The sequence below is a fragment of the Amphiura filiformis genome, chromosome 13 (genome assembly GCF_039555335.1).
Source record: "Amphiura filiformis chromosome 13, Afil_fr2py, whole genome shotgun sequence".
Classification (NCBI taxonomy): domain Eukaryota; kingdom Metazoa; phylum Echinodermata; class Ophiuroidea; order Amphilepidida; family Amphiuridae; genus Amphiura; species Amphiura filiformis.
The window spans coordinates 20,344,024-20,488,202 of NC_092640.1; the positions used below are offsets into that span (position 1 = coordinate 20,344,024).

Consider the following 144,179-nt stretch of genomic DNA (forward strand, 5'->3'; position numbering starts at 1 on the left):
AACCCATTAGGTCTATATCCAATACGTCCAATAATCATTTGGTCCTATAACCATTTGGTCCGATTACCATTTGGTCCGATAACCATTTGGTCTAATAACCAATAAGTCTAAAACTATTTAGTCTAACAACCATTTAGTCCAATACCCATTTGGTCTATAGCCAATAAGTGTAATAGCTATTTGGTCTAATAGCCATTTGGTCTACAAACCATTTGGTCTAACAAGCCATTTAGTCTACTAGCCAATTGGTCTACTAACCGATTGGTCTAATAGCACGTGTGAGGCTGCATAGGCGCAATAACACTATTACACATACTGTGAGTGTGATGTCATAGTCCAGGGTCACCGTGGTCTTAAAGGAGCATGTTTCATAAACAGTGTAAACATGTCTATAGGCCTACATGTATTATCTACACATAACTCCATATGCAAATGACAAAAACATGAAACCTAATTTGTTTTAATGTTGGAATGGCAATACCGGCAAATGCTCTGTACCCGTGGCACCCCCAGTGGTGCGTGATGAGCCTATTATCATATTAACCTTAATAAACTGCTCAAATAAAGAAAGTCCGCAGTCATGTAACCTGTCCTACACCAAAACCTGATCTTGTTATGACAATTTGATTGATACGGTCGTGTGCAGAATCTTGTTAGGTCCAATTTGATACCAAATGTGATACCAAACACTCAAAGGTGACAAAGATTGATACCAGTTTATGGCATTTGGTGCATTTTCAAAAGTTGCAAATCAAAACTATGCACGCGGTCGAAATTGCTTAGCGTGGCAATGTGGTCAAGCTTGCTTGCCCATGATGGGCCCCTGTCGACTATCCAAAGTGCGCGCTTTATTCAACTGCTAATTTAAAATGCATGGATTGCTACAGTGCTTTACTGATGAATACTAGGGCACGATGCGATCGATATGACCTAGCGGTTGTTTCGGGCTATGTCAATGGTCGCGTTCTGCTATTCAGCTCTACATGTCCGCGTGGTCCGTTTTTAATTTGCAACTTTTGAAAATGCACCAAATTTCATATACTGGTATCAATCTCTCTGAATTTAGAGTGTTTGGTAGCAAATTTGATATCAAATTGGAGCTAACAAGATTCTGCACACGACTTTATCAATTACATTGTCATAACAAGATCAGTTTTTGGTGTAGGACGGGTTATATGACTGCGGACTTTCTTTATTTGAGCAGTTTAGATCGATGAAAGAAGGACAATAAATAGTCCGGCAAAATGTCACTTTCACTCGAGTAGGCAATACATGAAGGCTACATGTATCAGTCTTCATTTTTTGGATATATCAATAAACAATAACAATTATTCTACTAAGAATGCATAAGATTTGATACATATAGTACCTTTGTTTACATGTGCTCATCTCATAACACATACTCGCCTCATTACATGTATTTTCAGCCCGTAACCAGTAGTAGACGAAATGGCAATTTTTTTAGACGAACTGGCAAATAGACGAAATGGTATTAGACTAACTGGTTATTAGACCTTAAGAGTATTGGACCTAACGGTTATTAGACCAAATGGTTATTAGACCAAATGGTTATTGAAAAAATATTAGACCAAATGGTTATTAGACTATATGGTTAGTAGACATACTGGATATTAGACCAAACAATATTAGACTAAATGGACATTAGACTATATGATTATTAGACCAAATGGCAATTAGCCTTTCTGGTAATAGACCAATTGAATATAGACGAAACGGGAATTAGACCAAATGGTATTAGACCAAATGGCAATGCCAATTTATACTGATTTCAATGGGGCTAATTAGGTATTCATGCGGCCATATCTCGGGCCCTCCTGATCCGATTCCCACCAAATTTGGACTGTGGATGTTTTTCATCATGTTCTACTGGTCGTGAAAATGCTGAAATGCAAACAAGATAATTTTATGACGTCACACTTCGGTACTCTATTGAATTGGCAGCCACGCTGAAGGACGGTTCTAAGATAACTTAAGATGACAGAGGGACAGGTCTCTAGATCGACTCCACAACCATTCATACATATCACCTGTTTTATTGTATTATCATGCGAATTGTCCCGTGGTACCTTATGGAAGACAGAATTTTACTTAAATGAGGATGGCTATGTCATGAGTGACGTCGCATTTGCCGCAGAAGTGATGATGTAACATAATTAACTACCACAGCAATTGGTTAAGACAATTTTTGAATATATCGCACAGCACTAGTACGTTCACGCGGTACCTCTTCATTGAACCATAGATGTCAAAGAATAAGAATAAAGACCTGGATCGTATTTCTATAGAATATTCATGTCACTCGCACCTGTAAGATTAGTATCTTTGAAAAGAGCGGTATTGTATTCCATCTATGATTGCAGACATACACAAGTGATGAGTGCAACTTGCTTGTAGTGCAGGGCGATATATTCAAAAAAAAATTTAACCTATTGCTACACTCTCAGAACATCGGATAAAAATGGATGGACAGAAAATAATTGGTTAAAAAACGCCCAACAATGGTTAAGATTCTTGAAGTTGGGCAAAATACAGTTTAATACATGGATGGTCAAACCTGTCAATATGGTATTTACATAGGTTGGGTGAATTAAGAGTTTAAAATTACCAATGTTGGTTAAAAGTTTACCAACCTTGGTAAAGAACATTCTTTTCCCGCCAATAAAGTTAGTTTTGCCCAACCATGGTCACATGGTGTTCCTTTACGAACTGTGGTTGGTTATTTGTGTTGGGCAGAAATGCATTACAGACAACAGGATGGCCGATGAGTGGCTTGCTGCAAAGCTTGTGGAATGGGGTCTTCAAGATCTATTGGAGAGGAAAATATATCATGAAGTATATAATTTTTTCGGGTATAACACTTAGTTTAAGTGTGTGCGAGGCCGAGACTGCGATCAAGACTTACGATGATTTATCGGCGACAACTACTACCACAACCGGTAAGCTTAATTTGTGCATGTAGGCTATAGTGTGTATCATGTTACATATACAATACATGCAAGCGTGTATACCGTCACTATCATGACCATGTACATAGGGAATATTCCGCGTGCTAGCCCCATGCAAGCACAAGCGGCATTGAGTGGGGTAACCAACTGTTAAGCTTACCGGTTGTGGTGGTAGAGCTGTCGCCGATAAATCATCGTAAGTCTTGATCGCAGTCTCGGCCTCGCACACACTTAAACTAAGTGTCATACCCGATAAAATAATATACTTTATAATATAATCGCCTACCTTTAAACGTCTCCATTAACCCGAGTCTGCATGAACTAACCAACATATTGGTTAAAATGTAAACAGTGAAATGAACTTCTCATTCATAGTGTTTAACCAACTATTGGTTGTATTTTGCCCAACATATTTTGTTTTAACCAACTAATGGTTAAACCTTTGCCCAACATCATTACCCAACTAGTTGGTTAAAATAATATTAACAAACAGTTGGTTAAGATATTTGACCAACCACGAGTTAAACTGTTAACCAACCTTAGTTGGTCAAATTTTAACCAACTGTTGGGCTGTCATGTAGTGAATACATGGTTGGATAAAATATTAACCAACTTGGTTAAACATTTCTGAGAGTGTATGTAGTTAATCCTGTTACACCGTCACTTCTACGGCGAATGCATTACCCTCTACTGAGTGGCACTCACCGAATGGTAGTTAAATTATGCAGTTATTGATTTTCCTAACATGTCACTGAACTGACAGCATTTTAATTTAAGATATTTATTTCTTAAATGTTCAAACTTAGGTATCAATGCAGCAATTAATTACCTATTGTTTTATTATAGTTTATGCCGGATAATTACTTCGCAAAAGTGCATTAGTCAAGATAATGCAGTAACTCCACGGTCTCATGCGATTATCTTGACTAATTCACTCTGGTCAGTGAATTATCCTTATCATAATTGCTTTTTCCTTTTGATGTTATTGTAGCAATTATCACTCGTTAGAAAAAAAGACTTGTGGCCCTGTGTCGCAACCTGGGGTACCTTTGTGTTACATAGTAAACAACATGAAATGTTTCATTTGAAGTGGTTCATCCTGCTGAGCATTTTGACACCTTTTTTTAAAAATGAAAATCGGTTAAAAATGAGAGCGTGCGGACAAAAACAATCACAAAGTAGGTGGGATTTAACCCCGCCTCTTTTTTCCACATTTACAATCATTCTGAGCAAGTATTAGTCTTTTAAATGACCTTCTGTATTTATTTACTTGGTTTAGATTTCTGGGAGTTCATTTAGACATTTTTTTACTAGATTCAAATTTTTAATGGGGGTTTTAGATCAAATTTACGATACGAATCCCTCCTCCTATTTTAAAACAGGATAAAAACATGAGTAACATAGAATAAATTAGCCTCAATTTAAGACCTAATTGAAGCTTCTAAGTGAAGGAATACTCAAGCTGCACATGAAAATGTAACAAAACCACCTTTTTGGGTACCCCAGTATATGACACAGGATCTTGTATAAAGTATACTTACAAAATAAAATAGTTTGATAAAAAATTGTTCCTCGTTTGTTTTTGCTGTGTGTCGTTGTCTTAGGGTCAAATCGGGTATGTTCGCTCTGTCGGGTAATTTCGCTATAATATTGAATTAAGCAAAGGCAAAGGCATGTGTTTAAAACGTCTGAGAACAGCAAAAGTACATGGTGCATATAGCTATTTTTCAGCAGGAATCAACACTAGATCATGGGGTTTTCTTTGGTAAAATATGAGAATTGACAATAAATATGGGTGGAAATGGGACGTCTTTGAATTTCAACAACTTTAGGACTTGAAGGGAAGCAACATTATTCTGCAAAAATGGCGAAAATTAAAAAGCAGTTTTTCTAAATGACTTTATAACACATTAAAATTTAATGACTGGTCACGTGTGAGAATTGGTACTCAGTATGATGATAACTGATGCAAATCAAACAACAATCTGCGCATGCTTAGGTGGGATGACTGACACATTCTGGAAATTTATGAAAAATGCAAAATTTAATGCAAATAGGTCTAAAAATATTACAATAGAAATGTTCATAATTCATGTATTTTTTTACTGATAATCTCAACGTCAAATTAATAAAAATAAATTGAAAATTTCGCGCTATTTGCGATGGGTTTTGGCCTACTTATTCCTCACAGCGTTGCAGAATATAATCGTGCTGTCTATGTAATCAGGAAACTACAGAGGCGATAGTGTACATTTAAATTTGTCATTACTACTTCATGTTGATATTCAAACAGTGCTATAAAGTTGTCTTACCAAGGAATGTGTTTGTATTAAAAGAAATAATTGTTTTACAACTAAATTGTTTTGAACTAGAATTACTTTTATGCAAATCCGAAAATTGCAACAGATATTTTCATTTCTTTAAGATGTAGCGGTATTGCCAGATTGTACGTACAGTTGGGCTACATTAATAGCCTCATTATAGTTTTATTGATACTGGCAAAATACTTGCCTGTATGTGCTTGTTGTTCTGCTATAGCGTATAGAATCTGTTAATGATACTATAACCACACAGTCAATTAATTTATGTCAACATGTGCTTTTCACAGAGGCTGTGTTTATATATTACTGAATTCATTTAAACAAACACAACCTTGAGTAAATTAAAGAGAGTGCTTAAGGGATCTGGAATGAGCGTTTCGATAGTTTTTTTTGTGGGACATGATATGAGAGCACATCAGACATATCGAATTGCTTTCCTAATACGAAGAATGTCTTTCTGATATCAAATAATTTTCATTTTTTGAAAATCACGATGTAATACAAATTTTATGACAAATTATTAAAATTTGATATTTTTCATATTTTTGATATATAACAGTCCTCGAAGTAAATTTTATAAATCTAATGACATATTCTTAAAGGTCCGTTACCCGATCGACAGCATCATCCCCCCGATATTTTTCATTGTTGATGAGGTTTTGGTATCACATAATAGATACTATTTTTCTCATTACTATCCTGAAATTTGACGCCCCAAGTCGATGTATTTCCGGAGAAATCATGAAAAACATCGGCCTTTACAGGCTACCAATTTCTAAATACAAATAATACGTCGGATTTCTGGGTAGGGAATTATGAATGAATAATCAGTCTCCTCAACAGCTACTTTTGTTTCGCGTCATTCACATTCTGTGAAAAAAGCGAACCACACTAACTGCTGAGGAGACTCCAGCTTTACGGCGGTAGTATATAGATCTAACAATTCCGTCATAAATGAAGCGGGCCAAATAGCTCAGTTGATTAGCGCGTTATGTTTTACCCATGAGGTACCCGGTTCAATACCCGGTAATAGTTCTCTTTTTCTTCTCCATTTTTAACCAAAAGTTTTTTTACATTCATTTGAAATGTACATATTGCAAGAGGAAATATATTTTGTTTCCTTTTTTTCTGAAATGGTACGAAAAAGAGTTAAAAACAAAAAAAATCCGTTCAATACGTGCATTTGCAGCATTGTCGTCAGGTCTGTTTTGTTTTCGTCGATAATGGCATGGCTATTGCCATCATTTATGCACAAAAATCTATCATGAACGATATAAAGACGAAACTGGTTGTGGTTAGTGGTAGGCCTATTATAATTATTAAAACTAGTGTCACAACTCATCGGAACGTGACTAGTGGAGCTTGATTGTCATGTCAGTGCACCACGCACGCACGGCACATGACGAAGGGAATTACCATTATTACGGCACATGTTGTTGTTGCTTCCCGGTGTTGCTTGCCTGCCCAAAATGCAATTCACGCATACCAAGGTATTGGATTGCGAATTTTGCTATTTATTCACATTTACGCTGAAAATGCTCTCACGAAGCAGCATAAAGGGGACGATATTTTATATTATTATGTAGTTTTAAAGACAATCCATATCCAAAACCAATAGGGTTACCCCCCTTTAAAGTGTATTTAGCTGGGAGGAAAAGCCAATCAATTGAAACATTTTGACCTTTCATATTGAAGATATGGATTTTTTCCCAAAATGACCTAATTTTTTTGTGTTTTGGGAAAAAGATCCATATCTTCAATACGAAAGGTCAAAATTTTCAATTGATCGTCGGCTTTTCATCGCACCTACATACACTTTAAGTAAAAATCATCATTAACGCTCTTATTTTGTAAACATTGTATACCCATGGCTACTTTAATCAACAATAAATGTTCTGTAATTGTTCTTTATCCTTCATTTCTATTACACTTTCAGTGTATTAGCAAGTAGATGTATAACAGATGTTATTCGTTTGTAAACACTTTTTTCATAAACATAGGCTACCCAAAGCTACTTATTATGCTAACAATGAACGTTCGTTAACTGTTAGGCTAAGTAAACGTTACAGGATAATATGTATTCAAATTCTGCCTCAGGGTTCCTGCTTAAATTGTGTTCAAGAATCAACTAAGATTTATTTGGCCCCACCTTTTGCCAGTAAATAGGCTGTCATGAATTACCCAGTGTATTTTTATTATACGTGCCCGGCCTTATCACTTGGTACACAATAGCTCACCAATCTGAAAGCCTGTTTTAATCACAATGGTCAGAATTAAATAGTCAAAATGATTAGACAGATAGGCTACACTGTCCATACACTGTACATTCTCATTGCAAGATCATGGGCTAAATACCGTAGTCCTTGTCATTTGAGGTACGTAAAAACTCATTATGATCGATGCGAATTATAGAAACAGTTCAAACAATAAAATAACTACACCTTTATCTTGACACTTCCTCATTTGCTCGCCCTGTTCCTATTTAAAGGAATTTTTATTGTATAAATGTCACAATAGTAGAATAAACATATTTTAACACGGTTTTAAACAGTTTTTAGGGACACTCCCGTTAAAATATTTGGGGATTAGTCAACAGAACTGGAAGAAATTGCTATTGTTGGTAATATCAAAATGTTTATGGAAAGAAACCTCCTGTTTTTATTGTCAAAAATAACACATATTTGACCACACGTTATAAATAAACTAAAACCTTTCCAGACCGACAAAGATGTTTTTACAAACTCGAGGTTTGTATTCTGCTACTATTCCAAAAGGCAGCACTCTCCATACTTTAATTCCCGAGAAATCTAAAATATACAAAAATACCTCATTTCAGCCTCTACTCTCCCTTCACAAAAACAACTCATTTTCAGCCAGTGACTGCAGACCATCGATTTTATGCTAATGTTGTTACATAATCAAATGTGTGATATGTTTGTTACATGTGTTGTTTGAAAGACAAAGGTATGGGATCATAGAGAAATGCCATGAAACTAGTCTATATATAAGAGTACAAATCAAGTTTCATTACATACTGACCGCCCGTCGTATATCGTAATCGAACAGCACATGGTGTGATCGAACGACTGTCTTTAGATAATGTAGTTCATGCGGATGACAGTAACGTGTTTCTTGCCGGAGGACCGCTATGGATAAAATTCACTTATTTCCCGCCAGATTCTGACCCGGTGTGTACACCGAATGGACAACTTAATTTAAAGTTACCGACGACGTGGATGTACATTTTGACTGTAGTTCAGCAACTGGTAATCCTACCGTGTCAATCCAATGATAGAGAGCTGCTGGATCGGCGTCCGCATTGAGAAACAAAGTTAAAGTATGGGAAATAAACGGGCGGGTTCATTCCATTCTTAAACAAACGCCATCTCAAGTAACCTCAGGAGCAGTTTATATTTGTACAATCAGAAGTCCGTCTTTCCCAAGTGTTAAAAGGACATTCCATGTGGGACCTCTTACCGTTTTACAATCACACAATGGAATTCCATATCCTGTGATTGTTGATAGAAATTTACCAGAAGAGATAATCACACTAAAAAGAAATTTCTCTACAAGAAGTTTTCGTGTAGTGGGCCATATTACTCCAGGGGGCCATATCACCCCAAGTGACCCTACTGTTATATATTTAAAAAATGAATATATTTGATACAAATGTATACCTATATATGGATACCAAAATAAGTACAAACATTCTCAAACATAATATCGATATGGCGTAATAATGTGAGTGCACCTTCGTGAAATTGGGAAATTATTGGCCAATATTGTTATTTCTGCGTTAAAATTCTGCAACCTTTTGCTGAATATTACAGGGATGACTACTTATCACTTATATACCAAGTTTAAAGTCTACAGTCTTAGGGCAACCAGTCTTCTACACAAAAGCCGCAAGTCAAGGATGAGTGCTATGATTTACACGCAGAATATGTATTCGATCCCGATTAGAGACTTTTTGGATTTAGTATAAAACCGAATAGATGTAAATAACCGTTTTGAGGGTTATATTGATTGTTTCAGAGAAATTGGTGTATACATATACTTCTATAATATACATTTCAAACGAGTGCTCACGAATGTTCTCAGTTTTGTTAAGGGCATTTGGAATGGTACCAAGATTTTCAAACGCCGTTTACTCAGAACAGCAATTTTGCGCGTTTGGCACTCTGCCGTGCATAATACCATTGGTATGTATGCAATAAATCAACCTGAACGGTCACGCCTATTATTGTAATGGGAGCCATGTTGGCAACGGATTTACCATTGGGCCAGATGGGCCCGGGCGAACAATTTGGCCATGTGCATGTTTCTTTTTAGCCATATTTTGGAGCAAAATATGATAACATTGCAAAATTTTTCGCGCTTTGCACGCACTGGCCATTTACATAGTAAAAATTCACCTTCATTTTTGCCTAAAAAGATCTAAATTTGAAATTTGGTACTGAAATGCAGAATTTTGCCTGGAAACTTGTTTCTCATGTGTGCTATGTATTATATTTTCTTGGCGCCCTCTAATTTGCTTATTAATTTATCTGACAGGGTGTGCTGCCCAAGCTTCAAAACATATTAGGGGGCAATTTCTACTCTTTAAGGGCGATATTTTAGAAACTTGAACTTTCTGTATAAAAACATATTTTGACGATATGTCATGTTGAGGTTTTTTGGCGAAACATGGACCTCTATCTAAGGATTTTCTGTGAAACCTCCCCACATGTGTACGGATTTGTTTTGAATTTAGCAGACTCATTTGGGCGGCACGTCTCCGTATAACTCAACGCGCATTCTGCCCATAATGTGTAAGTTGAGGTAAGGCGACGAAAAAAAACCCTGTTCTACGGGCGGACGAAGCTTTCAAGAAGGGTCAGTCGGTCGGCCAGCCTTTTTTTTTTGGAAATGACCAAAAAATCACCACAATTTGTAAATAATTTGCAATTTGAGACAATTCAAAAACAGAAATACTCCTGAAATTTCCAAAATTTGGGTCGGTATTCATTTGTACAGGAAATATTGTTTTCCCAATTTGTTCAAAATCTGGGTCGGTCGGCCCGTAGAACAGGGTTTTCTTTTTTCGTCGCCTAACTGTAAGTATTTTGTGTACTATAATTTTTATATTGAATTACAAGGTTTCTTCGACACTGCGTAAAAATGTGCACACATGACGAACAGAAAATCAAAGTATTACACTTTCCCATTCATTGTTTTTTATTTCATAGATAACAGCGAAAAAATCAAATATAATTACAGTCCGGGTGCAATATGTTTTTTCCGTAGTCAATATTTGCATCACATAGTAATGTACATTTGTATTATGATGCTAGATTCCACATAATGTCATTATTATTCCCTCTTACTTAAGGGATCTAGAATGAGCGTTTATGGCGTTTCGACAGTATTTTTTGTGGGACATGAGAGCACCCCAGATGTATCGAATTGCATTCTGAATACGAAGCATGTCTTTCTGATATCAAATAATTTTCATTTTTGAAATTCACGATATAATACATATTTTATGACAAATGATTAAAATTTGATATTTTTCAAATTCTTGATATATAATAGTCATTGAAGTAAATTTTTATAAATCTAATGATATATTCTTAAAGTGTATGTAGCTGGGAGGAAATGCCGACGATCAATTGAAAATGTTGACCTTTTATATTGAAGATATGGATTTTTTTCCCAAAAGACCTAATTTGTTTGGTGTTTTGGGAAAATAAATCCATATCTTCAATACGAAAGGTCAAAATGTTCAATTGATCGTCGGCTTTTCATCCCACCTACATACACTTTAAGTATAAATCATCAGATTTATAAAGTTTACTTCAAGTACTGTTAAATATCAAAATATCAATTTTAATGATTTGCCATAAAATGTGTATTACATTGCGCATTTCAAAAAAATCAAAATTATTTGATATCAGAAGGACATTCTTCGTATTCAGAATGCAATTCGATATGTCTGATGTGCTCTAATGTCCCATAATAAATACTGTCCAAACGTTCATACCCCTTCCCTTAACAAAAAGAAACGAAATATATTAGCTTTAAAATTCTACAAAGGATCGAGCGGGGTTCGAACCAACAACCTACAGATCCATAGTCCTGACGCTATACCACTGTGCTACGAGTCGGTATGCCAGAAAGGCGTCTGTTTATCATACTTGTTGATTACATCGTATACACACGATATACAATAACTAGTATATTACCAATGAATACGTATATGATCTCTGATCAATAATGAACCCTAACCCTAACGATACCTCTAACAATAGGAAAGACATGTTTGTGTGTAAAACTTTTTGCAGCAAGAATTGCCTTTAATTTTCCAATAAATAATTTTACTAAAAATTCATTATGTTAAACTACTTTTGTCCAAAAGTGTTTATAATTGTGATATTACACATAGTGTAAAATAAGTTCTTTAGTAATATAAACATCTTCAAACTAACATGTGATTGTGGAAATCAGTGGAGTTCAAATACTGTCCCATAAGGCTAGTGAACATGTATTATTTTTGAAAATAATTATAGTTCTCGGGGTTGATAGGGTAAACAACATTTTATCCTTATCCAGAGCAGCCAGCGCACATTGTATATGTGCGCTGGCTGGGTAAGGATTAAAATGTATTTATCCTGTTAACCCAGAGAACTAAGTATAACTATTGTCATCCCTGTGTCACTCTGTGTATTTCTTATAAAATATGCAGTTCTGATGCCTTCCGATAGGAATGCGACGAATATAATTTGAACCTAATTAAAAACCTCGGTCGAGGTATTCCAAAGTTTAACAAATAACGGTTAATTAAGTATAGGATAATGGCCAAGGATTAGAACGTGAGTGCAGACAGTAGCTGAGTCGGAAGACCCCAAAATATTTTGGCGTTACATCAGATCCAGACGCCAAGATAACACTGGTGTGCAGCCACTGAAGGTTGACGGCGAGCTGTTTACAAGTGACTCTGATAAAGCCCAGGTTCTTGCTAACCAGTTCCAGAGTGTTTTTACAAGAGAAGACTCAGATCCGGAATCAATGCCCATTTTGCCTGATAGTCCATACCCAGACATGCCTGAGATTAAAATCCAGACTGAAGGAGTCGAGAAACTTCTTAACGACATCAAAGTTTCCAAAGCAATTGGACCAGATGAGATCCAGAACCAGGCCTTGAAACTGGCGGCTCACGAACTTGCGCCTATATTGACTTTCATATTTCAACAGTCCTTGGACTCTGGTTCATTGCCACTCGACTGGAGGAGAGCAAACATAAGCCCCATTTTCAAGAAAGGTACCACCACCGATCCTGCCAATTACAGGCCGGTGTCCTTGACCAGTACATGTTGCAAATTGTTGGAGCACATCGTGGATAGTCAGGTGATGAGACACTTGAACAAGTTTAACATCATCGCAGACAACCAACATGCTTTTCGTAAAGCGAGATCCTGCGAAACCCAACTCATCCTCACTTCACAAGATTTGCTACAGAATCTGGACAGTAAACATACTACTGACTTGGGAGTGCTTGACTTCTCAAAAGCTTTTGATGTCATGCCACATAACCGGCTACTTCTCAAGATAGGATATTATGGCATCAGAAATAAAACCAAAGAGTGGATTGCTTCCTTCTTAACCAAACGTTTCCAGCGTGTAGTGGTGAATGGGAACTCATCCGACTGGAAACCAGTTCTCAGTGGAGCTCCACAGGGGACAGTTTTGGGTCCTCATCTCTTCCTCATGTTCATAAATGACATCCATGAAAACATCTCTAGTACCACCCGCTTATTTGCTGATGATTGCCTGGTTTACAACAACATCAAGTCAGCTGAAGATGAACACCAGCTACAAGCAGATTTAGACAAAATGGTTGAATGGGCCCAAACATGGGGCATGAGATTTAATCCATCAAAGTGTAAAACCATGAGGATCACCCGCAAGAGGAATCCAGAACCTTGCAACTACTCCATGATGGGAGTCGACCTAGAGGAGACGAATAATACCCAGTATTTAGGTGTCCACTTTCAACGTGATCTTCGTTGGAACAAACAGACAGAGTATGCTACATCAAAAGCAACCAGGGTGCTTAACTTCATCAGAAGAAATTTTTATCACTGTGCTCCATCTGTCAAGGAAAAATTGTACTTGACGCTCGTTAGACCCCACTTAGACTATGCCACAGCTTCTTGGGACCCCTTTACCAAGAAGAACATTGACACCATTGAAAGAGTCCAGAAGAGGGCTGCAAGATTTGTGTCCAACACTTATGGGCAAGATACCAGCATCACTGCCATCCTGAAAGAATTGAATTGGTCCTCGCTTCAGGAAAGAAGGAAGTGCCATCGGCTTACCTGCTTCTATAAGATCCTGAATGGCCACCTGGAGATTAAGCACTCCGACCACATCAAGCCCAAAACAACCAGACCCAGAAGAGGACACTCACAGCAATTCCAGCAGCAACACACAAACACAGATGCAAATGCAAACTCATTCTTCATCCGAACCACCAGGGAATGGAACAGACTCCTTCATACCACAGTAGAACAGCCTTCACCATTGACCTTCAAAACAGCTCTCAAATCCGACCCTGCAATTCACATCAATTAGACCACTCTCTCCGACCTCCAGTTAAAACTCTTTTTGGAGTATTTAGGAGGAAGAACTACCAAGTACCAAGGGTAAGAATGGCTGAGCCGCGGAGCGGCGAAGCCATTCTTACCCACTCACGTTCTAATCCGCGGCCATTAACCGACTTAATACACACCTATGACGTCGCGCTATTGTTTTACCGCTCCATTATTTTTCACGAATGGAGTGTTATTGAAATAGGTTGCTCTTTACAAATTGATCAATTACTCATTGATGCCGGACAATACACTAATATAATGATCGTACTAAATTTTAGGTGCGAGTGCAAAAATAGTCCGACTCAGCTTTATGTAAAATTTCTATAGAAATACCCATCATATCACGATCCAGGTGTTTAGTTCAAATCATCCGTAACCACCTTCTTGAATTATAAAGATTTAAAATGTTTGTTACACAAATTGAATAAACGTAGATTTGTAAAATCATTAAAGTGATTAGACCATCAATAGTTCTTTATGCCCACTTCTAATGTATTAACTGTTGAAGTAGTTGCGTTTAGGTCTTAATTTTGCATAATAAGGAAAATTGGCAAAAAGGTCATATAGCATGTATAGGCTCATATGAAATGGTCATTACAGTTGTCAACCTCAAGAAAACTACACCTATCGCTATACCTGAGCAATGATACTCTTCTCTGTGAATCGAGTTTACGATTTTGGAACAACCATGCAATTATGGATACTATTGTTTATCTTGGATAATTTTGTGATGGAATCATTCCGAGGATATATATCGTTGATTCGCAGCAGAAGGACCAAAATCAGGTACGAAAAGGTACGAAAATTTTAAATGTACTACAACACATTTTACCTAGGCCTATTATTGTCCTTGAACTTTGTCGGCAAAAACAAAACAAACTTCGCCGCCTTCGACGCGAAATAAAAGCCACCTCAACTTCCAGTCCCCTTCCGAAATCAAATGGAGCGTCCCTAACATTGTAATATTTAATTACCGTAAAATGGGGGTAACTTCGGTAAGCGGGGTAACTTTGGTCGTTCAAATATATTTTTTAAATGGTCATATTTCCGTACAGCAATATTGTTTTTAGTCATATTTGGTCTCAATTTGTTAAGAAATATATTTGGAAGAAGTCGCTCATGTCCAATTTCTTTGAAAGTTACGAAAATATTGGCATTTTTGACCAAAAATGAGCATTTTTTACATTTTTTCAGACAAAATAAAATCGATATTTGTGAGCAAGGATGCGTGCTTGCTTAATTTTGCATGGGGACAAATGTCACAAAAAACAAAACCTTGCCCATATACAGCGAAGATCATTTTTTTTCATTTTCTTTTCTTCGTGGAATGTAATACTCTGACCAAAGTTGCCCCAAATGCGGGGTAACTTTGGTCAGGCTATTTTCAACCCCTAGGGCACCCTTTCAAAATTATTCAAAATCTTTTTCAACTTCGAAGGTGTAGAAGGAACCCTAACGTCATAAAAAGAGATAATTAGAAATATATTTGGTTTTGTTTGGAAGCAGTGGTTTAAAAACTCTGAAAAGTGCCCAAAGTTACCCGTTTTACGGTATCGGATAGGCCTACTGATCGATGTAAGTAAATATTCAAGCATGCCAAAATACCATCAGATGAAACATCAGATATACTAATGACAAATAAAAATTATACAGAAAATAGACCTACTGTGGCTTTTATCATTATTAAACATGCCCGAAGAGAACGATTTGAAAATAAACAGATTCATAGGCCTAAATACATTGATACAGAATGAGTATTATGTATATGTAGCAATGTTGCCCAAAATATGACAAATTATATGTAGGGCCTAAGCCACTGAAAACGTATAAAAATATAAAGAAGGAAAAAAAATGTTATAAAAAAAAGTGAACGTAGAAAGAAAGGTCCAAATAAATAAAAGTAAAGGCCTACGAAGTAAAGCCTAAGTGAGGGTAAAACACATCTTGCATGATAAGTACAACGATAAGTACAACGTACTTAGCCAACAATTTAACCTGCCCGTTTTGATCTTGACTTGCTTTTCACAGATTGCATTGTAAGGGCTCGGATAGCGACGTTTTTACGTATTTTGTTTGCGGCACCTAAGAGCAAATCAGACACATCCTTCTGATATCAAATAATTTAGATTTTTATTAAATTCGCGATACAATACACATTTTAAGGCAAATTATTAAAAATTGATATTTTTGAAATTTAACAGTCCTCAAAGTAAATTGTATAAATCTAACGATATGCAGTAAATAGCAGAGGATGATTTAAGCACTTCCCAGCAAGTCTTGCGGTTAGCACAGCTGTGTGAGTGAACATGACACCACTGCCCGCCCACTGCATACACACGTGCATGGTTAAATTTGAATTTGGACAGATATATTTACAATAAAAACACCTTCTAAAGGTTGGTCGATTTCACATTTTATGTTATCTACAGAAGGTGTGGATTATCCTTCATGCATACATCACTTTAGATCCGAAATCGACCAACTAATAATGACACACGGGCAATTCTAAAACAACATCTTTTGCACAGAGTTCAATGGGAATTGAAAAGTAAAGTGGCAGTTGAAACTCTAGTGATAACACTTTTACAGTGCATGATGGGGCTTCCTTAAATCATCCTCTGAGTAAATAGTAGGAAGTTGGGTTGAACAGCCGTCAATCATATGAAAATTGTGACCTTCATTATTAAAGATATAAATTTTTTCCTCAAAACACTAAAAAATGTAGGTCTTTTTGGAAACAAATGTTTAAGTTCTATATGAAAGGTCAAATTTTCAATTGAGTCGGCTTTTCATCCCAGCTACATAGGCCTATAGTTTAATTACATATCATTAGATTTATAAAGTTTACTTCGAGGACTGTTAAATTTGGAAAAATATAAAAATATGAAATTTTAATAATTTGTATTATATCGCGAATTTCACAAAATCAAAATTATTATTATTATTAGATATAGGGACAATCCTCGTATTCAGCATGCAATTCGATATGTCTGATGTGCTCTCAGGTCCCATGACAATACTGTGCAAATGTTGCTATCCGCTTCCTCAATTTATTGTATTAATGAAAATCATTTTCTTCTTGTTTTTCGTATCATTGTTTTGCATGAATGAAGTGATGATAACAATACCGCACTTTTCGCAAATACTTGCTTTTCAAAAGTGCAATTGATATTAACACTACATTCGTAAATGCCAGTACTTTTTCCCTGAAAAGTATTTGCTTTTCAGAGAAAAGAAAAAGGCATTTACGAATGGCGTGTTATTGTGATCATCGCTCCATTCGTGAAAAATAATGGAGCGGTAAAACAATAGCGCGACGTCATAGGTGTGTATTAATGAAAAAGAAGAAGCGAAATTTAGCAACGCGACGAGGTTTATTTACCCGAAACAGAGTTCTATTGAATTCGCTATTGTATCCGCTATTATATTCTATTCATTAAAACTAATGCAGGAATCGCGGAAATTGCTGAGATACACATTTATTGCTGGTCTCTACCGCCGGCGTTTCGCAGTTATTAAAATTCAAAAAGATCCGATACTCTTACAATTATAGACTTATATGTGCTTTTTATATAATATTATCAAATTGCAATTATGAAAACAACAAACGTTTTTGGTAGATACTTATATATTGAAATATTCCGCTCTTCTTCTGCGTACCTCTGTGACTCAGTTGGTTACAGCATCGTGTTAGGATTACGAGGGTTCGAATCAAATTAATGCACTGGTTGTTTTTTCAATGTTTATGTGCGCTGGCTGCTCTGAGTATGGATTAAAATTTGTTCATGTATTATTATCATTACAATTTTATTTATACAGGTAAATCATGTTCAATTTTACAAAATTACTCTTCCACATGGCCGTGTTAAAATAGAAGACAATTCACAGTAAATTGAATACATTATATAAGAATTATACGACCAGAATATACCATGAAATATACTTACAAATATAAGATTATAAAAGTACATACCATAAAAACCTGAATATTATAAAGATACAACAAATAATGTTAAAAAGTATATTGTATATATGAAAATAAACAACCATTAATGATAAATTGCAATAAAGTAAAAATGAGAATAATATTTTCACACTCTGTATACACAAAATCAACTACGATATATGATAAATTGCAATAAAGTAAAAAATAGGAATAATATTTTTACATAATTCAATGATATGCTCTCACTCATACACACCCCTGTATACTCACATCGTCTATTCCATACATGTATACACACACCCCCACCCACCCCACCCAGAGATACATCCCTCGCACGTGCACACACATCACACCTCCACATCCCACTAGCACACCCCTCCACCTACACATACCACGCAGGCACATACACTTGACCAGAATTGTAAAAAAGTGAAAATTTAAATCTAAACAAATTATACCAAAACCTATATTTTTAATCACTATGATCATAAAAATACAAGACTGTAATTAATACATATTTTAAAGTGTAAGTATGACCAAAATTGTACAAAATTATACAAACGTGCAAACGCATTACTATCTCGGAATGTTTCAGATGGTACTCTATCTTTTGCGAGAGTAAGACTGTGATCTGTATCATAAGGTCATCATGATCCTTTGATGTAGGTAACATTCACATTGAATCATCTGAATATTGCCTTTCCTAAGAATTCCAGATTGGCTATAGGCCTATAATTATTTAGGACTTCCTTTACCTTGCCAAAGCCAGCTTTCTATTCTTTTCAGCAAAAGACTTATTCACAATGGTGGTAATGTAAGGAACAAAGTCATCAAAAGTCATCTTTGACCAATTATGTCGGGACAGGGTCCAACTCACAGGATGTACATGGTGACTTACAAAATAATATCCCGGATTTCAACTTCACTGGCAGGTGGTAAACAGTGGTGTTTTTTTTTTCAACAAGCAACTGTTTTTGATCACCTGCTTTCTCATTAATTTGACTTGAGTAGTACTCTATTTGTCCCTGTTCAATTAACTTATTTACAGCATTCTTTTGTTCACAGTAACATTTGCAATCCAAGCCCTGTGTGTCGCTCTCCAGCCTTCTCCTTTTTTGTATCGCTATCCGGATGCCCTCAATAAACCATGGACTATTTGGTCTCAACCTAACTGTTCGCGTTTGCGATGGAGCATGTTTGTCCAGGAGGCCACTAAGAACAAGATTATAATTTCCAACGCAAGATTCAATATCCATAGCTGCAAAAACATATTTTAGAAAAGGATGAACTTAAATCGGCACGAAAAACATTGATGTCAACTGCCATAAGATGACGTGTAGGGATAGACACAGTAGGCGATTGAGTTCTTTGAAAATTTAATGTACATAGTTATTATATATCCATAATTCCATGACAAACCAGGATGAAGATAATTATCGAATACTAATTGTTCTTTTTCACGAGTAATAGGCAAATCAAGACAGTGGCCGTGGGCTCTGTGATGTGCTGAAAAAAGACCATTCGAGGACAACAGAGACTTAAACCGATTTGAATCCTTGTCAGGTTATCATGGTTATTATCAGAATAGGTAACCACACCCGAGACATGGCCCTTTTCTTCCAAACATTAATGCCTTTAATTAAAAACAATTTGTCTCCATATTTATTTTAAATTCCGGTATCATCGATTCATCTTCCCATTGGGAGCCCATTTGCTCCTTTCTAACACATTGTTATAAACAATCCAAACATTGTTTTATTAATTTTGTACGTCCAATTCAATACCCTTATTGTCCATACCCGATGTATCCTCAACCACAGACATATTGGTGGTTTTCCTAGACGATATAGGGGTATCACAAGTGGCATCTGAAGGACTGCCATGAAATGTATCCGATTTATCTTTACGCGAACCACTAGTTGTCGTACTTCTTCCGCATCTGCTACGAAAACTGGCGGTAACAACTTCACGAACATCTTTTTGTTTCAGACAGAAAATGATGAAAATAAACACACCCTGAAAAGCGTTGAATATACAGAACAGCCACTGGAATACTATCACCGCATCATCAATAGCCAAGAAGCCGAAGACCCAGGTGAGTCCGAGTAAACAAGAAATAGCTATGGTATTCTGGAAGCGTTTCGTCAATATTTTCTTCTCATTCTTCTCACTTTCGCTTCTGACCCGTCCACCTACTCCTGGTCGAGGTCGAAAGATACTTCTTAACACCAGAACAAAGCATATCACGTTGTGAATTAACACTAGTGCTATTGGTAAGAGAATACCTAGGTGTGTCACCAAGCCAACCTTGGGAAAACAGCTGCAATACAATATGATACAAGAAATTATATTAACTTTCTATGTGTATTTTCATGGCATCATGTTAATGGTACTTAAACACACATAAAACATAATCGCGAGCACGCCACAGATAGTAATATCTCAGGTAGCAACATACTCCTGAAACAATACAAATCATCAGTTATGTTTCAGCTGAAAAACACATTGAATGAACCACAGTATGGCAAATGCTTCTAGCATGACACCCGTTACCAACTGTCAACATTTGATAACCAATTCTTGCGAAGGTCACATTCTAAAAGGCTGGACTGAAGTTATCTGGTGTATAACTGATTACCCATCTGGGTCATTATAGTAATAGGAACAGGGACATGATTCCTTTGTTATAACTACACACTGTGGGCAAGCTGTCAAGAAGAATTGCTGAACATAATAACGTATTTCAACTTCATTTTAGTGAATACCCATTAATTCCGGAGATTATGCTGTAAAAAGATTATCTTCGCCTAATCATCAGTGTACTTCGGTATGACCCATGGGCACGGCATACCAAGACCAGCAAGCGTGACCAAATCCTTATGCATTGACCACTATACAGAAAAGGATAGGAAGTCTGTAGATAAATATCATCAAATTTAAGTATTAATTGAATAACAAATTTCTTACATATAGGGGATTCCGAATTTGTAATATGTTATCAAAAATAACATTTTGAAAGTATTTGACGACAGAGGAAAATAGTCAACGACGGAAACATTTACAATATAATCACAAAGTTGAGCAAAATAGACAACTTTACTGCACAGTAACCTCATGTTGTTCCGCCTTTGCATTCAAATGTATAGGAAGGTCACCCGCTATGTAGAAGGTCACTTTGAGACTTACTGTCTGCTAGCTGTTATGGCAGCGTGGATGTGGTTACATGCGTATTTATAAAAGCGAATTTATAAATATAACCGAAGTGCACATGATCATGCTTATGCTCAGTTTATCTCTGTTGTTAATGAACATTTAAAACACCTTTAAATGTCTTCTACAGTGGCAATGATTTAAAAACTTAAAAGTTTGAATTACTTACTAGTGTTCATTCTGATAAGACTTGAAGCTGGCGAGTGAAATAGCCGTGATTGCTGCAGGAATTCCTAATGAAAAAGAATCAAATAAAGTTACATTATTAAACGCAATAGCTGATAACAATTTACAAATCATTTACAAAGACATGTAGATGCAAGTTGCAATAACTTACCCCAGGCTGCCACAGCTGACTTGATAACAAATCCATCTGATTCTGGATCATACCATCTGACAAGCTTGATATACAAATATCTTGCTTCCACTGCCATCCACGCCATTGTAGTCAAGAGGAAATAATGTAGCAATACAGCTACTACAGTACAGGCATGTCTTGGACAGGTGTGATCAATGGCCACAACAAATATCAGGTAGAGTGCAATAAGGGAGACACAAAGCTGAATCAATATGTTTCGAGGTCTCGTTCTTAATCTCCTGTGAGTGCAATTTAAAACGATCAAACAAGCACCAAAACGAACAAACATACAAACAAACACCCCAAGAAACAAACAAACAAACAAACAAAAAGAAAATGGAAGGAAAAATATCAGGAAATTGTTTACAAAATATAAAAATGCTAAAATATGCAATTAAACCAGTTTCATAGATCTGGTATACAATGTATTGATTTCTCGTGTGTTCGCTTGCTTGCTCGTTTAAAAGTGTCGCGACATTGTCGTTATATTATTTCAACAAACTATATGAAAACCTGATACATGTACATTTATGTCGATAAATGTATTACAACAGTTCAGCATCATCCATTGTCCAAGGAACAATCTCGAAAATCAGTATTGACCCTCTATTATTGTACTTCATTGATGGTACATGAGCATTTGATATACCTATCATTCTTTCGACAAAATAGTAAAGGTACATGTCATGTGATGTATTACATGGATAATCAGTAACACAAAAAAGGAGGGAAATGACGTGATAATATTAATTGATGGTGCACCACTCAGTCCGACACTCCGCTAGTCCAACACATTGTGTCAGACGAAAATGAAAAGCACTACGCAAGTCCGCAAATAACATTGCACTAGTCCGAAAATGAAAAATAATGCAAGCGTGACAGTCCGGCACTGCGGTAGTCCGAAATTTAATTCTGAAAAACACGCCGCTACTCCGAATTTAAGTCTGAAAACAGTTATTCGGTCCAAGAAGCCGTTAGTCCAAATATGAAATACGAATCTAGTAAACACTTTTGCAGTCAAACACTGCGCTAGTCCGAATGTGAAAAACACTGCGCTAGTCCGAGAGGGATTTCCCTTGGAATCGAACAAAATGTTGCCCAAATAATATGTCAAAAACGTACATTTTCGATGTTTTTAAACACCTGTACCGTGGATGCCTGAGGGGGCTTTCCCCCCTTTTAGTCGAGAAAACTTGTATGTCAAAATCGTTTTTTAAAGCACTGCATGACTTGTCCTGGGGGTTCCCGAGGGGGAAGCTCTCCAAAGATTCGAGAAAATTTGACAAAGTGTATGTCAACATTGCCTATTACTAGCAGGGAAACCGGAAGGAAAACCCAAGACTTGGGGAATGCACCCATTTCCTTTCATTCAAGCCACATTTTGGCACTGGGAGGCAAAGTGAATTTGCGAGGAAACAAGTTGAGTGACAACGAACTATATTCTTCGGTCTGCAAAACATTGCGCTAGTCCGAATTTGGGAAACACTGCGCTAGTCCTAATCTAGGGGGAAACTGCGCTAGTCTGAATTTTGGATTGGACTTGCGCATTGTTTTATAGATTCGGACTAGCACAGTGTCGGACTGAAGACGTGTTTTCTAGATTCGGACTAGATGCGTATCGGACTAGTGCATTACATTCCATATTCGGACTCGTGGCTTGTCGGACCGGCAGAGTGCATTTTAGATTCGGACTAGAGGCGTATCGGACTAGTGGTGCATCGGATTGGCGGCGTGTTGGACTAATACCATGTACCCATTTTTAGTATCTAGAATCCTTATATTGGTTATGATATTTTCGTACTCTGAATTAAACCAATAATAAGGTTTATAGATTAAAAAAATCCCACTTTACCTGAACAATGTGAATATGGTGACGGTTATAGTAAGTGCCGCTACTGACAAGCCACACCCAACCTTGCTGAGGATGTTCAAGGCTCTACTGTTTATCGTATTCTCCCCGTGGTACTGTGGGTTTACAACATCGGTTTTTACATAGATTTTGTGAAACACATAGATGTGCAATGCACATTGTGCATGCCATAATTACCCCATGCAGCAGGATCATTCGTATAACTACTTATAATAGTGCACGGTGGCTCAGTGGTTACGGCCTTGGACTCATAATCTGAGAGCTTGCTTGACGTGCGTGGGTTCGAGTCCCTGTCCCGCCACTGTGTTGCGCCCTTGGGCAAGGCGCTTTGTCACGCTTGCCTCACCCCACCCAGGTGCAATGGGAAGCTGTTAGGGGTAGTCACAGTCGTTGTACTGATGAACCCTGCGCCATTTGTAGGCAGCAAACGTGGTTCCGACATATTCTAATAACAGCGGAATAAATGTAAAGCGCTTTGAGGCTGTTTACGGCATAAAGCGCTATATAAATATCTACATTTATTTATTTATTTTATTTAATAAAATATGAGGAATTACTCAAAGGAAGGCAGAGAGAGGTACCGCATTTGGAACCTCACCAATGAGGAGAAATAATGAGCGGGATACGGAATGGCTACACAAAATGAACCAGATGAAATAACTGAAACATAATTATGTTTATGAAATTTACTGAGATTTTACATGGTCAGAACATAAACATGAAGGAGCAAAATAATAAATGTTTGTATTACTATAATTCACGTGCTCGTCATGGTATACAGCAAACTCGCCGTCATGAACAACGGGACTAAACAAAACGGTTCGTAGATTCCACAAGAAGTAATTCAATTCTCTAAACATGGAAAAGACATCTCCCCACGGCGAGCAATGGATGCAGTGATAAAACGGCGTGCACTTGATGAGTGGCATGTATGGGTTGCGGCAATGTATTATATTTAATTATGCAAATACGAATTATTATCGTCACAACATACGCTCTGCCTTAAGTAATTAACTCCTGACAATTTTAAAAGGACATATTATAAGGGATAGCAAAATGTTCTTTTTAAACTGAGTCTGACATATACCTATTATAAGGGGAGGGGAAGTCGGTGCCTAATTGTTCAATTATGAAGTCCTATAATCAATGTTTACAACAATCAGTCGCTGCTTCACACAAGATATTACCTGGCAGCATAAGTCATCTGATTGATAACCAATAGCATAGCATAGTAAGTTTTTTTTAATTTTCAGTATTATAGTTTGATTTTAGAGATACTTACCACAAGCATGGCAAAGTTGGCCAAATGATTGCAATGACACACTCTCCTTCCATCTTTGTTAACTCCCAAATAGGTACATCCTTCCGAAGACCAATCTCCTGCACCTCCGGTTCCATTCAAGTCAAAGTCCCAAGACACGCATGATGACTCAGGAAAATGACACGAATCCTATTCAAAGCATGAATGAAATAAACATTGATGATACAAACACCAATATGATTCAATGGCGGAGAGAAACACAAGTTTATGTTATGTTTCTTAAAGTCATTGACCATTTGTTCCTCGTGTTTTTGTTTTGTTTTTTGTGTGTTTTTGGTTTTGTTTGTTTGTTTTTTGTTCAGAGAGAAAAAATTCTTACATTGTGTTCTTTTATTTTATGCTGATGAAAGCGTATGCAAACAAAAATCCCGCTCGATGATAGTTCTTAAACATGAAAACTTTCTACTATAATTAGAACATTATACCTAAATCACATACCCGCGAAAAAGATGTTGGACTCTCTGAATCTTTTTTATTTTCGATGACAACCGGGTCTGCGGGATCGTTTAAGTTGACTGTCTTCCCGTCGCTTTCCACATTGGCTGACAGTATAAAACCCTCCACACTAAGATCAAGCTTAGATGCCTTCTTGGACGGAAACAGGAAGTCATTTCGATATGCCACGAAAACAAAGGTTAAATCACTATATTTGGCTGTGCATAAAAGCAAAAACAACAACGGTATTTTGAAATTTATAATGGTGCGACAATTGTGTTCGAATATAGTTTATAACAACAACATTATGTAAATTAAAAAAAAAATGTAAATCAATATATTATTGAAAAATAACACATTGATGTTTTGAAAAAGTTCATTCTACAAACCATATACTTTCAAACCTTGCTTGATTTATCGTTGTTAATGAGTTATGTACGTTTATGTATTGTTGCAGGTGTTTCAGCCCTCTTACAACATAACTCAAGAACCACAGGACCTACAAAAGTATATATTTGAATTCTTCCACACACTCGCTATGAAATGATCAATGTGATTTTTACCAAAGCTGACTACCATTCGCAAGATGCTGTAAACTACCAAATCGCAACAATTAGTGTCAAACCTTAAGCTCGTGATGAAAATGGAATATCTTTAACGCTGCGGCATTGGTTAAACACAAAATAGCATGCATACAAGATTGGCTTAAAGTACATCTATTCCAGCTACAGTGACACCTTATTAATTTCCCTTTATCTTTGGATACATTCAAATAGGTATTAGTATTTTACTTAGTAAAATCAATATAACAGGGCTGCAGTGCTAGTTTTCATGCCCTACGTTGAATATTTGTCTTAATCCTACCCAAGAAAATATGCATGAGGTGTCACCAGAGGATGCTTAAAGGCCATCCCACAGTACACGTTGATTCGGAATTTTGACCAAAATAGCCGAATTCCAAGGGCAAAGTCCCCATAGACGTAAAGCAAAATTCCGATTTTCAAACCCTTCGTTTGTACGTAAATAATCGAGACTTAGGGATATTTTTAGGTTATCCCTGAAGCTAATAACGTATTCTAACATTATTTGCATTTATTTGCATAAGTCTTGGCATATAAGCCATGTAGAGGCATTTTAAATTCGAAGGAACCAGGTCAAAACTGGCGAGTTTTCATATTGTTGCGCATGCGTTAATTGGTAATTAATATTCATGATTTGGCTCTGATCGGGAATATAAGGTCGTGTTTTCATTAGCTGTTCGATCGATTTATCCAGGACTCAGCAGCACTGATTTGCTGAGGTGTCACTACTCGTATATTTGAAGACACAGTTAAAGAGACTAGTTTGCGTATGACGCCCTGTCAACCAGACCAAAAATACTCGTACTGCGCAGGTCAGCAACCAATCACACCGCATCTTTGCCTTGACGTCAGATGCAAACTAGTCTTTTTAATTCGATCTTCAATTATACAGTTAGAACAGATTATATCCACGATATTGACATTATGATTTAATAGTAATTTGTAAACATATAGACAGACAAAAACAAAGAGATGACCCAAGCCAATTAACTATATAACAACAACACAATCTCACCACAGATTCTATTTCAACAACTTACTTAGCAATTCTTCCACCGTGTCCTTAGATAAGAAGATATAACCAGTAGGTCCGTCTTGCGTAATAGATGATTCCTCATAGTACGTGCGTGTCGAATCGTTGGTGAAGGATGTCATAACAGGTGTTAATATACCAAACCCAATTCCTGTAAAGTTGTATGTACTCGAATTAAATCTGACTCCTTCGACGGCTATATTGGATTCTACTACGTTGACTTGATCAGTCTGTTGTAAGGCTTGAGCTACTTGTCTTTCAACAGCTAAGATTATGCGAGTGGTGGAGTTGTTTCTTATCTGCCTCGTTGGTGGGACGTTAGAATTAGCTGTTCTTAGAATATTGTTAACTGTCTTCACAACCGACTGCGTCACCTGAGAACAAAACATTACAATGATCGATTTTTAAAATAGTGTTAATCGAAAGCATCTGCAAGTCGTGGTTTGAAGATTATATGTGTATCAAACAACCGCATCTATTGTGTTAAATTGATCACACTTGGTGAAAAACGCAAGCATTGTGTTCCTCGCATAATGATTCAGAAAAAGTATAGTTTTACCTATCTTGAAACAAAAGAAAGCCACACAGCACATATCTATTTTGCAAAATGTATGAGAGACAAATGACAAGGTAAATGTTTATCACTATCAGCGTACCTCTTGAGAACCATCCCCTACATTAGCAATCTTCTCCAATGCATTACCAACAAGCATGATGTCAGTATCAGTAAATATGCAATCCGGTCTGTCTGTAGATTCTGCTAGTACTTGGACCACCTCCACGACATTTTCACTGGTTACATTAAACTGTTAAATGAAACAAATTTGTTTCTATATTAAAACGCATATTTTGGAAATAGCAGCGGGACAAATATTCCTATCGTTTATTCTCTTTCTTAGTCAATTAATTATTATTTTAATAACTATAAACGCGGTTTTATTGAGCAAACATTGAGCAAGTTACCGTCTTGAAAACTCCCCCCTGTTTCTGAAATATAATGAAATTCAGCGCTAACAAGCTAAGCCACAGCCACTGACTAAGAATATTGAGTGGCGATGTGGGGTGTGTACGACGAGGGTGTGTGGTGTTGGACATATGAGTGGCATTTTATACGTACATTTTCGATATCCTCTAGATTGATAGAGGTCTGTTCATTTGCTGCCAGAGATGAATTGCTTCCAGCACAAGCTATGGAATGAAAACAAAGAAGGTTTTAAAGTATAGTTTTCTGCTAATATTTTTCATAATAGTTTACCTGGCGAGCATTCTTGCTTGATAGTGCCACCTATTGACAGAGAGCAGAGGTGAGTGGGGGAGGGAGTGAGAGGGAGACTTAGGGCTTTTGTGTAGAAATGACTGGTTGTCATAAAGCTATATACCCATAAACTTGGTATATAAGTTATAATTAATCATCCCTGTAATATTTAGCAAAAACTTCTAAAGCAGAAATAGCAATATAATTGTCCTGTAATTTGTGTATAATTATCTGCGACTTCCCAATTTGACTTTACTTTATTAAATACGTAAAACAAATGAGGTGCATCCATCAAAAGAAAGAAAATACAGAGACATTGCTCTAGAATTTACAAATATAACAAGTCCTGCTACGTAAGACTTGGAATTTGTCAACCTCATGGTCGTTGACACCGTGAATGCGTACTTTACGCGATACTGATCGCGTAGTCTGGTTGCTAACGGACGCGCTGTTAGCACCCCGGGCGCGCTGTTAGCACCCCATGGCGGCCCTCACACGTGTGTCAAATTTTGTGATTCAAGTTTCCCGGTATGAACTGACGTAAATTAGAACAATGTATAATCCATATACTTACTATAATTATTAGTTATCGGTGCAGTAACTGCAGTTACATCTGTGGTTGATTCCGTTTCAGGTTGGGTTGGAAGATACTCTACAAAAGTAAAAAAAAAGACTTAAAATCAATTTGAAATAAAAACGCATTACAGTAATAAACATAAGATTTAGGAATAGTCATCTGGACTTATTAAATTGTTTGAGTGGCAAATTTTCACATCCGATCCTGAATGCGTCGTCAAACACACTAATCTTCAGGCGCATTCCACGCTCCCACTTCTTATAACACTATTAAAAGTTATTTAAAGCGATACAGTCAAAAACATTGGTAAAAGAGATAAAAAAGCGCATTGATTTATAGTGCGCTACGCACAGGCACAACGCCTAGACGTTGATCCACAAGCCTCAGCACACTTTACAGGTTGTCGCTGACCACTATGGCCCACGTCATTCCATTAACCATTAAACAACAAATCAGGGTTTTGCTGCTTCAAGAGCGCACACCCTAGACATTCCACAAATAACCTTCGCAACCAGGATCAGCTCCCCGAGTTTCGTACGGGTTACAACGGGACAAATTAGCAGTGAGTTCCTTATCCAGGGGAATTTCAAGCTAACTCAATTTTTCCATGAGAGCGTACTAGGCACCGCCAGGGTTCGAACTCGCAACCTCTCGCACCATAGTCGAACGCCTTATCGATTGAGCAGATACATGGATGTATTACAACCGAATGATTAAAAACGTGAACATTACACATGAAGTAGTTTCTCCTCAATAAATGACATTGTTTCTTTCTTCTTGAATCAGCCATGCACTTGCTTTCGGGTTTCAGAAATGTCTTAAATATGAATAAAGCAGTTGTTGTCGTTCAATATTAACAACACCGTAGTGCTTTTAAAGAAAAATATCCGAATATATACTTCTAGTGCCCGTTTCTATTCATCGTTATGTATTCTTCTCCCGTGCATTATTTTCGCGAACTGCCCTTCATAGCCCAAATTATACAAACCTGCACGCTGAACAATACATTATCTAAAACCCGCACGCTAAACAATAGATTTTAGATAATGCGTGCACGCTCAAATACTAGAAATACTACTTTCACATAATCATATAACTTGTCTGTTCGATACATATACCATCAAAAAAGTACGAATATACATTCTGTGGTGTTAAAATAGTTATAGGTTATGGTATTTTTTCGTGCGCACGATGTAAATCATAGGTTACAAACTGTGTTCTATTTTGCAACTATCATTGCCATAACTTATGATTAATGAACTCAAATAAATCGAGCTAAATGCAATAACTCCACGGCGCGTGCGATTATCTTGACTAATGCAGTGCACTCAGTACATTATCCTTATCATAAAAGTTGCAGTTTACAGCAATCAATGATTATTACGCAAGCATTGGGGCATGTATTGCTAAAACTCTCCATTTATCTTCGCGCTGACTTCCAATCAATACAAATAGCTGCAACTTTTAAATTCGGGTATTTTAAAATATGCGCAAATAAATCATCCTTCTTTCTATGTTAAAATATTGTGAACACACTCATTAGTTCTGACGCTATATGCGTATTTATAACAGATGCGTTACTTTTTGGTGCAGTCTTTAGTTCGCTAAAGAAAGACTAGCAATTGCCAAAATGTCCAACTCAGATGCAAAATCATCCATCCATGGGTACATTCATGTGCTTATTTTGAAAAAAAAAAGAACCTGGCAGTCGGAACTGAAAAATGGTGTAATCAATTCGGAAATTCTGAAAAACTATGATTATAGCACGTTATGATGTGCTTTAGAAAGGTTGGGAAAATCTTTCATTAACGGACTATATTACTTTGAAAAGCTAAAAAGTTGACACCAAAAAGCTCACAGGCGAAGATAAGGCCTGTCAAAATCGAAAATCTTACACTAGAAGACTAAATTTCACGCTGAGTTTAACACCAGGATTTTTGTTTAGAAATACAGTATCATGCAATGTGGTTTTCTGTTGATATTTACTGAAAAAATTAAAATATTGTTTTTCATTTAGTCAAGAAAATATATTTTCACATCAAAAGCGTACCTCACAATTTCGTCATTTCAACACCGAATTCAATTAGTTCCAAAGCCTAATTAAATGACTGAGTGCATGAGCCTTGTATAACAATAGCCTTCGAGTGACTAGCGTTCTGAGTGTATTATAGTAACTTAACTTTGAGAAAGTGTTTATTTTTAACCCAAATATCCAAGCAGTGGAAACGCTAAATGTGCATTGGTTGCTCCGTAACTGTTTCGACTAATTTTGGGATGGTTTACAATGGCTATCATTTTGAATGAATACCTTACCCCTGTACAATACTGGGTTACAATTAATTACAAATCAGAGACTCCGTCTAACGATTGTTTTCTTAGGGGAAAAAACGCAAAACAATCGGGCCACTCAATGACTTTGTTTTTATCTATGCCCGTGTAACGGGGCATAGATATTGTATTCGTTGCGTTTAGTTTTCTCCTTCTTCGCCTTCTTATCTATGCCCGTGTTAACGGGGCATAGATATTGTATTTGTTGTGTTTAGTCTTCTCCTTCGTCTTCGCCTTCTTCTCCTTCTCCTTAAGACCACTTCTTTGCACTCCTCTAGCTCAAGAACTAAAGTAGCCTCGGGGCCCATACTTGGTATAATGATGGCCCATGACCCCTAGAAATTTCCTGGCGTAGCCTCGACCCCAGAGGTCAAAGGTCATGGGCTACAGGGGGCAATATGTGTAAAATTTGAAGCACCTCTAGCTCAAGAACTATAGTGCCCTCGGGGTTCATACTTAGTATAATGATGGCCCATGACCCCTAAAAGTAACTTATGGTAGCCACGACCCCAGAGGTCAAAGGTCACAGGCTACAGGGAGCAATATGTGTAAATTTTAAAACCGCTTTAGCTCAAGAACTATAGCGCCCTCAGGGTTCATGCTTGGTACAATGATGGCCCATGACCCTTAGATATTTTCTGCAGTAACATCGACCCCAGAGGTCAAAGGTCACGGGCTACAGTGAGCAATATGTGTAAAATTTCAAACAGCTCTAGCTAAAGAACTACAGCGCCCTCAGGGTTCATACTTGGTACAATGATGGCCCATGACCCTAGATGTATTCTGTGGTCGCCGCAACCCCAGAGGTCAAAGTTCAAAGGCTTTAAAAAGCAAACTAGATACAACCTATTAACACAGTGTAGCGCAATAGGTAGCGTTTTGTTAGCTGCATGTGTTTGCAATGATATCGGCCCGAATCGTACGTCAAGGAAATTGATCACTTGACAAAGATTCCCTTAAAAGGGAATGTGTAGGCATTTTGATATTGGTGCCTTGGACCGCCTCAAAAGGCTGTCAATGTGGGACATGGCGTGCGGTTGGTTAATAGGTGTGACCAAGGGGGTGGTCACCAGTTTTTTTAGATTTGGCGCCCAATTGGGCGCTTTTTTTATTTTAAGTGCTATGAGGATGATACTTATATCAATTAAAGCTTATAAAAGGGCTTCCACATAATGGTCACCAACTTTTGATTTGGCGCCCAATTGGGCGCTTTTATATTTAAGGTGCTATGAGGATAATACTTATATCAATTAAAGTTTATAACAAGGGCTTCCACATGGTGGTCACCAACTTTTGGATTTGGCGCCCAATTGGGCGCTTTTTTTAAATTTTAGGTGCTATGAGGATGATACTTATATCAATTAAAGTTTATAACAAGGGCTTTCACATGATGGTCACTAACTTTTGCATTTGGCGCCCAATTGGGTGTTTTTTTATTTTAAGTGGTATGATAATGACACTTATATCATTTAAAGCTTATACCACGGGCATAGATATTCGTGTTTGGTCAAACACAACTGTGGTTTCTAGTTCTCCTTCTCCTTAAGACCAGTCCTTTGCACCCCTCTAGCTTAAGAACTAAATTAGCCTCGGGGTCCATACTTGGTATAATGATGGCCCATGACCCCTAGAAATTTCCTGGGGTAGCCTCGACCCCAGAGGTCAAAGGTCATGGGCTACAGGGGGCAATATGTGTAAAATTTGAAGCATCTCTAGCTCAAGAACTATAGCGCCCTCAGGGTTCATACTTAATATAATGATTTCCCATGACCCCTAGAAGTACCCTAAGGTAGCCACGACCCCAGAGGTCAAAGGTCACAGGCTACAGGGGGAAATATGTGTAAATTTTTAAAACCACTTTAGCTCAAGAACTATAGCGCGCTCAGGGTTCTTGTTTGGTACAAGGATGACCCATGACCCTTAGATATGTCCTGCAGTAACATCGACCCCAGAGGTCAAAGGTCATGGGCTACAGTGAGCAATATGTGAAACATTTCAAACAGCTCTAGCTCAAAAACTACAACGCCCTCAGGGTTCATAATTGGTACAATGATGACCCTTGATGTATTCTATATTAGCAGCATCCCCAGAGGTCAAAGTCTAAAAGGCTTTAAAAAGCAAAATAGGAACGACCTATTAACACAGTGTAGCACAATAGGTAGTATTTTGTTAGCTCCCTGTGTTTTCAATGAAAAAGGTCTGAATCGTACGTCAAGAAAACTAATCACTTGACAAAAACTCCTTTAAAAGGGAATGTGTAAGCATTTTGATTTTTGATTTTGGACCACCTCAAAAGGTTGTCATGATGGGACAAGGGGTGTGGTTGGTTAAGGGGTGGGATATTAGAGAGAGTGTGGTCCAGTCTGGTGGTGTTTTAGAGAGAGTGCGGGTCTGATGGGGTATAAGAGAGAGTGAAGGCTTGGTAGGGTATTAGAGAGAGTGCGTGCCAGTCTGGTGGTGTTTTAAAGAGAGTGAGTGTCTGGTGGAGTATAAGAGAGAGTGAGGGTCTGGTGGGGTATTAGAGAGAGTGTGGTCCAGTCTGTTGGTGTTTTAGAGAGAGTGTGTGTTTAGTGGAGTATAAGAGAGAGTGAAGGCTTGGTGGGGTATTCGAGAGAGTATGGGTCAGTCTGGTGATGTTTTAGAGCGAGTGAGTGTCTGATGGAGTATAAGAGAGAGTGAAGGCTTGGTGGGGTATTAGAGAGAGTATGGGTCAGTATTTTGATGTTTTAGAGAGAGTGATGGTCTGATGGGGGTATAAAAGAGAGTGAAGGCTTGGCAAGGTATTAGAGAGCGTGTGAGCCAGTCCAGTGTTATGAGGGCTAGAGCCAAAAATGGTCATCACTCAACCTAAAATTTAGAAATTGTCACAGGAGTGAATTTCTCCTTTGGTTTAATAGGCTACTAACCAAAGATTATGAATCGGCAAAAAAAAAGTAAAATTTGCCCGTCAATTTCGGAATGCAAGCAATAAAATACACACGTAGCGCCCTCTCGGTGTGGCGGGACGGAATTGTTAAATTTGATGTTACTACATATTAAAAAAATATAGGGGTTTTTTGTTTATGGTATTATAATGGTCTTCTGTATAGACAATTTCAGCACTAAAAAAAAATTTCAGTGGACTTCGCAAAATTAAAGAAATAAATTAAAATATGTGTACAATTCCGTCCCGCCACATTTTGAGGTGATTTTTTACGTTCCGGAAGGGACGAAAAAAAATTTTTAGTCAAAACTTTCCAAAATATCAACTATTATGGTAATAAACATTCCTGAGTACAAAAAAAAATAATTCATCAACTTTGCTAGACTCAGAGCCATTTTAACTTCTTCTATTTCAGGCCTTTTGTGGTAGGATGCCAGCAATAATTCTATTTTCAGGGTCTATGGTGTAAAACATGGCCTCGGCACATTTTGAGATGATTTTTGTAAGTTCAGGAAGGGATAAAAAATTTCTTTCTCAGTCAATATTTTGCAATAATGTTTCATTGGAAGTGAAAGAAAAGACAATTTTGTCAGTTTTAAAGTGAATCAAATGCTTTTTTTCTTGATTTTGACATGGTGGACAAAATTCCGTCCCGCCACATTCCGTCCCGCCACATTGACATGATTTTTAAAAATTGATGAACGTACTATAAAGAGGGGGGTAAAGTTTATAATTCCTTCCATATCAAAAGAAGGATAGTTGAAGTTAATACCAATGTTAGAAACAAATGTTTTATTCCAATACTTTTGATAAAAATTCAACAAATGTACTGTGTTCACAAATACATGAAGTTTATCATTCCGTCCCGCCACATCAATGAATTTGTGTTACCGTGGCAAAATGTTGATTCTTTGGACTATTTTTCTTGTGTGTGAATGTAGTCTGTAACTTACTTGTTCATATTAAGAACATGAAGAATCCATAAAATAAACAGTCACAGAGCTACAATTTAAAAGGCCTATCAAAATTCCGTCCCGCCACAAACGGGAATTTTGGCTCTGGCCCATGAGCATTACATGTATATCAAATGAAAGCTTAAAACAAGTGCTTTCACATGGTGCTCACCAAGTTTTCGTTTGTGAATAGGGAAGGGGGTTAGGTGTGGTCACGGGCATAGATATTCGTGTTTGGTAAAACACATTACTGTGGCATCTAGTTCTGTTTCTGTTTCTTCTTTTTTCTTTTTTGCTGAGCTGATGATATTAAAAACTGGTGACTCTTTTAAGAATATATGCCTAGCTTTGGCTTCTGTTCATGACAAAACTATTTAAATTCACTAACACAATTTCAACTAGATGCCACAGTAATGTGCTTAACCAAACACGAATATCTATGCCCGTGACCACACCTAACCCCCTTCCCCTATTCACAAACGAAAACTTGGTGAGCACCATGTGAAAGCACTTGTTTTAAGCTTTCATTTGATATACACGTAATGCTCATAACACTGGACTGGCCCACACACTCTCTAATACCCTACCAAGCCTTCACTCTCTTTTATACCCCCATCAGACCATCACTCTCTCTAAATCTCCACCAGACTGGACCACACTCTCTCGTATACCCCATCAGACCTTCACTCTCTTATACTCCACCAGACCATCACTCTCTCTGAAACACCACAAGACTGGGCTACACTCTCTCTAATACCCCACTAGACCCTCACTCTCTCTAAGGGCGTGTTCACATTACACAATGTGGGTTCGTACCTAGGTAGTGAAGTGGTGTCGATCCACATCGAATCCACATTGAGTTCGCGTTCACACTAGCAAGCTAATCTACATCGAAAGTGGGTTATGACGTAAGTGGAGCGAATCCACATACCCGGATGTTACATGTAGAACGACTCACATGTAGTACCACGCAGCATAGATACCAAATTTCGTAAAGCCATCACCTCAGAAGCGATTTATAGACCTTTTTCTGATGATGTAAACAAACAACACGTGCGTTTCTCACGTGTCCACGGTGTAAAAATACCAAATACAGCGTATTTTCTCCTCTGTTTTGTCATATTTCACTTTAGCTTCCATAAAATAATTGTTTAAACGGGAACTGTATACTAGTTACCTTTGTTCCAGTTTGTTTTGATGCCATAAAATACAAAAGATATATACGGAAAAACAGCGATGCTATTTAAAATTCAATCTTTATTTTGTTTCACAATTTTGTTTACTTTTTACACCGTGAAGAACTACACGCGTACTGCGAGCTGGCAATTCCGCGCAGGACGCCTAGCGTGGCGCAAAGTTGATCGCGCGCGCCGGCGCGCTAATTGCGTTTGGGTGCGGATGACTCGAATGCTGGACCCCAATATCGATTGATTGGTATTCATCAAAATATGCAGTAAAGAGCATGTCTTCAGTTCGTTTTGTTCCATTGACGTTCACCATTTCGGCCCGTACGACCACAGCCACTTCCGGTATATGTGGATCGACTCCACATTATCGTGTTCACATTACGAAATTTAACCCACCTCCTAGGGTCGAAACTACCTCAACCAGGTAGTTTCGATCCACATTGTTGATGTAGGGTCGAATCCACTTACTTTGTGTTCACACTACACTGGGAAGTGGTTTCGATGTAGGGTCGACTCCACGTCCCTACATCAAAAGTGCCTGATGTGATCACGCCCTTATACCCCACCAAGCCTTCACTCTCTCTTATACTTCATCAGACACTCACTCGCTCTAAAACATCACTAGACTGACCCATACTCTCTCTGATACCCCACCAAGCCTTCGCTCTCTCTTATACTCCACCAGACACTCACTCGCTCTAAAACACCACTAGACTGGCACGCACTCTCTCTTATACCCTACCAAGCCTTCACTCTCTCTTATAACTCATCAGACCCTCACTCTCTCTAAAACACCACCAGACTGAACCACACTGTCTCTAATACCCCATCCCTTAACCAACCACACCCCTTGTCCCATCATGACAACCTTTTGAGGTGGTCCAAGGAACCAAAATCAAAATGCCTACACATTCTCTTTAAGGGAGTTTTTGTCAAGTGATCAGTTTCCTTGACGTACGATTCAGACCTTTATCATTGCAAACAGAGGGAGCTAACAAAATACTACCTATCATGCGCTACATTGTGTTAATAGGTCGTACCTATTTTGCTTTATAAAGCCTTTAGACTTTGACCCCTGGGGATGCGGCTAATATAGAATACATCAAGGGTCATGGGTCATCATTGTATTAAGTGAGAATCCTGAGGGCGCTGTAGTTCATGAGCTAGAGCTGTTTGAAATTTTACACAAATTGCTCATTGTTGCCCATGACCTTTGACCTCTGGGGTCGATGTTAGTGCAGGAAATATCTAAGGGTCATATAGTTCTTGAGCTAAAGTGGTTTTAAAAATTTACACATATTGCCCCCTGTAGCCTGTGAACTTTGACCTCTGGGGTCGTGGCTACCATAAGTTACTTTTTGGGGTCATGGGCCATCATTATACTAAGTATGAACCCTGAGGGCGTTATAGTTCTTGGACTAGAGATGTTTCAATTTTTACACATTTTGCCCACTGTAGCCCATGACCTTTGACCTCTGGGGTCGGGGGTACCATAGGAAATTTCTAGGGGTTATGGGCCATCACTGTACCAAGTATGGGCCCCGAGGCTACTTTAGTTCATGAGCTAGAGGGGTGCAAAGGAAGCGTGAGAAGAAGGAGAAGGAGGAGGAGAAGTCGAAGACTAAACACAACAAATACAATATCTATGCCCCGTTGCACGGACATAGATAATTAGTTATTTGCCCGTGCATCGAGAGCAACGATTACCCCTACCGGGAAACTTATTTATTTTTGCTCCCACGTCTCATGCTGGAGAGACCTAAAATCTTTATTGAGTTTGCTAAGATATTCATGTTCCCATAAAGTATAAGTTTCTGAGATATCCTGAGGTGCTTAGGCATAAGAAACAAATCTGTTCGATCTGTCGGTCGATCTCGTCGATGCTGCTTCGATGCTCGTTATTAATAAACTATCAACTAATTAATCAGAATCAATGCTAAATTTATTTTGATCAATATCGCTACAGGCAAAAATTACTATAATATCACAATTATTAGCCTAACAATAGTAAATTGATTGATTTCATTAAAAATAAGGATCAACCAAGCATCCATGGTCGTTCTAGAGATCGAACTAATTTGTTTCTGGTGGTGCCTTACCTGCTGCACCGTAAGCATTGGCTGCATAGGCGTAGGAAGATTCACCACCAATAGCATAAACAATCACAGAGAATCTTGCCGTGGGATTGGTATGAGATACGGTGTGATGCCCAATAGACACATTACTACGTAAACAGCACATTGAGTTATCAGATGAGCTGAGTGAATCCGAGCTCGTGAAATGTGTTCCATCCAATAGAACTCCATCATCCATAACATAGTCACATTCTAGTATTACATTGATGTAGTATGTATGCCCACCAGTGTATTCAATAACAGGGAATGTTACATCAGCAGTGAATGCTGTGTTTGGTGCAACGATAAGCATAGATGGATCACCACGATCAGGCATATTGGCATGCGAACCCTTCATGTACTGTACCGCCATGACGGGCTGATCAGATGTAAACGACACAACAGTATCCCCTGTGACATCTTCTTCATAAAAGGACTCATCTGCAATATGGGTAATGTTGCCGTCAGACATGATTAATGTCGCTGAATGAATCGTAGTAAACACTCTGTACACGTAGCCATAATTTAAACTTAGAAATGGAGTGAGAGTAAATGTGTACCCCCAACTATGTACAGGTGGTAGTTGTTCTATTAAGCCATCCAAACAACACACTTTTTCGTCAGGTACATATGTAATTACACCAGAGATTACAGCTATTGGCTTGTTACTCTGTACAAAGGTTCCTGACAGATCTTCACCTTCATTCCTATCAAATAGGTAGCTCTCGTATCGTTTTAGAATGATTTGGACAGTTTCCCCTGCAGGAGTTGTGATGTTAATTGACGTGTTTGGGTATATTGATGAGATACATAATAATGACGAGAAGCGTGTGGCGTAAGGTTTGTATGATGCTACATAGTACTGTGTGCCTAATTGCGAAGTTGAGTATACTAAATATGTGTCACAGTCTTCGTTTTCATTGTCTACAACAAACACTAAACTTTCACCGGATGATCGAACAAATATAGTTCTTTCTTGAACTCCAGAATTTGTAAGACGCACTTCATTCATTGACAATCTGATATCCACAGGTTTGTCCCGACGGATGGTATTATTAACCTCATACCCAGCCCCTGGGATTGTCAGAGTGGTGAGTATTGGAACTAATGATGACGTCGTTATTACCACGTGCGGTGGGTATTTTGACTGTGACAAAGATGGTATACTGAAGACATATTCACTTGCTCCATTTGTGTCCTCACATATACCTGGTAAAATAAACATGATAAATCGAATTATTAAGAATGTAATTATAGGCCTCGTATTTAGTTATTTCACAGCATTTGTGTGATCTGTTACTGTTACCCACACGATTATTCAATTTCAATTTCAAATTTTCAATTTATACTCCATTTCCTAAATATTCAAACATTGTGAACAAAAGCGCAGGTAAAAACATCCGTTCGATAACAAAATATCACACACAAAAAACAAACAAAACGTTGGAAAATATTTTCTCTGCGAAAGCAACTTGACTTAGTCAACGGATAAAGAGTATTCAGCATTTAGTCCAGTTACCACCCATAACTTTAAAAGGTGTCAAATGTCAAAGGTCAATCACATTGGATCGAAGCAGGCCCCTGACAGTAAATTTCGCTGATCCCCCATGTTCATGTTCTTTTCCATCCCAGCTTGCTCTAACCAGCGATTCCCGCTGTTGTTTTGGTTCCACGCCAGCAACCCCGGTACACGCATGGAGGGCGCCATCTTGGAAAAAGAGGGTGCTGGCGACCGTCGACTCGACAATAGACATACCACCTAGACCTATGCCTGCCCATTCCTTACCACAGCGGGAGGTGAAGCCCCGTATCCAAGGTGATATTGACGGATTGACGGGGTTACTAGGCGCGGAGAAATATCGCATACATGTCTGACACTCTCGTTAGCGTGATTGCTGCGCCCATCACTCGCGTCAAATGCAACATGTTCCGTAGACGCGAATATATCTGCTTGCGTGCGTCCGGGTATGCGTCTTTGTCAAAGTCGTTGCTAAGCAGTGTATCGGCTTCACTACGCGAACCAAAGTCACTGGTCTAGGTACTTGTTTGTCTGGGGACTCGACGGTCGCCAGCATCTATAGACATATCACTTGCTTGTCTGGGGTCGCCAGCACCCCCCGAACGCGCCCAGCACCATGACTACGCGTAACAGTACTCGTTCACGACTGTCAATCATCGGGGGTCCATCACCTCGAACTTGACAACGATATCTGTATAGACTATCGCCAAGACTATCGTACGTGTAGGCGCGAAATTAAGGTTAATTTTCGTGATTGAAACAGTGTTTTTTCTTGTTTTACCTGGATAGCGGGATTGTTGGTCGATTTGATGTATTGAATAAATTAAGTTCATGGATGCGCTAAAAATATTATTAAAAGTATTAAAAACAGCTGTTCAACATTTGACAAAAAATACACTGTAGCAGGCTTGGAAAAGTCTAACCTTGGATACAGCAAGCCGTGATGTTTACGGGAAATTTTATTACATAGTGTTCCAGGTCTACGCGATGGCAGGGCAATGGCGGCTTCCATAGTTTTATTACTTTTATCATAGAGTGACACTTCCCAAAAGTTTTGGAATGCTCCGATTTCATAAGTCAGTTTTCAAGGGGAGAAGTTACCTACTTATGCATCATTTTGGAATGTTCATTGGCATTTACATTATACTAGGCAAAGTTTAGAGGGAAAACACTTGACGCTGACTTGCTCTAAATGACTTCACCGGAACAATTGCGCGTTTTATGTTTCCGTTAAGCAGTCTGCATCTCCTTTTGATTTTCCAGCAGCCAATCATAAGCGTGCACGGCCGCGATAGCGCAGCGAGATGCGAAAAAGTTGAACAAAGCTCAACTCTCATCCCCGACGAAATGTCCACCACGCGATGCACACCGACATCGCCTGGCTAATAATTACTTGGTACAGCAGAGATACTAAAATAAATACCCGGGATCGATACACGTGAATTTGCTATGCACGAGTTTGATATGAGAAGAAACTCTTTGGATACCGGGTTAGAAAATGATGAATATCTCCCCCCAATTGATTTAGTCTAAAGAATCCAGATTTGGTTCCTTGCACTTGAATATAATATGTTCAACGGATATGATAGTCGTTAGCTAGCGTCTTGAGAAAGAAGCGTGCGTCTTGAACTCAAAACTTACAAAAATATTCTGATTTTATATGTGCCGCTATAGCGCAGCGCATAGGATAGCTGCCCTCACTCCCGTGGAGGCAGTATAAAAGTCGATGACCATTGACCTCAATGGCGTATACATGCTTACTCACACACAGAGAGGTCAATCACCAGGCTATTGTCAGTAGCCTTAGTCATGTCCCTCGGCTCATTATGCGTCTCAAAGGTCGGAACAAAATGGCCATGCGCGGATTCAACCTACCATGGCGATTTCTGCTATGAAGATATCGGGGCGATGACACTGTGCGATGAGACGTTTCACCACCAAGCTCGTAAAAAACTTTGCTCAGATTTCAACGCGGTCACGATGTGGAGTCTGAATCGGAAGTCCGATTTAGACTCCACGATATCGCGGCGATTACATCTGAGCCAGGTTTTTACGAGCTCGACGATGAAAATTATCATCGCGTGGTGATGAGAGTTGAACTGTGTTCATCTTTCTTCGGCGCGCGCTGCGATATTGCGGCCGTGCACGCTTGTGATTGGCGGCATGCTGAAAAATTAAGGTCGACAGAATAAAAGGAGATGCAGACTCCACATCGCGGTTTGCAGTGCATTTTAATTTCATCGGGGGATGCTGCGATGTTTTAAAGGCATCGCAGTATCGTATCGCGCTGCGACGTTGAGTTTATCGAATATAGTCCCTGTGTTCTTCAAATTTTACAACAATCTCGTGACTTTCGTGTTTTTTGTCACAATGGTAAGTAGATTAACTTGAGTACCTCCCGACGGCTTTTTTCTTGACAATAATTTACAGACATGTTATTGATATATAGGTTGACTAAATGTATCTAAATAACAATACAAGACCCTAATAAAAAAATAATAATGGGATACAAGTTACATTATTATTAATAATCTACATCATACCCAATTTATTGAATGAAAATTTAATTACAGCTGGTTGCCTTTAAAAGTCAAAGATAAAGTGCAATATTCTCTGAGAAATGCAAACCATTTTAACAAGATCAAGTGCAGAACCAATCGGTTTCAAAATAGTGCAATTATTTTGTCGATTTGCTCAATGAACTCATGTAATAATGTGCTCTAATTTAAATCATGTTGCTGGCTAACTGTTTTTATATTGATGTGTTTATTTTTTTCAAATTCTTGATATTATCTTATTGTATTGTTGTATTGAAAGTATAGGGGGTGGGGTGGGAGAGTAGACTATGATATGTGAGTTTTGTTGGTGTGAGGACTCTGATTGTGTTATAATTCAGGATGTGTCTAGTGTCATGCTGAGTGGTGTGTGTGAGCAACTGTTGTGAGTGGTTATGTGCCCTTCCAGAGTGCTGTAAGCAGAGCTCGAAATAAGGCGCGTCCTTGCGTCAAATACCCGTGAAAGTAGGCGCGGACCCGCAAATTTCCTACGGTACGGGTCCGTGTGACCCGTAAAAATTGAACCATGCAAATAGCAGGAAATCCTAGTTTTAAGGTTCCACTGGAAAATCTGGTTCACATAATAGGTCCAGCTCCCTGAGTACACTTTCATTTTAGTTTCCCATTAAGTTTTCAACCCGGGTTTTCAATTTTCTACAAGCTATGTACCGTGATCCCCGTAGTTCTCTCTTTTGAAATTTCAAAGGCATGGGTCCGGGGTCGGACCCTTGAAAATTGACGAGGACCCTTGAAATTTCAAAGGCAAGGGTCCAGAGGACCCTTGGATTTTTCTTCCTATTTCGAGGCCTGGCTGTAAGTGGATTGTGCTGTGCAAATGTTGTGTGCTTGTGAGTAGTCTGGGTTGGATTTCTCGGGGTGGATTATTAACTTGTTTTGCTTTCGTATGGTTTGTGCTATAGGGTTTGCTGCAATATTTTGTTTATTTATTTTGTTGTTCACTTGCATTTTGTCATAATTCTTTATTGTGTATATAATATATGTCTTTTAATGTAAACTTTGCTGTAATTTAGCCTGCAGGCTACAATGCATTGTGTTAATAAACCATAAATGAATGAATGAATGAAATGAATGAATGAATATAGTAAATTACATTTACCTTCATTTAAATATTTATGACACGTACGTCAAAACAAATATTCACACGATGATAATGTGTAATATAATAAACGTGAAATTTTAGTATTTTCAGAGTTTTTGTATATTTTAGACGTTCTATGACTTTTGTTTGCTGTGTAGAGGCTGAATTGCACATGCGTACTCTGACAATTGAGGCCAGTGACACGTCAGTGATAGTCATGGGCAAATTGATATCAACATTTTTCTTACTGCTGACCGGGACTGCTGATTGGTTAATATACACATTTCGGACTCTTCGATTAATGGTATAGGGGTGTTTGAGGTTACTACGGTGTACCATTAGGGACATGCATATTAAACATTAACCAATGATCCTAGAAAGCCGCGCGTATAGTCGTGTGATATGTCAAACTTTTCCTCTGATTATCAGGAACAAAAGAGCATGCGTGTTGAGAAATTCGTTCGTAAAATTCCCTTTAAAAGGAAAGACCGGAGGGAAAGCTTATGAGCTCTGTCTGTCTGTCTATCCGGCTATGCGTTTCGCCGCGCTTCAACGCATCGTTCCGATATTTCGGATATAGATAGGTATCGGTCATTCCACGTTTATGGGGTGGTTTGAAAGGTCATCGGAGGTCAAGGTCAAAGGTCAAATTTTAAACTTTGTCCGATCGGGCCCACATTTGGTGGGTGGAATCCTTGATACAAGGGGAATATAATGCGCGAAATAAAATCGAGGTCAACCGAGGTCAAAGGTCATTACGGAGGGGTCAAATTTCAAACTTTGTCCGATCGGGCTCAAATTTGGTGGGTGGAATCCTTGATACAAGTTGAATATATGCCCAAAATAAAATTGAGGTCAAGCGAGGTCAAAGGTCATTACGGAGGGGTCAAATTTCAAACTTTGTCCGATCGGGCTCAAACTTGGTGGGTGGAATCCTTGATACAAGCGGATTACATGCCCGAAATAAAATCGAGGTCAACCAAGGTCAAAGGTCATTACGGAGGGGTCGAATTTCAAACTTTGTCCGATCGGGCTCAAATTTGGTGGGTGGAATCCTTGATACGAGGGGAATATATGCCCGAAATAAAATTGAGGTCAAGCGAGGTCAAAGGTCATTACGGAGAGGTCAAATTTCAAACTTTGTCCGATCGGGCTCAAACTTGGAGGGGGGAATCCTTGATACGAGGGGAATATATGCCCGAGATACAATTGAGGTCAACCTAGGTCAAATGTCATTATGGAGGGGTCAAATTTCAAACTTTGTCCGATCATGCCCAAACTTGGTAGGTGGAATCCTTGATACGAGGGGAATACATGCCCGAAATAAAATTGAGGTCATCCGAGGTCAAAGGTCATCACAGAGGGTTCAAATTTCAAACTTTGTCCGATCGGGCTCAAACTTGGTGGATGTAATTCTTGATATCAGGGGAACACGTAAAACTTAAAATCGAGGTCATCCGATATCAAGTCGTGCGATATGTCAAACTTTTCCTCCGGTCGTAAGGAACAAAAAGGTCAGTGGCCGCATATCTGTAGGATCATTGGTTAATGAGATATATTCACTTTTTGTACTTAGTGCACCTAACCCTGTATCTTTTTAACCAAATATCCTAAAGAGTCATGGAACACGAATCGATTGGCGCGAGGTTCATATTGTGCGTGTGCACCAAATATATATCTTGTCATCAGAGGACTCACAGTGAGTGGAGTTAACATGGATCTGGGAAGTGAGAGTAAACCTACTCTCCCACTTTCCTACATACACGTAGTCATGCACTGTGTGGTACTAACCGTACCCATGGGAACGGGTACTGGACCATGAGTACGGGTACGGGTCCCATGTCATGAATACGGGTATACGGGTACGGGTCCCAGTCCATGAGTACGGGTACGGGTCCGAAGCCAAAATAAGGCATGAGTACGGGTACGGGCACGGGTACAGAAAGTGGGACTCGAGTACGGGTACGGGTACTACAAGTCTGCAATCAAGTAATGTGACTTATCATCATACGCTACTTCGATTAGGAAAATTACCCGTTTCCTTATTTCAGGTATATTTCCTTCACGCAAAGAAGTAACCTGGATTGGTAAATCATAAAACCGAACAAATTGATTCAATGAAACAACATTTCCTCGTTTTTTGTTCTTTACAAATGAGAACAATATTTTCTTATGTTTTGTTCTTTACAAATGAAAAAATATTTCCCCGTGTTTTGTTCTTTACAAATGAGAACAATATTTCTTGTGGTTTGTTCTTTTAAAATGAGAACAATATTTCCTTATGTTTTGTTCTTTAAAAATGAACATTAATAATAAGAAAATAATAAGATAAGTAGATCGATGGGACAAACGACAAACCTTGACATTTTCAATTAATAGTTGAAAAAACAAACAAAAAAAACCCGAACAATTTGATTCAAAAATAAAACCGAACAAATTGATTCAATGAAACAACATTTCCTCGTTTTTTGTTCTTTACAAATGAGAACAATATTTCTTGTGGTTTGTTCTTTTAAAATGAGAACAATATTTCCTTATGTTTTGTTCTTTAAAAATGAACATTAATAATAAGAAAATAATAAGATAAGTAGATCGATGGGACAAACGACAAACCTTGACATTTTCAATTAATAGTTTCAATGTGTTTTGTTCTTTGAAAATTAAAGTAAACTTATATCTTTGGCACACACGCCGCATTTTCTATTATTCCAACTTTACGGTTACACGATGCTTTATTCCATTATTTCCTCAAACGTAACGAAAAACTTTAAGTATTTTAGTGCTTCTGAATGGTGTAGCATATCAAACATAAAGTGCATTTTGGCTGAAAAGCACAGAATTGGCACAGATGTATCTCTTGATAAACTTAACAAATTTGGTGTAATTTCTTTCTAGATGGCGGGAATATGTCATCAAAGTTTATACAGGTCTGAAATTCAAAATTTCTCAAATCTTGTTGAAAACCATTATTCCAGTATATACGCGGGTTTAATGTGCAACCCAACCCATATGCACCATATAAACATCTCACAAACGGTAACTAACCCCCTTAAATAATGGCCATTATTCAAAAAGGGGTTGTTTTATTACAAATCTGTCAAATGCGTTGGAAGCAGAATTTATTTCTGCGCACTTTGATCCCTCATTTGATACGATAGCCCAGGAAAAAAAACACCGGTCAATTTAATGAAGTGAGGTCCAGATTTGAAAGTTCCCATTACACTGAATACAAAATCAATACAATTTACTGCAACTTTCAAATCTTGGGTTACATTGATTTAAATGTACCCTGTGACGTCAATATTTAGTCAATTGCTACAAATGAGGTATCAAAATGTGCAAAAATAAATTCTGCTTCCAACGCATTTCACAGATTTGTAATACAATCACCCGTTTTTGAAAAATAGTTATTATTTAAGGGGGGGGGTAGTTACTTTTTTGTGTGATGTTTATGTACATATTTTTGTAACTAATGAAGGTGCTGCGTTTTGTCATAACATTTTGCCCATTTATCCAGTTACAATTACGAGGAAAACATTTAGGGATTCAATCATGTTTCACCGTTGTTCATCACCGATTAACAACGATGCGTCCGCGTCGTCTGAGTGGTTTACTTCGCGAGCGAAGTAAACCACGCAGACGCGCCGGACGCGAGTTGTTAATCGGTGATGAACAACGGTGAAACATGATTGAATCCCTTTCAACAACGAAACAAGCTAAAGATGTCTAATTCACATGATTCTTTCATTCGGAATGTCCGTTTGTCATTGCCACTCAACCTTGCAAGAAGATCGCGGTATTTCTCTGTTGATATCAGCAATAAAACTAAAGAATAAAGCAGTAATATTTAGCTGCTACCGCTAACATAAGAGAGTTCGTGTTTACGCATATGTTCCAGGCATGACGAATTTTACGCGCTCATGCGTAACGCGTACGCGTAACTTTGCGTTCGCGAATACGTTACTGAACTGTGGATTCATCACGGATTAACAACGGTTGGCTCCTGTACAAAGGTATAGGAAGAGTTGTTGAAATATAAATACCACACAGTACACAATGGTATAAGAAGCTAGATATTAAAAATCATTTTCAGCAATATCCAAAAAGAACCTCATGTGCTCCACAAATTCACGGAACTCTTAATTTGAAAGCTTAAATGAGGCATTTTTATTAAAAATATGATATGAAATAAATCAAGATATACACATTCTCATTTAAGACTTTGAGCATGCAAAAGTAGCTAAATTTAATTAAGATAATATTTTTTTTGGTCAAGTGACCAACTTTCTGGCATGCAGCAATGGCTTTTGATGACAGATAGCTCCAATGTTGTTTTTACCAGATTTAGATGAAGCAAGATATTGTTAAGTATTACCAAAGAGGATAAAATTCTGAATGCTCTGGGAAAATTAGTTTTTTGACTGCAAAGATATGGTTTAAAACTTTTTTTTTCAATAAATTTAACGTATTTTTATCGTATTTTCGTTAACATCTTATCGATTTTATATTATAAAATAAAAAAGAATAGGGCTAGTAAATCTAAGAATAGTTATGTACTTACATGTAGCCAGAGCACTGGCAACAATGACTAAGATGTGCAGATATACTTGAATCTTCGTCATTCTTTTAACTGATCCTTTGTTCGTAGCGTTTGAAAATATTAAGCAAAAATTTCGATAGTGTTGAAATATTGAGAACAATTCGTATACACGTCCTCCTTCTGTGAGTGCATCAACGAAAAGGAAGTTCATATGCGCATTAAATCAACAACAATAATCAACATGATCAATGCTATGTAACATACAGACTGTACCAAAAAAAAGTATGCAAATGCAATTTTGCTTTTTAGAAAAAAAGCAAATAAAAAGGGTGATGACAACGCTTTTATATGCAGTGGAATTTATAATGGCTAACAAAAACAAACCTCTCTAATTTACTTTTCTTGGTTTCTTTAGTTCGGGCTCAAACGCTATATGCTCAAGAAAACGAATTAGGTCTCTTTTGAGATGACCGCGCATTGTGATATTATTAAGATTGCACCGTATAAAATTGACTTTCATGATTATGCAAATATTGCAATATTGTTGCTTTTCAGACCAAAAATAATCGAACCCGGGACCTGCCTGTTGTAAAACTCAGTGCGTTAATAATACCACTGAACCAACTGACTATTACCTGCGAGGATTTTGATAGTATATCCTTGATATTGCTGAATAGAATAAATCTATACTGATAGGCCTATTTATCTAATGATGCTATTCAAAATTAATAGACGTTCTATAGGGGCCTATAATCTAGAAATATAATGTTAAATGACTATCAATCGAACAATCAATCCAGTTTTCAAGTTATCAACAGTCAATAATAAACTGTTGAATCATCATGGAATATTACTAATTACTAACTAATATACCAAATAAATAATGAATTAAATAAATAAATAAATAAATAAATAAATAAATAAATAAATAAATAAATAAATAAATAAATAAATAAATAAATAAGCATAGGCAAAATTCCAAACATTCTATTGTAATTTTCTGCTATACACGCAAAGGACCTGTGCTTTTATATCCGCGCCCCGGGTCCGCGCCTGATCAATAATGAGTCTTTCACCATGCTCACACCATAGTATTACTGTATCCCTGTAGGATTATCTACTGACCAGGTGCTAAACAACTCAATAAAGTGGATGCTATAACAGTACCCATTCAAGCGTACATATCAAGGTCATAACAGGGCAGTATACAAAGAATGGTCAAAGGTCAACGTTTCCAAAGAAGTATAATATAGATGTAGATGCAAGCTTTCGTGTTGGAAACATAAAAACATACTCGCCAGTCGTGCGCTTTTGTATGAGATTTGATACGGCGCTGAAGTCTATAGCTGTTCCAAAATCAGTTCCAGACCCTGTTTCCAGACCAAAATTTGTATGTTGTTACAAGGAATTCAAAGTAATTTTATCATCAAGTGACCCACATAGATGAATACGACATCTATCGTGAGCCAATCTGCATTCTGTTGCCTGCAAAAGCCGACGATCAGGTAAAAATTCTAAAAAGAGCGTGACTAGATATTCGCGTTAATTTCATAATAAATTAAAAACGCATTGAAAACGCCAAATTGCAGTCACAAAATATATAATATTACTAAATCACCCAAGCAGATGGTAACGTAGGTATGTGGAAAAGAACTGCAATAACAATAACAAAGTATGTGCCCAAAGAGTTGTCTTTGGAATGTCGCTTTTTTTTAAATATCACCAAAAATATCAAATTTTGGAAAAACGCCTCAAAATTTCAAACAAACACGAACCTTCCAAAATAAATACATATTTTGCACTCGGCGGCCCAGTCACCTGCCGCTGTGATTTGGGGTAACTCGTTGCTTCCCCTCTCCAGAAACCTGAACTTCAAGTTTGCCCATACCCCATGCCTTATGAAATTACCTTGACGATAGAGTACAAATCAATACAATTAATAAGTGACATGTTTGCCTAGTACTATTTCCGAATTTGTATAATATTTTTTGTTAAAAACCTGTACAATGTACAGATGAATCCAACGAGCCAAGTGATGGTCAGAATTTAGTCGGCCATGACTGGGTTCCCGGAGCACCAAACTGGTATTGTGACTGCCCAATTGGGTGGATTAAAGCTGCTTAAAAATCGATGTTATGTTGTATTGTGTTGTAAGCTTTCATCATTCTATTGTCTACATGTAACACTGGTGATGAAATGCAGTTTAAAATCCCCGCCAAGGATGCATCATTTCATATTTTAGGTGGGATATACCCGACGGGGACCCAGCTATGGCTGCCATTGAGGTATAGGAATGCGTGAAATTGGATTCGTCTATACATACTATAGAACAATTTTAGGTTAAAATCAAGGGGCGGCAAAAAAGAAGGGGCGGCAAGAAGAAATATAAAAATAAGAAATGGCTGGACAGAAGGGGCGGCAAGAAGAATTGTTAATCTGAAAAGGGCGGAAAATTATGAAAAACCTGGCCTACTACAGGGTGAGTAAAAAAAAGTGCAATAGAGCAAAGAATCGATATTTATGTAAGAACCACGTTGAACTGTCCAATTATTGAAAGTTTTTATAAATGTCACACTCAATAGTCACCTGTTGTGAAAAAATGAAGTCAATCACATCTACCGTTTTTTATGAGTCCTTTTGCTACGATACCCAATTTCATTATTTGTCCACGAGGTACCATGTATTTTGAATGAGAGCACACAATGTACGATAAAGGCACCAGCTCTGAAACTGACTTTAACTTAAATAAGGTTGATTTTTGCGTTATTTTAATTTCTTTTTTCTGTTCAAACAAACTTTCTAACAATTCTTTAAGTTCTTCATACCTCACTTGACTCCAACTTTAGTTTTTTTTAAATCCTAATTACTGGATATTTTATAATTCACTCTACTTCAATTTGCGCGCATTTCATTTCGACATTTGAAAAATCTGCCTACAAATGTGTATGTTTTTGATAGAGAATAAACATCTTTAAAGTAAAGGTAAAATGAAAATAATAACAAATAATGTTTCTTTTCCTTAAACAAGACTAAGGACAATAACAATTTGGGTGCTCCATTTTATTTCATGCCAATGAGGTTAAGAAAATGGCAGTTGTTCCAAATCTACCTTACACAGAGTCGGCTGACATTCAAATTTTAGATGTCTCTTGGACAAACATTAAAATTGGGTATCGCTATAAAATGTGTCATAAAAACAAAACGGTAAATGCTAATTCCTTGATTTTTTCACACAAGGTCACCAATGGATATATCATTTATAAAATATTTTAAAACCTAAAAGGTTCAAATCGGTTCTTAAATAAAAATTGATTCTTTTCTCTATTGCACTTTTTTTGACTCACCCTGTATAAATATGTGCCCTGCATGTCCACCGCTCGAAGTGAGTGTGTTAAATGTTCTTTAATTCTTTAATATATAAAAACAAAATGATTAAAAATTGTTTTGTTCCTACTATGGTGCGAAAGGTTGCGGGTTCGAACCCTGGCGCACACCGATATCACCTGGTTAATAATTACATTGTACAGCAGAGACACTAAAATGAATACACAGGATCGATACACGTGAATGTGCTATATGTACAATTTGATATTCAGGCGATAAATCTTTGGATACCGCGGTAGAAAATGATATATTTCCTTGCACTTGAACATATGTGTTGAAAGGATATGATAGTCGTTAGCTTGCGTATTGAGAAAGAAGTGTGCGTCCTGAGCTCAAAAACTGACCAAAATTCTGATTTTATATGTGCCGAACTATAGCGCAGCGTAGGCTAGCTGCACTCATATTCATATTCATATTTTATTATCAAAAGGTGACCCGAAGGTCAAATTACATGATAAAGTTACAAAGATAAAAACAACAAACATTCAAAAATATTTTTTAAAGAATTACATCTATAAAACATACATATGTGCTTCTTTTTGATTTTTGCTTCTTGGTTTGTTTGTAATTTTGTATTATATTGTAAGGCGCTGTGATCTCTGTAGAGCGCCATATAAGTATTCGTTAATAATAATAATAATAATAATAATAATAAAACACATAAAATGGTATAAAATTTCATTTACAGAAACTAATATTGCACTTTTAAAATAGTATCATTAAATATTAATAAATAAAAAGAAAAGGAAAAAAACACATTGCATAATACACTTCAGAACAGGGGGTGATTGCACGGCCACTGTGCATGCAGGATACAATGAGCACATGAATAAAAAAGAAAAAGTACACATTACGGTACTTGTTTAGCAGGTCCACAAAGTATGGTATGGGACTATTTTGGAAGCGAGAGGTTCTGAACCGCAGTTGGGTGAAATTATGCGTATTGCGAAGGTTGCGACCATGAGCACTTTGTCTAGATGGAGGAAGAAGATCTTTGGTACGGTCTGAGTCGGCAAGCCCTTCGGCTAATCTTCGACAATGATCTTCTCTTCTATCTGACAAGCGCATGTCGCAAGCTTGCACCGCCTCAGCATATGAGGTAAATCTCTGACCTAAAATGATCCTGCATGCACGTCTTTGGAGTTGTTCAAGTGACTGTGTCTGATTTGTTGTTAACGAGGAGTGCCAGGTGACATCTGCGTACTCAAGAATAGGGCGCACATAACCTTTGTACACAGTAATTAGTTCTTCGTCATTGAAACCAAATTTTTTTAGCAGTTTTAGCATATACAACTTCTGGTTGGACTTCTTTGTTATTTCATTAACATTTTTGTCCCATTTCAAGTCATTTTGAAGGTGAACCCCTAGTATCTTAGCCTCAGTTACATAGTTCAAGGGCTTACCAGCTATCTTAAGCTCAATAGGGGCGGTGGTTCATTTTTTAAACAGACCTGGATGGCCTGACGCTTGCTAGGGTTCAAGCTAAGCTTGTTTTTGTTTGTCCACTCAGTGAACTCGTCCAGTGTATCTTGAAGCTTGCTTGGTTGGGAATACGGACGATTTTCAGCAAGTGTCAGGCCATCCACGTACTTCCAACAGTTGATGCTTCCATCTTTGGACTGAACTGCATCATTAATGATAACCTGGAAGCCAATTGGGCCGAGTTTAGTCCCCTGTGGGAGGGCACCATTGAGAACTTTGAACTCAGAGAGTGACTGATTGTAGCGAACACATTACATACGGTTGCTGACAAAGTCACACAACCAGGGAACGATGGATCTGCGGACTCCCAAGTGGATAAATTTCTCAATGAGGATGTTATGGTCTATCATATCGAACGCTTTGGAGAAGTCCGTCAGAACCACCGTTCCCACGTTGTTGATCCTGTCAGCACCTTGATGAAGAGTGTGGAGGAGGTTGATCAAGTAGTGGGAAGTCGAGATACCCTTGATGTTACCAAACTGTTGGGGGTCAATTTTGTCTTCGATGTCTTCCAAAATCCACTGCACAACAAATTCTTCACCTAATTTTGACAAAACATCGGTCAAGGAGACAGGTCTAAGTTTATCGACCTTGGACATGTGGTGGAGGCAGTCTAAAAGCAGATGACTCATGGTGTATACATGCTCACTCACACACAGAGAGGTCAATTACCAGGCTATTGTCAGTAGCCTTAGTCGGATGTCCCTCGGCTCATTATGCGTCTCACAACTATAAAACAGTCCGGAACAAGATGGCCATGCGTGGCTGTGAATTCAACCTACCATGGCGATTTCTGCCATGATGATATCGGGGCGATGACACTGTGTGGCGGTGCCTAGTACGCTCTCATGGAAAAATTGAGTTAGCTTGAAATTACCCTGGACAAGGAACTCACTGCTAATTTGTCTCGTTGTAACCCGTACGAAACTCGGGGAGCTGATCTTGGTTGCGAATGTTATTTTGTGGAATGTCTAGGGTATGCACTCTAGAAGCAGCAAAGTCCCTGTATTGTTGTTAATGGTTTAGGGAATGATGTGGGGCCGTAGTGGTCAGCGAAAACCTGTAAAGTGTGCTTAGGCTTGTGGATCAACGTCTAGGCGTTAAGGGATATTATAGGTTGAGAGTCACCAGTTCCAATTTCTGATGCATTTCTCACCTTCGACTATTTTAGCCAGCTTCTGTATTTCACTACTTTGTATTGCTCTGTATCAGTCACATGACTATTCTTAATTTAAATATAAATATCATACACTTGTGTTTGGTGAATTTGTTATTTTGAAGAGAAAAAACCCCAATCGAGTTCCTTTTAAGATTGCGGGAGCATGAAAAAGACACGTACACTATTTTTTGTCGTGGTTTAATGAGTGTTAGTTACCATTGATCACTTGACATTGATTCAGTATACTTCAAGCAATTTATATACTAAATCACAAAAACTAACATAACAATAAGACTTTAATAATAGTGTTTGTTAAAGGAAATTGTATCAATGATTTTTTTTGCTGTGTAATATTAGTATGAACTTTGCTTATATTACGTGACTCAATAAGGAAATAAATTTTTAGAATGACCAATGCAATGGTACCAAGATTTTCAAACGCCGTTTACTCAGAACAGCAATTTTGTGTATTCGGCACTATACCTTGTTCATAACGATATGATATAAATTGTTTTCAAAATTAAACGCATACCATAATGTATAGAAACACTTACATAAGTGTTTAAAACTACAATACAATGCAGCAAGGTTGTACTACACCCCCTGATAAATTTTTATGACTAATTTTGCATTTGTCTCAAAAAATGACCACACACTGGTAACAAAAGTTATGTATATTATAGGGGCAAGGAATCCAATTACTTCACTGACATTTCAGTGATTCAAGACAAGTGGTTCAATATGTATGTTAAGAAATGAGGTACATTCTAGCGGTACCGCTTTTCTTATCATAACGTACCGCTGGTCTTGAGTCCCTGAAATTCCAGTGTTTTGAAATTCCAGTGTAGTAACTGGATTCCTTGCCCCTATAATATACATAACTTTTGTTACCAGTGTCTTATTAATTTTTGAGAAAAATACAAAAATAGTCACAAATTTATCAAGGGGTGTAGTACCACTTTAATATTGAGTAAAAATTTATGTTGCAGGCCTCATATCGATTTTTTTCTTTATGTTGGGCACGCACAAACGATGCATCAGATTGCTGGTATGTTATTAAATACATGTACAATATATGCATATAAAGGCTATAACATTATGTGTTGATATGGATATAATTTCACAAATAAATAAGATGTTTGGTTAATCATGTTAATAATTAAAAGCAAGCAAACTATGAATTTATTTCAGTCATATACATTGCACAGATTTTTCTAGAATTTGCTTCTGAGTCACGATACTTTTCAAGTCTATTTAACATGCCCGGTCAACTTATTTAACGTGCCGTTCTTGAATAGTGTGACCAAAGAATATCGCTTACGTGCATGAATTCTTCTTTTGAAAATCCAAGAATAACTTCTGATTTCAGTTTGATCTTTTCTCGCCGACAGACGCGAACATAGAATTCGACAATAATGCATAATACGTCTTATTAACAAAGAACTTAATAGTTTAACACTTTGCAACAATTATTTACCATCTATTACCATGATCAAGATGTAAATCATTGGTTAAAGGAAACTTGTACTGTACGTAATTTAAATAAAATACACCATAATCATGTATCCGCAAATCGAATCAAAAAATTGACATAGGCATACGGAAGGCATCTAACACAAACGATCATGAGACGGGAAGCTTAATATCCATTTTACTTATAATGGATATACTAAAGTTACTTCTAAGTTGATTTGAATTTTTAGGTCTTGATTTATTTTGATGTAATTCATTCAAAGCAATATGACATGCTTAGGTTCAGATTGGTAATAAAAATGTGAACATTTATCTTTTAACATCATCATGTTTGTCTTTTTGCACTTTTTACTAAATTACGTTTGTTTGTTTGTTTGTTCAAAAAATGCAAACACTGACGTTTGTATATACGCGTTGAAAGAATAATTAGGTCTTCCTTGAACACAATTGGCCAGTTTCACCCCATTTTTTAGAAAAGGCCGGGGTATCTCCATAACGTCGACGTTTAAAACCATGCCTCTTTACAAAGGCCACCAAGCTACTTTGCTGACCGGGCCTTAACTTAAATCCATCTCACCTCAGCACACAAATACGGCTATAACCGCATGGCATCAGTGCACAAACTTTAAATTCTGAAACTGCTTCACTTCCTGAGAAACGGCCAACCTTCGTTTAACAAATGGGCCCTGGGCTCATAATTTTCGACCTATTGCGTTTCGAGGCTGCTTTATTTGATGAGAAAGGGTCCCTAAGTCGTTAAAGTCAAGATAGACAAAAGGCACGTCTACAGGGTAGGACCCATACGTGTGCAAACTATGGGCTCTGTGGCATACCGACATCGCCTTGTAAATAATTACATTGTACAGCAGAGAAACTAAAATCAATACCCGGGATCGATACACGTGTATGTGCTATGCACGATTTGATATTCAGACGATACATCTTTGAAAAATGATAAATATCTCCCGTAATTTTTGCTTTCTAAAGAAGCCGATTTTAAGGCTTGCACTTAAATATATGTGTTGAAAGAAAATGATAGTCGTTAGCTAGCGTATTGTCAAACAACCGTGCGTTTTGAAATCAAAACAATTCAGATTTTATATGTGCAGAACAGAAAAAATTACAGCTGATTCGTAAACAATCGGGGTAACGAAACATTCAGTCTAATGCAGATGACGTACCAGGTTCACTGAGAGGTCAGTCACCGGGCTATTGTCAATAGCCTTAGTCGGATGTCCCTCGGCCCATTATGCGTCTCAAAACTATTAAACAGGTCGGAACAAAATGCGTGGCTATTGATGAACAAGTGGATTCGATCTCATGGCGATTTCTGCCATGAAGATATCGGGGCCATGACGCTGTGTGTGGCTTTTGTAGTTTTAGAGCTAGCCCTGGCAATCTGATGTGTTGGATGAGGAAAGAGGATCAGGAGAACTAGATGAAACAGCTGTGTTTTAGCAAACACGAATATCTATATCTTCATCACATAATCCTACCTTGACAAGCCTACTCTAACCCAGATACCCTTAACCAATCCAGACACCTCTTAACCCCACCATGACACCCCTCTACCCACGCTGCCAATGTCGATACACTTTAGACAAGATTTCACCGTGACCATTTTTATGCTTATTATTAGCGAATTTGCATACAACTCAAAACAAAAGATTCTATTGAAAAACAAAATAAAGACATAAACAATGTTGCTCGTGAAATTTGTCACATTTTCGTACTTTGACACACTATGGACAAGATTTGACCATTTTAACATTTGGGACCCATAATTGGATGACATGCGGGGCTTATACGCATACTTGTCATAGAAATAGAGTGCTCGTAGGGCTATCAGTGAACCAATTCAGGGACTCGAGGCTGCTTATTAGATGAGAAACTTGTTTGTTTCAAACTTCATATCAATTATTCATTGCATGGGTTATCGAGTTATCGGACACATAAAATTAAAGAAAAATCAAGCAAAGATTTAAATTATTCAAAGTATTGATTACGTTGATATCGAGAACGTTTTTGACATTACAGAATGTTGAAAAGTACAACCTTGGGAGGGTTGACAAAAGTTTCGTTTATTTAAACTTTTGAAATTAACAAAATGTATGTCAAGCTATGCTAAGAAATGTTTTAACAACTTTAGGGGGGGGGGGGGTACTGTTTTAATCTTTAGAAACCCAATGGAAGTGCTACATGCATGTTCCAGCAGCAGCAGGCAAGAAAATCAATGCGCATTATTTTTTTAATGACATTGCTTAAGCTTCCTTCCCAATTATTCACTACTGGGATGTATATTATTGGGGCACCCCACTGGTCCTTTCTTTCATTTTATTAACTTGTTTACTGACAGCCAGCTATTCGTTTATTTCCATATATAAAAATATACAACAAAAAAATATATCAATTACAATAAAGTACAAAAGAAATACAATATGATGGAAAAGGCAGGAAGGCCAATAAGGCCTCAGAATTGCCTTTCCCTGACGAAAAAACAAACAAACAAAGATTATGATATCTACAAATATAAATAAAAATGACTAACAGACATGACAAATTACAGTGCTCGAGAATTGCCTAATTGTAATTAGAGATAAGATTTTGTTTAAGCTGTTTGTGGAAATGTTTTATGGACTTGCGTTTTTTAATTTTTTTTTATCTAGAGAGTTCCAAAGAATGGGTCCGCTCGTTCGAATGGAATGGTCGAAAGAAAAAAAACCTTTTTTGTTTTTTGTTAACTGGAGATCATTATTTTGTCTTGTCTGGTAGTCATGGATGTCAGAACGTTTTGTAAAATACTCATTAAATGAATTAGGTAGCTTTGGTCAGTTTATCTGAGTAAAGTTTACACGTATTCCCCCAGAGTAGAATTCCATAATTGAGGTACGGCAAAATAAAAGTACAATAAACAGTATGTGATATTCGATCAGGAATAAAGTGTTTTAATTCGTTCATGATACCAATATTTCTCGACAAAGTTTTGGAAACGGAGTCAATGTGACATTTCTAGGTGAGGTTTTCATCTATTAAGACATCTAAAAATTTGGTATGTTTCACTCGGTCCAAAATTGTGTTGTCTAGGACGATGTTTAAATCTTGCTGCACTTTGACTGATGTCATATGAGGCTTTCCTAATAACATATAGTTTGTTTTGCTTGCATTAACTGATAACTTGCTTGCTCTAAACCAATTGCTTACTTCTTTCAATTCAGCATTCACGACACTTATTTGACTCTCAATATTTTCATGCGAGTAAAGGATAGTGGTATCATAAATGTTGTTTGATTTAACGTGCGCTTCAGCTAGGCATGGCCTAATTCAGCAAATAATATACAATCCAGAATGTTAGAGTATAGTATAAAAATAGTGGACCTAATATTGATCCTTGGACACCACATACAATATCTTTAAGTTGTGAGTCACACGTGTTATAGGGTACATATTGCTTTCTATTACTTAGATAATTTGTAAACCATTCCAATACCACACCACGAAATCCATAATGCTCTAATTTATGAAGAAGTATTTTATGGTCAATTGTATCAAGCACTTTGGATAAGAAAATTCCAATAGTTGTTTAATTTTTTTCCACTGCTGTATTAATAGCCATATAGGTAGAGTGATTGGATCGAAATCCAAATTGTTTGTCATTAAGGATTTCGTGAGTATCTATGTAGTTAACACATTAATTTATCAAATACAAGTCTTTCTAAAATCTTTTAAAAACATGGTAAAAGTGACACTGGCCTATAATTGGAGAAGACTTCAGCGTCTTATTTTTTGTATATTGGTATAACCTTAGTTATTTTTAGTTTTTCAGGAACAATACCTGTTGAGATTGACATATTAAATATGCTTGTAAGAGGTTTTACGATTTCCTTAGCTACTCTCTTTATAATGAAATTTCCTATGTTATCATTACCAGCACTTTTTTTTGGGTTAAATTTATCAATAATTTCTATAATATCCATTTCCACAATTGGTTTCATGTACATGCTACTAAATCATGGATCATGAAGATCAATTGAGTAATATGATTTACGTTACTGTATATTTCATTTTTAAACTGAGTAATATGATTTGCGTTACTATACATTGCATTCTTAATAATGAGTCATATGATTTGCGTTACTTATAGAGGCCTTTCCTAACACAAAGTCATATGATTTGCGTTACTTATGAATTACATTCTTAACACTGAGTTACATGATTTGATTTACTTATACATTATATTCTCAACACCGAGTCATATGACTTGCTTTTATATATTACATTTTTAACACTGACTCAGATGATTTGCGTTAGGCCTACTTATTTATACATGCTATTTTTAACACTGAGTCATATGAGTCACGTATACATTTCATTCTTAACACTGAGTCATATGATTTTCGTTACTCATGCATTACATTCTTAACACACGGTGAGTCATATGATTTTCGTTAATTATGCATGTCATTCTTAACACTAAGTAATATGATTTGCCCTATTATACATAGCATTCTTAAATTATGATTTGCGTTTCTTATACTTCCATGATTTGCATTACTATAAATTCCATTCTAAACACAGAGCCACACGATTTGCGTTCTTAATACATTCCATTCTTAACACCAAGTCATAATGATTTGCAGTACTTATATACATTCCATTCTTAACACCGTGTCATAAGATTTGCGTTACTTATATATTCTATTCTTAACACTGAATTATATGATTTGCGTCAGACTCTAAATAAAAATTACTCACTGCTGAGTAAAAAGGAACAGCGCAACATAATGAGTGATTATAACTCAGTGTTGATTAAACTGTACTCAAATTGAGTAACATTTTTTAGTTAGTTTTACTATTTTTATTTGGAGTACTTCATACATTTCATTCCTAACACCGAGTTATATGATTTGTGTTACGTATATATTCCATTCTTGACATTTTGTTATAAGATTTGCGTTACTTATTACATATAAAGAGATTGCGATGTTCCATACGCAGCACGTTTTTACGTACGTTTTTACGTACGTTAATACGGTGTTAAATATTGCTAGTCTCGGTTCCAAACTGGATTGTGCTCATTCGTCAAGACGGAAAACAAGGCGCCTGGAATAAAGACTATAATATTCACTATAGACCTAGATCAGATATTATTAATTACTGATCTAGCTCAATAGAGGGCATAGTGATCGAAAAAATAATGGTTACCGCAGGCTACCGAGTCTCTGCCTAATTTAAACAGCACGTTATTTGATTTTGACTAAAAACCAAGGTTAACATGCTGCTTTAACTTAATTGTATTTTTCTGCTCTCCAAATATTATAGTTGCCCCAAAACATATATTTTGGTAGATTTAGGATCACTACATCCATATATCATGACTTTACTTTCAAATGAGACTTTTTCGTCCTGAAAATTTCATGAACTTGGACATGAGGTATAATCAGCATATTTCAACGTAGCACCTGCGTTTTATACCACGTTAGAATCCAAAATGTGAAATCGCAATGTCATTTTTTATACGCAAAGTATCATCCCCTGTTTGTTCATGCAATACGAAAAATATCACTGGCCTCGTGTGTTACGACCTCAAACCTGTGATATGTTTCGTATTGCATGAACAAACAGGGGATGATACTTTGCGTATAAAAAATGACATTGCGATTTCACATTTTGGATTCTATCGTGGTATAAAACGCAGGTGCTTGACGCAGCATTCAGTAGACATGAATTTAACATAGGCCTAAATAAATAAATAAATAAATCATTCAATAACACCACAATCCAAAAATGATCAATTTATAGGCCTACTCCAAACTCTTCCATGCATGCTTTACAGTTTCCGTCATGCAACTACCGCCAGGCCATGTAATACAGCGCGCGACGCGAGGTAGCGCGTAATTGCCGTCTCTATCGCATACGCGATCAGCACAGTTTACAATACAACGCGGGTATGCAGGCCCGCTAATTGCCGGTACTGATAAAGAGCTGAATAATACGGCTATATATTGTACGGTAATTTATGAACGCTGAACAATACGAAATTATATTATTTGGATATTAACCAATGAAATGTCGTTATTCATGTCTACTGAATGATAAAATGTAACCTTAATTTTGTCCCATTAAAAATATCTGTTTACGGGCAATTCCAAGCAAAATCATTCCGCAACGCGAATTTTGCATATGAATTATTTTTAATGCAGCAGCCAATTTGGATAGGTGAATAGTATAAATGGAAACTATTTTGGGTAAGTGAAAGATTAAGGTGGGAGAAACTTTTCCAAAGGACCCTAATTTGCATATGCAAACTTCGGAATGATGCTTGGAATTGCCCTTATATCCCCATGTTTTACAGGGCCTGATTTCCGGTATGATTTCATAACCAATATTGTCAATATAAATGTTGCTCCATCTTAAATAAGCCACCTTAAATAGACATATCTGCCTAAATAATATAACTCAGTCATACAAAGATTCTTGTCATTTGATTGGCCAATTAATTACCATTGATTATGTGTTATTTTAAGCATCTGCTAGTGTGAAATAATCACTTTTCCATTGCACTAACCTTGGCAACGCTGTCGCTGACAAACGCGAGCTATAGCACGAGCGCAGTGACCACCTCGACTCGTCAATTATAGATGTGGGGTTACTTCTAAAATAAATATAGTTTATAGTTGTTCTATTTATGTGGTTTTCCTGGTGATTTATAAAATAAAGTTGAAGAAAATGCATTTATTATGAGTTATTTAAAACAAATATTGAATGTGTTTATTCGTTCAATGGAAAGAATGCTTAAATTCATTCCGTGAACTATGAACTGTTCCTTCATCTCGAATGGAACAGTCCATATTTCATCTCATGAAAATATTCTTACCATTGTACTCATAAACATTCAATATTGGTACAACAACTGCATATACCATTTTTACCTTGGCGTGGCAGTGCGCATTTCATTGCGAGCAGCTTCAAATCGCGTCACTGCCGCTCCAAAGTGAAATGACTGGTACAGTTTGGCATATTTTTATTAGTACTAGGCCTACCCGTAGTTTTGTAAGCCATAATGCGGATCGTCTTGTCAAATGTATCTTTACATTCGTGTTCCGTTAGGTTCACCTTTGTTAGGAATATCTGCGTACACCTCAAGGTAGTTTGGAATATCTCTATCAGCTCTTATGGTGGCATAACCCATATTGTCAAGAGGTATTTCAATCCCCGTATCTTTGCATTGGTCTTCCGTTGAATTTGTTGGATCTTGTTCGTCAGGTGGTATGTAGGTTGAGTAGCCAGATAGGCCCTGTCCAGGTTTCCTTTCCTTGTCAAGAGGTATTTCAACCCCTGTTTCTTCGCATTGGCCTTCCACTGGATTTGTTGGATCTTGTACGTTTGGTTTTGTATAGGTTGAGTAGGCATATGGTTCCTGTTCATGTTTCCTTTCCTTGTCAAGAGGTATTTCAACCCCCGCATCTTCGTATTGGTCTTCCACTAGATTTGTTTGATTTTGTACGTCTGGTGTTGTGTAGGTAGATAGGCACTGTTCAGGTTTCCTTTTCCTAAGATCAATCAACCAATCAATCAATCAATCAATCAGTCAGTCAATCAATCAATCAATCAATCAATCAATCAATCAATCAATCAATCAATCAATCAATCAATCAATCAATCAGTCAATAAATCAATCAATCGATCAATTAATCAATTAAAACACTTGCATAAGTAACTAAATACCTATAATAACTATATCACGAGACCTGAAGTATTCGTGTCAAACTGCATAGGGTCTATCATCCTGGCCTGTGAATTTGATTTTTCTCTCCTATAAGTAGCCATGTCACAGTGGCTGCACAATAATTCTGCCACACTGTGCATGCAAGCATAACAGTAAATTGAAAAGCGCGCATCAAAGTTGTTCAAACATCCATGTCGAAACATTAATTTCCTCATATGTGCTATTTATCACAATTGTTTGAATTTTTGATATATGGTGTGTGAAACCTTTCTGTGACTACCATCAGTTTTTTTGAAATAAATATTGCTTCGTTTAAGAGCTACTACCTGTTTTTATTGATTGTTGAAGATCCCTCATAAATCAATAAATATAGGCCTTTTGAAATAAAAAGACCTACCACCATTTAGCTGAAATACTAATCTTTCTAAGCAAGTAAATTATTTCCATCGACAACGAATGGCACACTTGAGGAAAACGAGTTGAAACAATACATTTTTCAAAGTGGGTTTAAAGGGAGTAACATTCCAAACCACAATAGCTCTAAGCCATTGTGTGTGTCCAAGGCCACACCATTTTTGTATACGCGGTATAGTGGAGTGGCTGTTCCTCTTACCGTTTGTCTTCCCATGTTAATCCAGATAACAAAATGTTAATTTAAAGTCTCATTGCAAATGAATTTTTATTTTTACTTTTCGGATTTGGCTTTGAGCAATAGTAACACATACCATATTTATAGAAAAAAATGAAAATTCTATTCCAGACACCGTCAAAATGTCATAGTTTGTATTTTTTGTATTATATTAAAGTACGGTAATTCATAATTAACTGCAGATTCTTTACTCAACATCATAACAGGTTCATACTTGACAAATTTATGATGAATGAAAAGACTTTTATTAAATATTGAAAAAAAACCCCAAACTTACTCATGCCTAATTTACATAATAATATCATGAATATATAATTAGCTGTAATTAGCTAATTTGCATAATTAATTACTTTTTGTGTATTTTTTGTTATCAATTGAAATAACTTTGTATACATATGTGTGCAAAAAAACCGCGCCCTGATATCATGTACGGTTTTCTATTGGCATCAATTTTGCATATTAATTAGCTGAACTTAGTCATTTTTCAGCTTTAATTTGTCTGCAGATTGGCCGCAATTGCTAAAATAGTATTTTGGTTAATTTATTATAATTATTTAATGATAGATTTTTTAATTTTGTTTTCTTTGACGAAGTTAGAAAAGATATGCAATTAACCTGTGGTACTTAAATTAACGATGCTTTTTCAAGCAAGCGTCCAAATAAACCTTCAAAATCTCGAAATGTGCCAATTTTGTCATTACAGCAATTTGTGGCAGATTTGCATTCCATTAATGAGCATCTTAAAATTGACATTACATCACAATGCATTGACCGATTTCAATTCGGTTTTTTGATTTTTGATGCTTTAATAAAGCTCATTCATGTATATAGAAACATTAATTAACGTGTTTCTGCTGCGCTTATTTTTCAGGTGATATACCTACTATAAGTTTAGTATATCGGCAATTGTGACCAGTATTAGTTTGATAAGTGACACAACTTAGTATTACTTAAACAGAAAAAGAGACTGCGTTCTGAAAAGATATGTTGAAATATTCGATTACAATAACATATTACTGAGAAAGATAAGGCACAATATTCATGTTTATTTATAATAAATTATATCATATTTGTATTATTCAGCAGATATACCATACCTTTTACAGTATACCACAATGGCTGCTAGTATTATAGCAATGGTCACAACTCCAAGTGCTACTCCAACTCCTCCAAGTGCTATAATGATCGACGACATGCATGAAGAATCATCTACGAATAGTATTATAAAATATGTTAAGGTTTAACACAATATATTCTGTATATTTTTGAGAAACCCTTCTTCATCATCAGTGGGTGGTAACTGGAGGTTAAATATTACGAAAAGAGGGCTGGGTTAAATTCTACAGATGTAGAAAATAAATTAGAGATAGATGTAAACTTCCAGGTAACTTTCATTGATATCATACGAGTGGGTATCAAAAAGTTCTAAGCCTCAACAAGAAGGCTTGTTAGTAGACTCATGGTTCCAACATATTTTAACCTAGTCCCCCTTGACCTCAATGCACTTTAGCCAACGGTGTTTCAGCATTCTGAAGCCCCCATGGAAGAAAGCTTCATATTGGACCTCCAAGTAGGACTCCACGGCCAGAATGAGATCATTAACTGACTCATAATGGCGTCCACAAATTTCGGATTTGAGTTTTGGAAACTGATAGAAGTCAGATTGTGCCAGATCTAGTGAATAAGTTGGGTGGGGCAACAATTCAAAGCCACATTTGGCAGCTTCAGCCACTGCAATTTGTGCTCTATGGACAGGGGCATTGTCCTGCAGCAGAAGGACCCCAGCCCGCGACTTTCCTCTGCGTTTTTCATTAATGACTTCTTTTAACTGCTGTAGTTCTGACGCGTAGTACTCTCCAGTGATGGTTTCACCTCTTTGAAGGTAGTCAATCATAATGACACTCTTGCTACCCCCAAAACAGAGGCCATGACCTTTCCAGCAGCAACCACTTGCTTGAACTTAATGCGTCCACTACTTGCTTTGATTTTTTGATTCTGGTTCAAAGTGATGAACCCGTGTTTCATCCTGGGTGATAATTCAGGAGTAAAACTTATCCAGATCAGTCTGAAAATGCGCCATGCCTGGCAAGTTTCATATCTGGAGTCAGCATTCTCGGCACCCATCGTGCGGACAGCTTGCTCATGCCTAAGGTGTCAGTCAAAACACTTTAGATTGAACCAAAACTAATACCCATCTTGTCAGCTATTTGTTGGATAGTCAAGCGTCTGTCCTTCGGCACCACCCGGTGAATGGCGTCCACTTGATCTGATGTTGTTGAAGATCTTGGGCTTCCGGACCTTGGATCATCTTCCAAACTTTCCCTCCTCGCTTGAATTCAGCAGCCCATTTCTTTATGGTGGAATAGCTAGGAGAAGTATCACCAAGTGTGCTGACCATGTCTTCATGGATGGACTTAGGTGTCATGCCCTTTTATGAAGATATTTAATGACTGCATGAGCTTCTTGTTTATCCATTTTTGGATCTTTGCTGAATCTGAATACTTTCAAAGGACCTCACTTGAAAATAATAAATGACAGATATATGCAATGCATATCGGTGCATAACCTTATAAGGCAACACACTTTTTAATTACAATGTAAATTTGGAGATGCTGCTATGCCTTCTATATAGGTGAGGCTTAGAACTTTTTGATACCCCCTCGTACATCAAATAATGGACGCGCCATTAGATATCGGGGAGGGGCTAAGTAGTTTGACAAAGATAAAAAACGGTTTATCTCGCCATCTGAGCAAACGAAAAATTTGCTCCACCTCATATTGAAAAAAATGCTCGATCTTAGACCAACAAAAGCAAATTAATACTCCACCTTGGACAAGAAAAAAATATTTGGTGTCCGAAGGGTGAAAACAAATTGTCACAGTTAGTGAGGAAAAGTTAACCTCATATTTGACAATTTTAGCTTTTACATTTCAAATTGTCTAACGCTTCGCGCTAGTTAATTCCAGATAATATTTTGGCTTCGGTTAGTATGGTTGTCCAGCCAAAATTTCTCTATCATGTCGTCTGACGATATTGCCTTTAGGCGTGAAACTCAGAGTAAAGACTTCTATTCCTGAAGTTCTTAACTTGAATTTTCATTATCTCTCCCTTTTTGGGATTGAGCATCATTGTTGCCGGATGTTAATATAATATCATAATCAAGTTGTCTCGACGTATAAAGCACGTGGTTAAAACGTGGTTAAAAACAGGTGTGTACGACGTGCATTCTCTAAATTCAGCAAATTTCCATCGTCAACCGTGTAATTGAATGGATTATTTTGAAATTTTAAAACGCTTGAAATATCACAAAAAAATAGGCCTATGTTGATAAATAATATAAATACAAGCTAAAACCGTTGGGGTTCGATAATGAACCCCACAAAACTAACCGAGTATATTGGAAAATGCCATACGGCCGGGCGGTTTCACAAGTTGCCGGCTCGATCATGTCATCCGCCGCCTGGTTAAAAAGTCATGAACTGACCCCGATACAACGTCATTTACATCCTTGTAAAAAAAAGACGACACGATGGAGAACATTGGACTGGAGCCAAACTATTCCAGGGTCGGTCTGTACCCAAATGGGTCGTTAGAGAGCGCTTAACTACTTACCAGGAGCGTATTAAAAAAGGTGGCGACAAAAACTTCAAGTGCGCCTCCTTTCCCAAATTCCAGGATCCTCTACTGCTCCACAGTGACCCCGGACCCAAAGTGAAACATGTCCAAAATGACAAATGACATTAGAGATAAACAAACCTTATCTAAATTTAGTGATATCGAACCTTATTTAAAATTAGAGATAACGAACCTAATTTAAAATTAGAGATAGCGACCCTTACTTAAAATTAGAGATAGCGGGCCTTAATTAAAATTAAAAATAACGAACCGTATTTAAAATTAGAGATAGCGAACCGTATTTAGAGAAAGCGGGGCTTAATTAATATTAGTGATAGCGAACTTTAGTGATAGCGAACATTAGAAATAGCGAACCTTAGAGATAACGGGCCTTGTTAAAATTAGAGATAACGGGCGTTATCTAAAATTAGTGATAGCGAACCTTATTTGAAATAATGATATCGAACCTTAGAAATATCGAACCTTATTTCAAATTAGTGATATCAAATGTTAGTTATAAAGGACCTTATTTTTGTAATTAGTGATAGTGAACCTTCGGGATAGCGAACCGTAGGTATAGTGGTCCTTAGAGATAGCAGGATGTTACGGTGCTCCATCTTTCAACAGCGAGAGTGAGACAGTGGCAGATCTGTAGTATTATTGGGTCACGTCCCTTTGACCACAGACTTGAGCTGACTTGATCACAGTCTCGTAGACGCCTGCAAATATTGAACCTACCCCCGTCTCCGTTGAGAGATGGCTCATTAACGTTGATGTGACTTGAAGTCTCGTTTAAAGTGAAAGCCCCACTTTTGGTTCAAGTTCCTTGAGGAATTAGTTAAGGTTAAAATGTATCCATGTAATTTCTATTCTGTCTGTCATCAAAGTAACAGGTATATTGTCAGTTCTTCTGTGGAGAACTGGTCAAGTGGGGCTTCCTGTTTAGACTAAACTACAGAAGTCTCTGTTCATGACCTTTAACTAGTTCACAAAATATTCATGTGAGGCTAACAAATAAAGACCAAAAGGTCATGACCTATCGATACGGTCTCACTTTCGTAAAAGATAGAGTAGCATCTGAAAATGCCGAGGTAGGAATATGCCTACATTTTCATGTTTGGACCTAAAGTTTTAAACGTCATACCAAAACAGTCCAACTTAATTACGTTTGTTTTCTTACAACTAAATGGTCTTACCTGGTGGAGTATATGAATCTGGCAGTTCTGTAACAGTAGTTCCTGAAATGTATTACATGTTGTTGTAATTAAGGATTTGAAATTAAAGACACTTAAACATTGTCTCTTAAACTCATTCTCAGGTCATGATTTTGAAAGCTAAATAAGGTTTTATGATTATAGTCAACGTGACAATACTCGCACCACAAGCTCGCTCAGACAGGTTCTGGATTTTGGAGCTTGTAAAACCACGAGTTTAGGCCATGACCTTTCCAGCAGCAACCACTTGCTTGAACTTAATGCGTCCACTACTTGCTTTGATTTTTTGATTCTGGTTCAAAGTGATGAACCCGTGTTTCATCCTGGGTGATAATTCAGGAGTAAAACTTATCCAGATCAGTCTGAAAATGCGCCATGCCTGGCAAGTTTCATATCTGGAGTCAGCATTCTCGGCACCCATCGTGCGGACAGCTTGCTCATGCCTAAGGTGTCAGTCAAAACACTTTAGATTGAACCAAAACTAATACCCATCTTGTCAGCTATTTGTTGGATAGTCAAGCGTCTGTCCTTCGGCACCACCCGGTGAATGGCGTCCACTTGATCTGATGTTGTTGAAGATCTTGGGCTTCCGGACCTTGGATCATCTTCCAAACTTTCCCTCCCTCGCTTGAATTCAGCAGCCCATTTCTTTATGGTGGAATAGCTAGGAGAAGTATCACCAAGTGTGCTGACCATGTCTTCATGGATGGACTTAGGTGTCATGCCCTTTTTATGAAGATATTTAATGACTGCATGAGCTTCTTGTTTATCCATTTTAGGATCTTTGCTGAATCTGAATACTTTCAAAGGACCTCACTTGAAAATAATAAATGACAGATATATGCATATCGGTGCATAACCTTATAAGGCAACACACTTTTTAATTACAATGTAAATTTGGAGATGCTGCTATGCCTTCTATATAGGTGAGGCTTAGAACTTTTTGATACCCCCTCGTACATCAAATAATGGACGCGCCATTAGATATCGGGGAGGGGCTAAGTAGTTTGACAAAGAAAAAAACGGTTTATCTCGCCATCTGAGCAAACGAAAAATTTGCTCCACCTCATATTGAAAAAAATGCTCGATCTTAGACCAACAAAAGCAAATTAATACTCCACCTTGGACAAGAAAAAAATATTTGGTGTCCGAAGGGTGAAAACAAATTGTCACAGTGAGTGAGGAAAAGTTAACCTCATATTTGACAATTTTAGCTTTTACATTTCAAATTGTCTAACGCTTCGCGCTAGTTAATTCCAGATAATATTTTGGCTTCGGTTAGTATGGTTGTCCAGCCAAAATTTCTCTATCATGTCGTCTGACGATATTGCCTTTAGGCGTGAAACTCAGAGTAAAGACTTCTATTCCTGAAGTTCTTAACTTGAATTTTCATTATCTCTCCCTTTTTGGGATTGAGCATCATTGTTGCCGGATGTTAATATAATATCATAATCAAGTTGTCTCGACGTATAAAGCACGTGGTTAAAACGTGGTTAAAAACATGTGGTGTACGACGTGCATTCTCTAAATTCAGTAAATTTCCATCGTCAACCGTGTAATTGAATGGATTATTTTGAAATTTTAAAACGCTTGAAATATCACAAAAAAATAGGCCTATGTTGATAGATAATGTAAATACAAGCTAAAACCGTTGGGGTTCGATAATGAACCCCACAAAACTAACCGAGTATATTGGAAAATGTCATACGGCCGGGCGGTTTCACAAGTTGCCGGCTCGATCATGTCATCCGCCGCCTGGTTAAAAAGTCATGAACTGACCCCGATACAACGTCATCTACGGACGTCGTTAGTACGCAAATTTATGACGTTGTTTCGACGTATAAAGCACGTAATTACAACGCCGTATAAATGTCACGGTCTGGCCCCGATACAACGTAATCTACGGACGTCAAAATTACGTTAATTTGTGAACTCGTATTCGCGTTGTGATAACCTTATTATCGGACGTAGCTGTAACATCGTAGTGACGTTGTTTCGACGTTCACAACTTGACGTCGAAACAACGTCAAAATGACGTTACATTAACGTCCGTGAATAACGTTGTCATTACACGAATACGAGTTCACAGATGTACGTACTTACAACGTCCATATGTTACGTTTATTCCACTTTATATAACTTTTAGACGACGTTTTCACAACGTAAAATTGTTAGCTGGGCACGTGAGCAAACCATCATGTACTTAATGACAAGTTGGAAATTAAGTTGTTCTAATATGTTTGTTGCGCCATTGCATTGCTAGACACTGATCGTAACGAGTCCAAAATAAAGTCAGAGGATACAACAATCCAAACACATCTCAAAAAATTATTTGATTCATATACATAATATTCACCTTTTTGGTCATCAGTAAAGCATTTTGGAATTTCTCCAAGCCAGGATCCAGTATTTAAACAAGACAGTTGTTCATCTCCTATTCGGTGAAAGCCTTCCCTACAGTACACGGTGATGACATCCCCATATGCGTACACATTCTTTGCCGGAACAACAGAGCCCTCATCAGAATGGATGATCATTGCTGGAAGACATCCTTGTAAAAAAAAAGACGACACGATGGAGAACATTGGACTGGAGCCAAACTATTCCAGGGTCGGTCTGTACCCAAATGGGTCGTTAGAGAGCGCTTAACTACTTACCAGGAGCGTATTTAAAAAGGTGGCGACAAAAACTTCAAGTGTGCCTCCTTTCCCAAATTCCAGGATCCTCTACTGCTCCACAGTGACCCCGGACCCAAAGTGAAACATGTCCAAAATGACAAATGACATTAGAGATAAACAAACCTTATCTAAATTTAGTGATATCGAACCTTATTTAAAATTAGAGATAACGAACCTTATTTAAAATTAGAGATAGCGACCCTTACTTAAAATTAGAGATAGCGGGCCTTAATTAAAATTAAAAATAACGAACCGTATTTAAAATTAGAGATAGCGAACCGTATTTAGAGAAAGCGGGGCTTAATTAATATTAGTGATAGCGAACTTTAGTGATAGCGAACATTAGAAATAGCGAACCTTAGAGATAACGGGCCTTGTTAAAATTAGAGATAACGGGCGTTATCTAAAATTAGTGATAGCGAACCTTATTTGAAATAAAGATATCGAACCTTAGAAATATCGAACCTTATTTCAAATTAGTGATATCAAATGTTAGTTATAAAGGACCTTATTTTTGTAATTAGTGATAGTGAACCCTAGGGATAGCGAACCGTAGGTATAGTGGTCCTTAGAGATAGCAGGATGTTACGGTGCTCCATCTTTCAACAGCGAGAGTGAGACAGTGGCAGATCTGTAGTATTATTGGGTCACGTCCTTTGACCACAGACTTGAGCTGACTTGATCACAGTCTCGTAGACGCCTGCAAATATTGAACCTACCCCCGTCTCCGTTGAGAGATGGCTCATTAACGTTGATGTGACTTGAAGTCTCGTTTAAAGTGAAAGCCCCACTTTTGGTTCAAGTTCCTTGAGGAATTAGTTAAGGTTAAAATGTATCCATGTAAATTCTATTCTGTCTGTCATCAAAGTAACAGGTATATTGTCAGTTCTTCTGTGGAGAACTGGTCAAGTGGGGCTTCCTGTTTAGACTAAACTACAGAAGTCTCTGTTCATGACCTTTAACTGGTTCACAAAATATTCATGTGAGGCTAACAAATAAAGACCAAAAGGTCATGACCTATCGATACGGTCTCACTTTCGTAAAAGATAGAGTAGCATCTGAAAATGCCGAGGTAGGAATATGCCTACATTTTCATGTTTGGACCTAAAGTTTTAAACGTCATACCAAAACAGTCCAACTTAATTACGTTTGTTTTCTTACAACTAAATGGTCTTACCTGGTGGAGTATATGAATCTGGCAGTTCTGTAACAGTAGTTCCTGAAATGTATTACATGTTGTTGTAATTAAGGATTTGAAATTAAAGACACTTAAACATTGTCTCTTAAACTCATTCTCAGGTCATGATTTTGAAAGCTAAATAAGGTTTTATGATTATAGTCAACGTGACAATACTCGCACCACAAGCTCGCTCAGACAGGTTCTGGATTTTGGAGCTTGTAAAACCACGAGTTTAGGGTAAATCAATAGGGAGTTTGCGAAATGAAGTTTGAAAATTTACTTCAAATTCCACTTCACATATATCGATTAGGTTCCTTGCTCAGATTTACTTCAACGCTAACGTCTGTTTGGTTACTGCAACAACAGCGTCTTGTCGCTTAAACTCGAGACATGTGTATGAATGGGCGATGAAAAAAAGAGTATGTGTAAGCGACTGCTGCCTCGGGACTGCTGCAAGATTTCTTCATTTTGTTTGGTGAAGTAGGTTGTTGGTCACACTCCAAGACCAAAGACTCTACCTAAAGCGCTTCGTTTGAAAAAACATGAAAGGACTCGCCAGGCGATGACCTTCTCAACTCAGATTATGTCGACCGCCAGCGCTAATCTACGTATCATATTATTTTTGAACTCGCCATAATGTTTCAATTAAGTATTCTTATGATAGCAGGCCTATGTTAATTTAAAGGGCATATCTTCTGCAAAAACAAGTAGTTTAACTCCATTCGAAGAGAATAATTATTACATTACGAATTGAAACTTGTTGCAATTTTTTTATGCGTATTTCTCCTGAAAAAAGAGAAATTGTGTTGGTAAAATTCGGGCTCGTACGGGTCCTTCCACCGTTCGAAGCGAAATTAATTTTCAAGACAGCGGGCTGAATGACGTAAGTAAATGAAATCGTAAAATAATGAAGCGGACACTATAGGGGAGATTGAGGTAATCCCGAACACCTTTTCATTTAAGCCTATTACTACACATTAAATCAACGTAAGATAGAATAAACCATACCAATATCAATAGTGGGATTACCCTCCGATCTCCTATGTTCACGATAACACATGAGCCTTGAGCTCTTTTTATATTCATTCATGTATAAATGCGCGACCTTCAATGGTCAACAATAGGTTAGCTACCGGCCCATTGAAATTGTTTATTTGCATAATAAATACATTATTCATCACGCTCAAATTCTAAGCTCAAAATATTTTTTTAAATAATTTTTAGTCCAAATATTTCCCATGATGTTGATATACATATGAATTGTAATATCACAATTTATAAATATATAATAAACAAGCGGCTGATTTTATCCATATGTTTAAAAAATATTAAATTTGTAATATTTGATTCAGCGTTTTTTCTGAGAACAACAACAGTATACGTTCTGTGCATTGAGAGTGTTTACAGTCCATTCTCTCAAAGCGGGCACATTTCATGACGTCAAACTTTTTCTAGGTCAAATCTGTCTCGAAGCAACTCACCACCTACAGTTGGTTTTTGCGGAATATCAATTTTAAACGTCTAATTTCTCAAAAAGGAGTCATTTTCATTGTCCTTATAATATTAGCTTGCCAATGATATGATGTTGTCCGAGCAATATATATAAAGGGTCAATTATTAAGATTTTAACGATTTGTTTTGTCAATTTCATATTTCCATTTTACAACACAAAGCATAAATTAAACACCTATTATTTCTTTCCCCCTTTCTCAATCTCTCTCCGTTTCCCTTCCTGTTTCCCCTCTATGTACGTGCACCCAGTACACACATATGTACACGTAACACATTGTCTCCATACGGGTCGTATGGGCACGGTAAATGCCGTGATGGGATGGATATGCTGTATTAGCTTGTATTACAGCATACGTATGGGCGCGGTGTACCTCGTTGTCAAAATACGTAGTACAGGGTGTCCAAAAAAAGAGGCCCCTCATTGCGCCCTCTTTTTCTCCTATTTCTGAAAAGTTGATTAAATATATTTTGGTATGTAAAGAAACCTTTAATCGTTAGCTTTAATAAACCAAAACAATTATTTCAATCGGCTCACAACTTTTGAAGATATGTTATTTTGAATAAAAGTACCCGTTTTTCACTCTGTCCACGGATAGCAAACAGAGTGGTTGGGATGGCTCATGCTGTGGAGTGGCCTGCACGATCACCAGATCTCATATCACTTGATTGTTTTCCTTTGTGGCAAAATCCAAGATCTTCGCAAACGTATTACTGAATGCATTCGCAAGTATCCGGCGCACAAGGATGGTACGCAACGCAATTGATGCAATGAGGACCAGGGGTGAAACCTGTATTCGCCAAGGAGGCAACCAGGTAGAGGGCAGAGCAGCACAGTAAACTCACTTCAGAGGAACTAAAGACAAACCAAACAGCCTTTTAGGGCTACCTTTTATCCTAAAAAGAGAAATGACTTATGTTGTAAATAAAAAAAGAAAGGAAGAAACAACAAAGTAAGAAACATAATAAAACAAAAAGGCATAAATAACCAAGAAAAAATAAGTAATTGCAAGTAAAGCAAAAGAAGTCCCATTCGGCATCCATTTTACCCACAAATTAATGACACTATTAACAAAATCCATTGCCCATAAACACACCGGTAAAGCCCATTCCATAAATAAAGATATTTTATAAAGTTATCATTGAGGAATGTTTGATATTCATGCATGGTATGTGTAATCCTTTTCAATCTTTGAAGTAGCGAAACCTTCTCCGTGGACAGGGTGAAAAACTGGTACATTTCTTTAAAAGAGCATATCTTCAAAAGTGGTGAGCCGATTGATATAATTGTTTTGGTTTATCAAAGCTAACGACTCAAGGTTTTTTTACATACCAAAATATATTTGATCAACTTTTCAGAAATAGGAGAAAAAGAGGGTGCAATGAGGGGCCTCTTGTTTTTGGGACACCCTGTACGTATTTTAAATTTGTAACATTTATTAATTAAGGGATCTAAAATGAGCGTTTATGGCGTTTCGACAGTATTTTTGTGGGACATGAGAGCACCTCAGACGTATCGAATTGCATTCTGAATACGAAGCATGCCTTTCTGATATCAAATAATTTTTATTTTTTGAAATTCGCGATATAATACAAATTTTATGACAAATTATTAAAATTTGATATTTTTCAAATTTTTGATATATAACAGTCCTCGAAATAAATTTTATAAATCTAATGATATATTCGTAAAGTGTATGTAGCTGGGAGGAAAAGCCGATGATTAATTGAAAATGTTGACCTTTTATATTAAAGATATGGAAGAGACCTATTTTTTTGGTGTTTTGGGAAAAAAATCCATATCTTCAATACGAAAGGTCAAAATTTTCAATTGATCGTCGGCTTTTCATCCCACCTACATACACTTTAAGTATAAATCATCAGATTTATAAAGTTTACTTCAAATACTGTTAAATATCAAAAATATCAATTTTTAATGATTTGCCATAAAATGTGTATTACATTGCGAATTTCAAAAAATCAAAATTATTTGATACCAGAAGGACATTCTTCGTATTCAGAATGCAATTCGATATGTCTGATGTGCTCTAATGTCCCACAATAAATACTGTCCAAACGTTCATACCCCTTCCCTTAATAACCCTAACCCCTAACCCTAACCCCTAACCCTAACCCCCCTAACCCTAAATCCTAACCCTAAACCCTAACCCTATTAAAACCCTTACCCTAACTCTAAACCCTAATCCTAACCCTAAACCCTAACCCTAAACCCTAATCCTAAACCCTAATCCTAAACCCTAGCCCTAACCCTAAACCCTAACCCTAATCCCTAACCCTAACTCTACTTTTTTCTTTTACATTTTACCCCATAATTTCCCTCATTCTTCAAGCCCTGCCCTCTTGAGGGAAATTATGGGGTAAAATGTAGACACGCATGCTGTTGGTAAGATTGCGGATACGTTGCTGATCCAATTCCTCCCATGCTCTTTGCAGGATCCGTGTAAACTGTGGTAAAGTGGTGTTGTCTCTTACTTGCTCATGAGCGGCCGATCGTGCGATTTGGTCCCAAAGATTCTCAATTGGATTCATATCCGGCGATCTTGCTGCCCACTCTAATCTCTCATTACCCTCATCCTCTAGGAAACGTGTAGCGAACCTTGCTGGGTGTGCTGAGGCATTGGCGTCCATGAAGATAAAGTCTTGCCCTACGGCTGCAGCATACGGCAGGCTAAGGATCTCATTGACATAGCGTACTCCATTGAGATTTCCTTGAACCACTACTAAGTCTGTCTTTCATTGGTACTTATTCCCACATCATCACACTGCCCCTTTCATTAAGATCTACCTCTTGGATACAATCCTCACGCATCTGCTTTCCTATGCGTCTCCAAATCCTGTGCCGTCCATCGACTTTCTTCAGGAAGAAGCGAAACTCGTCGCTAAATAATACATTGGCCCACTGTTGGCGACGCCAATGACGATAACGTCTGGCAAATGCCTCGGGTCTTCGTCGATGGTCTGGTGTCAGTCTGATGTTCTTGACTGGTCTTCGGGCATTCAGGCCTACTTCATGAAGTCTGATCCTGATCGTCTGCACGCAAGAGTCAACCTCAACTTGCCCTCCTCTTCTAATTCCTGCAGTTCCCCATGTCAAATTCCAAGGATTTACATTGTGCTGCCATCGTGTATTTATCATTTTATTGTCGCCGTTATGTAACTGCAATCGGTAGAATTCTCATTCTATTCTCAGATGATGGTGGATGCGATATCGCCATTTTTGACGTCGCCATAGGATTAACACATAATCGTGAAATCTTCACAAACAATTCTAAATTTGTTATGTTGTGTCAAAGCAAAATTATCTTACTCTAAAACCGTTAGGGTACGACAATGTACCACACTGTAAGCATGTTATTTTTCAATTTATAACTGCTAACCGTGTATTTTGAATGGGGCTGTCAGCCTTGTATTTTCGCCAGCCTCGAACGTCACGTGACGCTTGACCTATGCGGCCTGACTATTCCCAGTACAGTACGACAGCAACTTAGCTCACTTCCGGTAATTTTTACCGGCGTGACCTCTGCTGTTACGTAACGTAATGTTGAAAATCAGGTGGCAAATACAGTTTTTCAGAAAACATCAAAAAAATGGAATACACGAGTCGTTTCTCCCTTCATTTCCACATTGAGCCCATAGATAAGATATGAAACACGAGTATAAGGCAAACAGTAACGTGTAAAAGTCCAATTATTGTGGAGAAAATGAATGTTTATTGTGCGCGAAGTAGCCTAAAAAATGAAAAAAATGCATGTCACGATCACCAAAATGGTTATATCTGCAACTATGAACCAACGCCGGTTATATGCTTTTCTGTAATGATAGATATTAACTAACTTGAGCTTGTATTAAATTTTCAGCGAAAATGATTGGTGGAATAATCTAGTCGTAGGTTGGAAAGTTGCTTTCAAAAGGGCTTCTCCTCGCAATCGTGCGTGACCATTAGTGACCAGTGTCACCAGGAAAATTAACAGCCGGCCTTGTCCATATATCGATTAATAATTGTCAGGATCGTCCAGTTGACTACAGTGATATTTATTTATTCATACAAAATACTGCCCTGTCTTACAAAATATCGAAGTCAATATAAAACGTAATTTCAAGCCATTTGACTGAACTTACAAACAGTTTATAAAAGATTTTTGTTGAACGAGACACTGAATTAGAAATAACATTGCAAAAGGTACGTGAATAAGTTAGCAGGTTGTGATGGTCTAGTGGCTAAGGCCGTGCCTGGAGTGCGAGAGGTTGGAAGTTCGAACCCTACCATTGCGGTTTTTTTTAAAAATATTTATGATATTAGTAAACAAATTTCAGGAATGGTTTCTGATCATTTGAAGCAGAAATAATGAGGTAAAATGAAAGAAAGCATTTTTTTTATCTTGACCGCCGTGTGGTGTTCTATAATTAAAGTTACTCTAAACAACGAAACGCTGATTCCAATTTTGTGTATGTCTGGGTAGGGTGTAAGAACGGTGTAAAAATTACAAATAATATTATGCCAAAATATTAATCAGGTTTGAAATTCGTAAATTATGGCTGACGCTATCTCATTTTTTAATATGTAGGCCTACACATAAAGAAAAACATTGCAAACGTGTTGCATAGAAATATTTTCAAATGATCATATAAATACTGACGGACCTACACACATACACCATAGGCCTAACAGAACAAGAGAGAAAAAAAATCGAAATGCTGTAGGATTCGAACCTTCAACCTCTCGCACTTCAAACCACGGCGTCAACCACTAGACCATCACAACCTGCTATACCATACTCGTATCTTTTACAATCTTATTTCTCATTCAGGGACTCGATCAACAATAATATTTTTAAAACTGCTTTCAGTTCAGTCAAATGAGGTGATACTACTTTTTATATTGACTTCAATATTTTGTAAGTCAATGCAGTATTTTGCTTGAATAAATAAATATCACTGGAGTCAACTGGACGATTCTGACGATTATTATTCGATATAATGACAAGGCCGGCTGCTATTTTGCTAGTGACACTTGTCACTAACGGGTCACGCAAGATTGCGACACGGGGCTGTTTTGAGAGTAACTTTCCAACCTACGACTCGATTATTCCACCAATCATTTTCGCTGAAAATTTAATACAAGCTAACGTTAGTTAATACACACCTATGACGTCGCGCTATTGTTTTACCGCTCCATTATTTTCCACGAATGGAGCGATGATCACAATAACACGCCATTCGTAAATGCCTTTCTCTTTTCTCTGAAAAGCAAATACTTTTCAGGGAAAAAGTACTGGCATTTACGAATGTAGTGTTAATATCAATTGCACTTTTGAAAAGCAAGTATTTGCGAAAAGTGCGGTATTGTTATCATCACTTCATTCATGCAAAACAATGATACGAAAAACAAGAAGAAAATGATTTTCATTAATACAATAAATTGAGGAAGCGGATAGCAACATTTGCACAGTATTGTCATGGGACCTGAGAGCACATCAGACATATCGAATTGCATGCTGAATACGAGGATTGTCCCTATACCTAATAATAATAATAATTTTGATTTTGTGAAATTCGCGATATAATACAAATTATTAAAATTTCATATTTTTATATTTTTCCAAATGTAACAGTCCTCGAAGTAAACTTTATAAATCTAATGATATGTAATTAAACTATAGGCCTATGTAGCTGGGATGAAAAGCCGACTCAATTGAAAATTTGACCTTTCATATAGAACTTAAACATTTGTTTCAAAAAGACCTACATTTTTAGTGTTTTGAGGAAAAAATCTATATCTTTAATAATGAAGGTCACAATTTTCATATGATTGACGGCTGTTCAACCCAACTTCCTACTATTTACTGCATATCGTTAGATTTATACAATTTACTTTGAGGACTGTTAAATTTCAAAAATATCAATTTTTAATAATTTGCCTTAAAATGTGTATTGTATCGCGAATTTAATAAAAATCTAAATTATTTGATATCAGAAGGATGTGTCTGATTTGCTCTTAGGTGCCACAAACAAAATACGTAAAACGTCGCTATCCGAGCCCTTACAATGCAATCTGTGAAAAGCAAGTCAAGATCAAAACGGGCAGGTTAAATTGTTGGCTAAGTACGTTGTACTTATTATGCAAGATGTGTTTTACCCTCACTTAGGCTTTACTTCGTAGGCCTTTACTTTTATTTATTTGGACCTTTCTTTCTACGCTTACTGTTTTTTATAACATTTTTTTCCTTCTTTATATTTTTATACGTTTTCAGTGGCTTAGGCCCTACATATAATTTGTCATATTTTGGGCAACATTGCTACATATACATAATACACATTCTGTATCAATGTATTTAGGCCTATGAATCTGTTTATTTTCAAATCGTTCTCTTCGGGCATGTTTAATAATGATAAAAGCCACAGTAGGTCTATTTTCTGTATAATTTTTATTTGTCATTAGTATATTTGATGTTTCATCTGATGGTATTTTGGCATGCTTGAATATTTACTTACATCGATCAGTAGGCCTATCCGATACCGTAAAACGGGTAACTTTGGGCACTTTTCAGAGTTTTTAAACCACTGCTTCCAAACAAAACCAAATATATTTCTAATTATCTCTTTTTTATGACGTTAGGGTTCCTTCTACACCTTGAAGTTTAAAAAGATTTTGGAATAATTTTGAAAGGGTGCCCTAGGGGTTGAAAATAGCCTGACCAAAGTTACCCCGCATTTGGGGCAACTTTGGTCAGAGTATTAGGCTACATTCCATGAAGAAAAGAAAATGAAAAAAATTGATCTTCGCTGTATATGGGCAAGGTTTTGTTTTTTGTGACATTTATCCCCATGCAAAATTAAGCAAGCACGCATCCTTGCTCACAAATATCGCTTTTTATTTTGTCTGAAAAAAATGTAAAAAAATGCTCATTTTTGGTCAAAATGCCAATATTTTCGTAACTTTCAAAGAAATTGGACATGAGCGACTTCTTCCAAATATATTTCTTAACAAATTGAGACCAAATATGACTAAAAACAATATTGCTGTACGGAAATATGACCAAAAAAAATATATTTGAACGACCAAAGTTACCCCGCTTACCGAAGTTACCCCCATTTTACGGTAATTAAATATTACAATGTTAGGGACGCTCCATTTGATTTCGGAAGGGGACTGGAAGTTGAGGTGGCTTTTATTTCGCGTCGAAGGCGGCGAAGTTTGTTTTGTTTTTTGCCGACAAAGTTCAAGGACAATAATAGGCCTAGGTAAAATGTGTTGTAGTACATTTAAAATTTTCGTACCTTTTCGTACCTGATTTTGGTCCTTCTGCTGCGAATCAACGATATATATCCTCGGAATGATTCCATCACAAAATTATCCAAGATAAACAATAGTGTCCATAATTGCATGGTTGTTCCAAAATCGTAAACTCGATTCACAGAGAAGAGTATCATTGCTCAGGTATAGCGATAGGTGTAGTTTTCTTGAGGTTGACAACTGTAATGACCATTTCATATGAGCCTATACATGCTATATGACCTTTTGCCAATTTTCTTTATTATGCAAAATAGAGACCTAAACGCAACATGACGCAACTACTTCAACAGTTAATACATTAGAAGTGGGCATAAAGAACTATTGATGGTCTAATCACTTTAATGATTTTACGAATCTACGTTTATTCAATTTGTGTAACAAACATTTTAAATCTTTATAATTCAAGAAGGTGGTTACGGATGATTTGAACTAAACACCTGGATCGTGATATGATGGGTATTTCTATAGAAATTTTACATAAAGCTGAGTCGGACTATTTTTGCACTCGCACCTAAAATTTAGTACGATCATTATATTAGTGTATTGTCCGGCATCAATGAGTAATTGATCAATTTGTAAAGAGCAACCTATTTCAATAACACTCCATTCGTGAAAAATAATGGAGCGGTAAAACAATAGCGCGACGTCATAGGTGTGTATTAAGTCGGTTAATGGCCGCGGATTAGAACGTGAGTGGGTAAGAATGGCTTCGCCGCTCCGCGGCTCAGCCATTCTTACCCACTCACGTTCTAATCCTTGGCCATTATCCTATACTTAATATCTATCATTAGAGAAAAGCATACGACCGGCGTTTACTCACTGTTGTAGATATAAGCATTTTGGTGATCGTGACATGCAATTTTTCTAATTTCCCGGCCACTTTGGACATGTTCAAGCTTCTTTATTTTCAATATTATTCAACATTTACTCGTTTTTTGTTCTTTGCACAAATGTTTGGTATCTTATCCGTGATCATGGTACGCAATTTAAGCAAAAAACGACCCGTGTCTCCCATTTCTGGAGCTATTTCGCTAAAACATGTTTGCCGGTCAAATTTTCAACATTTAGTTACGTAACCCGTGTTCACCAACCCGTAAAAAATTTCTATCGAACAAAAGAGGTCACGAAGTTGCCGTCGTACTGAGTAATAATTTTAAAAGAACTGGTTCTAATTTTATCGCACGATAAGACGTTAACCTCTCTGTGAACAGATGAATGACATTTCCCTGCGTAATACAGTTTACTGCAAGTTTTGAAACGTGGTTAAATTTCATTCAACTTCCGGTAACTTGTGGGTACATGAATGAATCTCAACCATTTTTACACCACGCATGTAGGACGAGCCATGCCACATAATATTTGTTAAATTTTGAAAATATATTGAAAACTTTTTGAGTTATTCAAAAAAATATTAGGGGGAAACTTAGAAGTTGTGTTACCTGTATAGCCCGGTATGATGTGCTTTAGAAAGGTTGGAAAAATATTACATTAGCGAACTATACTCTTAAAAGCTAAAAAGTTGACACAAAAAAAGCTCACAGCTGAAGTTAAGGCCTGTCAAAATCGAAAATCTTACACTGGAAGACTAAATTTCACGCCTAAGTTTAACTGAAATTTTTACTGAACAATTGAAAATATTTACTTTTCATTTAGTCGAGAAAATATATTTTCACGTAAAAGGCGTACCTCACAATGTTGCTCATTTCAACACTGAATTTAATCAGTTCCAGTGCCTAATTAAATGACTGAGTGAACCGTGTATGACAATGGCCGTCAAGTGTCAAGCGTTCTGAGTGTATAGGCGTTACTTAACTTTGAGAAAGTGTTTATTTTAACCAAAATTTCCAAGTAGTGGAAACGGTAAATGTGCATTGGTTGCTCCGTTGCTTTTTTCCACTAATTTTGGGATGGTTTACAATGGACCACTCAATAACTACTAGTATGTTTTTTGTTTTTTTTTCTTTTTGCTGAGTTGGTGATGTTAAAAAATGATGACTCATTTAAGAATATAATCATGCCTAGCTTTGGCTTCTGTTCATGACAAAACTATTTAAATTCACTAACGCGTAGCCCAACCTATAACTAAACAATTAGTTATTTGCCCGTGCATCGAAAACAACGATTACCAATACCGGGAAACTTATTTCTTGTTGTTTTAGACCCTGATTGAAAGGGTTTGGGAAGTTGGGTCCCATGTCTCACCCTCTTTACTGCTGGAGAAACCTAAAATCTTTATTAATTTTGCTAAGATACTCATGTTCTCTTAAAGTGTGTAGGTTTCTGAGATATCCTGAGGTGCTTTATCACCAGAAACAAATTTGTTCAATCTTTGGATGGACCGCCGATGCTGCTTCGATGCTCGTTATTAATGAACTAATTAATCAGAATCAGGCACATTCTCCGATAAAGTGTCCAAAAAGCTAAATCTGTGTCGCCCATAGTGTCAAGTCGTATTCAGACTTGTTTCGTCAGAAAGAAATGACTTTTATTAATATAACTAATACTTAGGAGTTGCTTTCTAAAATGTGTGAGGCTAGAGGTTGTAACATGTCTAGAAAGTATAAAACAATAAAGCTGATTATGCATGTCCATTCTTTTCCTCCATGTCGCCAGCCAAGGTACGTTCCGTATAATGTGTCCCTGTTCGTTAAACATGCGCGCATAATAATGGAATATAGGTACTTTTCATTAGTGGTATCATGCCCTAATTATAAAGTATAAAACATCACAACGCAAGTTATTAAATTTTTCCAACAGGTCTTTGAGACTATGTCGCATAAAATTGTTCACAGATACGTTACCATATTTCTAATGAATAACAATCTGTCAAAATAACTGGCTATATGAATGTTCCCATATGTTATGGATCAAGCAGGCTCTATAGTTATATTATATATGTGGTACATAACACAATGGTTTCAAAGTAAAAAAATCAGGTCTATTAATGGCAAAAATTCCTGACGTTACGTTCATGCGTTCACAGATACGTTACCTAAATTCTACTCCCCTCGGAAAAAACGCTGTGATAAATGAAGCCAAATACCATACCAGACTTTAGTACATTGGGTGATGACTGATCAAGTATGGGTATTAAGTCGGTAAGTTTTTACACTTGCACGATTAAGACAAAAGTGGGAAAGGGCTTCACAGATACGTTACCACTGATACGTTACCCCCAATGCGTACAAGTAATATTGCTCAAAAATGAAGTATTGTTGAAAAATCACCCATGCATTGTTTTGTGTTCTGAAACTATTAAAGTTTACGATTCTGAATGATTTTCACGAATTCTTCGTGGTTGGCATTTTGCAATTCCTGAGCCCAAACTTGGACGCTTTATCTGAGAATGGGCCATCAATGCTAAATTTTTATTGATCAATGTCGCTAAAGGCAAAAAGTAATATATTATCACAATTATTAGTCTAACAATATTAAATTGATTGATTTCATTAAAAATAAGGATCAACCCAGCATCGATGGTCGTTCGAAAGATCGAACTAATTTGTTTCTGGTGTCTTACCTCCTGCACCGTAAGCATTGGCTGCATAGGCGTAGGAAGAATCAGCACCGATAGCATAAACAATCACAGCGAATCTTGCCATGGGATGGGTATGAGATACGGTGTGATGTCCAATAGACACATTACTACGTAAACAGCACATCGAGTTATCAGATGAGCTGAGTGAATCCGAGCTCATGAAATGTGTTCCATCCAATAGAACTCCATCATCCATAACATAGTCACATTCTAGTATTACATTGATGTAATATGTGTACAGTCCACCAGTGTACTCAATAACAGGGAATGTTACTTCAGCAGTGAACGCTGTGTTTGGTGTGACGCTAAGCATAGATGGATCACCACGATCAGGCGTATTGGCATTGGAACCCTTCATGTACTGTACCGCCATGACGGGCTGATCAGATGTAAATGACACAACAGTATTCTCTGTAACATCTTCTTCATGAAAGGACTCAGCTGCAATATGTGTAATGTTGCCGTCAGACATGTACAATGTAGCTGAATAAATCGTAGTAAACACTCTGTATACGTAACCAGAATTTAAACTTAGAAAGGGAGTGAAAGTGAATTTGTACCCCCAACTATGTACAGGTGGTAGTTGTTCTATTAAGCCATCCAAACAACACACTTTTTCGTCAGGTACATATGTAATTACACCAGAGATTACAGCTATTGGCTTGTTACTCTGCACAAAAGTTCCTGACAGATCTTCACCTTCATCACTATCAAATCGGTAGCTCTCGTGTCGTTTTAGAATGATTTGGACAGTTTTCCCTGCAGGAGTTGTGATGTTAATTGACGTGTTTGGGTAGATTGATGAGATACATAAGAATGACGGAAAGCGTGTGTCGTAAGGTTTGTATGATGCTACATAGTACTGTGTGCCTAATTGTGAAGTCGAGTATACTAAATATGTGTCACCATCTTTGTTTTCATTGTCTACAACAAACACTAAACTTTCACCGGATGATCGAACAAATATAGTTCTTTCTTGAACTCCAGAATTTGTAAGACGCACTTCATTCATTGACAATCTGATATCCAGAGGATTGTCCCGACTGATGGTATTAGTAACATTATACCCACCACCTGGGATGGTCAAGGTAGTGAATATTGGTACTAATGACGACGTAGTTATTAGCACGTGCGGTGGGGAGACGATGTTTGACAGAAAGGGTATACTGAAGACAAATTCACTTGCTCCATTTGTGTCCTCACATATACCTGGTAAAATAAACAAGATAAATCGAATAATTAAATATGTAGGCCTCGTATTTAGTTATTTCACAGCATTTTGTGTGATCTGAGATTGTTACCCACAAGATTGTTCAATTTCAAAATTCAAATTTTCAATTCTACCTCCATTTCCCAAGTTTTCAAACACTGTGAACAAAAGCGCAGGTAAAAACATCCGTTCCATATTACACACAAAAACAAACAAAACGTTGGGAAATATTTTCTCTGCGAAAGCAACTTGACTTAGTCAACGGATATAAAGATATAGGGTTCAGCATTTTAGTCCAGTTACCACCCATAACTTAAAAAATGTGTCAAATGTCAAAGGTCAATCACATTGGATCAAAGTTATAGAATGCTCCGATTTCAAAAGTCAGTTTTCAAGGGGAGAAGTTATCTACTTGGCATTTACATTATAATGGGCAAAATTCAGCGGGAAGACACTTGACGCTGACTTGTTCTAAATGACTTCACCGGAACAATTGCGCGTTTGATGTTTGTGTTAAACAGTCTGCATCTCCTTTTATGGTCATTCTGTCGACCTTGATTTTCCAGCAGCCAATCACAAGCGTGTACGGTCGCAATATCGCAGCGAGATGCGAAAAAGTTGAACATAGCTCAACTCTCATCGCCGACGAAATTTCCACCGCGCGATGAGAATTTTCACCACCAAGCTCGTAAAAATCTGGCTCAGATTTCATCGCGGCCACGAATGGGAGTCTGAATCGGAAGTACCGCGATTACATATGAGCCAGGTTTTTACGAGCTCGACGATGAAAATTCTCATCGCGCGCTGATGAGGACGCGCTGCGATATTGCGACCGTGCACTCTTGTGATTGGCTGCTGGAAAATTAAGGTCGACAGAATGATCATAAAAGGAGATGCAGACTCCACATCGCGGTTTGCAGTACATTTTAATTTCATCGCGGGATGCTGCGATATTTTAAAAGCTCCACATCGCGGTTTGCAGTACATTTTAATTTCATCGCGAGATGCTGCGCAGTATCGTACCGCGCTGCGATGTGGAGATTATCGAATATAGTCCCTATGCCCTTCGAATTGCACAACAATCTCGCGATTTTCGTGTTTTCTGTCACAATGGTAAGTAGATTAACTTGCGTACCTCCCAACGGTTTTGTTCTTGACAATAATTTGCAGACATTTTATTGATATGGTTGACTTTAATTTCTCTACATAACAATACACGGCCCCAATAAAAAATAATAATGGGATACAAGTTACAATTATTAATACTCTACATCATACCCAATTTATTGAATGAAAATTTAATTACAGCTAAATACCAAATACAAATGGTAGATAATCAAATTTGGTAGAAAATAAACAAAGTCACGAGATGAAACAAAAGGAAATAAACTATTATGATGCTGTTTATATAATTTATCAGGGCCCATTAATCTAAGCTTTCATCTCGTTTTTATGTTTGGATCAAAATGGACAGACAAACCCCCCCCCCCCCCCACACACACACACACAACATTTCCCTACTTATAGTAAGAACAGCGGATGAGTACATGTAACCTATTTGTTATGATTATGATCAGAGGACTCACAGTGGGATTCATGAGTGGAGTTAACATGCATCTGGGAAGTGAGAATAGACCTACTCTCCCACTTTCCTGCATACATGTAGTCATGCACTGATGTGTGGTACTAACCGTACCCATGGGTACGGGTACTGGACCATGAGTACGGGTACGTGTCCCATGTCATGAATACGGGTATACGGGTACGGGTCCCAGTCCATGAGTACGGGTACGGGTCCGAAGCCAAAATAAGGCATGAGTACGGGTACGGGTACGGGTACAGAAAGTGGGACTCGAGTACGGGTACGGGTACTACAAGTCTGCAATCAAGTAATGTGACTTATCATCATACGCTACTTCGATTAGGAAGGTTACCCGTTTCCTTCACGCAAAGAAGTAACCTGGATTGGTAAATCATAAAACCGAACAAATTGATTTAATGAAACAACATTTCCTCCTTTTTTGTTCTTTACAAATGAGAACAATATTTCCTTATGTTTTGTTCTTTACAAATGAAAAAAATATTTCCCTGTGTTTTGTTCTTTACAAATGAGAACAATATTTCTTGTGGTTTGTTCTTTTAAAATGAGTACAATAATTCCTTATGTTTTGTTCTTTAAAAATGAACATTAATAATAAGAAAATAATAAGAAAAATAGATCGATGGGGCAAACGACAAACCATGACATTTTCAATTAATAGTTTCAATGTGTTTTGTTTTTTGAAAATTAAAGTAAACTTATATCTTTGGCACACACGCCGCATTTTCTATTATTCCAACTTTACGGTTACACGATGCTTTATTCCATTGTTTTCTCAAACGTAATAGGTCTGTCACACTACGACGGACTGGATCAACGTACATCACCGAATACAAAAATATTTTATTCGGTGGAAAAATCACCAGTCCGGCAGAAGATTCGGTGGGATTTTGGGTCCGATTCCCGTTCGTCTCTCTATGAGTTGTGGCCGCTAATAATCCTGCAGGTGTCTTATATCCGATCGTTCAACGTCCGACAAATGACCGGATTTGGGGGTCCGATTCCCGTTCGTTTCTCTATGCGTTGTGGCCGCTAATAATCCTGCATGCGTTTTATATTCAATCGTTCAACGTCCGACAAATGACCGGCGAATCCGCCGCATGTGGCACCAACAGGGACGTCCACCCTATCAGAAAAGTGGGGGGAGGAGAGGGTGTTTGAGAGGGTTTTTAACCCTTAGAGGCAGTGACGTAGCAAGCACTTTTTCAGAGGGTGAACAAAGAGGGGAAAGGCAACTTTTAAGGGGAAAACTTTGACGAAAATGGTCAAATATTGGCTAATAAGTACAAAAGGGCTACAAATCTGATATATCAAGGCAACCAGCGTCCGGGGGCAATAGAGGTGAGAAACCTTTGGACAATGAAGGCCCAATTGAAGCCATATGTCATATTTTGAATCAATTTTAGCACTATGATTGGGTACTATTTTAGTTTGAAACAGCCGCAAATTGGTGAAACGAAAGCCTAATTGAAGCCATTGAAAAGTTTTCACCATTATTGTATAATATAAACAATTGTTTTACAAATAACACGTGGATGTCCATAGCAGAAGCAAAAAGGAAGACTTGTCCATTTTTCAAAATGAAGGTCCAATTGAAGCCATTTGCATGGGGACTGTAGGGCCTATTTACATTATTAGGCCTAGGCCTATTGTGTAGAAATTTAGTTTTAAAAATGGAAATTTTGCAAAATTGTTTTTGGTGCATCATTTTTACACTATTATTGCCTTAAACAAAAAACAAATAAGGCCCGAACTGAATTTGCAAAATTTAAAATGTTACACTGATCCACTGACACTTAGATATAAGACTTCAGACTCGTAATTTCAGGTAAAGCATGCATGGATTGATATGTTAAAGTCAGTAATAGACCTAAGTCCGTCTTAAATACTGACTTTGGTGACAAAATGTCACGGGTCCTAGATATCGACGGGCCGGCAGTAATTTTCACAGGCTTTTGGGCCAAGGAACCACATTTAAGCACTGCCTTTAATAATCACAGGCCTAATACTTAGGCTTACTACTATCCTTGGCCTACTCAATAACGTACAATTTAACCTTTTCCATGCTTTCTCTTCTTTTTTTCTTTCTATTGCGTCCTCTACCCTTCAGGAAGTGCCCCTCCCTCAATACTGCTTACATGCATAGGCCTACTAAATTACGTGCAATTTAACTTTTTCTCTTCTCTTCTCTCTTCAATTTTTCTCACTTTCTTTTCTTTTTTCTCTCCTTTCCCCCTTTTTTCTACTTTTCAGTCACTAAAGTACTGGGGGGGAACATGATATTGCGTCACACACCCTTCAGAAAGCCCCCCCCCCCCGTGAACGATGCACATGTTCGCCATAGGCCTACATCCGGCACAAGCGCCTGCAAAACCTTGCAAACACCTGCGGTATATAAACGAAAGAATAACGAACAAACCCAGGGTATATATACAGAACAGTACGAACACACATCGGACAACTTCCGAACATGTGTATTCAGCACACTCCGTTTCAAGTTTTGTGCATGCACAAAACTTGAAACGCATTGTCGACGGACTAAACAAACATCACCTAACACGAAACGCATTTGGCGGAGAATAGCAGGACATATGAAGAACATAAAACGAACATTGACGAACACTAACGGATTTGCTAAAATACCATCCGTTTCTTATACGGAAGACCGATCCGGTGTAGTGTGACACTAAGACGGTCTGGGTCAACGTACATCACCGAATGCAAAATATGCTATCCGGTGGTGAAGGCCTCACAGGAACGTATTTGCAACGAACACGGGCCGAGTGCAACGAACAAAGAACGAACATGAACGAAAGGAGAGCGAACAAACTCCGGCAATATGCAGCACCATACGAACACACATCGGATAAATACCGAACATGTGTATTCGGTACACTCCGTTTCAAGTTTTGTGCATGCACAAAACTTGCCGACGGACTTAACGAACATCACCTAACACGAAACGCATTTGGCGGATGATAGCAGGACATAAAAAGAACATAAAACGATCATTGACGAACAACAACGGATTTACTAAAATACCATCCGTTTCTTGTACGGAAGACCTATTCGGTGTAGTGTGACAGGCGCATAACGAAAAACATTAAGTATTTTAGTGCTTCTGAATGATGTAGTATATCAAACATAAAGTGCATTTTGGCTGAAAAGCACAGAATTGGCACAGATGTAACCCTTGATAAACTTAACAAATTTGGTGTGATTTCTTTCTAGATGGCGGGAATATGTCATCAAAGTTTATACAGGGCTCAAATTCAAAATTTCTCAAATCTTGTTGAAAACCATTATTCCAGTATATACGCGGGTTTAATGTGCACCCACCCCACCCCACCCCATATAAACATCTCCCAAAATGTAACTAACCCCCTTAAATAATGACCATTATTCAAAAAGGGGCTGTTGTAATTACAAATCTGTCAAATGCGTTGGAGGCAGAATTTATTTCTGCGCATTTTTATCCCTCATTTGATACGATAGAACAGGAAAAAAAAAAACACCGGTCAATTTAATGTAGTGAGGTCCAGATTTGAAAGTTCCTTCCATTACACTGAATACAAAATTTAAAATGCCTGATCCGCCAATCATGACAATGCTGTAAATCATCATCTCTTCGCAAAAACAGGTCTATGGGTAAATCCAAACATCGGGGTGCCATTAATTACAGGTGCCCACGCAGTAAATTATTTTCCTTGATTTGAGGGCAAAATATATATTTAATTAACCACCAGTACAGTAAATTATCCCTGGTCAGATATCTGGCAACTCATGTTTTTGCAGGGCATGTACGTAGTCTCAAAGGTATGCTTTTGTTGAACATAATTATGTTCCTAATATGTATGCAAAGTGTATAAATATTTAAATTAAGTCGATCATTATGCATTATTTTGAAAATTGCATTTTTTTTGTCAAGTGACCAACTTTCGGGCAGCAATGGCTTTTGATGACAGATAGCTCCAATAATGTTTTTACCAGATTTAGATGAAGCAAGATATTGTTAAGTATTACCGAAGAGGATAACATTCTGAATGCTCTGGGAAAATTAGTTTTTGACTGCAAAGATATGGTATAAAAGTTTGTTTTTCAATAAATTTAACGTATTTTTATCGTATTTTCGTTAACATCTAATCGATTTCATATTATGAAATAAAAGAGTAGGCCTAGTAAATCTAAGAATAGTTATGTACTTACATGTAGCCAGAGCACTGACAATAATGACTAAAATATGCAGAAATACTTGAATCTTCGTCATTGTTCTAACTGATCCTATGTTCGTAGTGTTTCAAAATATTAAGCAAAAACTTTGATAGTGTTGAAATATTGAGAACAATTCGTATACACGTCCTTCTTCTGTGAGTGCATCAACGAAAAGGAAGTTCATATGCGCATTAAATCAACAACAATAATCAACATGATCAATGCTATGTAACATACAGACTGTACCAAAAAGTATGCACCTGCAATTTTGCTTTTTAGAAAAAAGCGAATAAAAAAGGTGATGACAACGCTTTTATATGCAGTGGAATTTATCATGGCTAACAAAAACAAACCTTTCTAATTTAATCTTTTCTTGGTTTCTTTAGTTCGGGCTCAAACGCTATACGCTGGCGAAGTTACGTAATTAATCGGATTAATTACCATAGCAATAGGTGAAAACAATTTTGAACATATCGCGCTGCACTACAAGCAGGTTACACTCATCACCTGTGTATGTCTGCAATCATAGATTGAATACAATACTGGTCTTTTCAAAGATACTAATCTTACAGGTGCAAGTAATCAGCATGATATGGTTCAATGAAGAGGTACTGCGTGAACGTATCAGTGCAGCGCGGTATATTCAAAAATTGTTTTCACCTATTGCTATGGTAGTTAATCCGATTATTATGTAACTTCGCCAGCGTATATGCTCAAGAAAACGAATTAGGTCTCTTTTGATATGACCGCGCATTATGATATTATTAAGATTGCACCGTATAAAATTGACTTTCATGATTATGCAAATATTGCAATATTGTTGCTTTTCAGACCAAAAATAATTGAACCCGGGACCTGCTTGTTGTAAAACTCAGTGCGTTAATAATATCACTGAACCAACCGACTATTACCTGCGAGAATTTTCATAGTATATCCTTGATATTGCTGAATAGAATAAATCAATACTGATAGGCCTATTTATCTAATGATGCTGTTCAAAATTAAAAAAACGTTCCATAGGGGCCTATAATCTAGAAATACAGGGTGTCCCAAAAAAAAGAGGCCCCTCATTGCGCCCTCTTTTTCTCCTATTTATGACAAGTTGATTAAATATATTTTGATATGTAAAGAAACCTTCAATCGTTAGCTTTAATAAACCAAAACAATTATTTCAATCGGCTCACAACTTTTGAAGATATGCCCTTTTGAATAAAAGTACCCGTTTTTCACTCTGTCCACGGATAGCAAACAGAGTGGTTGGGATGGCTCATGCTGTGGAGTGGCCTGCACGATCACCAGACCTCACACCACTTTGTGGCAAAATCCAAGGTCTTCGCAAACGTATTACTGAATGCATTCGCAAGTATCCGGCGCACAGGGATGGTACGCAACGCTATTGATGCAATGAGAACCAGGGCTGAAACCTGTATTCGCCAAGGAGGTAACCAGGTAGAGGGCAGAGCAGCACAGTAAACTCACTTCAGAAGAACCAAACACAAACCAAACAGCCTTTTAGGGCTACCTTTTATCCTAAAAAGAGAAATGAATTATGTTGTAAAGAAAAAAAGAAGAAAAAAAAAGCAAGAAACAACAAAGTAAGAAAGTAAGAAACATAATAAAACAAAAAAACAAGTAAAGCTAAAGAAGTCCCATTCGTCAATGTTCGGCATCCATTTTACCCACAAATTAATGACACTATTAACAAAATCCATTGCCATAACCCACCGTACCGGTAAAGCCCATTCCATAAATAAAGTTATTTTGAGGAATGTTTGATATTCATGCATGGCATGTGTCCTCGCTTTTCAATCTTTGAAGTAGCCAAACCTTCTCCGTGGACAGAGGGAAAAACGGGTACATTTCTTTAAAAGAGCATATCTTCAAAAGTGGTGAGCCGATTGATATAATTGTTTTGGTTTATCAAAGCTAACGACTCAAGGTTTTTTTACATACCAAAATATTTTTGATCAACTTTTCAGAAATAGGAGAAAAAGAGGGCGACATGAGGGGCCTCTTTTTTTGGGGACACCCTGTATAATGTTAAATGACTATCAATCGAACAATCAATCCAGTTTTCAAGTTATCAACAGTCAATAATAAACTGTTGAATCATCATGGAATATTACTAATTACTAACTAATATACCAAATAAATGAATAAATAAATAAATAAATGCTATAACAATACCCAATCAAGCGTACATATTAAGGTCACAGCAGGGCATTATACAAAGAATGGTCAAAGGTCAACGTTTCCAAAGAAGTATAGTAAGATGTAGACGCAAGCTTTCGTGCGGGAAACATAAAAACATTCTCGCCAGTCGTGGCCTTTTTATGAGATTTGATACGGCGCTGAAGTCTATAGCAGTTCCAAAATCAGTTCCAGGCCCTGTTTCTAGACGAAAATTGGCATCATAGTGTTACAAGGAATTCAAAGTAATTTTATCATCAAGTGACCCACACAGAGGAATACGATATCTATCGTGAGCCAATCTGCATTCTGTTGCCTGCAAAAGCCTGCAAAAGCCGACAATCAGGTAAAAATTCTAAAAGGAGCGTGACTAGATATTCGCGTTAATTTCATGATAAGCTTAAAACGCATTGAAAATGCCAAATTGCAGTCACAAAATATATGGTCAATTCCAGCAAAAGCGGGACAAAATTCTCTCTATGTTATCTTTCCACTTTAAAATGTCATTAATAAAGGAAATCACGTTATTGATGGAGCATATCATGTCACGTCCAATGTGCCCTCTTTGAGCATATAGGCTTACAGGGGACAAGTTATGATGGGTTTAATGAATTGGCGTTACCCACAAATTCAAAGATAAAGCACCATATATGTCATTGAATGTCCTTCAATCAAAATGAAATTATTACCGTTAGAAAGTAGTTTGCATGATCTCTCATCATAATTATGTAAAACGATTGAATTCCACCAAAGTTTGTGGACTCTAGAGGCCAATAAGTCAATTTGGCTAATAATTTTGTTACCCGCGTATCAAAAATAAAATGATCGTTCTGAAAAATGTTAAGTGAATATGCCATAAATGACTATATCATGAAACGAAGTTTTGTACTATAATTCTGAGGTCCAAGTGATTATTTTATACAAATACATTTTACCCATAAAATTCCACAGAATCAAATTTGACGTTACCCACGTATCAAATGTTATCCACGAGTCCAGCAAATATAATTGCCATAACTTAAATTAACATTTAATGACCTTTGACACTGAATTTAGTTTGACAAGCGCTTAAAATTGTAAATCGTATAAATACGTTCACCGCTTAAAAAAATCTACGACGGTTTAAATGTTTTTGATACCCACGAATCCCGAATAGATGATAACCTTGAAAAACAAGCAGAATATTTATTTTAAATCTAAATCAGCACATATTCAAGCCATGGGTATGCTATAATTTTTTACAGTACTTACAGTTTATGCACCTAAGACACGCAAACCCCAAACGGTACTATAGTACTATAGCTTTACCCACGAATTCGGCCTTACTCACGAATCCAAGGATTTACTCGTAAATTAGATGTTTCTTATTCATCTTAACATTTTAAAAACATGCGAAATAGGTTCCAAAACAGTCCTGTTTAATAGCGTCCTCATGAAGGTAGGCTATACTGAAGCTGTATCGTGAGGTTTTGATTGATTATCCTAAATTGCCATTTTTGGGTGAATGCAATTGGTTAGAGAAACGGGAATCATTGAAACACAATGGAGGAATAACCACATGATGATTCCCAACCTTCTGTAATATTTTCCATTTTGCCACTTACCAATACATACCTTCAAATATGTGTTACCCACGAACATTTTGGTTACCCACGAATCCCTACTTAAAGTATAGTTAACAATGTCTTGATAGACTTGAATTAGTATCCCTACAATTTACAGCACCATCATGGAGTTACATCCTGTTTGTTGAATATTAATTAAAAGACCAAGATGTCATTTCAACAATATCCTGTTAGCACTTTGCTGATTCGTCGACATTGAAATAGATGAAAATCAATCAGCCGTGTGCAGCTACAATAATGGGTGGTTGTATTCAAATAAGTATAACTTTGGTTTGCTGTGAGCAATTGCAACATTTCGTGTTTTTTTTTATTTAGACAAGTAGAGTTTGCTCTTTCCAATGGTATTTTCATTTGTAGCAGATTCCTTACAGATCTCTAGCCCCACATCGTCATCATCCCTATATCTTCGTGTTAAAAATTGCCGTGATAGTACAACGAATCCTCTCGTTTTTAACAGCTACGCATCGCGATTTTGTTCTAGATAGGCCGAGCGACTCAGGTTAAGCATACCATGACTATCATATGAGATACCACAGTATTTCTATGTTTTACACATTATAACGATTTGGGTATGCTCTAGTACCCCATTTGATGTTTCTATTACAAGAAAAAAATTTGTTTTCAGGTAAAACCAGTGTATTTTGTTTCCAGTACACTCACTCGAAAAGCAGTACACTAATTAGCGGGGCCTTGCAGCTTGCTGTGGATATCTTTTACTGCATTTTTAATGTAAAAAAATTGAAATCCAACGTAAAAATTGAGATATATTTAATTTTGAGAATGACAATTATCCTTTATAGGTATAAAGGAACGCGTTTAGCCCATTTAGTTAAGTTCCAGGTGCACGTCCCAGACACAATGCATATGTAAACTTTCTTTATCTGTGTCAATAATAGAATAATGATTTCAACGGAGTATTGAGCTGTATGGAAAAAAAATATTTATAATACAGGGTGTTGACACTGTGAGCCCCTCAAACATGAGTTTACTTCTTTTTGACTCAGCCTGTATATCTATTTGAATTTGGTAATTTCATTATTCTCAAAATCTTTATACCCAAAATGCCATAATGATCAATTCTGAATATTCCATGTAGTTTGTATTTTGATTAAAATTAATTTTTGTGCCACTGTAGCCTGAATTATTGACATACGGGAAAGTACTTTTTATTTTTATTTAAAAAATAATAGGAATTTGCTAATTTTCAGACGCTGTTACCCCACGAATCCATCCGAGGTCCTCATCCTGCGACAAGATACAAAATCTAACTTCTATAAGGCATTCTATAAAGCATTCTAATCTTTCGAACTAATGCAGCAATGGTAAATGGCAGCCACTTTGGAAAGAGCTCGAAGAATTGACACAATCTTACCAGTACACCTGGTTCTTTCTTATAATTTGTAATAACCAAAATATTTCTTTGTAGATATTTGTAATAAAATTATATTTTACGTTCAAAGTCTTCACCGATATCTAGTGTATATGGGTCACACGTAAAATTGTGAAAGATATTAAAGAAAGTGAAATGTTATGGCGTACAGCAGGTGAAAAAGGCTTAAATTCGTGGGTAACATGCATAAGCGCATTTAACACTTTATTTGGTCTAGCAAGAAAAGTTATTTTTCAATCCGATGGCACTTCCACTTGATGATTCACATATGATCTTCTCATTTGATAAGTCTAGAATTGAAATGGAAAACATTTTTAAAATGGCCCCCAGAGAGAATTTGGCTGGAATTGACCATATACTATTAGTAAATCACTAAAGCGTATGGTTACGTAGGTATGTGGAAAAGAACTGCAATAATAATAACAAGCTGTGCCCAAAGAGTTGTCTTTGGCATGTCGCTCTTTTGAAATATCACCAAATATATCAAATTTTGGAAAAACGCCCCAAAATTTAAAGCAAACACGAACCTTCCAAAATAAATACATATTTGCACTCGGCGGCCCAGTGACTACCTGCCGCTGTGATTTGGGGTACCTCGTTGCTTCCCCTCAATTTTGCCCATACCCCATGCCTTATGAAATTACCTCGACGATAGAGTACAAATCAATACAATTAATAAGTGACATGTTTGCCTAGTACTATTTCCGAATTTGTTAAATATTTTTGTTAAAAACCTGTACAATGTACAGGTATATAGATGAATAAAACGAGCCAAGTGATGGTCAGAATTTAGTGGCCATGACTGGGTTCCCAGCGCACCGAACTGGTGTTGTGACTGCCTAATTGGGTGGATTAAGGGCTGGGGTATGAACGTTTGGACAGTATTTATTTTGGGACATCAGAGCACATCAGACATATCGAATTGCATTCTGAATACGAAGAATGTCATTCTGATATCAAATAATTTTGATTTTTTGAAATTCGCAATTTAATACACATTTTATGGCAAATCATTAAAATTGATATTTTTGATATTTAACAGTACTTGAAGTAAACTTTATAAATCTGATGATTTATACTTAAAAGTGTATGTAGGTGGGATGAAAAGCCGACGATCAATTGAAAATTTTGACCTTTCGTATTGAAGATATGGATTTTTTCCCCAAAACACCAAAAAAAATTAGGTCTTTTTTTTTTTTTTTTTATATCTACAATATGAAAGGTCAAAATATTTAATTGACCGTCGGCTTTTGCTCCCTGCTTCATACACTTCAAGAATATATCATTAGATTTAAATAATTTACTTCGAGGACTGTTATATATCAAAATTTGAAAAATATCAAATTTTTATAATTTGTCATAAAATTTGTATTATATTGTGATTTTCAAAAATGAAAATTATTTGATATCAGAAAGACATGCTTCGTATTCAGAATGCAATTCGATAGGTCCGAGGTGCTCTCATGTCCCACAAAAAAATACTGTCGAAACGCAATAAACGCTCAATTTAGATCCCTTAAAGGCGCTTAAAATCGATGTTATGTTGTATTGTGCTGTAAGCTTTCATCATTCTATTGTCTACATGTAACACTGGTGATGAAATGCAGTTTAAAATCCCCGCCAAGGACGCATCATTTCATATTTTAGGTGGGATATACCCGACGGGCACCCAGCTATGGCTTTCATTAAGGTGTAGGAATACGTGAAATTGGATTCGTCTATACATACTATAGAACAATTTTAGGTTAAAATCAAGGGGCGGCAAAAAAGAAGGGGCGGTAAGAAGAAATATAAAAATAAGAAATGGCTGGACAGAAGGGGCGGCAAGAAGAAATATTGTTAATCTAAAAAGGGCGGAAAATTATGGAAAACTAGGCCTACTGTAAATATACCTTGTTGGTGGTGCCCTGCATGTCCACCGCTCGAGGTGATTGTGTTAAATGTTCTTTAATTCTTTAATATATATATAAAAACAAAATGATTAAAAAAAATTTTGCTCCTACTATAGTGCACACAGAAAAATCGGACCTTCATTATGTAAAAAAATACACGGTATAATCATGTTGTGTATAATTTCGACAATTTTTTACACAGGTTAAGTAAAATTTCACCAGAATGTTTTACCAGTTGTTATGTAATTTTAAACTGCACCTATTCGAAAGGCAAAACATACATTGGCCAGATATTTTGCCGAGTTTATGTAGTTTTTACCTATTTCAGGTAAGAATATAGCGCCGACCGAAAGCAATCATGGCGGACACGACGTGTATGTGATCGTGTAGCGCATGCCTCCTGAAACATCATTCAAATAGGTAGGTTTCGAAGTCATAAGTTGGAACCAAACTGGAGATTCGTTCGATAAGCTCATGTATGGATATCTTTGAGACATTAAAAATGGCTATTTATGGGTTCATTTACTAGATTTATCAACATTGGAATTGACATTGCAGCGTACGTATTGCCCGGGACGTATTGCCGCGATCGTGATTACGTGATACGACATTCATTACAGTACGATACTGTACGTACTGTATACTGCGCCCGGACACTGCGTGTATACATGGTATAGCAATGTGTGTTGAGATAGATAGCGATGTAATACGGTGTAGACGTGATAATGCATTGAAATGACTTTGGTAGGTAGTCCTACAGTACCAAATATGGGAATTAGGCTTGAAGCATTTCAGTGGCTTAGTGTATTATTGTATCATTGTATCGTACATGTAATACATGCGAGAGAGAAATGCTTTACAAATTACATTGAACATTCACTAGATAGCGGGTTGAACTGATAAAAAGGAAAACAAAAACAAAATAAAATATTTCATGCATGAAATTGTATTGTTGAACGAATCTGATAGTTGACCAAGATCTGATGACTTCAAATCTATCATAAATTATGTTTCAGCATAAAATAAAACAGAAAGAAAGAAAGAAAGAAAGCCCCAATCCTACCTAATAATGAAGTATTTTTTTGCTTAACTGGTATGTTTTTTTACAAATTCAAGGTTGTGTGAAAAATACCTATTTGTTATGGGGTTCATGTGCTACATAAATGTTATGTATGTTTTACATAAGTTGTGTAAAAAATACATAACAATTATATGTAGTAAAATACCTAATAGCCGAGGTAAAAAATTCTACATAAAAGTTATGTAAATATTTTACTTAATAGCCATAGTATTTTTTACTTATCTGCTATGTTATTTTTACATAATTCATGGTTATGTAAAAAATACCTATTTGTTTGGGAGTTCATATGCTACCTAATGTTATGTATATTTTTTACATAACCTGTGTAAACATTTTTCTGTGTGTGGAGAGGTTGCGGGTTCGAACCCTGGCGGTGCATAGTACGGTCTCGTGGAAAAAATTGATTTAGCTTGAAATTACCCTGGACAATGCACTCACTGCTAATTTGTCTCGTTGTAACCCGTACGAAACTCGGGGAGCTGATCCTGGTTGCGAAGGTCATTTGTGGAATGTCTAGTTTATGCGCTCTTGAAGCAGCAAAGTCCCTGAATTGTTGTTAATGGTTTAGGGAATGGTGAGGGCCGTAGTGGTCAGCGAAAACCTGTAAAGTGTGCTGAGGCTTGTGGATCAACGTCTAGGCATTGTGCCTGTGCGTAGCGCACTATTATCACAGCGCTTTTTAAGGGTGTCATGGTGGGTTAAGGGGTATTTAATAGGGTGTGAGTCACCAGTTCCAATTTCTGATGCATTTCTCACCTTGGACTTTTTTAGCCAACTTCTGTATTTCACTACTTGTATGTTGTGAAATGTATTGGTCTGTATTAGTCACGTGACTATTCTTAACTTAAATATAAATATCATACACTTGTGTTTGGTGAATTTGTTATTTTGAAGAGAAAAACCCCCAATCGAGTTCCTTTTAAGATTGCGGGAGCATGAAAAAGACACGTACACTATTTTTTGTCGTGGTTTAATGAGTGTTAGTTACCATTGATCACTTGACATTGATTCATTATACTTCAAGCAATTTATATACTAAATCACAAAAACTAACATAACAATAAGATTTTAACAATAGTGTTGGTTAAAGGAAATTGTATCAATGATTTTTGCTTTGAACTTTGCCTAAATTACATGACTCAATATTAAAGGAAATACATTTTTAGAATGATCAATGCCATGGTACCAAGATTTTCAAACGCCGTTTACTCAGAACAGCAATTTTGCTCTACCTTGTTCATAACGATATGATATAAATTATTTTCTAAATTAAACGCATAAAATAATCACATGGCCGCCGAGTGCGAATATATATTTATTTTGGAAGGTTCGTGTTTGTTTTAAATTTTGGGGCGTTTTTCCAAAATTTGATAGTTTTGATGATATTTCAATAAAGCGACATGCCAAAGACAACTCTTTGGGTACATAGTTTGTTATAGTTATTGAAGTTCTTTTCCACATACTACGTTGCAATTTGCTTTGGTGATATACTAATGTTATATATTTTGTGACTGCAATTTGGCGTTTTCAACGCGTTTTAAGCTTATAATGAAATTATCGCGAATATATAGTCACGCTGCTTTTAGAATTCTTACAAATTTGCGTCTGGAAACCGGGTCTGGAACTGATTTTGGGACAGCCATAGACTTCAGCGCCGTATCAAATCTCATAAAAAGGCCACGACTGGCGAGTATGTTTTTATGTTTCCCGCACGAAAGCTTGCGTCAACATCTATACTATACACTTCTTTGGAAACGTTGACCTTTGACCATTCTTTGTTAATGCCCTGTTATGACCTTGATATGTATAGACTTGATTGGGTACAGTAAAAGCATCCACTTTACTGAATTGTTTAGCACCTGGTCAGTAGATAATCCTACAGGGATACAGTCAGCATGATTAGTAGTTTAACATGGTGTATGAGCATGATGAAAGACCCATTACTGATAAGGCGCGGATATTATTGGCACAAGTCCTTTGCGTGCATAGCAGAAAATTATAATAGAATGTTTGGATTTTTCTAACTAAAATACTAACTGCATTCTGCATTATGTATTTATCTATTTATTTAGGCCTATGCCTATTTATTTATTTATTTACTGATTAATTTTGTTTATTTATTTATTTGGTAGATAAGTAAGAAATTAGTAATATTCCATGACTCATCGGTTTATTATTGATTGTTGATAACTTAAAACTTGATTGATTGGTCGATTGATAATCATTTCACATTATAATCCTAGTTTATAGGCCCTGTGGAACGTTAAAGCAAAGAAAGAATCGAAATGGCAGAGTTGAAGATGAAAACGATTGATCCACGACGCTTAACTTAAAGTTGTATGTACCGTACTACAGGTTGTAACAAAATTATACAATTTAGGAAACACATGTAGTACTAGTCAAATATGTCACTTGTATTCTTTGTCAAAGACTGACTCGCGATAGTGTCGGACTCGCGATCAAGGTGGGGTGAGCGGACTATGGTTTCCGAGAGTGTGTGGTTCCCAGTAGTTTCTCTCCCTGTGGAAAATATAGGTACACGGTCTGTAACACAGACTAGTCACTTGTTGATTGTATTTGTTGATTATTGTACTTTATTGGCAGGGTAATTTCTTAAGCTACTACATAGCTATTTTTCAATAAATTTGGTTGTCTACAAGCGAAGATATGGCAAATTGTGTAAAGTATTAGTCCTGGAACAGCTTGGGTCACTTTCGTGTATTTGTGTAGCAAAAGTGACTTAATTGAGTTGAATCATGACCATCTGATTGTTTCTTTTATGGGTAATTTAAACAATTAGGCATTTCAAGTGGTATTTTAATTTATAATTTTGACAGAAATATCATATAATTTATTGCGAATGTCAGTTCGTGAAAGTAATTCTGAGATCTTTGACGATAAGCATGAGATTTCATTTTATACGGTACGCACTTAAATGTGCGAGGTGGCCCAACTGGAAATAGGAACGAAACCAAGTAAAGTTTTAGTGTTAGCTATACTAAAGATACTAATTCCGCGGCATATAAGATTACGTGATAACCTATTTTATTTAATTTTTGCAAAACAAAAATGCAATAATGCATAATCATGACAGTCAATTTTATGGGTGCAAGCTTGATAATATCATAATGCGCGATCATATGTCATAAATGTGGCCCAGCTCCTTTTCTGGACAATTTGGTTATACCTGAGACTAGTTGTCAGGTTATACTTGAGCATGGCGTTTGAGCCTGAACTAGTCAGTACGACGGCAACTTCGTGACCTCTTTTGTTCGATAGAAATTTTTTACGGGTTGGTGAACACGGGTTACGTAACTAAATGTTGAAAATTTGACCGGCAAACATGTTTTAGCGAAATAGCTCCAGAAATGGGAGACACGGGTCGTTTTTGCTTAAATTGCGTACCATGATCACGGATAAGATACCAAACATTTGTGCAAAGAACAAAAACGAGTAAAAGTTGAATAATATTGAAAATAAAGAAGCTTGAACATGTCCAAAGTGGCCTTGAAAATGAGAAAAATTGCATGTCACGATCACCAAAATGCTTATATCTACAACAGTGAGTAAACGCCGGTCGTATGCTTTTCTCTAATGATAGATATTAACTAACGTTAGCTTGTATTAAATTTTCAGCGAAAATGATTGGTGGAATAATCGAGTCGTAGGTTGGAAAGTTACTCTCAAAACAGCCCCGTGTCGCAATCTTGCGTGACCCGTTAGTGACAAGTGTCACTAGCAAAATAGCAGCCGGCCTTGTCATTATATCGAATAATAATCGTCAGAATCGTCCAGTTGACTCCAGTGATATTTATTTATTCAAGCAAAATACTGCATTGACTTACAAAATATTGAAGTCAATATAAAAAGTAGTATCACCTCATTTGACTGAACTGAAAGCAGTTTTAAAAATATTATTGTTGATCGAGTCCCTGAATGAGAAATAAGATTGTAAAAGATACGAGTATGGTATAGCAGGTTGTGATGGTCTAGTGGTTGACGCCGTGGTTTGAAGTGCGAGAGGTTGAAGGTTCGAATCCTACAGCATTTCGATTTTTTTCCCTCTTGTTCTGTTAGGCCTATGGTGTATGTGTGTAGGCCCGTCAGTATTTATATGATCATTTGAAAATATTTCTATGCAACACGTTTGCAATGTTTTTCTTTATGTGTAGACCTACATATTAAAAAATGAGATAGCGTCAGCCATAATTTACGAATTTCAAACCTGATTAATATTTTGGCATAATATTATTTGTAATTTTTACACCGTTCTTACACCCTACCCAGACATACACAAAATTGGAATCAGCGTTTCGTTGTCTAGAGTAACTTTAATTATAGAACACCACACGGCGGTCAAGATAAAATAAAATGCTATCTTTCATTTTACCTCATTATTTCTGCTTCAAATGATCAGAAACCATTCCTGAAAGTTGTTTACTAATATCATAAATATAAAAAAAAAAAAAAAAAAACGCAATGGAAGGGTTCGAACTTCCAACCTCTCGCACTCCAGGCACGGCCTTAGCCACTAGACCATCACAACCTGCTTACTTATTCACGTACCTTTTGCAATGTTATTTCTAATTCAGTGTCTCGTTCAACAAAAATCTTTTATAAACTGTTTGTAAGTTCAGTCAAATGGCTTGAAATTACGTTTTATATTGACTTCGATATTTTGTAAGACAGGGCAGTATTTTGTATGAATAAATAAATATCACTGTAGTCAACTGGACGATCCTGACAATTATTAATCGATATATGGACAAGGCCGGCTGTTAATTTTCCTGGTGACACTGGTCACTAATGGTCACGCACGATTGCGAGGAGAAGCCCTTTGAAAGCAACTTTCCAACCTACGACTAGATTATTCCACCAATCATTTTCGCTGAAAATTTAATACAAGCTCAAGTTAGTTAATATCTATCATTACAGAAAAGCATATAACCGGCGTTGGTTCATAGTTGCAGATATAACCATTTTGGTGATCGTGACATGCATTTTTTCTCATTTTTAGGCTACTTCGCGCACAATAAACATTCATTTTCTCCACAATAATTGGACTTTTACACGTTCATGTTTCATATCTTATCTATGGGCTCAATGTGGAAATGAAGGGAGAAACGACTCGTGTATTCCATTTTTTTGATGTTTTCTGAAAAACTGTATTTGCCACCTGATTTTCAACATTACGTTACGTAACAGCAGAGGTCACGCCGGTAAAAATTACCGAAAGTGAGCTAAGTTGCTGTCGTACTGTAGTAAAGAAACAATTTTTTTTTCTATTAGCCAAGATATTATTAATTCCACTGTATATAACATTATTGCAATGGCCGTTTTTTTTATAATTTATTGAACTTTTTCAAAGCTTAAACATAAAGGACAAAGCATAGGATCTTACATATAAAGCCAAATAAACGAACATCATTCACAATTATAATAAACAAGCAAACAAATAAAGTCATGTCATTTCAATGGTAATGTAATTTTTAATAATACATTGAAAATTAACCATAATAATAATTATCAAAAGATATTCCAGATCAATATTCCATTTTTTAAAACTATGAAGATGTTTGTTTTATTCATTTCAGTAGCATTTATGTTGTTGTTAATTTAAACGAAGTAAAAGGAATCATGAGTGGATGTTCTAAGTCATCCAGTAGTTTCAAACAGAGGTTTGGAATTAACTTTTTCAACTTTTGCTAATATGCGTCTGGAACCACCAGACTTCATCCATGTCATCAGGCAACGTGACAAGCCAGTTCCCTGGTGGTTCCAGACGCATAGTAGCAAAAGTTGCAAAAAGTAAGTTCCCGTATATTAGATTTAATTCCAAAACTCTAAAAGGAACCATGTTATACTTATTTCGTAAATAACAATTTGGAGACTCAACTTCCATTTAAATGCTAAATTTAGTTGGTACATATGGCTCTATGATTGTAAATCGAGATACAAAGATCTCATTTGAGCTTCAATAAATGAGGAAATAAACTTTGCTTTCAAATGAGTCAAATATGTTTCTTGTTGAATGTTTGCCAAATTCCATATAGACCTACTCACAATTAGGTACTTTTCTATTAACGAATCATTCACCTCTATTAGGCTTTTCCACTTGAAATTCATACATCCCCTGTAAAAGACTTGATCTCGCACCCAGCACATCCATTCGATTCAGGTAACCACTATAACCACATCCCTGTGTTGAATACTGAGGTCGTGCTTTCCATAGGGGTGTATGATTTTCAACTGGAATGTCTTATTTAGTAGTGATGCAACCTAGATTTTCACACAGGAACGATAAAGAATGAATTAAAAAGAATTGGTGAAATTGTCATAAATGACATTTATTAAGCGCAGACCAAATTGATTAGACTACTTTGTGGTTTGTTCCTTTGCGACATAAACTCTCTCATATCCAAAACTACAGTTGTGTAGGAAAAAGAAGAAAAAAACCCGGAAAAATGGAAAAGGAGAAAATCAAGGATTAAAATAAATGATGATAAGAAATTACCGGTGATGACGATGAAGGAACGTATTCTCGATTAATAAAATATTGTATATGCGCTGTTCCATGAAATTAACTGTTTGTTTCTACAAAAAGCTAACATATTGCTAACATGAAACAATAGGCAAGATATGAATCTAAATCAAAGGGGCATAATCATCAAATAAATGCTCATTGACAACATATCAGGTGATACCGTATACATTTGGCGAGGCTATGCTCATAATATTAATAGAACAAAATACATTCTTGCATTTGGCAGATGTTGGACCCTAAAATTAAACTCACATTTTGCCTATACCAAACTGCGAATTCTTTCAAATTAACAATATTAACCAAATATTATTGATCCATTTATTCTTGGTTTCTTGTCTTATCGTTGTAATATGTAAATATTACTGTAATCTTATTTCCTTATTGGAGTCACGTATTTAGGCAAAGTTCATACTCATTATTACACAGCAAAAACCATTTATACAATTTTCTTTCACTAACAATATTACTAACGTCTTATTGTTATGTTAGTTTTTGTGATTTAGTAATAAAGATTGCTTGAAGTATAATGCATCAATGTCAAGTGATCAATGGAATATATAACATAAACCATGACAAATTAATATTCTACGTGTCGTTTTCATGCCCCTTCAATCTTTAAAGGAAATCGGGAATTCGATCGGGGTTTTGTCATCAAAATAACAAATTCAGCAATAGGTGCGTGTTATTTATGTATTAAAGTAATAAAAGTCATGAAAATTCAGTGATCTCAGGTAATGACCTTAATTTTTACGGTAGAATAAATGGCCAGCATTGTTTTACGACATGGCCTAACTGGGCATTAACAGCAGAGACAAATAAATTATTTAGAAGCTGCTGACGAGGATGCACCCAGAAAGCGATTAAACTTCCCTGCTAAAGCTGGCCCTCGATCTAATGGCTGGAATTTGGGCAGGTAGAGAATTCCATAATTGGGCTGTAGATGGTAGAAATTATCTTTCATGGCTGACAAGGTTTGATCTTGGGACTTCCACTGCTAGGTCATGGGATCTCACAGACCGTCGCAACCTGGGGTCATGGACATGGATGTCTGGCATCAGCAGGCATAACAACTCAGGGGCCTCCTTGTAAAACATACGATGGAAGACGGTGGCTGCTCCAACTGCCCTGCGGTGGCTCAATGGCTGAATACGATGATCTTCATACTCATTTGTTGGTAGACCAATGACACGCTTAGCTCTATTTTGGATGGAGTCAAGCTGAGCTAGTGAGGTTGGAGTTGCACCATTCCAAGCACTGCCGGCATATTCCATTTTGATCGTATCATGGCCTTGTAGATGATGGCTCTCTGTGCAAGTAGAATATATGGCGAAGCTCTTCTGAGGAGTCCCAGTCGCTGACCGCCTGTCTTTAGACATTTTGGTGACTACTTGGTTCCAGGACAAGTTGTTATTCAATGTAAGACCCAGAAGGTCCACGCTGTCAGCTTCCTCAAGAGTTACACTGAAAAAGTGAAGTGGTTGATGGTTGCCATCAGCATCTCTTCGGTTGGAGATGGTAGTGGTTTTACATTTGGCAGCACCAAACAGGACATTCCATGTCTTAGCCCATGTCTCGATCTTGGCCAAAACCCGGTTGAGAGATGCTGCAGCAGGAAGTCTATCTTCTCTGGATTTGATGAAGGACATAATGGTAGCATCATCTGCGTACAAGATGGACTGATTGTCCAGATCTTGTGAGATGTCGTCAATGAAGATGATGAACAGGAGGGGGGCCTAGTATGGAGCCCTAGGGTACCCCAGCATTGATTCTTTTCGATCCAGACTCCCTCCCATTCAGGACGACCTTCAGTGATCTATCTTTGAGATAGTCCGTCAGCCAAGCATGAAGAGTACCTGAAAACCCTAGTGCAGAAAGTTTCTCAAGCAGACCAATGTGCCACACACGGTCAAAAGCTCTGCTGATGTCAAGGCAGACGACCCGTGCTTCTTCTCTGTTGTTGAGTGAGTTGTCAAGACATTGAGAGACATATGTCAAAGCATCTGATGCAGAGTGACCAGCCCTGAAATCAAACTGCCGAGGGGAGATCAGATGATGTTCATCCAGGTGTTTCCACATTTTCTTACTAACGAGCTTCTCCATCACCTTTGACATAATACACAGCAGAGATATGGGCCTGTAGTTTCCAGGTGTATGTTTATCACCCTTCTTGTAGCATGGGATGACATGCGCACATTTCCACTGAGCTGGCATGTAACCTTTGTCAAAACAAAATTGGAAGAGGCGAGCGAGTGGAGTAGCAAGTTCAGGAGCCGCCATCTTCAGGACAAGAGCAGGTACGTCATCTGGGCCAGAAACGTTGTTGATATCTAGCTTCAGTAACTCTTTCTTAACTTTGCTGGGCCAGAACATGACCTTCGAGCAGCTGGAGGAAGCCTAGTGTGCAGCTCTGGGACACTTTTGTTGTTGTCTTCTTCAGGGATGGTAGATTTTTCACAGAAAAGGGAAGATAAACATTCTGCTTTGTCTTCTGAAGAGATGTGTGTATTTCCATTGATCTTCAGTACTGGAATTTCAGACTTTCCACCCTTCCCAGCTAGTCTACGTGCTGTCCACCACCAGCTCTTTGACCCTGTTTTCAGTTCAGTTGTCATCTTCTCTCGCACCCGTATTTTGTGGGAGGATATAGCCTTTCAGGAAAAAGAGGTGTAGGTGTTTCGTGCCTGATTATACTCAAGGCGAGACTCAGGTGTTTGAAGCGCCTTCCATCTTCTCCATTTGCCAGTTTTCTTCTTTAAAGCCTCATCACACTCCTCATTCCACCACTCAGGATGATTGACAAAAGAACGGACAGTCTTTTGTAGGGTGTTGCTGTGCATCGCTGTCTGGATGGCATTTGTGATGTTAGAGCAAGCAGTCTCCGGGTCTTCTTTTGTCAAAAGCTCATTAAACGGGACGGCAGCCATGGCGTTTAAAGTTGTCCCAAACAGCCTTCTTGTACATCCATACATGTCTTGGAGGGGATGGTTCAGAGAGAGGAGACACCTCTAAGGTAGTTTTGACAAGGAAGTGGTCTGAGGTACCCACGTTGCACTCAATCTCAGTTGGTGTGAATAGTCAGTCATGATAAGGTCAAGACGGTTTCCCAGTTGGTGGGTTGGTCCATTGACAATTTGAGTCAGTCCATGAAAATTACACAGATTCAGTGCAATCCTGCCTTCTTCATCAGTTGGAGATCTGCTGCCAAGCCATTCCTGATGGTGACAGTTAAAATCACCAGCTAGGATGCAGACGTTGGCCTTCGTTTTGGATAGCAGACGGTCTAGGTTATTATCATACCATGCAAGTGATCCTTTTATTTTCTTTTGAGGGCAGTAAAACGAAACGACCCCGGAAAACGACGAATTTCAATCTATAATTTGCATATTATTCGAAATTTGTTGTTTTTACAGGATAACCGGAAAATTTGCTGCCAGTGGTTTCCCCGTACTTTTACATGCAGATATGTGGGTGGAGGTAGGTTGGTGGTTCTGATCACAAAAAGCTGTTTAGCTTACGGCTAGTTCCCGTAAAATTACGGGAAATTTCGAAATACGGGCGTCCGTTAATCTACGATCATTTTTTACAGTATATTGTTCCGTCATTCAATAGAGGGCCAAATACAGTAAACGCTTCTTGGGTTGGTGTATAATGCATAAAAAGGCAATAACATTATGTGCTTTTGATATGGATATAATTTCACAAATAAATAAAGATGTGTGGTTGATAATTAGAAGCCAGCAAACTATGAATTTATTTCAGTCATATATACATTGCACAGATTTTTCTAGAATTTGCTTCTGAGTCGCGCTACTTTTGAAGTCTATTCAACATGCCCGGTCAAAATTTAACTACATAGTGGTTTACTATATCGTATTGTACTTAGTGTCTACGTGGAGTTCTTGAATAGCGTGACTAATGCTTAAACTTGGCACATTGTTCATTCTTCTTTGTGAAAATCTAAGAATAACTTCGGTCTTCAGTTTGATCTTTTCTCTCCGACATTACGACGCTAACAATAATACATAATACGTGTTATTGACATCGAACTTAATAGTGTAACAATTATTTACCGTATTACCATGATCAAGATGCAAATTATAGGTTAAAGGAAACTTGTACGTAAATTAATAAATAAGTGAGACCATAATATATATCGTAACGAAAAAAGTATCTGCGAATCGAATCAAACAGTTGACGTAGGCATACGGGAAGCTTAACACCAACGACCATGAGACGGGAAGCTTAATACCGTATCCATTTTACTTATCATGATTATATAAAAAATTCTGAGTTGCTATTAATTCTTAGGTCTTGAATTATTTTGATATAATTCATTCAAAGCAATATGATTATCTTCGGTTTAGATTGGTAATAAAAATATGGAAGCATTCGCGTAGATGTTAAATTGTATGTTTTAATTTGGTATAGATTGATTTCATGTTGCTCGTTTCGCACTTTTTACTAAAGTACGTATTATGTTTATTCAAAAAATGCAAACGCTGATGTTTTTAGGCCTACGTGTTGAAAATAAAATAGGTATACCCTGAACATACTTTAGAAAAGGCTGGAGTATCACTCTTACGTCGATCACCGTTTGAAACTCTGCCTCTCGGGAAGCCTTGGGATCTATGCTTCACTGATCCACCTAATGTTGATTATGCTTGGAATAATTTCAAAGATCTTTATCTTGCTGTTGTCAACGAGGTAGTGCCCAGAGCTGCGCCAAAAACCCGCAGACGCGCTCCGTGGATAACCAACGATTATGATCAGGCTAGTCAGAAAGAAGCGTAGGTTGTACAAAGCTGCTATATCTAGTAATTCTACAACGAAATGGGCTAAATATAAGAACTTTAGAAATAAGGTTAAATATGAAGTGAAAAGATCTTATTCTAGTTATGTCAAATCTCTTGCAGACGATGTTGGTCAAAACCCCAAAAGATTCTGGGCTTTTGTTAAGTCTAAGAAGGCTGCTCCACCTGTGTCTTCTTTTACTTACAATAATAACACCATTACCAATCCTGCTGAGATTGCGCAAATTTTTGCCTCCCATTTTCAAGACAACTTCACTGTTGATCAGTCTGCTTATGACTCAAATGATGTAATTCACAAGTGTGCTGACCATCCTGGTATGTTATTACTTTCGACCTTGAATACGGACGGTGCTGAGGTTCTTGAAATTCTTTCCAAACTTGATATTTCGAAGTCTCCAGGCCCTGACGGCATTACTTCTAGACTGCTGAAATTATCTGCTCCTGTAATTGGTAACATTCTTGCTAGAATATTCAATATTTCTGTGGCCTCGGGAACTTTTCCCGAGGACTGGAAAAAGGCGAATGTTGTGCCTATTTACAAAAAGGATTCCAAGGACGATTTTATAAACTACCGGCCCATATCTCTGTGCTCTACAGTTGGAAAAGTTATGGAGAGGATTGTTGCCAATAGACTACAGTCGCACCTGATACGGCACGGTCTAGTCGCAGAGCATCAGTAAGAAACGTCATTCGGTATTTAGTACCAGAACCAGCAACATGGAATCGGCAAGCAAGCATAGCAAGCCAAGCTCATCATCCACCAAGAAGAGAAGACTCTCTTTAGGTGACAAACGTCAACTTTCTCCAAGCAAATCAGGTCCTAGTCAGCTAGGACTTGGTACCGTCGTCTGCAGATCAAGCGTCTAAACCTCGCCAGGTTAAGCAATCTTCAAGAACGCCGTCTCCAACGTTTCCAAGTCAGGATTCACAACCAACACATGGACAGAGAGTCCGGGAAACTCCCCAAATATTTCTAGTAACAAAAGAGAACCTATCAAGGATAGCACAAACCGTAGTAACTGACGAGCTTCTCACTATTGAGAAACAAGTTGTTGCTAGGGCAATCCTTGAGGAAAAGAAGCTAAAGCTTCAAGCAATGGTCGAGAACACGCGGGAGATACCGCGTGAACTCAGCGCAGTTAGAAGTTGGCCAGGCTTAGGCCCACTTTATAAGTTCTCAGCAAAAGCTAGACTAGAAATAGACGAATTGTTAAAAGAGCAAGACCGCAAGTATGTGGAGATGCTACTGAAAGACTTAGTTGGGGTAGTCATCCCAGAAGCCTACAAAGATTTGGAGGACGCACTGGAGTGCTTTAGAAGAAGAATCAGGCGTAAGGTCAACGAAGAAGAGGGGACGGATGCAGTGAATTACTTCGATGAAGAAGCAGCCAACCTGCTTATGAAAGATGAAGAACTTCTGAAGCAAAGGCGACCTTCATCAAAAAAGAGAAAGTCATCAGAAAAAGAAGATTCCAGAAGGCCAAGTAAACGGCCCGTCATCATCAACATCGTCCTCAACATCAGAAGAAGAAAAGGTCCTGGCAGAATAAGCCGGGCCAAAATAAGCGGCAGTAAAGCCCAAAACAAACGGCTCTTTTCAGAGCCACCAAAACTTCCAAAAAGAGATTTTGACAGTTGTCATATGTAATTATATTAAGTAGTTTACTTAAATTAAATTAAAGCTTTAAATAAATAATAACTTGTAAGCCAAGTCAGGCTTACAAAATAAATAAATAAGTTAAGATAGTAAATCTTAACAATAATAAATAAACATGTTTAAGCCAAGTTAGGCTTATTATAAATAAATAAGTTAAGATAGAAAATCTTAACATTAACCCCAAGTTTCTAAAAAGAGACAGAATAGGTTTCAGAACCAAAGAATGAACGGTTCTCAATACGCAAAAAGACAGATATGAGTGGTATTACCTTTTTGCTTAGATATTCAAAGTACCGAATATCTTTTTACCTGAAAGTATACTTAGGTTACATATATATTTCACAAAGAAACCAAGATAAGGTTTCAATACATAGGCTATTTGTATAAAACTTAGGAATTCTAAGCAGAAGAATTCCTAATTAGAAAGTGCACGGTTTTAAGTTTTAAGACCGGGTTATTACTGAAAGCAGGTACCTTCTGTGCCCTTCATTTCTTATTATGATTGCTTAGATATTCAACGTACCGAATATCTTTTTACCTGAAAGTATACTTAGGTTACATATTATATATTTCACAAAGAAACCAAGATAAGGTTTCAATACATAGGCTATTTGTATAAAACTTAGGAATTCTAAGCAGAAGAATTCCTAATTAGAAAGTGCACGGTTTTAAGTTTTATGACCGGGTTATTACTGAAAGCAGGTACCTTCTGTGCCCTTCATTTCTTATTATGACAGCTTAGAGGATTGTCAGTAAGTAATTTAGTTCATATCTTTGTGATTACGGTATACTGTCGAATAGAAGTATAAACCGTCTTCAAAGACAAAACTAGTTTTCACTGGTAAAAAACAGTACGTTGCTTCTTATGACGGAATAAAACAATACAAACGCTTAATCGCTACTCGCGCTTGGCGAATCACCTGCAGCACTTCACGTGTTAGATAGGGGCGGTTTATAGTAAACAGTACATCGCCCTCTTATGACTGAATAAAACAATACAAACGCTTAATCGCTACTCGCGCTCGGCGAATCCCCAGCAGCACTTTACGTGTTAGATAGGGACGGTTTATAGTAAACAGTACGTCGCCCTCTTATGACTGAATAAAACAATACAAACGCTTAATCGCTACTCGCGCTCGGCGAATCACCTGCATCACTTCACGTGTTTGATAGGGGCGGTTTATAGTAAACTGTACGTCGCCTTCTTATGAGAGAATAAAACAATACAAACTCTTAATCGCTACTCGCGCTCGGCGAATCCCCAGCAGCACTTCACGCGGGGAGGGCGAGTTAGCGCAGCGGTAATTCCCTCGCTTTGCACCACTGAGGTCCCGGGTTCAAGCCCCGGCGCGGCCCAAGGACTCATGTGCACTTGGTTTATCCCGATTCCATGCTCGCTCCCGCAGGTTTTCTCCGGGATCTCCGGTTTCCTCCTGTATCGCAAAAATTGGTGATTAGTTGTTTGGTTATCAAAAACTTCCTTCACCCAATGGAATTTGGGGAGCTGCACAGATAATTGGTGGATATTACAATCTATAAATGCGGATAGGTGTTCGCCGTTCGGCAGCAACCTAGTTGATGCGATCTGATTGTGATGATTTACCATTGCAGCGAAATTACAGCGCTTTGAGTCCTCTAAGATCTGGAGAAAGGCGCTTTATAAATCCAAAATTTATTTTATTAATTTATTTATTAATAGAGACGGTTTAAAGTGAACCTTTATTCGTCTCTCTACCGAATTAATAACGATATAATGTAATCTTAATTTTGACCCATTAGAAATATCTGTTTATATCCCCGCGTAGCTTGGCAGAGCCGAATTTTGATATGGTTTCATAACCAATATTGTCAATAAAAATTTTGCTCCGTTTCAGCCACCATAATAAGAAATACCAGCCTAATAAACTCATTCAAAGATTCTTGTCATTTGATTGGTCAATTAATTACCATTAATTATTATTGTTATTTTGAGCTTCTGCGCGTGTAAAATAGTCATTTTTTCCATTACAATGGCAACGCTGACAAATGCCAGTTATACCGACAGAGCGGTGACCAGGTGTGGGTGTTGCTGCTAAAATAAGGCCTAATAAAAAAATTGTTTGATTGGCGTGACATAAAAAATAGGGTAGGTAGGTCGGTATTTTTTTTTTTTTTTACTTTGTAAGCTGTAAATATCGTCTGGGTTTTTTTTATTTTTATTTATTTATTTATTTTTATTTATTTATTTTTTTTTTATTAGAGTTAGGGTCGGGCCAAATTTTAGGGTAGGTTGGGTTACTCCAATCAAACAATTTTTTTAGGCCTAAATATAGTTTATATATTTTTTAAAATTTATTTATTTGGTTTCCTGGTGATTTGTAAAATAAAGTGGAAAAATGAATATATTTAAAAAAATATTCATTCCGAGAACTTTGAACTGTTCCATTAAAAGAAGTCCATGTGTTACCTCATTTTAATTAATAAAATTATTACCCTTTAACTCATAAACATTCAATATTTTTGTATAACAACTGCCTATACCATTTTTCACCTTGGCGCAGTGGAGACGCCAGTGAGCATTTTATTGGACGCGGCTTTAAAACGCCAGATTTCGATCAAAGCGCTGGCATGTACCCGCCCGCATTTATAGATGCCGCATAAATGCGCGTGCGAAAAAGCGGCATCAACGCACTGACGACACTGCAACACCAAGGTGAAAATTGTATAGTTTGAAATATTTCTTTTAGTTCCCGTGGTTTGCCATATTGCGGACTATCTTGTGAAACGGTTTCGTTGCACTAGGTTCACCTTAGTTAGGAATATCTGCATACAGGCCCTGGTAGTTTGGAATATCTCTGTCAGCTCCTATGGTGGCATAACCCATATTGTCAAGATGTATTTCATTCACCGTATCATCGTATTGGTCTTCCACTGGGTTATTTGGATCTTGTACGTGGGGCCGTATGTGAGTGGAGTAGCCAGATATTGGTTGTTCTGGTTTCCCTTTCCTAAGATTGAAATCAATCAACATATTAATCAACCAATCAATCAATCAACCAATCATTTAATCAATCGATCAGTTAATCAATCAATCAATCAGTCAATCAATCAATCAAAACACTTGCATAAATAACTAACAGAATAGTCGACTGCAGATCCGTCGGATAACGCTTTTTCAATGGGAAATGAACTTTGCTGCTTGGATGATGTCACAATGAGGTTAGCATTTATTCAGTATTGAAAAGCGTGCTCCGACGGATCTGCACTCGACCGGCCTCCTAAATATCCTCTAATAAAATATACCATGTGACACGAAATGATCGTTTTAAAGTACATCCTGGCCTGTGAATTTTTTTTCTCCTAGACCAGTGTAGAGTTTATCAGTATTATCACCAACTTTTGTACTGCACTATTAGTTTGATAAATACAATTGCTTAAAGAGAATGAGAGTCTGCATTGTGGAAAGACCTGTTGAAATATTCCATCACAATGAATTATTACTAAGAAAGATAAAGCACATTATTCGTGTTGATTAAAACAATATGATACAATATTTGTATTATTCAGCGGATATCGAGTGCAAGAATATTATGTTTATCATACCTTTTACAGTATACCACAATGGCTACTAGTATTATAGCAATAGCCACAACTCCAACTGCTACTCCAACTCCAACTGCTATAATGATCGTCGAAGAATCATCTAAGAATAGTAGAATTGAATAAAATAATATTAAGGTTTGAACAACTCTTCAAGTCTTATTCCGTATATTTTAGCGAATCTTCACATCTTTATTCCGTATATTTTAGCGAGTCTTCAAGTCTTTATTCCGTACATTTTATCGAGTCTTCAAGTCTTTGTTCCGTATATTTTAGCGAGTCTTCATGTCTTTATTCCCTATATTTTATCGAGTCTTCAAGTCTTTGTTCCGAATGTTTTAGCGAGTCTTCAAGTCTTTATTCCGTATATTTTATCGAGTCTTCAAGTCTTTGTTCCGAATGTTTTAGCAAGTCTTCAAGTCTCTATTCCGTATATTTTGGAGATACCATCAGCGGGTGGCAGCTGGATATTAAAACGGGTAAGAGTAGATTCTCCAAAATTTAGGAATATATTAGAGATAGATGTAAATTCAAAGAATAAAGTCATTGATATGCAGACCATTCATCAAATAATGATGGTTAAAAGGGCTAAAACTGATTTAAAGTTTGGCACCCCTCCCTTATGACCTTGTTAATCATCTAAAATGAGCCACTAATTAAATCTGTTACTTCACGCAGTAGACGTGTTAGCTTTCGATCAAAATTCAAGACTCCAGCTCCATTATACATGATGCAGTCATGGTCCATGGCAAAGGCGATTCGACCTTTGTGGCATTAAACCCAGTTAACAGGAAATTAATCCAGTAAATCGATTCAGTAAAGCAAATAAGCTCATGCATTCGATCACTAACGGCAACAAGCTTCGGTCGATTACCCCAGCTGCAGCGTGTGTAAACTCTAATTTGCATAGAGGCTGTACGTGAAATTATTGATTGGCTCCAAACAAAGGATTTGAACCGGTGCACGTAATCATGGCGCAGTGCAGTCCATTCAATCAAATGTTGTCATCAACCTATTTGATCGCAGTGCATTGTTATGTGTGTGAGACGAACTGTCGCGGTTGATTGCAATCAAACAAACGATGTCTTATGTATTACTTTGTTCCGTGATGAAAATCGTGATGTTTTATTCAATCACTCTTGAAAAATGTATTTCTTTTGTAGGCCTATTACTTTGTTTTGTGATGAAAATCGTGATGTTTTATTTCATCACGCTTTAAAACAAACGATTTCTCATGTATTACTTTGTTTCGTGATGACAATTTTGATGTTTTATTTCATCACTCACGAAAAATTGATTTCTTATGTATTACTTTGTTTCGGGATGAAAATCGTGATGTTTTATTTCATCATCACGCTCTAAAACAAACGATTTCTTATGCATTTGTTTTGTGATGAAAATCGTGATGTTTTATTTCATCACGCTCTAAACAATAATTATAGTTACATGCATTTCAAGAAAAAAATCTTATTAAAACGGTAGGCCCTATGTTGTTTAGAAAAATGTAGAAAGTGATGATGATGATGATGTCGATGATGATGATGATGATGATGATGATGATGATGATGATGATGATGATGATGTTCCAAAAGTGTCCCGGTTTGTTTTTCTTGCCCTAAATCGTGCGTATCTATTAATAAGGCACTTCAATAATCAATAATCAGTCCCGTGATAACTAGCTACTAACTTGGGTTTATGGGCGCTGATATTTCATGTTCACTGTCACTTATTTATCAGAAAAGTGCGACCATTTGTCAATCACCTACAGTACCCAATTTCGGCATACTATATAAGAAACTCATCATGATGATTGCCAGAGAATAGTTAAAGTGTAGCTTGTACCGTTTTTTTGTGGCATCCTTCATAAGTGAGCGGTCCGATACCAATATTTTCGGTCAAATCTCCATTCAATTAACACGGGGAGTTGGCTAGCTATGCCTTGCCCTCACTCATATTTTACAAAAGTGCGACTATTTCTGAACATCTAACCTAGCTGTAATTTTAGTTCATGTTAGAGAAATATATTTGCTAGAAGTTCGGAGAATAGCTAACATATTGGCTGGTTATTTTTCACACAGTGATGTTAACTAGGCAAGTGCCCATTCTTCCAACGTAGATCATTTGTAAAGGTCACGCGTCAATGGTGAGAGCACTGTGTATTGTGTATAGGAAAACGGACAGTAACTGCAGTATGATGGTGGCGGCTGAGAATGTATTGCCACCAAACGTCGTTTTTTTATCACAACTTTCAATGCGTGTCAACTTAAAGCCATATTATAACATTTCCATAAAAAAATAGATTAGTATTTCTTTTCCATAAAATGTTATAGCTTTTACTATCAGATATGTCCCCTTTTAATTTTAAGCTGAACAAATGAGGTAAAGCAAAGAAAATTAAATTGGAATTTACTACCAGCGCCGATGTCGTTAATGCGTGTCACTCCATTCGGTTGTGCTACGACACGATCCTTTATGTGTGTCGCCATGTACGTGTACGTACTGTGTTATGAACAAGAGTACGCGTTCGACTAATATTTTCATCGTAATAATAAAACGACGGTTCCTGCGTTTTATTCAAAATATTTTGACTAAACTTCAGCACCTAGAGTCTTGATTTTTGCAGGGTATGTTATATATTTAATAAAATATATTATAATTATGTAAAAAGCAGAATTTTGAAAAATATTGAGGGCGTCTTCCTCAGCAAATGCTATAATATGGTTTTAAGAATACATAACTATAATCTAAACTGCTCAGAAAACTACAGGATGTCTTAAAATCAGCAGGTCCTGACAAGGTAACGATATCTTAAAATTTGCTTTAAACAAAAAAAAAAAAAAAAAATGGAGTTCATTTGATGTTAAAGACAGGTTTAAAGATTATGATCTCCAATGTAAAAATGGTTCCAGGACAAATTTCACAAGTTTCGTGTCATGTCGTGTGGGTGTAGTCTCTGTACGTCCATTCCCTGGATCAATTTGTCTATTCTTACCAAAAATTCGAACTTTTGTATAATTATAATTATGCATCGCATAAGAAATAATTATTATGAGGATTTAATAAATAACATTTAAAGGTCTGTTAGTTATTGGTAAAAAATTATAGAGAATTTACTTTTTTTTGGAAATTTCCCCTAAAACTCAAGAACCGTAAGCCTACTGAATTGTTAATATCAGTTTTGAAATTTTCAGAAAACTTCCTTTAAGATACATGTCTCACTTTTTACCAAAAGAGTTTGATTTGTGAGAAAGTTTAGACAAATTGAGCCACAGAGGGATGCATACAAAGCTCCCTGAACTCTCCATTGATTATGCATTGGACGTGGGCGCGACTTGAATGCCAGTACTTTCTTTGCAATGTTGAAGTTCTGGCAACACTGAATCTCCTTATGGCACCCAGTGATATCGAATGCTAGTACTAGCCTCAGATTTTACGCGTTGCTTTTCATTTGGCCGAGAAAATTAATTTTACATTGAAAAGGTGTAACTCAAAATGTGCTCATTTCAACACCAAATTCGATCGTTTGTATTGCCTCATTAAATGACTGAGTGAGCCTTGTACAACAATAGATATCGGCTGACCAGCGTTCAGAGTGTATCATCCATTATGCATTTAATGGAAAGTTGAAATTAAGTTATTCTAATATTTTTCACACCATTGTATTGACATTGCTAGACACCTCGTTCAAAATAATGTAAAAAAGCAAAGCATCACTCATAAAATCATTTGATCCATACAAATATTCACCTTTTTGGTCATCAGTGGAGCATTTTGGAATTTCTCCAAGCCAGGATCCAGTATTTAAACAAGACAGTTGTTCATCCCCTATTCGGTGATACCCTTCCCTACAGTACACAGTGATGGCATCTCCATATGCGTATACATTCTTTGCCGGAACAACAGAACCCTCGCCAGAATGGATGATCATTAGTGGAAGACATCCTTCTAAAATTAAATATATATAGCAATATCTGTAGTTGGCTGTTTTCAGATGTTACCCTATCTTTCAACAATAACAATACATGCACTTTTTTCACTGTCGCGTTATTGGACAAGTAGAAAACTGTCAAGCTTTCGCCAGGATTAGGTCAGCACTTCTTCTGGAAAGGGGCAGATCATTTTGTCCTGAAGAAGTTCGAGCTATAACTCTGACGAAAGCTTTATAGGCCTACCTTTATTCGTTATTCAATCTATCTCAATTCATTTTTATCTTCTAACTATAATGTGTGTTGACGACAAATTATATCGTTATGAATTCGGCAGATGGCCGAATCCGGATTCGGCTTTTGGTAAATTCATTTTACGCATTCATTACTTTTGAATTTGAGAACAAGGGATCAATGCTGTACATAATAGAGGGCAGCATATCAATATATCTGACGGTGCATCGCAGTACGGTCAACGACGATAACTGTTAAGAAATCGATATGCTGCCCTCAATGCCCTCTATAGGTAAAGTATAGATCCCTTGTTCTCAAATTCAAAAGTACTGCATACGTAAAATCAGGTGGTGGTCGCATTGCATTCTCTAAATTCAGTAAATTTTCATCGTCAGCCGTGTAATTGAATGGGATTATTTTGCAATTTTAAAACGCTTGAAATATCACAAACAAACAGGCCTATGTTAATAAATAATATAAATACAAGCTAAAACCGCTGGGGTTCGATAATGAACCCCACAAAACTAACCGAGTATTATATGGAAAATGCCATACGGCCGGGCGGTTTCACAAGTTGCCGGCTCTATCATGCCACTCGCCGCCTGCGTAAAATAAATTTGCCGAATTCATAACGATATGTATAAATGACGAATGTCCATCTGGTGGAAATATTTTCTCGATAAAAAACATTCGTTAGATATATAAATATGTCCTGCAACTGTTCACTCCATATTGCTCTAGACATAATAAACCTTTCATACCACACAATGCACGTTTCCCGACATGAATTGACGGACATTAGAACAGTGTATTAGTAGGCATGTCACAGTGGCTGCACAATACTTCTGCCACACTGTGCATGCAAGCATAACAGTAAATTGAAAAGCGCGCGCATGAAAGTTGTTCAATTTTGGCAAACATCCATGCCGAAAAATTAATTTCCTCATATGTGCTATTTATCACAATTGTTTGAATTTTTGATATATGGTGTGTGAAACCTTTCTGTGACTACCATCGGGTTTTTTTAAAATAAATATTGCTTCGTTTAAGAGCTACTACCTATTTTTATGGATTGTTGAAGATCCCTCATAAATCAATAAATATAGGCCTTTTGAAAAATCAAGATCTACCACCATTTAGCTGAAATACTAATCTTTCTAAGCATGTAAATTATTTCCGTCGACAACGAATGGCACACTTGAGGAAAACGATTTGAAACAAAACATTTTTAAGTGAGTTTAAAGGGAGTAATATTCCAAACCACAATAGCTCTTGTTATTGTGTGTGTCCAAGGCCACACCATTTTTGTATACGCGGTATAATACAGGGGCTGTTCCGTTTACCGTTTCTCTTCCCATGTTAATCCAGATATTAAAATGTTAATTTAAAGTCTCATTGCAAATGAATTTTTATTTTTACTTTTCGGATTTGGCTTTGAGCAATGGTGACACATACCATATTTACAGAAAAAATGAAAATTCTATTCCAGACACCGTCAAAATGCCAAAGTTTGTTTTTTTGTATTATATTAAAGTAATTAACTGCAGATTCTTTACTCAACATCATAACAGGTTCATACTTGACAAATTCATGATGAATGAAAAGACTTTCATTAAACATCGAAAAAAACCAAAATTACTCATGCCTAATTTACATAATAATATCATGAATACATAATTAGCTGTAATAAGCTAATTTGCATAATTGATTACTTTTTGTGTATTTTTTGTTATCAATTGAAAGAACTTTGTATTCGTTATGAATTCGGCAGACGGCCGAATCCGGATTCGGCTTTTGGTAAATTCATTTTTGGCATGTATTACTTTTGAATTAGAGAACAAGGGATCAATGCTTTACCTATAGAGGGCGGCATATCGATTTTTTAACGGTTATCGTCTTTGACCGTACTGTGAGTCACCGTTAGCTAACCCTGTATGCCGCCCTCTTTTGAATACTTATCATCTGATCTCCGTTAAAAATCGACATGCTGCCCTCTATCATGTATAGCATTGATCCCTTATTCTCAAATTCAAAAGTAATGAATGCGTAAAATGAATTTACCAAAAGCCGAATCCGGATTCGGCCGTCTGCCGAATTCATTATGTTTGTGAAAAAAACCGCACCCTGATATCATGTACGGTTTTCTTTTGGCATCAATTTTGCATATTAATTAGCTGAACTTAGTCATTTTTTAACTTTTATTTGTCTGCAGATTGGCCGGAATTGCTAAAATAGTATATTTGGTTAATTTATTATAATTATTCAATGATAGATTTTTTAATTTGTTTTCTTTGACGAAGTTAAAAAAGATAGGAAATTAACCTGTGATACTTAAATTAACGTTGCTTTTTCAAGCAAGTGTCCAAATAAACCTTCAAAATCTCGAAATGTGCCAACTTTGTCATTATAGCAATTTGTGGCAGATTTTCATTCCATTTATGAGCATCTTAAAATTGACACTACGTCACAATGCATTGACCGATTTCAATTCGGTTTTTGATTTTGATGCTTTAATAAAGGTCATTCATGTAGAAACATTAAATAACGTGTTTCTGCTGCCCTTATTTTTGAGGTGATATACCTAGTATTAGCTAAAAACCCATATACTTACCAATGACATTGTTAGTTATCGGTGCAGTAACTGCAGTTATACCTGTGGTTGTTTCCGTTTCAGGTAAGGTTGGAAGAGACGCTACAAAATCAAAACATTAGTCGACTTAAAGTTAACTTAAACTAAAAAATGCATATATATTATTATATGAGCTAATTTTGATTTACAATCTAGTCAAATAGGCTTATTATTGTTTGAGTGGCTATACAGTAACCAAAAAATTATGGTACCAGTTATGTTCACCCCTTGTATATCCTAAACAAAGACAGATATGTCATAATTGAAACCAGCAGCTAATAGCTGCATCTTTTAGCTCGAATTTAAGACCCCATTTGTTGAAATAGTTCAAGAAATAAAAATATGACGATCCAAAAACCCAAGGAAGATGCCAATGTAAAAGTTGCAGTTTGCTCCATTGCGTGCCTTATTGATTTGCACACAATGCGTTTACGAACATGAGAACCAGCGCCGTGCTTCCATTGATTATATATAGGCCTAACACGTTAAAATTAGCGTTGTGCTTTCATTGATTAGAACACAAAAGTGCAACTTTTGATTTCGGTTCTTTATTGGGTTTTAGACCACCGTTTCTTTAATTTTCAACCAATTTCAACAAATGAGGTCTTAAATCAGAGCTAAATAGTACAGGTATTGGCTGCTTGTTTTAATTTTGACACATTTTTCTTTATTTAGGATATACAGGAGTGAACACAACTGGTACCTTAATTTTGTGGCTTACTGTATATAACATTTTTTAGCATTCTAGAATAATATGAACTATTTATGGTAAATTACATCATTTAATCATCTCATATGGCACATTACATTCTTTAAATAGATCATTACATCACCACAAGCCAATCAGAATATTACTTTGTACACATCAGTTCTAAAAATAACACATTACCTCAACACAAACCAATCAGACACTGTACCATGATTATTGGCATAATTCCAACACTTAGTACTGTGGTAATCATGGCCATTTAATATACTTGATTCCATTATGTCCCAGAAATTTCTCCATATTATACTAGATATGAATTTCTTGACACTTTAATAATTAGCATTCCAGAACATTCTATGAATCTTTTGAATTTTCCAAATTCAAACAAATGGATTTGAATATCAAAACAAGTGAAAATTAATGTTTGATGACAAAATGCATAACTTTTAAGGAACATTATGGAATATTTTTGGGGCACATAACGCTTGTCTCAGGTGGTTTGTTACCCTTAAAATATAGCAAAAAAGATCAAAATCCATTGAGCACTTTTGACTTTGACCTATTTTGTGATTGCTACCTATGTAACAAAATCGCGGATGGTGTACAGGCCACAATGGGAGTGAACCCCCCCGGTGCTGTTTTTTCTGGTAGGGCTAGTTTAGTTCCAAGGTCCCTTGCCATGAACATCAAAACTCCATCTTCATTTTCTTGAGTATTCTAAGGGGTCAAGGACGGTAGTGATTCTCTTCATATTGGAGTAGCCTATCCCAATGGCTCTAAATCTGCATCATGGGTCAAAGAGCGGAAGAGGACGATTTACTTCTCAACGGTCATTAGGCTGGTGTTGAACATGTCATCATTGGTCAACCTTCCAACACTGGCCAACATGTTCCAGATCAGGGGCGAACTACTGCATATTGGTAGATCTCGGCTGATGTGTGTCCAGAAATATGCTGAAACAGGGCTGATCACCCGTAAAGCTGCTGGGACTGGACCAAAATAATTCCCAAAACTACAAGCAAATCTTCGAAAATACCGAGGGTAGATGAGCGGCAGTCTACTGTTGACGTCATGACGGACCAGCGGGAACTCGGTACACCATCACGAACTGTTGGCCCTGATTATTGTCGCCTGTCTACCTTAAACCTCTTGTAATATCTACTTATAATGTCCGTACTGTAAATCAACAAGGGAAAATGCATCAGCTATTCATGGGCTGTGCTGATGCAGGTATTGATATTGCCGGAATTCAAGAGCATCGTCTCATTACACCAAGCCCAACCGATGAACTTTGGTCAGATGATAGGAACTGGGTTTTATTATTCAGTTCCGCTACCAAGCAAAGGCACGGAGGAGTTGGTCTGGTCATGTCCAAGCACATTCACAGATGTCTTAAGAGTGTTGAAGCTATTTCCGAGAGGATACTATTTGTAACATTCCATGGCAACCCTCAGCTGAACATCATTGTTGTATATGCACCCACTGAATGCGCAACATCTTCTGACAAGGAGGAATTCTATTCATCTCTATCTGACCACCTGGACGGTATGAAAAGGCACAACATCCATCTCATCCTCGGTGATTTTAATGCCAGAATAGGAACAGATAGTCATCTTTCCCATCCTTGGGTCATTGGTCCACATTGCTACCATGATTCAACAAATGACAATGGTGAGCGTCTGGTCAACACCTGCCAGGAGTACAATCTCAGACCGGCCCAGATGAGATTCCCGCAACCCAAGAACCGTCTCTGGACTTGGACCCATCCAGCTGGATCAACCCATGCACAGTTAGATCACATACTAATACACAGCAAGTGGGTAAATTCTCTCCGCAACTGTCGAGCATACAACTCAGTAGAAGTGGACTCCGATCATCGTATTGTGAGCATCCGTCTAGCTATCAGTCTGCGTACTAGCAAAGGAAGACCTTGCAAGAGACCAAAATTCAACTGGAAGAAGTTGCAAGATCCTGATACAAAGGAGGAATTTCAGCTGGAGCTTTCAAACAGATTCCAGGTCTTGAGCATGGATGACACCACACCCATCTCTGATAGGTATGAGACCTTCGAAACAGCGGTTCGTGAAGTTGCTGAGAAAGTTATTGGAAAGCAAGAGCCATGCGGACTACCAAGTTGGGTATCAGATGCAACCATCAGACTTAAACTTGAAAGGGATGAGGCCAAAAAGCGGTAATCCATTTCAAAGTCTCGTCAATCTAGAGAAAGATGGAGGAACTTGAACACCAGCCTTAACAACTCTAATAAATCTGATGAGCTTGCTACCCTCAATAAACAGATGGAAGCCCTGAAGCTGGCCGACGAGATGGGGAATTATACCACCACCTGGAAAATGATACACTCGCTTTCTGGGAAGAACTCAAGGAAAGGGGTGAAAGTCAAAAAGAGAGATGGATCAGCTCCAACCAGTGACCATGAACTGCTTGAGGAATGGACGGAATATTTTAGCTCAATCCTAAACAACGACAGTGGCACAGCAGCTTCAGAACTTCCTGCACCTGCTGTTGAAGATCTTCCTATTATCACTGAGCCCCCAACTCGTGAAGAAGTAGTCAAAGCAATAGCAGCCATGAAGACAAACAAGGCAGCAGGATTGGACTGTGCTATAACTGCAGAAGCACTTCAGGGAGGAGGGGATAGCATGATTGATATGATTCTTGAATTCTGTATGGAAGTATTCTCAACGCTGACACCGCCACGTCAATGGGTTACGAATGTAATCATTCCTCTACCAAAGAAAGGTGATCTCTCTCTCATGACAAACTACCGTGGTATTTCGCTTATGTCCATTGCCGCAAAAGTGTACAACAAGATCCTTCTGAACAGGATCCGACCTCACATTGATACTTTACTGAGAATCAACCAGGCTGGCTTTAGATCGGGTCGCAGCTGTGCTCAGCAAATACACATTTTGAGGAGGATCATGGAAGGCTTCAAGGAGTACCAACTTCCCTTAACAGTTACTTTTGTGGACTTCAAAACAGCCTTCGACTCCATCAACAGGTCTGTCATGTTTTCAGTGCTGCGGCATTATGGAATACCAAAGGTTGTGGTCCAGGTGCTCTACAAAGACTCCAATAGTGCCGTTATGGTAGATGGCAGTATCTCAGAGCCTTTCCAAGTAACAACTGGAGTGCTTCAGGGTGATGTGTTGGCACCATTCCTGTTCATTATCCTGGTAGACTACCTTCTGATGAAATCAACTTCTGGAATTGACGCTGGAATTGTTACCTACCCACGTCGGTCAAGCAGGTATCCTGCCAAGATGTTGAATGACCTGGATTTTGCTGATGATATTGCCCTGCTGGAATCTTCCATAGCCCGGGCCCAGTCACAGCTTACTAGGACTGCAACTGCAGCAGCAGATCTAGGCCTTGTCATCAGCGCACCTAAGAGAGAATATATGACTGCACGCTGTAACGCCCAACCAGCACTTGAAGTCTATGGTAGTACCATCAACCATGTCACAGACTTCAAGTATTTGGGTTCCAAGATGGGCTCTAGTGTTAGAGACCTAAAAAGAAGAAAAGCACTAGCCTGGGCAGATTTCTGGAAACTGGAACACCTTTGGAGAATCCCGTCCCTGCCAATCGAAACAAAAATCATGCTGTTTCAGACAACGTGTGTTGCTGTCTTTCTGTACCTGTACGGGTGCGAGTCATGGGTAATTACCAAGGACATGGAAAACAAGATCAATGCATTTGCAACATCTTGCTACAGAATCATGTTAAACATCAAGCGTGTGGATCGGATTCCAAATGAAACCATCTACAACCTGACCAACACCACTCCACTGGTTGCCAGAGTCAAGATTCATCAACTCAAATTTCTCGGCCATATACTGCGTCTTGAAGATGGCGAGCCTGTGAAAGAATATGCGCTTTATATTCCACCACATGGGAAGAGGAAACCGGGACGGCCGCGCACACAGTACTTACAGTATGTCCAGCACCTCCTGGGAGATACTGAAGGATGCTGCAGCCAAACAAAATTGTTTCGCTTGCCCAAGATCGCATTAGTTGGAGAAAGCTTGTAGTCGCCTGCTCCGCAGCCGACTGATGATGATGATGATGAAAAGTTAATCCGATAACAATAGAGGGTATTCATTACTTCATCATTTATGTGGTTGCTCATGCATAAAATTCCTCCACATAGGCTGTTTAGCTTAATCGGGAAGTGACCTATTGAAATGATATCACACTGATCAGACTGATCTTTATGTTATTACAGTGAGAGGCCCACATACTCAACACAAAGTGAATGATGTTATAACTTGGAAGGCTAACAAATTAACACCGCCAAATTGATCGACTGACGTGTGTACAACGTGGGTAGCTAGCAGACGTGGTCTAATTCTGCATTAAACCGGGCCACGTTATTTCTATAGATCTGCTGCGCATTCAAATTGCATTGTATTGCATCGTAATTTAATTTGTGTCCATGCTAATTATGTTTACACAACATGAACGTGTTTTAGCAAATTAATAGGTGATCAAAAGCGATCGGAATGTTACAAAAGTCATGATTGACAACTAAAAATCGATATGCCGTTCGTATCCTCTGTTGTCAATTTCTTATCCACTCACTAGTCCTCACAAAAACTTTGTGTTGATTACGTAATGTGTGGAGGCAAATTGCAATAAGTACAATGAAATAATGAGTAGGGCCAGGCGGCGTAGGAAGCGATATCGCCAATTGTGAGGTCGCCATTGGATTAACACATAATCATGAAATCTTGACAAACAAGTCTAAATTTGTTATGTGGTGTCAAAGCAAAATTATCTTACTCTAAAACCGTTGGGGTACGACAATGTACCACATTGCAAGTATGTTAATTTTCCATTTGTAATTGCTAACCGTGTATTTTGAATGGGGCAGTCAGCCCTGTATCCTCGCCAGCCTCGTACGTCACGTGTTGCGCTTCCTACGCCGCCTGAGTAGGGCGGGCTCCGGGCGGGTTTCTTCTTCGTCTTACGTAACAGTATTGTTCTCCAAAAAAACCCGGAAGCGCTACATATGACGCTCTAGCTGAAATACAGCAAGATAATGTAAGATAGTAATGTAAACCTGTATTTTAGCTAGAGTATCTCGAGCTAGTAGCTATGAGGAAATTGAACACTCATTGTCTGATCATGCATGTGTTTATGGTACGGATAGCGGTTACTTAGCAACTCTCGTTCCGCTTGGGTTTATTGAATACACACTATTGGGTTCAGCTATTTTTTTTAAATAATTCTTTTACTCCATAGCATTAAGAATCTAGTATTTTGATAATTAAAATAGCTTGATGCGGTATACAGCTGATTGGGGTCGTTACGGGTCGTTAAAGCCACTAACCGCGAAATGAGGATATCGAACTAGTTTGCGCCACAGGGCTTCAAAGAACCACAAACCGCGAAATATGAATAGTCAACTAGTTTGCCCCGCATGGCTACAAAGAACTGCTAACCGCGAAATATGGATATCCAACTATAGTTTGCCCCTCGAAGTTTAAAAAAAAGCACTCATCGCGAAATATGGATATCCAACTACTTTGCCCCGCAGGGCTACAAAGAACCATTAACTGCGAAATATGGATATCCAACTAGTTCGCCTCGCATGGCTACAAAGAACCAATTACCGCGCAATATTTTTTACCTCAAAAAAGGAACTAATATCTACCAAAAACGTTCCAAAACGTAAAAGGGACCAAAGTTTAAAAAATCTTTCCTGTGTGGCTTTTCACCCTTTTTTAAACTTGGTCCCATTAATGAAAGTTTCTAAAGACCCATACGAAGTCATCTATAGGCTACTTGTTTGTTTTCTTAGTTGTCAGTGTTTATTTTGTAGAGTAAATTAATTAGTGCGTGATTGAAGTTTTCCCGTAAAGACGTTATAATGTAAGAAAAAGTAGCAAATACTCACTTTGTTAAATTCTTCATCCTCATGTGCGATTCTGCGCCTTATGTACAGATGTAGGGGCTATATGTAGCAGGTTGACAGACAGTCAATTTGCTAAGTATATATAATACTGTACTACTCTTTATGAACACGCAATTTAATAAACCTTCAAATGTTTTTGATAATATATAGCCTACGTCATATTGCAACGCTTTCGAACAGTCTTAAACCTATAAGAGTAAATTATTGCATGTAAAAATACGGACTCGTTCTTCATGTTATTACTACTTTACTGAATGGGACCAAGTTTTAAAAGGGTGAAAAGCCACACAGGACAGATTTTTTAAACTTTGGCCCCTTTTTACGTTTTGAAACGTTTTTTGGTAAATACTTGTTTGAAGAGCTCTAATTTCGATGTTTTGACACGAAAAATTTAAAATTATCATACCAAACTAGTGATTTTGAACCTCGCAAAAAAGGAAGCAAATCTAAGTTTATATTTGGATGGAAAAATAGCGTGTTTTTCGAACTAGCAAATTTCAATACAATTTTCAACACAATATTGCACATTTCCTGACATGAATTGACGGATATAGGAACAATGCATTATCTAACTAACCTTATACTTACCAATGGCATTATTAGTCGGAGTTATCGATGCAGTAACTGCAGTTATACCTGTTGTTGTTTTCGTTTCAGGTTGTGTTGGAAGAGACGCTACAAAATCAAAACATTAGGCGACTTAAAGTTAACTTAAACTAAAAAATGCATAACGATCATAAATATTATTAGTCTCCTCAGCAGCCTGTTTGGTCCGCTCCCTCCACATAGTCTGCCTATTGTTGAATCAGTGCCTTTTGTTAGAAGTCACACATGAGTAAAGTGGATAACCTCTATTAGGAATACAATAAAGCCATACAAACAACAATGATATATAAAAACAGTGATATTGCACTATAGGACATCATTAGGTGAGATTTATTTGCAAGCATATTTAAAATAACCGACTGCAGCTGGCAACGAATTTTTGGCGCTGGTAGGAAGAAGGTTAAACTAGAGTCAATAGATTCTGAGTACAAGCCGCCGCAGTTGACCTTTGACCCCTAAACTTTGACCTTTGGGGTCATAAATATTTTTAACATGTTTAGAATGTCGTAAGAATAATTCCTGTTGAATTTGAGCTCGATTGGACCAATTTCGAAATTTGACCTTTGACCCCTATAACTTGACCCTTGGGTCACGGATGGGGTCAACTGCTCTTGCATTGTGCTTAGGATGTCATAAGAAAGATTCCTGGTGAATTTCAGCTTAATCGGAACTTATACATGGATTTTGATTTTTTAAATTTTTGATTGACCTTTTGACCCCCTTAATGACCTTTGACCTCAATGAAAAAAAACCCTTATGTACACCGACAAAATGTATTGTTTTAATTTTAATTAAAAAATTCTAACATGTTTAATTCTTGAGATAAAAATTCTTGAAGTTATTTAGCTAAAACAGAAAGTGACCCCTTAATGACCTTTTGACCCCCAAAATAAAAATACCATGCATACATCAGGTAACACTGATTTATGTATGATGGTTATATTACTCTGGTCTGTTTAAATTTTGAGATAAAATTTTTTTGAATATTTCGGTTTTTGACCGGAAGTAACCCCTTAATGACCTTTGACCCCAAAACTGTAGGCATCCTAAAGACCCTGGCTAGTAGCGATGCATGTGTGCTAATGGCGACTCTCTGCTATGTAATTTGTAAAGACAGTGATTTTTTGAATATTTTTTAGACTTTGACCGGAAATGACCCCTTAATGACCTTTGACCTCAAATCTGTTTGCAAGTTTTGAGCACTGGTTAACATTGATTCATATGCATTAGTCACATGATCATTGCATGTAATTTGTAGAAGGAGTAGCATTTTTTGTGAAATCAACATTTTTGGCCATAAGGTCAAGGTCAAAGGTCAAAGCCAGGTCAAAGTCAAATGGATGGTTTGGCCTAGTCCAGTGGTCATTTGGCTCAAGTATTGTTGAAATCTGTCAAAGCATAAGAGAGCTAGATCGAAACGTGGCAAGTCACGCAAAATGTCACGAGTTGCCAGAAGAAGAAGAAAGAAGAAAGAACTAGAGTCAACAGACTCTGAGTACAAGCCGCCGCAGTTGACCTTTGACCCCTAAACTTTGACCTTTGGGGTCATTTATATTATTATCTTGTTAACATGTTTAGAATGTCGTAATTGAAATGTCGTGTTGAATTTGAGCTCGATTGGACCAATTTCGAAATTTGACCTTTTACCCCTATAACTTGACCCTTGGGTCACGGATGGGGTCAACTGCTCTTGCATTGTGCTTAGGATGTCATAAGAAAGATTCCTGGTGAATTTCAGCTTAATCGGAACTTATACATGGATTTTGATTTTTTAAATTTTGATTGACCTTTTGACCCCCTTAATGACCTTTGACCTCAATGAAAAAAAAACCTTATGTACACCGACAAAATGCATTGTTCCAATTTTAATTAAAAAATTCTAACATGTTTAGTTCTTGAGATAAAAATTCTTAAAGTTATTCAGCTAAAAACAGGAAGTGACCCCTTAATGACCTTTGACCCCCAAAATAAAAATACCATGCATACATCAGGTAACACTGATTCATGTATGATGGTTATATTACTCTGGTCTGTTTACATTTTGAGATAATTTTTTTTTTTAATATTTCGGTTTTTGACCGGAAGTAACCCTTAATGACCTTTGACCCCAAAACTGTAGGCATCCTAAAGACCCTGGCTAGTAGCGATGCATGTGTGCTAAAGGCGACTCTCTGCTATATAATTTGTAAAGACAGTGATTTTTTGAATATTTTTAGCTTTCAGACCGGAAATGACCCCTTAATGACCTTTTGACCTCAATTCTTTTTAGCAAGTTTTAAGCACTGCCACATGTTGATTCATATGCATGAGTCACATGATCATTGCATGTAATTTGTGGAAGGAGTAGCATTTTTTGTGAAATCACATTTTTGACCATTATAGCTAGGTCAAAGGTCACAGCAAGGTCAATGTCAAATGGAAGGTTTGGCCTAGCCCAGTGGTCTTTTGGTTCAAGTTTGGTTGAAATCTGTCACTGCCTTGCGGAGCTAGAGCATTTTGATTGGTTGCCAGAAGAAAGAAAGAAACTAGAGTCAACAGACGCTGAATACAAGCCGCAATTTGCCCCCTATAACTTGACCCCTGGGTTACGGATGGGGTCAACTGCTCTTGCACTGTGCTTAGGATGTCATAAGAAATATTCCTGGTGAATTTCAGCTTAATCGGAACTTATACATGGATTTTGATTTTTGAAAATTTTTGATTGACCTTTTGACCCCTTTAATGACCTTTGACCTCAATGTAAAAAAAAAACCTTATGTACACCGACAAAATGCATTGTTCCAATTTTAATTAAAAAATTCTAACATGTTCAGTTCTTGAGATAAAAATTCTTGAAGTTATTCAGCTAAAAACAGGAAGTGACCCCTTAATGACCTTTGACCCCCAAAATAAAAATACCATGCATACATCAGGGAACACTAATTCATGTATGTTGGTTATATTATTCTGGTCTGTTTACATTTTGAGATAAAATTTTTTGAACATTTTTGGTTTTTGACCGGAAGTAACCCCTTAATGACCTTTGACCCCAAACCTGTAGGCATCCTAAAGACCCTGGCTAGTAGCAATGCATGTGTGCTAATGGCGACTCTCTGCTATATATTTTGTAAAGACAGTGATTTTTTGAATATTTTTAGCTTTCAGACCGGAAATGACCCCCTTAATGACCTTTGACCTCAATTCTTTTTAGGAAGTTTTAAGCACTGCCACATGTTGATTCATATGCATGAGTCACATGATCATTGCATGAAATTTGTGGAAGGAGTAGCATTTTTGTGAAATCACACTTTTGACCATTATAGCTAGGTCAAAGGTCACAGCAAGGTCAAAGTCAAATGGAAGGTTTGGCCTAGTCCAGTGGTCATTTGGCTCAAGTATGGTTGAAATCTGTCGAAGCATAAGAGAGCTAGGGCGAAACGTGGCAATTCACGCAAAATGTCACGAGGTTGCCAGAAGAAAGAAGAAGAAGAAGAAGAATTGAGAAGAGACAGAACAAGCCGACATCCGTCGTCGGCTTGTAACAAGAGCTATATAGAAATTGTCATGCGAGACATGACACACAAGCCGACCTGTTGACGGGTCAAGTTTGAGCAATTTAGAAATTTGACCTTTGACCCCTAAACTTTGACCTTTGGGGTCATAAATATTTTTAACATGTTTAGAATGTCGTAAGAATAATTCCTGTTGAATTTGAGCTCGATTGGACCGATTTTCGAAATTTGACCTTTGACCCCTATAACTTGACCCTTGGGTCACGGATGGGGTCAACTGCTCTTGCATTGTGCTTAGGATGTCATAAGAAATATTCCTGGAGAATTTCAGCTTAATCGGAACTTATATATGGATTTTTTTTAAATTTTTAATTGACCTTTTGACCCCCTTAATGACCTTTGACCTCAATGAAAAAAAAACCTTATGTACACCGATAAAATGCATTGTTCCAATTTTAATTAAAAAATTCTAACCTGTTTATTTATTGAGATAAAAATTCTTAAAGTTATTCAACTAAAAACAGGAAGTGACCCCTTAATGACCTTTGATCCCCAAAATAAGAATACCATGCATACATCAGGGAACACTGATTCACGTATGATGGTAATATTATTGTGGTCTGTTTATCTTTAGAGATAAAATTTTTTTGAACATTTTTGATCATTTTGGTTTTTGACCAGAAGTAACCCCTTAATGACCTTTGACCCCAAAACTGTAGGCATCCTAAAGACCCTGGCTATTAGCGATGCATGTGTGCTAATGGCGACTCTCTGCTATGTAATTTGTAAAGACAGTGATTTTTTGAATATATTTTACAAATTTTTCAGACTTTTACCGGAAATGACCCCTTAATGACCTTTGACCTCAAATTTGTTTACAAGTTTTAAGCACTGGTTAACGTTGATTCATATGCATGAGTCATGTGATCATTGCATGTAATTTGTGGAAGGAGTAGCATTTTTTGTGAAATCAACATTTTTGACCATAAGGTCAAGGTCAAAGGTCAGAGCCAGGTTAAAGTCAAACGGAAGGTTTTGCCTAACCCAGTGGTCATTTGGGTCAAATATGGTTGAAATCTGTCAATGCATGGCGGAGCTAGAGCATTGGTTGCCAGAAGAAAGAAGAAGAAGAAAGAAGAAAGAATTGGAAGAAGACAGAACAAGCCGACGTTCGTCGTCGGCTTGTAACAAGAGCTATATAGAAATTGTCATGCGAGACATGACACACAAGCCGACCTGTTAGTGGGTCAAGTTTGAGCAATTTAGAAATTTGACCTTTGACCCCTAAACTTTGACCTTTGGGGTCATAAATATTTTTAACATATTTAGAATGTCGTAAGAATAATTCCTGTTGAATTTGAGCTCGATTGGACCAATTTCGAAATTTGACCTTTGACCCCTATAACTTGACCCTTGGGTCACGGATGGGGTCAACTGCTCTTGCATTGTGCTTAGGATGTCATAAGAAATATTCCTGGTGAATTTCAGCTTAATCGGAACTTATACATGGATTTTGATTTTTTAAATTTTTGATTGACCTTTTGACCCCCTTAATGACCTTTGACCTCAATGAAAAAAAAACCCTTACGTACACCGACAAAATGCATTGTTCCCGTTTTAATTAAAAAAATCTAACATGTTCAGTTCTCGAGATAAAAATTCTTGAAGTTATTCAGCTAAAAACAGGAAGTGACCCCTTAATGACCTTTGACCCCCAAAATAAAAATACCATGCATACATCAGGGAACACTGATTCATGTATGATGGTTATATTATTCTGGTCTGTTTACATTTTGAGATAAAAATTTTTTGAACATTTTTGATAATTTTGGTTTTTGACCGGAAGTAACCCCTTAATGACCTTTGACCCCAAAACTGTAGGCATCCTAATGACCCTGCCTAGTATCAATGCATGTGTGCTAATGGCGACTCTCTGCTATGTAATTTGTAAAGACAGTGATTTTTTTGAATATTTTTTAGACTTTGACCGGAAGTGACCCCTTAATGACCTTTGACCCCTTATCTGAGCACACCCTATAGACACCGACTAAAGTCGAGTCACATGATATAACCATGTCCTCATCGCATGAAATTTGTGGAAGGAGTAGCATTTTTTGTGAAATCACATTTTTGACCATTATAGCTAGGTCAAAGGTCACAGCAAGGTCAAAGTCAAATGAAAGGTTTTGCCTAACCCAGTGGTCATTTGGGTCAAATATGGTTGAAATCTGTCAATGCCTGGCGGAGCTAGAGCATTTTGATTTGTTGCCAGAAGAAGAAGAAGAAACTAGAGTCAACAGACGCTGAATACAAGCCGCAATTTGACCCCTATAACTTGACCCCTGGGTTACGGATGGGGTCAACTGCTCTTGCATTGTGCTTAGGATGTCATAAGAAATATTCCTGGTGAATTTCAGCTTAATCGGAACTTATACATGGATTTTGATTTTTTAAATTTTTGATTGACCTTTTGACCCCCTTAATGACCTTTGACCTCAATGAAGAAAAAACCTTATGTACATCGTCAAAATGCATTGTTCCGATTTTAATTAAAAAATTCTAACATGTTCAGTTCTTGAGATAAAAATTCTTGAAGTTATTCAGCTAAAAACAGGAAGTGACCCCTTAATGACCTTTGACCCCCAAAATAAAAATACCATGCATACATTAGGGAACACTAATTCATGTATGTTGGTTATATTATTCTGGTCTGTTTACATTTTGAGATAAAAATGTTTTGAACATTTTGGATAATTTTGGTTTTTGACCGGAAGTAACCCCTTAATGACCTTTGACCCCAAAACTGTAGGCATCCTAAAGACCCTGGCTAGTAGCAATGCATGTGTGCTAATGGCGACTCTCTGCTATGTAATTTGTAAAGACAGTGATTTTTTGAATATTTTTTAGACTTTGACCGGAAATGACCCCTTAATGACCTTTGACCCCTTATCTGAGCACACCCTATATACACCGACTAAAGTCGAGTCACATGATATAACCATGTCCTCATCGCATGAAATTTGTGGAAGGAGTAGCATTTTTTGTGAAATCACATTTTTGACCATTATAGCTAGGTCAAAGGTCACAGCGAGGTCAAAGTCAAATGGAAGGTTTGGCCTAGCCCAATGGTCATTTGGGTCAACTTTGGTTGAAATCTGTCAATCCCTTGCGGAGCTACATGCAGTTGATTGCGGTTGCCAGAAGAAGAAAGAAAGAAAGAAAGAATTGAGAAGAGACAGAACAAGCCGACATTCGTCGTCGGCTTGTAAGAATTGGCAAAAGACAGAACAAGCCGACATTCGTCGTCGGCTTGTAAGAAAGAAAGAATTGGAAGAAGACAGAACAAGCCGACATTCGTCGTCGGCTTGTAATTCGAAGAAGGCAGAACAAGCCGACGTTCGTCGTCGGCTTGTAAGGACAGTGCACCTCTGGAGGAGAATTCCTTTTGGCAGAGGCACTTCGGTTAGTTGGAGGGACAAGATTACCTTGGGATGCGGATCAGTTGAGTGGCCATGACTATTACTGACTGTGGAAAAGATGTTCATAAAGACAGTGGGAGGCTGTTGCTAAGGCTCTTATAGACCATGATGTTAATGTGGATATTGCGACGATCATCAAGTTTGTTTCACTTCAAGGTATTTAAGGGACCGTTCATAAATACTTTGGTGGGGGACTGGGCAAAGTGTGGAGGGGGGACACAAAAGTTTTGAGTTGCAGAATGGGGGGGCCAAAAGTTTTGGTTACTAAAGGAGGGGATCAAAAAGTTTTAAATAAGAAAATACCAAAAGAACAAGGGCATACAAAATTTTTGCCCGCTACGCGCGCACATGTACCAATAAAGCCCTTTTTTACCCCGATTATGGCTCAAAATAGTGCAAAATAGACCTACATTTTTGGCGCGCTCATTTCCTGTATCCCATTAAAGCCTTTTTGGAATCTCAAAGATTTTACATGTATGTATTCTACAGTCACTATAAGAAAAGGGTATATGTATACTATATCCCACTGATAATACCGGGTCAAAATGATGCAACCAGCTTTTTTTTGTCTTTGACCCAAAATTGATATTTTGCCTCCCTGACCAAGAAAGCTGGCTATGCCCCTGATAAAACAGTCTTAAGTATTAAATTGAGTATGTGCCCAGATGTTGCTCTCAATTTCCAGTGGCATAGGAGGTGGGGGCATGTGCCCTCGGCGCCACTCTTAGGAGGCGCCAAATTGACCAATTCAGCATTGATTCTGCGCCCCTCTAAGTGATGAAAGTCAAATTTCTCGCGCGCTTCGCGCGCATAAAATGTCAAGGTCATTTGAAAGATCATTTTAAGACCAATATTCAACTTCATTATAACCAAAATTAATTAGTGGTAGGCCCTTTGTGCTCCGGGCGCAATAATTATTTCAAGAATCGGGAGCAACACCTATCCTTAGCCCTGGGTGCCACAAGCCCTAGCTACGCCACTGTCAATTTCTCTTTTTTGTGTTACTTTTATTTATTTAATCATTGGTTATAAGAATGAAACATGTATTTTCAAAAAATTAGAATGCATAAATTAAACTTCATACAAGTCACAGCATGTGAAAAACACCTTCAACTTTCATGTTTTTTGGAAACGGGCCTATTATAAATAAATGTATGAACAAACATGCAGGCCTATAATTGTGACTGAGTTTTGCACAAATAGCCCCCCTCCCCAGATTGTTTTTTAACCTCATGAAAGGGGGGGTCAAAAAAGTTTTGTATGTCTAAAGAGGGGGTCAAAAAGTTTTATGGTTCTCTGGAGGGGGGTCAAAAAAGTTTTGATTCAAAAATGTCCAAGTGCCCAGCCCCCCCACCAAAGTATTTATGAACGGTCCCTTAAAAGAACATCAGTGGGATATTTGCGTAGGAGACCAAGAATTATTTTGCCAGCAGTATTTTGTAACCAGTCAAGCGTTTTCAGTAGGGTCTTACCAGCATTTCCCCACACTGAGTCGCAGTAGTCCATGTGAGGTAAAGTAAGAGCTTTATACAGGAGATTGAGGGTTTTTGAGGTAAAACCTTTCTGAGTCTGCGCAGCAGACCATTATAGATTTTGTTAATTTGCTCATTACAGTTTAGGGCTGGATCCAGACAAACACCCAGATACTTGAATTTATACACATTTTCAATTAAAGCATTATTTATATACAACCTCAAGTCATCATTTTTACGAGCCATTTTTTGTTGAGTACATAAAAGCATAGCCTTGGTCCTTTTTACATTGAGGGTGAGATAATTTTAATTTTTGTTAAGCCACTTAACAACCTTGCTGATTTCTGTATTCATTCTGTCATCGATGTCACTGACTTACCCGTAACAAAAATAGATGTGTCATCAACATATAAGGTGACTTTAGAGTTAGTGTCAGTGTCAACATTGGCAAGGTTATTTATGTACAGCGTAAAATGAAGGGGCCCGAGGATTGATCCTTGGGGAACACCAAACTTAAATGCTGCTGGGTTAGACATATTATCACCAACATTTTAGTAACCTGTAAATTAAGTTAATTGGTTTCAAAAGCACTGAAAGGACCTTTCGGCCTAATTCACCACCAACTAATCACCTGGGTTGCTGTTTGACATGAACACCCGCAGATCCTTTGTTAGGTCTAATATTGGGTCACTCTATACCATTACAAAGGAGAAGCAATTAACATACATTGTTTATTCAACTAATTTGTCAACATTAGGGTGTATCAGTGTTCAAAGGGTGACTTTTTCTTATGGAGAACATATTGCCAGCAGTAAAGTGTTTGTTGATTGAATTAGTTCAAGTGTTTGTTTTGAAGGACAAATTAATCAGGGTTGCCAAACATGTGGTTTGGTAGCCCAAATGGGTGACTTTTGAAGATTTTCCCTCAGACTTTCGACAGAAACAGATGGTTAAGAAAAAATTAGGTGACTTTTCAGCAATGCAGTTGCAAGTCTGGTAAGGTTAAGCATGTCTTGAGCGCCAACATTTATTTAACTAAGTGACTTCGCAATAATTAATCAAGAACCCTGCTCATGGGAGAGGGTACCGGTTTCGTCTGATATTGGGTCACTCATACAGGAGTAGCTGACATGTAATATGTGTCTGTTGTTACGAGTCGTACTGACTCAAGGCCAAAATCACCTTTTACCCAAATTCACACGAATGCAGAATACAAATACACTGTTTGATTAAGCTAACAAAATCTAAGTCTTTAATTGAAAGTAAAATAAGATTGGTACAATATATGACAACAAATGCACAAACAATACAATCAAATATAATCACTCTTTTAACTAATTAGTACTCAGCCAGAATTCTTTGCCTTGGTGGTAAAAGAGTTCTTGCAATATTCTGGACGGCTGTCCTTATTCACTTGTCCTTCGGAAATCAGCGAAGTCCTTTGTACACTTGCATTTATAAATATCCTTGCGTATAAAATCTCCACGTAAAAATGGTATTGCTTTCTCCAAATATTTATCTTTTTGTGCTGCTTTCCCCAAACTTAACCTTGCGCAATAATTCTCCAAACACTTAACTCTTACGCCGTTCTCTATGTCCAAAATGGTGCTATTTCCACCTTTCACACAATTTCTTCAGGAAGCAGGACTGCGTTGCAGTTGTCCCCCTGTTTCCAATTATATTGACAGAAGTGTTGTTTCATAAACCAGACTTCAGCAAGTCGACAGAATAATATAATTTCCTTTCTTGGAAGAGGTGCGCCCTTTGACGTAAGATCTTCTCCGCCAACACTGGCAGGCAGTAGTACATTGACTACATAAAATATTTCTGATTTGAAATTTCCTTTCTTTGAAAAAAATGGACTGTAAGCACATTAGCTTGTCCAATACAACACTCAACTGTAAAGAATTGTGTTTACATTTTCTTATATTACCAAGCACTGAAAAAGATAGCCAATTACTACCTTCACACTATGCTGCAATCTGGGAAATTCCCAAGTCTTAATTATAACATTAACCTTTCACATGACATCTCTTCCTGAAGGGATTCCCATATGATGTCATCATATCCATTTCAGAATAACTGAAATTGAACCATTTATTAGTATTATTTTGATGTCATAGATATAAGTATAATTTCGAGGTTTTTTAACTGAATGCGTTCATCATGATTAATAACATATTTGTATTTATCAAAAATCGACTATGGCATAGTCTAAGTTACTGGTCTGTTTACGTAGGTCAGCGCTGCAGCTGAATTTAGTTTTGCTGTGTCATATGCGATTGATCAATCAATTGGTACCATTAGCTCATGAATATGCAAGAGTTGTAATAAAAAGGTCTATAGCTAAACAAATAAGATTTTTTCAAACAACTATAATGGGCTATTTGTCCGGATATCGAAAGCAGAACTGACACCTTTAGTACAGGTTTGACGATCACGTGACAATTCGAATCATCATATCGAAATATCACGTGGGTAAAAATATCAATATCGATATCAATACTATTCGTCAATTCAGCCCCAAACCAATTCGCCCACATGCTAATTCGAACCCTGTATATTGATGTACAAAAAAAGTTGGCCAAAACTATTTCGTGATTTTCTCCATAAACGTTGTTTTTACACCAAATCTGTATATTTAGATGCCTTGATGTGTTGCATTCGGTCACAAACCAATTCGTTGTACTTTGTGCACTTAACCCTCTATCTTTTAAACCAAATATCCTAAAGAGTCGTGTCATATGTCGAACTTTTCCCTCAGGTCATAAAGAACAAAAAAAGTCAGCGTTCGCGTATCTATACGTAGCCCGGGTACGTAGCCGCAGTTATTGTGGCCCTCTCAACACGGGCTTCCGGTGAGCTGCCGCTCCTAGGAAATGGAATATTACTGATAAATATATAAAGATGGCAAAATCAATAAACCAGTTTAAGTTACAAATAAAGAAAAGTCTAATAAAAAATTATATCTAATATTTAGGCATTATTTAATGACCTCACCCATCCCCACCCATCTCCACCCCAACTATCAATTTCTTCTGTGAACTGTGGAATGTCTATATGAAATGTTATAAATATTTATATTGCTTCTTTCTTTGCATGTTCTTCTCCTCTTTCTTTTATTTGTTAGCTTTGTGTAATTGTATGTTGTAACTTAAGGCAGTGTAAGGGGGCGCTCGCTTCAGGCCTTTTGAGCATCTCCTCATTCAAATGTCGTGTCGTTTATATATTGTATGTCGATTTGTATGAAAATAAAATGATGATGTATGATGATGATGATGTACATCATTTCCTACAGAGTCGTGAGATATGTCAAACTTTTCCCTTAGTCATAAGGAACAAAAAAAAAAGTCAGTGGTCGCATATCTGTAGGATCATTGGTTAATAAGATATAGTCACTTTTTTAAATTTTTTAACCAAATATCTTATAGAGAGTCGTGCCATATGTCAAAAAGTAACAGAAAAGTCAGTGGTCGCATATCTGTAGGATCATCGGTTAATGAGATATAGTCACTTTTTTGTACGTTGTGCACTTAACCCCCTTGTTTTTTACTTCTGGATATCGTTTGGAGTCAAATGATTTTTCATTTTAAAGCTTATGATATATTTTCTAAACACGAAATAAAACAAAATTGACCGCCAGCCGACTTTACAACTGTTTCGTGATGGACGGTCACATATATTCATTAACATATTAAATCGTTTATCCCTTTTGGTCGATATCGAATTGGTTTGTGGCTGACTTAGCTTGGGGCCAATGCATGAATTGGCATATGGCCAAGTCAACTGTGGACGAATTGGTTTGGGCCGAATCGACCTGATACCAGGAAATGCCAAAAAATTACGTACTTTACAAGGCAAAAAGCATCTTTTCTAGGCATTGTTAACATGGTGCCCCCGCTAAAGAAAGTTTCCTACTATAAAGACCTAACTTTTGAGATGGTTTGTACGGTTTGAAGGTGCAAAATTAACAATAAGCTTAAAATAAGACGCCGTTACCGCCGGTTCATCATCAACGACTTTGACAGATGACGTCATCAGACGCAATCTCTGTCTTGATAATATCGACATGGACTAATATATAGAGCACGTAGTGTGATGGACTGGAAACTTCACGCATCGATCTGAGGACAGCTTTCAAACATAAGTCTTGATAGTAATACGCTGTTTTAATTAGCCTATATCTGGTGGCAACAGCATTTTTCTACAGTCACGTGATAATGGCACCGGCCGATAATACACGGGGGAAGCCGACGGTGTCCACTTTTCTTTTTTTGTTTTCCTTTTTCAGCTTTTTGTATTTTATCTGTACTTGGAGCTGGTGGGGAGAGAAAGCATAAAATACATTCAGGAAAAATACAACTCGAACCAAAGATCAAGGCTCCATTTCAAATTTAAACCTAAAAATCACTCATTTTTGAAACCGGACGTTGTTCAAATTTGCGCCAAAACTTCACCTCTGAAATAAAATATTGGGATTTTTTCTCAGATTCCTTCATGTAGACACTTGCCAGAAGCAAATGAGCTGAAAACGGGCGAATTTTGACAATTATCTTTTGAAAATAAAGCCACAACAAGCTCAAATAAGCGGTGGACTATTTTAACCGAATTTCACCGTGGAGTGATTTGGTGGTGCGCCCCCTGAAAAGATTTGAAGAATAGAAGGCTGACGTTGCGTTCATATATTTAATGATATATGAACTACCCACTCATGTTCTTGTCAGCGCTACAGTGCAAAACTTCTCTTTAACATTACATTCAAATAATAATTACATTGTAAATTGGAACTGACACCAATTTTTTTCTGGAATACTTGTTTGTTATCTTAGGTACTGTTTGAAAGAGGTTTCGGGAGTTTGGGTCCCATGTCCCACCTTCTTTTCTACTACCGTAGTGCAGGAGAGACCTTAATTCTTTATAAATTTGGTTAAGATACGTACGTTACTTATGATTGCAATGTTAAAATGTAAAGTTTCTAAGATATGCTGAGGTGCTTACCTGCATCTGAACCAAACGGATAGGCTGAATAGGCGTAAGAAAATGGTACACCTTCACTAATAGCATAAACAATCACAGAGAATCTTGCCATGGGTTGGGTATGAGATACGGTGTGATGTCCAGCAGACACAGTACTACGTAAACAACACGTGGAGTTATCAGATGTATGGAGTGAATCCGAGCTCATGAAAGGTGTTTCATCCAAGAGAACGCCATCTAGATATTCACATTCTATTATTACATTGATGTAATATGT

At 37.3% G+C, this 144,179-nt stretch overlaps 4 protein-coding genes across 6 annotated transcripts in view; all 4 read right to left on the minus strand.

Annotated features, from left to right (window-relative positions):
* Positions 1-18,188: 18,188 nt before the first annotated feature.
* On the minus strand, positions 18,189-39,099 carry LOC140168091 (adhesion G-protein coupled receptor G7-like). Its single transcript, XM_072191396.1, has 11 exons — positions 37,997-39,099; positions 28,504-28,581; positions 27,792-27,862; positions 27,331-27,480; positions 26,682-27,048; positions 25,064-25,278; positions 24,587-24,754; positions 23,287-23,399; positions 21,414-21,673; positions 21,246-21,309; positions 18,189-20,186 (listed from the first exon to the last, which is right to left on the minus strand). Exons 1-11 carry the CDS (start codon positions 39,021-39,023, stop codon positions 19,625-19,627), a joined length of 3,075 nt encoding a protein of 1,024 aa, XP_072047497.1. The 5' UTR covers positions 39,024-39,099; the 3' UTR covers positions 18,189-19,624.
* Positions 39,100-60,219: 21,120 nt separating this feature from the next.
* On the minus strand, positions 60,220-91,826 carry LOC140168092 (uncharacterized). 3 transcript variants are annotated; one of them, XM_072191397.1, is made up of 7 exons: positions 91,664-91,826; positions 84,630-85,856; positions 72,283-72,324; positions 70,784-70,978; positions 68,410-68,451; positions 64,695-64,806; positions 60,220-62,772 (listed from the first exon to the last, which is right to left on the minus strand). In XM_072191397.1, exons 1-7 carry the CDS (start codon positions 91,722-91,724, stop codon positions 62,310-62,312), a joined length of 2,142 nt encoding a protein of 713 aa, XP_072047498.1. In that variant the 5' UTR covers positions 91,725-91,826; the 3' UTR covers positions 60,220-62,309. The 3 variants fall into 3 exon arrangements, with proteins under 3 accessions (XP_072047498.1, XP_072047500.1, XP_072047501.1); XM_072191399.1 differs by lacking the exon at positions 72,283-72,324; XM_072191400.1 differs by lacking the exon at positions 70,784-70,978.
* A 23,386-nt stretch (positions 91,827-115,212) lies between these two features.
* On the minus strand, positions 115,213-120,378 carry LOC140167223 (uncharacterized). Its single transcript, XM_072190569.1, has 3 exons — positions 120,186-120,378; positions 116,442-116,541; positions 115,213-115,846 (listed from the first exon to the last, which is right to left on the minus strand). Exons 1-3 carry the CDS (start codon positions 120,364-120,366, stop codon positions 115,648-115,650), a joined length of 480 nt encoding a protein of 159 aa, XP_072046670.1. The 5' UTR covers positions 120,367-120,378; the 3' UTR covers positions 115,213-115,647.
* A 23,522-nt stretch (positions 120,379-143,900) lies between these two features.
* Positions 143,901-144,179, minus strand: part of LOC140167471 (uncharacterized) — a 5,131-nt gene continuing 4,852 nt past the window's right edge. Inside the window, exon 2 of the mRNA XM_072190778.1 lies at positions 143,901-144,179. This exon is cut by the window's right edge and continues 1,001 nt beyond it. Coding sequence (XP_072046879.1) covers positions 143,901-144,179 — 279 coding nt within the window.

What these genes read in the sequence shown, in the direction of transcription:
- LOC140168091 (XM_072191396.1), bottom strand. Translation starts at nt 39,023, where the DNA reads ATGAATGAAGTGCGTCTTACAAATTCTGGAGTTCAAGAAAGAACTATA. An exon ending in GTCCAACATCTTTTTCGCGG is followed by an intron (nt 24,755 to 25,063) that starts GTATGTGATTTA and finishes TGCTTTGAATAG; the next exon opens with GATTCGTGTCATTTTCCTGA. An exon ending in GTCAGCTGTGGCAGCCTGGG is followed by an intron (nt 21,310 to 21,413) that starts GTAAGTTATTGC and finishes CTTTTTCATTAG; the next exon opens with GAATTCCTGCAGCAATCACG.
- LOC140168092 (XM_072191397.1), bottom strand. Translation starts at nt 91,724, where the DNA reads ATGACGAAGATTCAAGTATTTCTGCATATTTTAGTCATTATTGTCAGT. An exon ending in CAATGCTTACGGTGCAGGAG is followed by an intron (nt 72,325 to 84,629) that starts GTAAGACACCAG and finishes AATACATTTCAG; the next exon opens with GAACTACTGTTACAGAACTG. An exon ending in AGATTCATATACTCCACCAG is followed by an intron (nt 64,807 to 68,409) that starts GTAAGACCATTT and finishes TACTATTCGTAG; the next exon opens with ATGATTCTTCATGCATGTCG.
- LOC140167223 (XM_072190569.1), bottom strand. Translation starts at nt 120,366, where the DNA reads ATGATCATCCATTCTGGCGAGGGTTCTGTTGTTCCGGCAAAGAATGTA. An exon ending in CTCCACTGATGACCAAAAAG is followed by an intron (nt 116,542 to 120,185) that starts GTGAATATTTGT and finishes TACTATTCTTAG; the next exon opens with ATGATTCTTCGACGATCATT. An exon ending in ATTGTGGTATACTGTAAAAG is followed by an intron (nt 115,847 to 116,441) that starts GTATGATAAACA and finishes TTTCAATCTTAG; the next exon opens with GAAAGGGAAACCAGAACAAC.